General features: G+C 45.9%; 2 pseudogenes; one reads left to right on the forward strand and one right to left on the reverse strand.

The window, feature by feature from the left end:
• Positions 1 to 29,589: 29,589 nt before the first annotated feature.
• On the forward strand, positions 29,590 to 38,969 carry LOC144256147 (repulsive guidance molecule B-like; annotated as a pseudogene).
• Positions 38,970 to 39,665: 696 nt separating this feature from the next.
• LOC144256148 (spermatogenesis-associated protein 22-like) lies at positions 39,666 to 83,146 on the reverse strand (annotated as a pseudogene).
• Between the last annotated feature and the right edge of the window lie 24,431 nt (positions 83,147 to 107,577).

Consider the following 107,577-nt stretch of genomic DNA (forward strand, 5'->3'; position numbering starts at 1 on the left):
TGGGGGGCTAACCCCAGAGGCCCGGGCACACCGAGGACCCGCGGGCGAGGGGCGCTCACCCGCGGGCCCTGGAGGACAAGGGGTGCTCACCGGCAGGGCCCAGAGAGTCCTGGGGACTGCAGGCCGCCTGGGGCGCTCACCCACAGCCAGCAGGCCAGGCCCAGCACTTTGGAAGGGAGGGGTGCTCACCCCCAGGAACTAAGGAAGACTGATCCCCCGCCCCCCCCCCCACCCCGGAGGGCCAGGCCGGCTCCCCTCCACACTCAGGGCCGCCCGGAGCACTGCTGGGTGAGGGGCGCTCACCCCCAGGACCCCGAGCAGCCTGAGCGCTGGCTGGGGGGCTGAGGGAGCTCACCCGCAGCAGCAACCCTGGAGAATGAGTGCCGGTGGGCGAGGGGCGCTCACCCACGGGGCTCAGAGTCCTGGGCTCCTTTTGCGGAGATGCCCTCAGCCCCAAGTCTCCCTTACCTGGGCCAGGGTGGGACAGTGGTGCCCTTTTCACGGGTCTCAGCAGGTCCTCCATGACGGTGGGGAGATGTCCTCTGCCAAATCTCCCCAGCTCCTGCCCAGGTGGGCGTTGCTCCGGATCCAAGGGTCCCACAGGGTTCTTCCCTGGGGCCCAGAGAGCGCCCGGTGGCGCGACCCAGGTGATCCCCACAGGCCTTGGAGACTGGCCCCGCATCCACTGGTGCCAGGGACCTCCGCAATCCCGGGCAGGTTGGGGTCATGCACAGGAGCGCAGCCCCCTGGGCCCCAAGGCCAGAAAATGGTGTGTCCGGCGGGATGGATCCGGGTCCTGGGTGCCCTTGGAGTTGAGATCCCCTCACAGTGTTCTTGGGGTCGCAGGTTTTGAGCACCAAGCCTGCCTGCAGGGCCGCACCAAAGGCCAAAAGCCAGGTGTTTGCCAGGAGGAGCTCTCCACCTTGCTCCAAGTCTCAGGGGGTGGCTTCCTCCACAGGGACTCTTCACCCCTCAGGCCAAAGAGGGCGTCCCAGCCTGGGAGAGAAAGACCCCAGCCACACAGTTCACTCCCCAGGCGCCAGGTGGCCATAGGTTCTCAGAGGAGACTGGGCCCTGGCGGGCAAGGGCAAGGGGAACTGCCCCACAGGCCCAGAGGACACTGAGCCCTGGCGGGCGAGGGGCGCTCACCCACAGGGCCCAGGGCAGACTGAGCACTGGCGAGGGAGGGGCACCAGCCACGGGCCCCAGAGGAGACCCACTGGGCACTGCTGGGCGAGGGGCGCTCACCCCTCAGGACCCAGAGGGGACCGAGCCAGGGGCGCTCAGCCTGGGGACACAGAGGACACTGGGGACCAGCGGGCGAGGGGCGCTCACCCGCGGGCCCCAGAGGTCACTGCTCCCTGGCGCGCCTGGGGGGCTAACCCCAGAGGCCCGGGCACACCGAGGACCCGCGGGCGAGGGGCGCTCACCCGCGGGCCCTGGAGGACAAGGGGCGCTCACCGGCAGGGCCCAGAGAGTCCTGGGGACTGCAGGCCGCCTGGGGCGCTCACCCACAGCCAGCAGGCCAGGCCCAGCACTTTGGAAGGGAGGGGTGCTCACCCCCAGGAACTAAGGAAGACTGATCCCCCGCCCCCCCCCCCACCCCAGAGGGCCAGGCCGGCTCCCCTCCACACTCAGGGCCGCCCGGAGCACTGCTGGGTGAGGGGCGCTCACCCCCAGGACCCCGAGCAGCCTGAGCGCTGGCTGGGGGGCTGAGGGAGCTCACCCGCAGCAGCAACCCTGGAGAATGAGTGCCGGTGGGCGAGGGGCGCTCACCCACGGGGCTCAGAGTCCTGGGCTCCTTTTGCGGAGATGCCCTCAGCCCCAAGTCTCCCTTACCTGGGCCAGGGTGGGACAGTGGTGCCCTTTTCACGGGTCTCAGCAGGTCCTCCATGACGGTGGGGAGATGTCCTCTGCCAAATCTCCCCAGCTCCTGCCCAGGTGGGCGTTGCTCCGGATCCAAGGGTCCCACAGGGTTCTTCCCTGGGGCCCAGAGAGCGCCCGGTGGCGCGTCCCAGGTGATCCCCACAGGCCTTGGAGACTGGCCCCGCATCCACTGGTGCCAGGGACCTCTGCAATCCCGGGCAGGTTGGGGTCATGCACAGGAGCGCAGCCCCCTGGGCCCAAAGGCCAGAAAATGGTGTGTCCGGCGCGATGGATCCGGGTCCTGGGTGCCCTTGGAGTTGAGATCCCCTCACAGTGTTCTTGGGGTCGCAGGTTTTGAGGACCAAGCCTGCCTGCAGGGCTGCACCAAAGGCCAAAAGCCAGGTGTTTGCCAGGAGGAGCTCTCCACCTTGCTCCAAGTCTCAGGGGGTGGCTTCCTCCACAGGGACTCTTCACCCCTCAGGCCAAAGAGGGCGTCCCAGCCTGGGAGAGAAAGACCCCAGCCACACAGTTCACTCCCCAGGCGCCAGGTGGCCATAGGTTCTCAGAGGAGACTGGGCCCTGGCGGGCAAGGGCAAGGGGAACTGCCCCACAGGCCCAGAGGACACTGAGCCCTGGCGGGCGAGGGGCGCTCACCCACAGGGCCCAGGGCAGACTGAGCACTGGCGAGGGAGGGGCACCAGCCACGGGCCCCAGAGGAGACCCACTGGGCACTGCTGGGCGAGGGGCGCACACCCCTCAGGACCCAGAGGGGACCGAGCCAGGGGCGCTCAGCCTGGGGACACAGAGGACACTGGGGACCAGCGGGCGAGGGGGCTCACCCGAGGGCCCCAGAGGTCACTGCTCCCTGGCGCGCCTGGGGGGCTAACCCCAGAGGCCCGGGCACACCGAGGACCCGCGGGCGAGGGGCGCTCACCCGCGGGCCCTGGAGGACAAGGGGCGCTCACCCGCAGGGCCCAGAGAGTCCTGGGGACTGCAGGCCGCCTGGGGCGCTCACCCACAGTCAGCAGGCCAGGCCCAGCACTTTGGAAGGGAGGGGTGCTCACCCCCAGGAACTAAGGAAGACTGATCCCCCGCCCCCCCCCCCACCCCGGAGGGCCAGGCCGGCTCCCCTCCACACTCAGGGCCGCCCGGAGCACTGCTGGGTGAGGGGCGCTCACCCCCAGGACCCCGAGCAGCCTGAGCGCTGGCTGGGGGGCTGAGGGAGCTCACCCGCAGCAGCAACCCTGGAGAATGAGTGCCGGTGGGCGAGGGGCGCTCACCCACGGGGCTCAGAGTCCTGGGCTCCTTTTGCGGAGATGCCCTCAGCCCCAAGTCTCCCTTACCTGGGCCAGGGTGGGACAGTGGTGCCCTTTTCACGGGTCTCAGCAGGTCCTCCATGACGGTGGGGAGATATCCTCTGCCAAATCTTCCCCGCTCCTGCCCAGGTGGGCGTTGCTCCGGATCCAAGGGTCCCACAGGGTTCTTCCCTGGGGCCCAGAGAGCGCCCGGTGGCGCGTCCCAGGTGATCCCCACAGGCCTTGGAGACTGGCCCCGCATCCACTGGTGCCAGGGACCTCCGCAATCCCAGGCAGGTTGGGGTCATGCACAGGAGCGCAGCCCCCTGGGCCCAAAGGCCAGAAAATGGTGTGTCCGGCGGGATGGATCCGGGTCCTGGGTGCCCTTGGAGTTGAGATCCCCTCACAGTGTTCTTGGGGTCGCAGGTTTTGAGCACCAAGCCTGCCTGCAGGGCTGCACCAAAGGCCAAAAGCCAGGTGTTTGCCAGGAGGAGCTCTCCACCTTGCTCCAAGTCTCAGGGGGTGGCTTCTTCCACAGGGACTCTTCACCCCTCAGGCCAAAGAGGGCGTCCCAGCCTGGGAGAGAAAGACCCCAGCCACACAGTTCACTCCCCAGGCGCCAGGTGGCCATAGGTTCTCAGAGGAGACTGGGCCCTGGCGGGCAAGGGCAAGGGGAACTGCCCCACAGGCCCAGAGGACACTGAGCCCTGGCGGGCGAGGGGCGCTCACCCACAGGGCCCAGGGCAGACTGAGCACTGGCGAGGGAGGGGCACCAGCCACGGGCCCCAGAGGAGACCCACTGGGCACTGCTGGGCGAGGGGCGCACACCCCTCAGGACCCAGAGGGGACCGAGCCAGGGGCGCTCAGCCTGGGGACACAGAGGACACTGGGGACCAGCGGGCGAGGGGCGCTCACCCGAGGGCCCCAGAGGTCACTGCTCCCTGGCGCGCCTGGGGGGCTAACCCCAGAGGCCCGGGCACACCGAGGACCCGCGGGCGAGGGGCGCTCACCCGCGGGCCCTGGAGGACAAGGGGCGCTCACCCGCAGGGCCCAGAGAGTCCTGGGGACTGCAGGCCGCCTGGGGCGCTCACCCACAGTCAGCAGGCCAGGCCCAGCACTTTGGAAGGGAGGGGTGCTCACCCCCAGGAACTAAGGAAGACTGATCCCCCGCCCCCCCCCACCCCGGAGGGCCAGGCCGGCTCCCCTCCACACTCAGGGCCGCCCGGAGCACTGCTGGGTGAGGGGCGCTCACCCCCAGGACCCCGAGCAGCCTGAGCGCTGGCTGGGGGGCTGAGGGAGCTCACCCGCAGCAGCAACCCTGGAGAATGAGTGCCGGTGGGCGAGGGGCGCTCACCCACGGGGCTCAGAGTCCTGGGCTCCTTTTGCGGAGATGCCCTCAGCCCCAAGTCTCCCTTACCTGGGCCAGGGTGGGACAGTGGTGCCCTTTTCACGGGTCTCAGCAGGTCCTCCATGACGGTGGGGAGATGTCCTCTGCCAAATCTTCCCCGCTCCTGCCCAGGTGGGCGTTGCTCCGGATCCAAGGGTCCCACAGGGTTCTTCCCTGGGGCCCAGAGAGCGCCCGGTGGCGCGTCCCAGGTGATCCCCACAGGCCTTGGAGACTGGCCCCGCATCCACTGGTGCCAGGGACCTCCGCAATCCCAGGCAGGTTGGGGTCATGCACAGGAGCGCAGCCCCCTGGGCCCAAAGGCCAGAAAATGGTGTGTCCGGCGGGATGGATCCGGGTCCTGGGTGCCCTTGGAGTTGAGATCCCCTCACAGTGTTCTTGGGGTCGCAGGTTTTGAGCACCAAGCCTGCCTGCAGGGCTGCACCAAAGGCCAAAAGCCAGGTGTTTGCCAGGAGGAGCTCTCCACCTTGCTCCAAGTCTCAGGGGGTGGCTTCCTCCACAGGGACTCTTCACCCCTCAGGCCAAAGAGGGCATCCCAGCCTGGGAGAGAAAGACCCCAGCCACACAGTTCACTCCCCAGGCGCCAGGTGGCCATAGGTTCTCAGAGGAGACTGGGCCCTGGCGGGCAAGGGCAAGGGGAACTCCCCCACAGGCCCAGAGGACACTGAGCCCTGGCGGGCGAGGGGCGCTCACCCACAGGGCCCAGGGCAGACTGAGCACTGGCGAGGGAGGGGCACCAGCCACGGGCCCCAGAGGAGACCCACTGGGCACTGCTGGGCGAGGGGCGCTCACCCCTCAGGACCCAGAGGGGACCGAGCCAGGGGCGCTCAGCCTGGGGACACAGAGGACACTGGGGACCAGCGGGCGAGGGGCGCTCACCCGCGGGCCCCAGAGGTCACTGCTCCCTGGCGCGCCTGGGGGGCTAACCCCAGAGGCCCGGGCACACCGAGGACCCGCGGGCGAGGGGCGCTCACCCGCGGGCCCTGGAGGACAAGGGGCGCTCACCGGCAGGGCCCAGAGAGTCCTGGGGACTGCAGGCCACCTGGGGCGCTCACCCACAGCCAGCAGGCCAGGCCCAGCACTTTGGAAGGGAGGGGTGCTCACCCCCAGGAACTAAGGAAGACTGATCCCCCGCCCCCCCCCCCACCCCAGAGGGCCAGGCCGGCTCCCCTCCACACTCAGGGCCGCCCGGAGCACTGCTGGGTGAGGGGCGCTCACCCCCAGGACCCCGAGCAGCCTGAGCGCTGGCTGGGGGGCTGAGGGAGCTCACCCGCAGCAGCAACCCTGGAGAATGAGTGCCGGTGGGCGAGGGGCGCTCACCCACGGGGCTCAGAGTCCTGGGCTCCTTTTGAGGAGATGCCCTCAGCCCCAAGTCTCCCTTACCTGGGCCAGGGTGGGACAGTGGTGCCCTTTTCACGGGTCTCAGCAGGTCCTCCATGACGGTGGGGAGATGTCCTCTGCCAAATCTCCCCAGCTCCTGCCCAGGTGGGCGTTGCTCCGGATCCAAGGGTCCCACAGGGTTCTTCCCTGGGGCCCAGAGAGCGCCCGGTGGCGCGACCCAGGTGATCCCCACAGGCCTTGGAGACTGGCCCCGCATCCACTGGTGCCAGGGACCTCCGCAATCCCGGGCAGGTTGGGGTCATGCACAGGAGCGCAGCCCCCTGGGCCCAAAGGCCAGAAAATGGTGTGTCCGGCGGGATGGATCCGGGTCCTGGGTGCCCTTGGAGTTGAGATCCCCTCACAGTGTTCTTGGGGTCGCAGGTTTTGAGCACCAAGCCTGCCTGCAGGGCCGCACCAAAGGCCAAAAGCCAGGTGTTTGCCAGGAGGAGCTCTCCACCTTGCTCCAAGTCTCAGGGGGTGGCTTCCTCCACAGGGACTCTTCACCCCTCAGGCCAAAGAGGGCGTCCCAGCCTGGGAGAGAAAGACCCCAGCCACACAGTTCACTCCCCAGGCGCCAGGTGGCCATAGGTTCTCAGAGGAGACTGGGCCCTGGCGGGCAAGGGCAAGGGGAACTGCCCCACAGGCCCAGAGGACACTGAGCCCTGGCGGGCGAGGGGCGCTCACCCACAGGGCCCAGGGCAGACTGAGCACTGGCGAGGGAGGGGCACCAGCCACGGGCCCCAGAGGAGACCCACTGGGCACTGCTGGGCGAGGGGCGCTCACCCCTCAGGACCCAGAGGGGACCGAGCCAGGGGCGCTCAGCCTGGGGACACAGAGGACACTGGGGACCAGCGGGCGAGGGGCGCTCACCCGCGGGCCCCAGAGGTCACTGCTCCCTGGCGCGCCTGGGGGGCTAACCCCAGAGGCCCGGGCACACCGAGGACCCGCGGGCGAGGGGCGCTCACCCGCGGGCCCTGGAGGACAAGGGGCGCTCACCGGCAGGGCCCAGAGAGTCCTGGGGACTGCAGGCCGCCTGGGGCGCTCACCCACAGCCAGCAGGCCAGGCCCAGCACTTTGGAAGGGAGGGGTGCTCACCCCCAGGAACTAAGGAAGACTGATCCCCCGCCCCCCCCCCCACCCCAGAGGGCCAGGCCGGCTCCCCTCCACACTCAGGGCCGCCCGGAGCACTGCTGGGTGAGGGGCGCTCACCCCCAGGACCCCGAGCAGCCTGAGCGCTGGCTGGGGGGCTGAGGGAGCTCACCCGCAGCAGCAACCCTGGAGAATGAGTGCCGGTGGGCGAGGGGCGCTCACCCACGGGGCTCAGAGTCCTGGGCTCCTTTTGCGGAGATGCCCTCAGCCCCAAGTCTCCCTTACCTGGGCCAGGGTGGGACAGTGGTGCCCTTTTCACGGGTCTCAGCAGGTCCTCCATGACGGTGGGGAGATGTCCTCTGCCAAATCTCCCCAGCTCCTGCCCAGGTGGGCGTTGCTCCGGATCCAAGGGTCCCACAGGGTTCTTCCCTGGGGCCCAGAGAGCGCCCGGTGGCGCGTCCCAGGTGATCCCCACAGGCCTTGGAGACTGGCCCCGCATCCACTGGTGCCAGGGACCTCTGCAATCCCGGGCAGGTTGGGGTCATGCACAGGAGCGCAGCCCCCTGGGCCCAAAGGCCAGAAAATGGTGTGTCCGGCGCGATGGATCCGGGTCCTGGGTGCCCTTGGAGTTGAGATCCCCTCACAGTGTTCTTGGGGTCGCAGGTTTTGAGGACCAAGCCTGCCTGCAGGGCTGCACCAAAGGCCAAAAGCCAGGTGTTTGCCAGGAGGAGCTCTCCACCTTGCTCCAAGTCTCAGGGGGTGGCTTCCTCCACAGGGACTCTTCACCCCTCAGGCCAAAGAGGGCGTCCCAGCCTGGGAGAGAAAGACCCCAGCCACACAGTTCACTCCCCAGGCGCCAGGTGGCCATAGGTTCTCAGAGGAGACTGGGCCCTGGCGGGCAAGGGCAAGGGGAACTGCCCCACAGGCCCAGAGGACACTGAGCCCTGGCGGGCGAGGGGCGCTCACCCACAGGGCCCAGGGCAGACTGAGCACTGGCGAGGGAGGGGCACCAGCCACGGGCCCCAGAGGAGACCCACTGGGCACTGCTGGGCGAGGGGCGCACACCCCTCAGGACCCAGAGGGGACCGAGCCAGGGGCGCTCAGCCTGGGGACACAGAGGACACTGGGGACCAGCGGGCGAGGGGGCTCACCCGAGGGCCCCAGAGGTCACTGCTCCCTGGCGCGCCTGGGGGGCTAACCCCAGAGGCCCGGGCACACCGAGGACCCGCGGGCGAGGGGCGCTCACCCGCGGGCCCTGGAGGACAAGGGGCGCTCACCCGCAGGGCCCAGAGAGTCCTGGGGACTGCAGGCCGCCTGGGGCGCTCACCCACAGTCAGCAGGCCAGGCCCAGCACTTTGGAAGGGAGGGGTGCTCACCCCCAGGAACTAAGGAAGACTGATCCCCCGCCCCCCCCCCACCCCGGAGGGCCAGGCCGGCTCCCCTCCACACTCAGGGCCGCCCGGAGCACTGCTGGGTGAGGGGCGCTCACCCCCAGGACCCCGAGCAGCCTGAGCGCTGGCTGGGGGGCTGAGGGAGCTCACCCGCAGCAGCAACCCTGGAGAATGAGTGCCGGTGGGCGAGGGGCGCTCACCCACGGGGCTCAGAGTCCTGGGCTCCTTTTGCGGAGATGCCCTCAGCCCCAAGTCTCCCTTACCTGGGCCAGGGTGGGACAGTGGTGCCCTTTTCACGGGTCTCAGCAGGTCCTCCATGACGGTGGGGAGATATCCTCTGCCAAATCTTCCCCGCTCCTGCCCAGGTGGGCGTTGCTCCGGATCCAAGGGTCCCACAGGGTTCTTCCCTGGGGCCCAGAGAGCGCCCGGTGGCGCGTCCCAGGTGATCCCCACAGGCCTTGGAGACTGGCCCCGCATCCACTGGTGCCAGGGACCTCCGCAATCCCAGGCAGGTTGGGGTCATGCACAGGAGCGCAGCCCCCTGGGCCCAAAGGCCAGAAAATGGTGTGTCCGGCGGGATGGATCCGGGTCCTGGGTGCCCTTGGAGTTGAGATCCCCTCACAGTGTTCTTGGGGTCGCAGGTTTTGAGCACCAAGCCTGCCTGCAGGGCTGCACCAAAGGCCAAAAGCCAGGTGTTTGCCAGGAGGAGCTCTCCACCTTGCTCCAAGTCTCAGGGGGTGGCTTCTTCCACAGGGACTCTTCACCCCTCAGGCCAAAGAGGGCGTCCCAGCCTGGGAGAGAAAGACCCCAGCCACACAGTTCACTCCCCAGGCGCCAGGTGGCCATAGGTTCTCAGAGGAGACTGGGCCCTGGCGGGCAAGGGCAAGGGGAACTGCCCCACAGGCCCAGAGGACACTGAGCCCTGGCGGGCGAGGGGCGCTCACCCACAGGGCCCAGGGCAGACTGAGCACTGGCGAGGGAGGGGCACCAGCCACGGGCCCCAGAGGAGACCCACTGGGCACTGCTGGGCGAGGGGCGCACACCCCTCAGGACCCAGAGGGGACCGAGCCAGGGGCGCTCAGCCTGGGGACACAGAGGACACTGGGGACCAGCGGGCGAGGGGCGCTCACCCGAGGGCCCCAGAGGTCACTGCTCCCTGGCGCGCCTGGGGGGCTAACCCCAGAGGCCCGGGCACACCGAGGACCCGCGGGCGAGGGGCGCTCACCCGCGGGCCCTGGAGGACAAGGGGCGCTCACCCGCAGGGCCCAGAGAGTCCTGGGGACTGCAGGCCGCCTGGGGCGCTCACCCACAGTCAGCAGGCCAGGCCCAGCACTTTGGAAGGGAGGGGTGCTCACCCCCAGGAACTAAGGAAGACTGATCCCCCGCCCCCCCCCACCCCGGAGGGCCAGGCCGGCTCCCCTCCACACTCAGGGCCGCCCGGAGCACTGCTGGGTGAGGGGCGCTCACCCCCAGGACCCCGAGCAGCCTGAGCGCTGGCTGGGGGGCTGAGGGAGCTCACCCGCAGCAGCAACCCTGGAGAATGAGTGCCGGTGGGCGAGGGGCGCTCACCCACGGGGCTCAGAGTCCTGGGCTCCTTTTGCGGAGATGCCCTCAGCCCCAAGTCTCCCTTACCTGGGCCAGGGTGGGACAGTGGTGCCCTTTTCACGGGTCTCAGCAGGTCCTCCATGACGGTGGGGAGATGTCCTCTGCCAAATCTTCCCCGCTCCTGCCCAGGTGGGCGTTGCTCCGGATCCAAGGGTCCCACAGGGTTCTTCCCTGGGGCCCAGAGAGCGCCCGGTGGCGCGTCCCAGGTGATCCCCACAGGCCTTGGAGACTGGCCCCGCATCCACTGGTGCCAGGGACCTCCGCAATCCCAGGCAGGTTGGGGTCATGCACAGGAGCGCAGCCCCCTGGGCCCAAAGGCCAGAAAATGGTGTGTCCGGCGCGATGGATCCGGGTCCTGGGTGCCCTTGGAGTTGAGATCCCCTCACAGTGTTCTTGGGGTCGCAGGTTTTGAGCACCAAGCCTGCCTGCAGGGCTGCACCAAAGGCCAAAAGCCAGGTGTTTGCCAGGAGGAGCTCTCCACCTTGCTCCAAGTCTCAGGGGGTGGCTTCCTCCACAGGGACTCTTCACCCCTCAGGCCAAAGAGGGCATCCCAGCCTGGGAGAGAAAGACCCCAGCCACACAGTTCACTCCCCAGGCGCCAGGTGGCCATAGGTTCTCAGAGGAGACTGGGCCCTGGCGGGCAAGGGCAAGGGGAACTCCCCCACAGGCCCAGAGGACACTGAGCCCTGGCGGGCGAGGGGCGCTCACCCACAGGGCCCAGGGCAGACTGAGCACTGGCGAGGGAGGGGCACCAGCCACGGGCCCCAGAGGAGACCCACTGGGCACTGCTGGGCGAGGGGCGCTCACCCCTCAGGACCCAGAGGGGATCCAGCCAGGGGCGCTCAGCCTGGGGACACAGAGGACACTGGGGACCAGCGGGCGAGGGGCGCTCACCCGCGGGCCCCAGAGGTCACTGCTCCCTGGCGCGCCTGGGTGGCTAACCCCAGAGGCCCGGGCACACAGAGGACCCGCGGGCGAGGGGCGCTCACCTGCGGGCCCTGGAGGACAAGGGGCGCTCACCGGCAGGGCCCAGAGCGACCTGGGTACTGCAGGAGGCTTGGGGCGCTCACCCACAGCCAGCAGGCCAGGCCCAGCACTTTGGAAGGGAGGGGTGCTCACCCCCAGGAACTAAGGAAGCCTTATCCCCCGCCCCCCCCCCACCCCGGAGGGCCAGGCCGGCTCCCCTCCACACTCAGGGCCGCCTGGAGCACTGCTGGGTGAGGGGCGCTCACCCCCAGGACCCTGAGCAGCCTGAGCGGTGGCTGGGGGGCTGAGGGAGCTCACCCACAGCAGCAACCCTGGAGAATGAGTGTCGGTGGGCGAGGGGCACTCACCCATTGGGCTCAGAGTTGCAGACATGTTTTGTAGAGGATTTCTCAGTCCCATGTCTGTCTTACCTGGGTCAGGGCGGGAGAGGAGGAAATAGAACTTGTGATGGGAATGCACCCTCCATGTGTCCTAAGGATCCTGAGCACTGCTTGGCAAAGATCTTTATCACTAATATCCTAGGGGTATTGATTACTCCTGTGTTTAAGGCACTATTTGCAAGAACCTGAGTTGTCTGAGTACTGCTGGGGAAATTCCTTTGTCAGCACTTAATATCTTATTCCTCATGTGAATTCAGCACTCAGTGTTCTCAGATGTCTCCTGTTCTGATGTGGCATTTGCCCTGATCTCTAGGTTTTTTGGGTTCTTCTCTGTTTATGTAAACAGGGCCTTACGTCCTGTGACTCACTGTGTCCTCTCCCCTGGTGGTCTGAGAAGTGTCTCCAGGTAGTCTGTTGGGGCTCTGCCCACCCTCTCTCCTTTGTATCCAGGATGTTATTGATGTCATAATGGGTGGGGGAGGGGCAGGCACAGCTCATTGGAGAGGTGTCAGTGCCCTCAAGACTGACTGTCCTCCAGTCTAACCTTTCATTGGACCTAATGACCTCTGCCCCCACTGGTTCAAGTCAGAGACCTGAAGAGCCCTGGCCAAATTCAGTTTCTGATTCTTGTCCCTTGAATTGAATGATTCCATTGGGGTTGCTGTCCTGGGCATCAGGGGTTTGGGGTCACAGTGTAACTGTGGAGTGTGAGAGCCCCAGTTTTCCATCTAGTTCCTGCTGGTGCCAGGGGCATCTCTGCCTGCTGCTTTCTAAATAGGGACCCCACACCTGGGCTCTAAACCTTGTTTCCTGTGTGCTCAGTCCCGGGATGCCTGGGTGTCCCCTTTCTCTTCTCCCCTTCTCCAGCCCTCCCCAGGCACATGCAGACTGCCATGCTGCACTGGGTCTTCTGACCCCGACATGAGTCCCATAGGCTCCTGTGTGGTGCTCACTGAAGGGTGGGAAGAAAGTCCCACCACAGGCCCGGGATCTCTCATAGTCCTCAAGCTCCTCAGCCTGGGGCACTTGTGACCAGGCAGAGCCTGCCCCTCCACCACAGGCCAGCCCCAGTGTCCCCAGGGCTACAGAGCTGGGGCATGTCCTTATTACCAACTTGCACCCCCGCCACAGACTTCCCCAGGGGGCTGTGGTTTTAAAGGAGCCCTGAGGTGTCTGGGCCCCATGGGGATGGACAGGGACAGTGGTTTGGCTGCAGGACAGCAGCACCAGCTGGGGGTGCGCAGAGTTATGTGCCCTGTTATCTTGAGTGCTGGACTGGCAGAGGCTAGAGGAAATGATGCCTGATGACAACAGTCCTGCTGAAAACTTAACTTGATATTCCTGGGACTCTGAAGAGACAGATGCTCCCTCCAGGGTGCTAACAGGCCAGGGTCCTAACAACTGTCAGTGGACTTTGACACACAGCGGTCTCACAGTGAGGTAGCAAAGAAGAAATAAGGACCTGGAGAAAGGAGGGAAACAGGGAAGGAAAGAGGGACTGCAGCTCTGTACCTAAAAGATGGCCCTCACCTTTAGCCCCAGGCCTGTTTTCCTCCAGGCCTGGATTCTTTAAAAGTCCTATAAGTCTTGGAGTCCTGAAAGGCCAGGTAGTTAGTGCCTACAAACTCTGTAGTCCCAGAGCAACTTCACTAGGATGTCCACGGCTGCCTTGCTTTTGTCCTTTTGTGCTTATGGGTTTGGGGGGTTTTAGTGATAAATTCACCCTTTGGTTTTGCACACTTAAATTATACATTTGTTTTGTTTCAAAGGAAGCTTTTGGCTCTAGGGCCCTCTCTGCTCCTTTGCTGGTAAGCTCCTCTTATTCAAGGGGACTAAAATGCTCCTTAACTATGTTAAAGTTACATTGCTCAAAGGGGACTGTCCACCAGTCCTCAAGTTAACTAGCCTGCACCCTTGAATGTGAATCTGCTTTCCTAAATAAATCGCCTCTCTGAAAAGAAAGGAAGGAAGGAAGGAAGGAAGGAAGGAAGGAAGGAAGGAAGGAAGGAAATAAATTAACTGTTTGGGCATGGAAGACTTTGATAAAGACTTGCACATAGGATTCTAAAGTGAAGTCATATGACCACGTGGCTTCAGCTTGTTTCAGCAGATCACAGCATGACTCAGGTCTAACTCCCTGTGTATAGACTTGGTACTTACATACATGGTGCTTTGGCTCATGGCTGAAATCTTAACATAGCCGAATCTCTGACAAATGGGTTAATTTAGATTTTTTAGAGAAAATAAAGGTTTCTTCAAAACTATAACATGTTGATTTAGTTTTGTTTTTGTTTGGGGCTGGGGTTTCCTGTTTAAGGATTATTAATGTGATTTTAGGGTTTTAGGTTAAAGTATTTTCTATGTATCTCAAATTTCATGAGTAGGTAATAAAGAAATAATTCAAAAATGAATTTGGAGGCCCATTGTTGTGGCAGACACCTATAATCTCCGCAGCTCAGGAGGCTGAGGCAGGAGGATTGCAAGTTCGAAGCCAGTTTCAGCAACTTAGTGAGGTGCTGAGCAACTCAGTGAGACCTTGTCCTAAATGAAGTTCAAAATAGGCTGAGGATGTGGTTCAGGGGTTAATGCCCCTAAGTTCAATCTCCAGTACCAAAAGTAAGTGAGTAAATAAATAAATAAATAAATAAGTAAATTTGGTAAGAATGGGATAAATGTTTATAAATATATGCAATAGAAGTAAAACATCCAAATGATTTATAAATTAGTTAAAATACTAAGCCATCCTCTACTAAGTATGAATCAAGTACTCGGCTTCTTGAAGTCTGTTGAAAGGCACTGCATTTGGGTCTGTTCCATGTGGTTCACAGATTCCTGGTATAGAAAAACACTGACATCATCAAGGATTATCTGATCTTCTAATAAGTTTGAGAATTACTATTGTAATTTAAGTGTCTAGGATAAAAAAGACTTTAATTAGAAAGCAATATCATATTAAAGACATAGTCAGTGGACTTTGAGCAATGTAACTTTAAGATAGTTAAGGAGCATTTTTGTCATACATTTTAAAATATCTGGAAGTCAATATTTTTTTTTTTAAAGAGAGAGGGGGAGAGAGAGAGCGAGCGAGCGAGACAGAGAGAGAGAGAGAGAGAGAGAGAGAGAGAGAGAGAGAATTTTTTAATATTTATTTTTTAGTATTCGGCGGACACAACATCTTTGTTTGTATGTGGTGCTGAGCATCAAACCCGGGCTGCACGCATGCTAGGTGAGCGCGCTACCGCTTGAGCCACCACCCCAGCCCTGGAAGTCAATAATTTGTATAAGGACAAGTTATTGAATACTTAAGCTTTAAAATAGCCACCTTCTATTTTAGGTGGCAGTCAGTTTGAGGAAAACATCTTTGGTTTTGTGGTATGTGGGCTAAGGAAGGCTATTCTGATAGAGGCAGAAGCTCTGGCCCTTTCTGCCTGTTGAGAACCCTTTACTATGTGGGCCAATGCCAGCAGCCATGGCAGGGACGGCAGGGACTTCTCTGCAAAATGTCAGCTGCTGCTTTATTTCTATCACTTCTTGCTTACATTAGATTCTTTAAAATGAATCTTTTAAAATCCCTCTGGTGTTCTAGGAAAATCTTGCAGGATTCAAAAACAAAAATTTTAAGCTAGGCAAGGTAGCACATGCCTGTGATCCCAGCGACTCGGGAGGCTGAGGCAGGAGGATTGTGAATTTCAGGACCGCCTCAGCAACTTAGTGAGACTCAGTCTCAAAATAAAAATGAAAAGGTTTGGGGATGCAGCTCAGTGCTACAGGGACCCTGGGTTCAATTTCCAGGACCCAACAAAAGAACAGAAATCTTGACCTTTTCATACCCAAATCTGTTGTGTGCTGTTGCTGGTGACGGTGAGTGACCAGCATTTGCACCTGCACATGGCACTGGTCCATCTGGAGTGTGCACATGGTAGGCATTAGAGTGTTTGCAACTGAACTGTCCCCTCAAAGTCCTGTGTTGAAGTCTTGGTCCTCAGGGCAGCAGTGTTCAGAGTGGGGCTTGGGGGAAGTGATTGGATCAAGACAAATCTGACCTCGCTGACAGATCAGTCCTTTACTGGGTCATCTTGGAGGAGAATACTGGAAGGTGGGGAGGAAGGACAGGGGCATAGGGAGAGGAAGGGTGATCTCATCCCCAGGCCCTCCCTCTCCCTCTCCTTCCCAGCCCCCAAGAAGCCAGCAGCTTTCCTCTGCCAGGAGCTTCCCGTCATGATGCTCTACCTGGGGCCGAGAGTCAATAGAGCCAGTGACCATGGACTGAAACTCTGGAACTCTAAGCCAATATAATTATAAGTCAATTTCTCTGGTGTTTTGTCACAGAGACAAAACTCTGAGTAACAGCATCTGCACTCCTTACAGGACCATGGAGCTAAATTGTGATAGGTTCCAGGTAAGCTCGGTCTAAGAACCGCTACTTTATCCCTCTCTGACACTTAAGTTTGACACAAAGTATCTTTCCACTCTGTCTTCCTCTCCAATGGGGCAAGTCCACCAACAACGAGGGACAAAATCACCTGGTGGAAGATCAGCAACATCTTCAGAGAAAGCCACTCAAGAGGACGAAGTTGGCAGAGTCAAAGGTGTCAGCCCAGAGTAAGTGAGGTGTCCTCCACCAGGCGCAGTATTGGGCTTCCTGGGCACCTCTGCACCGGGCTCCTTTTGCCTGCTGCTCTGCAGTTTGCGACAGTGCTCTGTGTTCAGATATCAGCATCTGCTCTGTCCCAGGTGTCTTGAGGGGGTTCACACCATAGCCCAGCAGCAAATGCTGACCAGCCAGATGACACGGCACTCAGAGCCCTCAAGCTGAGGAAAAGACAGAAATTGGGGGGTAGACTGTAATGGGGGCCCATTTGAAGTTAAAGAATGCTAAGAAGCCCCCAAAGATATTTTTTCCTCAGTCCCCAGCCATTTCCTGCTAATCTGTTCGTTAAGCTATTTTCTCCTACCCAGCTTCCTATAGGCAAGCACCCCAGGTAGAGAAGGGAAACTGGAACCGTCCCAAAGCCCCAGCCCCTGAATCAGGAGAACACAGCACAAGTGAGAGAACACATCCATCTGTGGTCTTCTGCACAGGCCCCCAGCTTGGCAGATTCTACATGTGTGTGTTTCCGAGTTTTCCTCTTCATGAGTGATACTTCCTACAAGTTTCTAAGCTCCATAGGTTGGGAAAAGGAGGATAGCTGTCTTCTTAGTATGACCAAGCTGCAAATAGTTTCGTTTTTCCCTTTCTCTATAATTTTCTCTTATTCGGATGCAGGTGGTTTGGACCTAGACTCAGGTTCTAGCCTGTGCTTTGGCAATTCTCTGGGGACCAAGCACCCCATTCCACAGTAGCACAGAGAAGCTCTGTGTTCCCTCCACCTTGCCTGGTTGCTGACATTTTAGGATGCACCTTTAGACCTTTCTAGCTAACTTTTGATCCTGGGGGTTCACAGAAGCGCCAAATCTGTGCCTAAGATGGATAGAAGTATGGGCCTTTGTCCTTTACTCTTTGGGTCTGATGCTGATGTGTGTACTAAACACAACCAGGAAATAAGAGGGAAGAGAGGCTTATTCCTCACAGTCAGTTAGGAAAGCACTGCAGATAATTCTCAAAGCAACGTGTCCCCCAAAACAAAGCAAGGGGCTTTTACTGGGGATACTTAAGCATATTCTCCCAGGAGACTCATGGCCAGATGCAGAGGTGGGCACACTGCTGGGCATGCTCAGTTGGAGGTCATATAGCACATCCTCAAAAAAAAAAATAGAAAAGGAAAAAAAAAGGCAACTGGGGATGCCTCTGGGCAGAGAATTCAGTATTGCAATGAGCAAAGTTCATTCTAGGTCACCTAAAAACAGTGAGTCAGTGATCGGGGCTTGGGCTGGTTCCTTGTAAGTTGCCCTGGAGAGTTTGGTCTGAAACAAAACACCTCTGATGTAGCATTAAGTCATTTACAGGGGCAGCAGCTCCTCCCTTCCCCTGAAAACAGTGGTGTTTGCCCCTAACTGTACTGCGGCTGACACTGACGCAGGTTGGAGTCGGAACTGAACTGAAGGTGCACCCCACTGGACAGAATGCTGTCACAGGGCTCAAAGAGAGTGGACAGGTATAGACACAGTGCAGCTGACAGCACAGAGTGGAGTTGATGTGAGAGGAAGTGGCCTTCAGAGCAGGGTACAGCCAGGGTGCAACCAGAGGTTACGTGGCAATAAGATGCAACAGTCCTTAGGATGCCTGCCTCTGACGGACATCTCCAAAACGTCACTGGTTTACTTGGTTACTCTTTTTCTTTATGTCAGGGCCAAGGCCGATGAGTAAGTAACTTGTAGCAGACAGTGTAGGAAACATCAGAGACACAGGCCTTGAGAGTGAGCAAACAGGACTAGGGAACTCCTTGGGGACTCATTGGGGAGATGCAGCAAGAAAGAAGGATTCACAGAAGAATTCACAAGGCTGACCCCTGATGGGTTCTCTGAGGCCAGGGGAAGCTAGGAGCTCAGCCAGAGGGGTCTCCATGCATTTCTGAAGGGAGACTTTCTTGATAGAGCAGGAGCACTAAGGTAACTTCTGACCCCAGTGCCCACATCCATGCGGGACTGACTTGAAGATGAAGCCCTCAGAATAGGGAGGACCCTACAACAGTCTGCAGAGGACTAACTGGGACCAGAGGTCCACCCAGCCAAGCTTGAGGGGTACAGGTTGCTGAAGGACCTCAGCTCCTGAGACCAGTATCGACAGGGACAAACTTGGATGGCACTGCCAGTGGACCACTGATGAGAGCCCACCCACTCCCCCCACACCCTTCAGTGCTCTCTGCTTCCACCCTGCTCCCACTGGGCCTCCCACTCCACCTTCACTCATCACAGAGTTCTCCTGCGTGACTTCCTGTGTCCGACTTTGGAATTTCTCTTACTGGAACATAAGAACAGAGGTTGGGAGCTTCAGCTCCCCTATCTCCTGTGACAAAAGTTCCTGAAGGAATAAGGCCTGAAATAAGGGGAAGAGTATGAGCCCAGTCATGGCTGGAAGTTCTAACTTCTCTCCTAGGAATAGAACAAGAGGATTAAAGATTCACTAAGAATAGAAGAGACCTGAAGGACACGATTAGCCACTTGCCAGGCCCCATATCTACAATCACGAAGTGAAATGACTGTAAAATGAACAGTCTTCCCAAGTTCACTGAACCATCATGGTACAGCCCCATCCCCACCCACAAAAAAAGCACTGATAAATCTCAAAAGATAGCACTGCTTCAGAGTAAGACCAAGACAGAAGCAGATTTGCAGCAGGTAAAGTAAGACATTTAGAAAGTGCTATCTAATTGAAATGGCACTGCCAGTGGACCAGTTAAAAAGCAAAAAGAGGGCTGGGGTTGTAGCTCATTGGCATAGCCCTTTGCCTAGCATGTGAGAGGCACTAGGTTTGATCCTTAGCACCACATAAAAATAAACAAATAAAATAAAGGCATTTTATCCAACTACAACTATAAATTTTTTAAAAAAACAAAAGAAACAAGTGAAATTAGTGTTAATAACATACTTTATTTAAACAAATAACAAATATATCTAAAATATTATCATTTCAACCCGTAATGAACATTTTTCTTTCTTTCTTTTTTTTTTTTTGTAGTGTTGGAGATCAAACCCAGAGCCTCACACCTGTTAGGCAAGCATTGGACCACTGAACTACACCACAGCTCTGAGATATCTTGTGGTCTTTCTTCTGAACTGTTTTAAAAACCCAGGTGTATTTTGTACTAAAACAGTATCTAAATCTGTACTAAGTCCATGTCAAGTGCCCAACAGCCACACGTGGCCAGGCACATTAAAGAACTCAGACCTGGGAATACCCCAAATGTTTAAGATAATGTACATCTCAAATTCCTGTGGTTCAGAGAAGAATCCAGAAGGAAATCAAACAGTGTGTGGAACTTAATGACAATGAAGGCGCAACATATCAAAACCATGTAGGAAGCATCAAAAGTGGCACGTAAGCCAGGCACACCTGTAATCTCAGCACCTCAGGAGGCTGAGGCAAGAGGATAACAAGTTCAAAGCCAGCCTAAGCCACTTAGGTGAGACCCTAAGCAACTCAGCAAAACACTATTTCAAAATAAAATATAAAAAAGGCTGGGGATGTAGCTCAGTGGTAGAACACCCCTAGGTTCAATCCCCAGTAGGAAAAAAAAAGTGTTGAAAAAAAAGGATAGAAACAAAGATACAAAACCCATGATAGGAGTCTGCGCCTTCAGAAGATGAAAGGAAGAGCAAAATTAAATGTAGAACAAATGCTGTTCTGGAGGGGTCTTGATCCCCACCGTAGCAGGACTTCTCCTGGGGAGTCCCAGTCCCATTAACTTGCAGGAGGCCTTGCTCAGGCTGATTCTTGGTTGGGACCGCAGCAGTGCTCTCGTTTGGGGCCTGCCTACACTGATCTCCAGCACTAGCTCCAGATATTCCAAACAACCCAACCGTGCAATTTCAGTAACCTCAGGGGAAATGGACTATGTCCTTGAAAAACACAACTTAAAAAACCTACCAAAAAAAAAAAAACCACTAAGTAAGACTGTATCTAAAAATATTAGTTGAAATAGCTATCAAAGAAAACTCCAGGCCCGGGTGGCTTTGTGGATGGGTTCCATCTGAAATTTAATGATGATCTTGGTTATAAGCAAACTCTTTTAGGAAATATGAGGAGGACCCCATCTGCTATGGACACCTGAGAGAGGTTTTGCTACTAGAGGACCTGGACACCACATTAGACCATCTGGGCCTAAGACAGAGGCCACGAGGCCTCAGAGGGACCTTTAAGGTAGGAGCCTGTGGGCCCCCAGTGATCCCAGGACACTGCGAGGGTGCTGGGAGCTGTGCCTCCCCATGGCAGAGCGGCTCTTGGACATGTGCTAGTGGAAACCAGGAAAAGGCCTGGCCAGGGCTTTTCACCAGAAGGCTGCCAGAAAGGGCCTTGTGGAAAGACAAAGAAGCCAGGGAGCAGAACAGAGGCTTTCTGTTGCCCCAATGGCAGAGGTGAAGGGTGGAGAGTTGGCAAGGCAGCCTCCAGTCATGCAAGGCTCCTGGTGGTGTGGGTGCCAACAGAGGAGGGAGGCACTGTTCCTCACCTCCCAGGCATGGAGAATCATCAGCTACAGCTTCCTGGGATCTCCCCAGAGCCTCCACATCTTTGCCTGAGTTTAGGGGGAGGTTGGATTTCATCCTGTCACTTCCTCCAAACTTAGGAAAAAGTCTTGAGAGCAAGGAGGAGCCAGGGCCTGAGGGATCCTGACCACAGGGCAGCCAGGCCTCAATTCCCCCAGGTCCCTCTTTCCTTCCACCAAAGGCTGAACTAGAAGATGAGGGTGTAGTTGGGAGGAGAGGCCCTTTGGGAGGAATCCACGATGCTATTAAAGGTCCCGGGGTGTGAACACCCTCTTCTCCTCTGCCGTCCACCACAATGTCCAAAAGGTACCTCAGATCCTGAGTTGGACCTGCTGCATGTTGTTCCTGGACTTTAGATTATAGAACTGTGAGAGTAAATCTCTTTTCAAAAGTAGCCAGTCTGTGGCATTCTGTCACATCAGCACTACATGGACTAGGACCAGGGGAAGCCCAGGGTTGGACAGGGAAGGACAACACACCTACAGTCACTTTGGGTGGGATAAAGGTGGGGATGGGCCCACCCTGCCCTCTCCTTGGTATCCACCCAGTGAGAGTCTGAGAAATGAATGACTGAAAAGCAAGTAGTGACTTAGGACTCATCAAACCCAACGGCATGGGACATGTCCTCAGAGACTGTCTGGCCACCCCTCCAGTCCATCTAGCCACATGCACATGGCTTGCTGGGCTGTGCACTCACCTGGCAGGTGTCTGCTGCCCACATTTCCTGTGCAGACCACATCTACTCCTTTCCTGTCTCTGCCTGTGCCCTTCATCTCACTGCAGCCTCTGCAGCTGCTCCCACTCCCCAGGCACAGCCTCATTCCCAGCCCTGCCCCATCCTCGAGGGGCACCCGGCCTCAGTCTACCTAGGTCTGAGCTCTTCAGGGAAGATACAGCTCAGTGTTCCCCACAGGATCTCCTCAGATGACCCAGGGGATCCCCAGAGGCTATGCTCCTCACACACACACACACACACACACACACCCTCAGACACACATGGACACATGAGCCCACATGTACAGCCTGAAAGCACAATGGAGAACTCCGAAGGATCTCAAGGGTGGCAGGGATCCCTTTGTTATGGCTCACACCAAGCTCACTTCAATTGATCATTTGATTATCCAGCCTTATTTTTTATTACAGATGTGATTCTATCCCTGTGGAAAGTCCTGTCAGTCGTCTCATAAATAAACATTACACACTGGGGCTTTCACATGACTTTCCTAACTGGATTTAGAAAGTACAGTGATTTTGATTAGATTTTAAAAAAAATGAGAAATAGAACAAAATAAGGTACTACTGAACAGGATGGAAGTACAGAGTGTACCACATACAGGCAGGATTCCTATGCACCAGTTATGATGGAAAATATATTCCTTTCAGTGTATTTTAGTAATAAAAAATAAGTTCAAAAATACACTTGCTAGGGCTCAGCCTACTGAAAGTTAAAGGGGTGAGAGGCAGCTTTCCATTGCTGTGATAAAATACCTGAGAGAAACAACTTGCAAGGAGGAAAGATTTCAAAGGTTTTAGTCCATGGTTATTTGACCCTGCTGCTCTGGCCTGTGGCAGCACAGCATATCATGGCTGAAGTGTGTGGCAGAGGAGGCCTATCCACCTCATGGCATCTGGGAGGCAAACAGAGAGCAAGGGCAAGATCCCCAAAGACCTGGCCGCTGCACAACAGGCCCCACCTCCTGAGGATTCCACCACCTCCACCTCCCCAAAGCACCACTAACTGGAACCAACCTTCAACCCAGGGGCCTCTGGTGGACACTTATCTAGAACACAGCAGGGTGCAGGTAGCCTCCAGAAGCAGAGTGTGGAACTGCAGGGGCCCAGGCGTGGTTCACTGGTATCTGGGCAGGCACTGGTCTCTGGCCTGGATCATGGGATCAAATATCCCAAGGCCAGAGAGAGTTCCAAGCACAAACCCAGCTGATGCCAGCCTGGGGTGGTGTCACCCCAACTGAACCCCTCTCCTGCCCTTTTATAGTCTGAATGTTTGCCTGACCCCAAATTCAAATGGACTCCTCAACCTTAATGTGATGTTATAAGGAGGGAGGCCTCCCGACCTGCCTAGGTTAGGAGAATGGACTCCTTCATAAGGACCTTAGATACCAGGCACAGTCAGCTCCCTACCCAGTCCCCCAGGGGATGTACAGAGGGAAGAGCAGACTCCAGATGTGCTGTGCCTTGATCCTGGTCTGCCAGACTCCAGAACCCTGAGCATGAATTTCTGTTGTTTATGAGCTACCCAGTTTGGTTTTTTTGTTGGCAAAGCCTGAATGAACTAAGACAACTAGTACCGAGAGCAGACAGGCTGTAGCAAATACTGTTATGAATAACTAATTAGAAAAAAAATTAAAAATTAAAAATTATATTTTAAAAATAAAAAACAGGACACTCTCTTAAAATTCTCATATTTTCCATCTCAAATTGTAATAAATAAATAGTAGTAAAGCTAAACCCACAACTTGCCTTGGCATCGCCTACCTGGCCCACGAGGTTTCCTTCCAGAACCGTCCTCTGGCCTGCGAGGTTTCCTTCTCGACCGTTTGGGGGCGCGCGCGAGGTTTCCTTCGGAACCTTTAGCGGGCGCTAGGCAGCGGGCACGCGGCCACCCACCTCCCTGCTCCCCTCTGGACGCCGCCGAGGGCTTTCTGCGGGCGCCCGCTCAGGCTTCACAAGGAGGCTGGGGTGCAAAAGGTCTTGCGCCACCAGCAAGAGATGGTTTCTTGCTCCCTCCCCCAGGATTCAGTCCCAGCAGGGCGCTAGCTTGATGGAATGCCTCTGCTCTTAAGCATGATCCTCCTGGTCATGCTTCTGATCCCAGCCACTGGGGAGGGTGAAGCAGGAGGATCTCAAGTTCCGGCCAGCCTGTGCAACTGATTGAGACTCTCTTTCAAAATAAAAAGTGGCTCAGTGGTAGGGCACCCCTGTAGGGGGGACGCTCTCCAAGCCTCGTGGCACACCTGGCCAACTCTTTTCCATCTTTTCCAACCGGCCTTACCCATGGCCAACTGTGAATGGGGTTTGAGATTGCCAGCTCGCACTGCCTGGCCAGGGAGACTGCACTAGGGAGGAACGGGAACAGGGACTGTCCTGCTAGGAGGCACTAGTGGTTGCTAGGGCAGTGACTCCAGCAAGTATCCCAAAGCAGGGTTACCTTTGCCCATGCAGAGATTCAGAAACTTGGAAATTGAGGGAGGTAATGCCTACGAGGACAGCCAGCCGGCCAGTGGGCCAGCAGTGCTTGCTAAGATGCCCTACCCTTCAAAGGGACAGTGACACTGTGCAGGGGTTGACAGGCAGGGAGGATGGGTGTGAAGGTGGGGGAAACACAAAATCCTGTGGTCCATTTTCCAGAATTTAGTATTTAGCTAGCTAGCCTGGTGTAAGAGACAATTGCACCCATTTTAACTGCAGCCTTTCCCTTTTCCTGCTCCAGTTTCAAAGTCAATCACATAGATGGTAGGCCCTGAGCACTTCTTATCAGAGCAAGGGGCAGTGCTGCCTTAGGGATAAAAAGAGGCAGCCTGCCCACCCCAGGTGCTTTCTCAATGAACTGTTCCAGAGCACATCCTTCTGCAGAAGTAATGTTTGCCTTGCTGAGTAACTTGAGCAGTGCCTGATTTCTTGCAGCACAGGGTATTTCCAACAAGGGGCTCACCAGCCTGAAGGCCCAATGCAGCTGCAAGGCAGGCACTGCAGGGAGACTGGAACATGGGGTGGAGACACTGTGACTGAACCTGGAACCTTTCCAGCTCAGACTCTTGCCTCACTGGCTGCAGGTGCATCTGAATGTCAGCTGCCCGACCCTCACCATGCACTCAGCACCCTGGCCTGAGTAGGGCAACAGAGCTGGGTTTTTATTACTGTTTATACGTTGTCTTGGTCTAATCTTGAGACTCCAGTGGAGCTGGCCAGTATGGTCCTTGAGCAGCAGTTAAGTTCAGTCCCTAACCACTTCCCTCTTCCTGCTAACAGGAAGCTCTGCCCTAATAGCCCCAGGGCCCAGTACAGGACAACTAGGGGCAGTCCTGTGCCCCTTTGTCCACCCAAATTGTTCAAATTAACCAATCAACAGAGAGCAGGAAAAACCTAGTTACCCCTACCCTGTGAGCCATTGTCAGCTCCCTATAGTTCCAGAGGGCTGTCACCCAGCCCCAGGGACACCCCCTGTGGCCCTGCCTGGCAGCTTCCTCTTGGTTAGAGCTCTGCCTTCCATCTCCCCAGGGTCACTCTGGGAGACCACATTGAAAGACCCTTTAAGTCTTCTGTAACAGGGCTCTGGGCAACCTCTGGCCCCAGCCCCAGGAGGATGAGGCAGGGTGATCCACAGGAAGATGCCCTGAGTGTGAGAAATAGAAAGTCTGATGCCTCTTTTTCACAGTCTGATATTCAGCCTTTATTGGATCCTAGGCAGCCCTTCCCTTTTGGTGGCCCTAATTTTAAAATTAGCCAACCATGTAGATTGTAACCCGAACTCTTCTGATGGGAGTGAAGGGTGTTGCTGCCTTAGGTTGGAGACCAGCTGATTGCCCACCAAGGCACACTTGCTGACCAGGTTCCATAGCAGCCCTCCACGAGAAGCAAAGTTTGCCTTGCCTACCTACTTTTTGAGCATGCATTTTACTTCTTGCAGCACCTTGGTATTTCTAACGATTTTGGCAGCCAATGTGGGGCTTCACACACCAGTTGGGGTTCATGGGGACCCTCCTCTTAGGAAAAGATATGTCTGCTGCATTGTTGGGGTGGTCTCAGAGCAGGAGAGAGGAAACTACCCTCCCTGAGGCTGACAAAGGACCCCAAACCCAACAAAAATTGAAAGTGCATCAGAGACACAGGCAAAGGGCCCAGGAAAGTGCCCAGGTGGCCAAGTAATTCTATGCATAGACTAAGGTAGGAAAATCTATTCTCAGTTTTTAGGGAGAAGTGCTCCTTGGTGGTTGGCCCATCCTCAGAAGTTTGTGAGTGTGTGTGACTCACAAACTCAAGATTGTTACCAAGAACTCAGTCCTTGTCCCCAATGTCAACCCAATACGGAGGATGTAGTTTGAGAAAAAGGCAAAGAAATTTTATTTCTTTGGTAACAAAGGACAAACACAGGGGACTCCTGTCCCAGAGGCTGTGATTCTGCCCAACAAGGAAAACAGAGGGCTTTTTAAAGAAGCTGTTCAGTGGGTCCAGGTGCACCCTGATGGTGAGTTGAAATTCACTTGTCAATTGGAGAGTCAGTCACTTCCCAGTTCTTCAAGTGACATCTCCTTCCTATGGAGGACACGAGGAGTCTTTTTCTCCACCCCCAGGTTAGGGAGGGAGAGAAAGGAGAAGAGGAAAAGAAAAACACATCCTTCTTAAAATAAGCAGCCAGTGCTATATGAAGGTGAAGTGGATCACTGTTAGAAGATCACACACAGAAAATCAGTATGGGAGAGTATTCAAGAAATCCCTAAATGAGATGGAGCATACAGGGACCTAAAATATGCAAGAAATCCCCAGAATAGGGGTTTGAATACATGATGAGGTCACAGGGTGTGTAAGAAATCCCCAGTAAGGGGGATTGAATGGGGAGAGGGAAGGAGAAATTAAATGCACAGGAGGTAAGCCAAAATAAACTAAACTGGAACAGATCTTAACAGATTAGCAAGCAGTCTTTGTTCAGCAACACCAGAATATCCCATTTTCAGTGGAGAATATGGCAACTGGTTACATGAGGGGTCTTTTTTTTATAGGGTTTAATGAGAGTTAATCATAGCAGAAAGTTTAATGTGACTTAATAATTAGGTGCCATTGAGCAATCAGGAAACTAGTTGTATAGGTTTAAAATCTAACTCAGGAAAACAATTGTAAAAGCTTGAAACTCATTTTTACTGGGATGAAAGTCCAGAGTCCAGAGGCTGTTGTTTGTCTCCTCCACCAAAGACCCAATGTCACTCAATGGGAAAGGACGAGCCCAGGGGCCCATAGTTTGCCTTTCCTCCTTCCCCCCAGGATCACACTGTCCTCCTTTTCTTCCTGAGGACTGTCATTCCCCTTTTCTATTTTCCATATCCTTCACAGGGGGAAATTTAATTACAGGAATCTAACAAAAACAAGGAATAAAAATTGTAGAGCTAAATACGGGTAAGAACAATGGAAAGAACCCATATGTACAAAATCTTTTTTTTTTTTTTTTGCCTTTAAAGAGTTCTGAGAAAGAACATGAACAGTGATAACATGGAATATCTTAGTTTTTTTCAAACATGGGAAGTACACCCGGAGGAGGCTAAGTGTAGACGTATTAATGGGCACCATCAAGGCATATTTCAAATGTAAATGACCTTGAGGCTCCCCTGTGGGAACTAACATCTCTAACCAACTCCTTTCTCCCAGAGGTGGAAATCTGAAGATGGAGGTGAACCTAGATGGAAGTTACAGGAAGAAAGTGGGGTGAACCCAGGGGGAAAGTAAGACTATGGCCTTGATAAGATGACTGTTTAACATACCTTTTGCTCCATGCTCTACCCAGAACCATGTATAAATTCCTAAGCTGGCACACCAAAGTGGGTTTCTCTGCTGTCAGGGCCCCTCCCACATGGCAAGATTTATCCCTTCTCCCTTAAGTAAATCTTGCTCCTTGTACTCTTCTCTTCCATGATTGTCTGTGGATTTTATTCTTCAAAATTTGGGAGATAAGAACCCAGAGGAAATTGGCGAAGTCCTCCATGAGGCCACAGGAAGCCACACTCCTCCTGGGCACTGGAACCACCAGCTGACTGCTATCTTGACACTTCTCAATCTCAAGGACCTTGACTTATATGTAAGTCTCAGAGAGGTTCCTTGTCTGCCACAAGCTGTGGACACAGGGAACTTTGTCATCACGGTAATTGCCATTCGCCACCAGAGGGCAGGGTGGCAACAGCTCTGATCTCCATGATCCTGAGGGCCTGGCCCTGCAAAGGCACAGTCACCCTGGAATTGAGGGAGGAAGCATACACACACATGCCAGGTGCATATTATATAGGACTGAAGAGGCTAGACACCTGAAGACTTTTCAAGAAGCAGGTTTACTGACTGCGGGGTCCAGAGGGCTATCACCTAAAAGATTCTCTGGACCCTGAGTCTGGAAATTCTTTGAACTTTATACTCAGTGGGAGGAAGGGTTTGAAGGTTTCCATGACAAGTGCTTTTTGTTCCATTTTTTAAAGACTAGACAGAGGTTTTACAAGCTTTTTCTTCTTCTTCTGCAAAGCTGGTATTTAAGTAAAAGAAAAGTACCAACCACAATGCCCCCTGCAGATGTTTGTCTGATATCCTCTGTAAAAAGCTTTCTGAAAAAAAAAGAGGAAATTATGTTACAAATAGGATGGGAGTTTCAGGTTAATTATAGTAAGGTTGTCAGGGTGAGGGGCATTGTGGAATGCTTCCCACACACACCTCCTTACATATCACACAACACACACACAACCCAACACACATGTCACACACATTCACTCAACACACAGTACTACAACTCATAAGCCACAAAACACACCATCCTGTACAATCAACACATGACATGCACAACACCCTACTATCCAACACAAACATAGCACACACAGGGCAGGTACACATCACACACACACTTCACACACACTTCACACACACCACATATGTACACATTACACTACACACTCACGCCTTTGAATGCTATTGAAGTGTTTTTGTGGCTCATTATATGGTCAGTGTATGGACATGTGTCCCTATGTCCTGAGGCTTCAGATCATGGTCCCTGTGTCATGTGGGGTGGCCATGGGGAAACTGGGGTCTGGAGGAGGGCCTCACACTCCCCTGGGGCTCATCCTCCTGGGCCCTGTTGACCCCCACCCCCAACTCCAGCTGCCTCTGGTGATACTAAGGGATCAGGGCCCAGCCCTCTCACTGACCATCAGCTCAGGCCATACCTGGGAGCCCACGAGTTAGCAGCCATACCACACAACCCAGCATCCTCATGCTCTAGAGCTGTGGGCTCCCTCCACCCCTCACCCTCATAGCCTTTCCTTCTGCTGGCCCAGATGCCAAGGGCTTCAGCTCATGCAAGTTGCATGGTATCCTCCATTTTCTCTAGTGGGATGGACTCCAGCTGCTGCTTCCTGGAATGCAGAATGGGAAGGGGGCTATTAATTAGGGGGTGGGGCTCCAGGGTGGGGCTCAGAGACCCTCCTCTCTGAACTTTCCCTCTAGTCCTAACTGTGTGTAGCGACATACCCTGAAGCCCAGGAGTAGTTTGGGGTGGTCTGGGCAGGTGGGGGCTCCATGCCCTTAGGAGAACTTGCTCTGGGGGCCTGGCACAGGGGGAAAAGGGAAGAAAGGTGGGGAGTCCAGGAGGGAACTGAGGGAACCCTGGAAGCTAGAACACCACAGGCCCAGGCTGGTCATGGTCACCAGCTGTGTAGGGGACATGGACAGCACCTCAGTGAGCAGCCTAGGTTCAGCAGGCTGTGGACCCTTGGGAGTCCCAGAAGGGGAGCAGGCATTGGGGAAAACCTTTTCTATTCTTGGGGCCCAACAATCTGGAGTCTCTGCTGACTGTATTGGGGCATTCACCAGCATCAGAAATAAGAGGAGACAATATAAAAAGGAAAAAATGGATTTAATCTCAATTTGGCCAAAATGGAAGAAGAAGCTGATCTGCCTTCACCCGACCATAGAAGCACTGTGGTCTTCAGGAATGAAGCCAGGAGACACCAGGGAGAAGCTGATCTGCCTCTGCTTTCCCACAGAAGCACTGTCATCTACGGGAACGAAGCTGGGAGATTCAAATGTGTAGATCTGGGGGACCCTGCTAGTCATTGTGGGGAGATCCATCCAGCCCTGAATTCTCCTAGCCCGGCCAAAGCTCCCATCCTGGGCATGGGACAGTTCATCTTCAGGGAACTGGGATGTTGGCAGGAAATGACAGGGACTGAGAAAAAAAGAAATTTGGAGCTTCTTTGAAATTTTCTGAATTTATTTGTGCCCCATCACATTTCCCTGTATTGTCCATCCTGTAGTCTTGAGGGATGTGGGGTTCTTTATTGAGAATGGTGATATCAATTGGTGATATTTTTACCCTCAGGTTCTCGGTGCCCCTCAAGGGCACCGAGAACCTGAGGGTAAAAAGAGCCAAGTGCAAAGATTCCCACTGGCTTGACCTCATGGAGGACTTGGGAACCCTCTTCCTAAGCCTTGGCAATGCCCACTTTGGGTAGGGTTAGCATGTGCCCATCTTCATTATGACAATTTCCCCATCTCTGAATAACTTTTTCTGAAGACATCATTGATTGTCCCACCAAGTGGTCTAGGCCCATGTCATTGGGATGGACTTGTCCCATCTTTTGGTCTGATCTGGTCCCTCATCAGAGGGGAAGTGATAGATTATTAAGAGTCAGTATCAAAAGATCCTTTTTAAGGCAAGTTTGAGAAAGAAAACAGAAAGAGTGGTTCCCAGGCTAAGCTTTTACCAGAGTCCTGAAGCACCTGCCTGGGGTCCTCCAGGTGCAGCACCAAGTGGGCTTGCAGTGGAGGTGCGGCCCTGGTCAGCATCTGCCCTCCTGCCCAGCTCCAGACTCCAGGTTCCCTGGCTGCAGTCACTGTCCTGTGCAAGTTCCCAGGGCTCCCTTTCACAGCATGGGACTCTACTTCTCTCCAGGGCTCTGTGAGTATCTACCATGAAATCACTGGAAATGCCTCTAAGGACGTGGGCCTCACAGCATATGCTTAGACCGACCTCCTATCTCATTACCCATCCTCCCAACCCTGTATGCATGGAGAACTTTGCTATTTGAGCCCCCTACACTCCCCTCATTCACCCTTGGGGTACATGCACCTGAGTGTAGTCCCCAAACCCAGACCCTTTCTTCAGTGGTACAGATAGGAGCTCCCACATTTCCTCTGCCTCATCTTCCACCTTCAAAAGTGTGGATCCTGCACATCTATCTGGGAGTCCATCTCTGATAGGGGACAGGTTCCCAGAGGACCCAGTAGTGAAGTCAATGTGGCATCATCACAGTGACCAGGTGATCCTGGATGTTAACTCACACTCAGGGTGGTTGGGAAAACATTCTATCTGCAATTAAATCCTTTCTTCATTTTGTTACAAAACAGCACACAGTGCTGTGGAAACCTTGGGGAAGGTGGAGAAGATCAGAGCAGGAGGAAGCAATGGCCCACATGGAGGAGCGCTCCAGACCTTTACCTCTGAACCTCGGCAGTGTCTGAGTTCTGTGAGCAGGGAAATGGAAGCCATCAGAATCAGGGAAGTGTTGCACATTTGGCTGCCATAGCTGACCTGGAAGGCACTTGGTAGGTGCCTCCACTCCACCTGACCAGGGCTGGATGTGGCCATTGCCTTCTCTCCACTTGGCACGTATGAGCAAGGCCATCATCGCGGAGAGTTGGGGACATCTGTGGTCTGGGTTTTCCAAAAGAGCCAATGCTCCCTTTGCATCTGGGAGATAGCATATATTTTTATTTACCTTTCACTATAACCACTTCTTCCATGCAGGGGCACAAGTGCCTCTCAGGTCAGTGTCATTCCTCCAGCCACATGGGCCAGGTCCTTTTTTCTAGTTCTGGGATGGACTTGTCCCATTTTTGGTCTGTCCCTTTCATCTATAAACTGGACCCATCATCTCAGGTCAGGAGCACAATCTGCAGCCACATTCCCAGCCAAAGACAAAAACTACCCCAGCCCCCATGGGCTAAAGACTCAGGAGGCTCCTAGAACCTGTCAGAAGTTCACTCCAGATGAGACCTCAGAACTTACCCTGCAGTGTGTACCACCCTGAGTGTGGTCACTGGGTTTAAACATCCATATAGCCTGGTGCATGGCCAAACCTGCAATGCCAGCTACCAGGAGGCTGAGGCAAGAGGAACACACATTTGACACCAGTCTGGATGACTTCCTAAGATCCTGTGTTTGAAAAAAAAAATTCTGGCAGGGTGCCCCTGGGAACCACACCTAGTACCACAAATCAACAAATACATATATGTTCTTTAAACATTCACACACTGATGTAACAAGAGCCAGCATCAGGGCCCAGGATGATTCCACACCTGCCTGTGGAGGAAGAGAGTACCCAGCACCACTACACCTAGCCCTGCTGCCTGTCACAGTTACCAGCTGAGCTTGGCTTGGGTGTGTATAGGAAGGGGTTGCCCTGGTCATTATCTTGGAATTTGGCCTTGTCTTCACCTGCCTCAGCTCAGCCCTGGGCTTAGTCTGGGCTTTGGTTTTAGTCTTGAACTGACCCTTGGCCCTGCACCTTACTCTGTTCTATATACACAGGCTCCTGTGTGCTTCTAGATTTAACTTAAATCTAGATATATCCAAGTATCTGAAAGAGCCCACCAACCCATGGGTGTCCTTTGGGGACAATTGTTTGGTAGATCACACCTGTCATCTCACTGGAACACCCAGACAGAACAGCCTTAAAGGCAACATGACAGGAGCCAGCCTCACCTTGACCAGCTCCTGTCTGCAACTTTCCCTGGAGGGTGATGTTAGTACCACACACAGGATGGGCTTGGAGGCAGATGGGCCTGGGTTCTGGAACCTGTTCTGCTTCTTGCTGCTTGGAAAAGTCACATCAAGTCCCTGAGATTCCTTTGCCATTTGGAAACTGAGGCAATCACTGTTCCCTTAGACTGGAGGCAGATGGTCAAGACATCAAGTGTGTTGAGCATCCTGCTAGACTCAAAGAATAAAAGGTGCTGTCACTACATAAAAGCTGTGCCCTCCCCAGTCTTAGCAGCAGGGTGGAGCCGGGAGCTCCTCCTGCCTTCACACCCTCAAGTCAGCACCCTCACTGGGAACCTCCTCCCCAGCAGCCTGCAGTTCCTGTCCCCACACCCCCTACTTGCTCTGTGCTCACATTCTTTCCCTCTTCCTTCCAACCTCCACTACCCAGCTTCCCCTGTAGCCTCCAGAACACCCATAAGGAGGCTCAGTCCCATTGCTTAGGCTGGATGATTGTGCAGAGGCCAGTCCGTCTCCCAGCTCAGGGAGAGCCCAGTCTGGCCAGGAGGGTGATGGTGCCAGCTCTGTGGCCATCCCTGCTTGAGGTTGGCACACAGGCCTGGCCAGGGCACTGCTAGGGATGGAGCTTTGCCAAAGAATGCTCCAGGGCTGCTGGGAGAGAGCCGCAGGGAGTGGCAGGCAGCAGTGCAGGGCTCTGGAGGCACAGGGCAAGTGTCAGAGCTGAGCCCTAAGTGGGAAGGAATACTCTCCAGCTTCTAGCAAAAGAGATATTCACCAAAGACCCAGGTAATGAATGCATACAGTATTCCATGAACATGTACCTATGGACAAGTGCACACAACCCCATCTTCAAAACTTCAGAAGCAGAAATGTGCAGAGCCCGGGGTACCTTGGCCTAAATCCATCTAACCGGCAGGTCCGTTCCTGCTCCCTTGGCCTTCTCTGCAGCTGCACTATGGCCCTGCCCACTTTGTCCAGCTTCACTGCTTCTTCACCTTCACTCTTTATCACCCAAGTGTTTCCTCCCTTGGTCTGAAAAAATTTTTCATATCACATTGCACTGCACATTTCATGAGCTTATCCTGCCTTACTGGGTAAATACTCTCCTCCTCCCCTTTTCAAGTGCTTTACAATTTCTAGAAGTAGCCAAGTGAGCAGAATTTCTTCTGATTGCTTCATCTGCATTATTGAGCCCAAGGCATGTGAGCTTGAGGCTGGGTTGTGTGCTGGTTCAGTTACCAACTTGCTTCCCAAATGCTTCCTACTGGCTTGTGGGCTTGTACTGTATTTGGAAACTTCCGTTTCAAGTCATCTCATTGGCACCTGATATTTTTATTTTAAGAAAGATCACTGATCAGGAGGGTGAATTCTGACTTCCAGGCTTATGTTTCTGAGTGCTTGGTCCTAATGCCTCTCAAGGGTGCATGAATTTGCCCAGCCTCTTAACTCTTGGTAGTTTCTTTTTCTCCTGAAAGTCCCTGTTGATTGTTTTGAATGAATATAGATACGATTTCCTTAAACTCTGACTTCAGGTTCAGAGAGGCAGTGCAGACCCCAAGCCCAGCTCTGACCACCATTTAGGTTCCTCAACAGAGATACAGTGCAGGAGGCTCCAAGGAGAAGTGAGATGTGAGATGTGGAGGGGCCTGAGGGACAGGAGGAGCCTGGGGATGTAGAGCAGCCCTGGATGCTGGAGGGGAGCAATGGAGGCAGTGAGGTTGGAGGAGCCTCAGCAGTTGCCTCCAGAAGCGAGGTCACTTGACCTCTAAATTTTCTTGCATTGTCTCACATATGAGTTTTTGAGGGACACCATTATATCTAAATCATAATATAGTGTATCATGTTTATTTATTTGTGTATGTTGAATCATCCTTGAACATATGGGATATATCCCACTTGATCCATTGTGATAATTTTCATAGTCTGCTCTTGGATTTGATCTTCTAGTATTTAGTTGAGGAGTTTTGCCTCTATGTTTATCTAGAATATTGACCTGAGATTTTCTTTCTTTTTCTTCTCTCTCTCTCTCTCTCTCTCTCTCTTTTAATTGTTAAATGTTTTATGAAACTTGACAATAAAGTCATGAGGCCTGAGCTTTTTTCTTTGGTGGAAGGATTTTTATTACAAATTCAAATTTGCTGCTTGTTATTGGTCTCCTCAGGTTTTTTATTTCTTCACGATTCAATAATAGTAAGGTGTATTTGCCCATTTTTGTTGTTGCTGTTGTTGTTCATCAGAAGTATGCCTGTTTTCTTTTTTCTTTTCTGGTACTAGGGATTGAACACAGGGGCACTCAATCACTGAGCCACATCCCCACCTTTTAAAAATTTTATCTAGAGACAGGGTGTCGCTAAGTTGCTTAGGGCTTCATTAAGTTGCTGAGGCTGGCTTTGAACTCCTGATATTTCTGCCTTAGCCTCCCCAGCCACGGGGATTACTGCATATGCCATATGCCTGGTTAAGTGTGTCTCAGTTTAACAGCTTTTGAAGACGAATTTTGATATAATAAAAACAATCAATTTAATATTCTAAAATTTAGAACACCTGACTAGCATGCATAAGACCCTGGGTTTGGAGAGCTTGTGCCCCTCCTGTAGGTCCACGCCAGGACTCCACGCCCGCTGAGGCCACGCTGGCCGGGGTCGGGCGCTGGCACTCTCAAGGCTGGTGCTAGCTCACCTCACCATCTCCATATCTTAAGCTCCCGCTCCTCTCTCCTTGCCCGCAGTCTGAGGCTGCTGCGGTGTTGCTTTTGCTCCGCCGGCTGTGCTCCCATGAGCTGCGTCTGTAAGGGCGGCCTTCTTGCTGGCCTGAAGGAGGGAGAAGAGCAAGCGGGGCGTGTCGTCCGTCCCACGCTGCTGCAGCCACTGGCCTGGAGCCACCACGGAGTCCTCGCTGGAGCCCAGGAGACCTGTATGGATGGGCATGGCTTGATAGCAGCACCATCCTGCACCGCTGCCTGCACTGTCACCAACGCCAGGGTTGTACAGCAGGGTCCCCCCAGGCTTTGTCCACCGCCGCTGGCCTTGCTGCTGCTCAGCCTTGGACTTCTCCACGCAGGTGACTGCCAACAGCCACCCTAATGTCGAATCCAGAAATGTACCACGGACTTTGTGTGCCTTCGAAAGCCTGCCTTGGCAACCTGGTGTATCATTCTGCTGTGTTAGGGCTCAGTGACCTCCTGCGCTGGAGGAACTGTTCCAAGGGTGGACCCACATCCTCTACCAACCTTGAAGTGACCCATGACCCTTGTAATTATCACAGCCACACAGAACCCAGAGAACATAGGGGAGGGGACCATAACCCTCCCCCAGTTACTTTTTGTGTGTGTGTGTGGCTTGTTCGGGGATCCTTACCTTAGAACTTTGAAGGATCACTTCCAAACTTAAAAAGTGGAAGGGAACTGGACACTCATAGATAATAATTAGCTTTTAGTTCAAGTGACAAATGTGCCTGCGGTCCCTGGATCCAGTGCCACTGCTACAAATAAGGTAAGTGTGCTTTTTTTCCCTCTTTCTATTCATAACTTCCAAATGTTTGATTTTTCGGACAACTTTCAAAATGTGGTATAAAATGGTTATTCTAGAGGAATGTTTTTAAAATTTTTTAATGTTTTCTTGAAATGCAATTAGCAAGAGTTGAAAAAGGATTCAGTATGGAACTTGCTCTGGAATATAAAGTGTGGGTCTAAATTTAAATAGACAATGATATGAAAAATAAATAGTAAACTGTGAAATGGCGTTCTCCTGGATGAAAATGCAGGCCAATTTAATGAAAAAATGTGTGTGTGTGTGTGTGTGTGTGTGTGTGTTTCAGGCCAATTTAATGAAAAAAATATTTTTTTTTTTGGTGATGTCTTTTGAGTGCATGTGTGTGTAATTCTTCTTGAAGAATTCCATATTCAGTTTTATCAGATGACTGAAGTGGGCATTTAGAATAAAGAAAACTGTGAAGCTTGAGGCAGTGACCCATAAGGAAATACATTTTAAAAAAATATCTTCAGTTGTAGATGGACACAATATCTCTATTTTATTTATTTATTTTTATGTGATGCTGAGGATCAAACCCAGTGCCTCACACCTGCTAGGCAAGCGCTCTACCACTGAGCCCCAGCCCTAGCCCCATGGAAACACATTTTATTGGTGATTTGGAAGCTATAGTAAAATGTAATAGCTATAAGCCAAACTTCCCAATGGCAAACCCATAATGGTATTTGTTCCTAACCTTTTGGTGACCAAGGAAGTTACAAATTGTATATTGCATAAAGGGATATATAATCCCCATGTAATTTCAGGCCTTGGGTTAACAGTTTAAGTCAGAGTTAAGGGAAAAACTGGCAAAATTAAGTTAAGCTTACCCTGCCTACTGTCCACTGTCTATAGCCCATGTTTATTTATTTTTAAAGCCCAACAGCAACTTCCAGGCACCAGCGTCTTCCTACAAATAGGTAGAAAGGAGCTATCAATAGGGTTTCCAATTGCCAGTCAATGCTAGTCAAAAAGGGTTTCTACTAAAAGAGCATCCCAAGTAAATCACTTCCTTCCCTATTATCCTAACCACAAAACCATACATATGGCTTTGTATGTAAAGCAAGACCATCTCATTTGCTTTAACTTCCTTTATTTATTATATCTATTCATAAGCTGCTTCAGATTAAAATACAATTGGTGAGCATTAAGCTTTTGAGATACTTATGACTATCTTTTGATTTTGGGACACCTTCCCTTGCCTCTAAACATATGTGGTATATTTTTAAAACAAATTTTAATTGTTTGACTTGGCATTTTATGGAGGCAATTTTATAACACCTGCATAGATATCTGCATAACCCAGGGATTTGTATTGCACTGAGTTAATTCTAGCTCCTTACCTCTTTAGGAAAAATTTAATAGCACCCATCACCACCATGCTCCCAACTAGTCTTTATGTCAGATTACCTCGTAGCCAGCTTTTCCTTACCCTAAAATTGATCATGAAAACATAATTGATATTTATAATTCCTTCTTCTACACCTATTCCATGTTTCCTTTATTATCACTTTAGCTAGATTCATCCTTCATTCCTAGGGAATCTGAATCCTCATTATATTTCCCTTTATTGGGTTACTGTAATGGTTTCTCATTAACATTTACTTATGACACCCCCCACCAATCTCCTGGATATCACAATGGTCTCTTCTTTCTCATGATGTAGAAAAAGGCAAATTTCCATTATTAATTGGAGTTGAATTGCCTCTGGCAATATAGTAACCCCCTTGTTTATTGTTCAGTGACATAAAGAACTGCCAACTGGTAGATTTGGTAGAATCATTCCTTCCTTGGGAATTGTATCAGATACTTCGTGTGTGCCACTGGAAATTCTCTCGGCCATTATCTTTTACATCAAACATGGCTGAAGTAAGCAGTTCTGCATAGATTTCAACCACCAGCCTTGTGCATGTAGTTAGTCTGACAGCATTACCTCAGACATGTTCCATGTGCTTCTTGTGTCCTGCCATTGGGTCTCTCTGATTCCATGGAGGGAATATCATGGAAAACCAGCTCAACTCTCACACATGCAGAACTGGTAATTACATGGAGTTAATGCCAATGAGTCAGTTCTTACAAGTGCTGAATGATTATGAATTTATGCCTCAGTCATCACAGAGCCAAGTTATTAAGTAGAGTAGTATATCTTGTTCCCTATTTAATATCCCTCTATTCCTTACTTCGCACAATCATATACAATTCTCAAATTACTTGCAAATAAGATTTTATCTCAGCCTCTGCTTTTTAAAAAAATTATTTACATCACAGGCTATGACAGAAAGTAAGATCTCTAATCTTCAAATCAACAAAGCCCAACACTTTGGTTGTGAGAAGCAAAAATTCTGTGTTATTTGGTTTAATAATGAGAGATGTCCTGCTACCATCCCTTTGATTCCCAGACCTGTGAATCATGTCTATGGCAAAAACAGCACCAAAATGGATTTCTGGTTCAAATATATATCATATTCTATAAGAGACTACAATGACTTTTTTTGTTATTCTGTTTAGTACTTTGTTTCCAGCATTTGAAAAAAAAATGCTTGACATAGAGTAGATTCTCAATAAATATTTGAAGCAGTGCTTTCTTTATGGCACACATCTAAACTCAAATTGTCACCAGCTGGCCAGGCTGGCAAGATGAGCTGGGTTCAAAGGAGCTGGCTGTATCAATAACTAAGAAAATGGTGAAGAAACCTGTAGCACATGAACATGAGTTTCTAAGATCAAAGGCAGGAGGGCTCAGTGACCCCAAAGGTCAGCTCCATGCTGGGCAGGGCTGGAAAGAGCAAGAGAGCGAGCACACCCTAAACTCCACCATTTATTGAGAAGACATTCAATAGAATATTCCACCCAAATAAGGCAAGGGGTAGGGTTTCAAAAGGTGAGTCTTGCTTGGTGATGTCTTGTGGTCAGCAGATTAATTGACATCTTGGCAAGTCACACCCATCTCAGTTGCTATGTGGGATCACGGGCTGAGAGAAAGGAAAGACACATTTTTTTTGTTGCACAATGCCAGACCAGTCCTCTCATACGTTCAAGTGTGCATAGCTCACACACACAGCCCATGGATGGCTCGTGACACCAAATAATATAGAGAAGATAAGCATAGGCTCTGCACCAAATGACACACAAATGCATGAAGTGATTCATATTTTTCTGAAGAGACAAACATGTCATTAAAATATAAAAAATAGGTTTGGGTTTTAAGTAATAAAATAGAGAAGCATTTTGGAATGAAAAATGGCAGGCAGGTTAGTATGGCTAAAGATTGTGACTAGTGAAAGAACCTAAATACCTTGCACTAGAGTTCATACCTTGTTACCAGTTCTTAAAACATTTTAGAAGCTATCACTAGTCCATATTACTTCATCTGTCTATTATCCTGTAGACCAAGGAGAGAGACCAATTGGGATAAGACTGCAGTAGCCTGTCCGAAAAACAGAAAGAGGATGGGAAAGAAGAAAGGAAAGTAATATAAAATAAATTAGAAGGAACAGAATTGAATGAAATAAACTGATACCAAGTAAAAGGAACACAGGATGTGTTACTTGCTATGTCTGTTGAACTGCGATTGAAGCTACGTAAAGTTAGATGCCTCCATAAAAATAATTGACTTTTATAGCTTAAAACTATATTAAGCAACCATCTTTCAAATCCTTGATTTAACTGTTTCCTAGTATTTTATACACAAGAGGAACAGAATAAAATGTTGTTCTTTAAATTTAAAAAAAACTATGAAGTAATTAAATGAACCACATAGACCAGCAGTTCCAGAACAGCACTTAATAATAATACTGAAGAGGAATGGTACTGATAGTGAGAATGCCTTTAGTGATACCCGCTTAAGTGAGACACTGGCTTTTGGGCTGCTTCAGATATATTATTATCCCATGTTGAAGAAGCACCCATCTATTTCTATTATAGTGAGCATTTTTATCTGACATGGTCACTGAATTTTAGCAAATGCATCCTATCTTTGAAAAACTATTTCCACATTTTCAAAAGGACTTAAATATTTTAATTCAAGAAGTAAAATACAGAAAGACAGTTGTTCCATAACTATACAAATGGTAAATTAAACAAGATAAGAAAATGTTTTAATTTATACTATTTAAAATTCATTCATTACTTTAGGATAATAACTCATCTCAACATCTACAATTTTAACAAGCATCTGGGAAGTTTGTTTAGTAGTTGTTCAGAAACAGATGTTGGCCTGATAGAAATACATTTGAAAACATTCTTGTTCTGGTCATAGTTTCCACTATACCTATGAACAATGCCTCTAATCAGTCTCAGAAGTTCTCCTGTTTTTCAAAACATAAATATTTTTTAAAAAGTATTACTTCACCTAAATTTTATATTTTAACAAATATACACCAGAATCACTCCAACACTAAAGTTTCCTCACTTGAGTCAGTGCCCCACTGCTGACAAAGACTATGACAGTCATATATGGATGCCCTGTCACAGAGTAAAGACATGAACTTGGATAGGGCTTCTTACAAGACAACAAGATGCTGCTTCTTAAATGACTTAATAATTCCTAATGTAATGGCACAGAAATTATCCACTCTTCTATCAGACTATCAGAGTTCCACTTTCAGTACATGGCAGAACAGGTGGTTCACATAACTAACTCCCAGCTAAGAAGTAGAATAGCTGGATAAAAAAACTGTTTAAAATCCCCTGCATAGGCATCAGACATATCAAAGCAGTGAGGAGTTATATAAGCCTCATCTGGGGGAGCATGGAAGTTCAAGATGAAGCCTGATTTGGGGGTGCATTCTCCCTTAAGATATCTGCCAACTACAGAAAGGTCATTTACAAGGAGTGAACAGAGATTTTAACAGTCTTAGAGCTGGGAAAACAAAAAATGGAGTCTGATGACCTTAAAGAAAGAGATTCTAGCAAGCACTCCCGCCCCACCCCAGGTTTAGGGTTAGAACCAAAACAAAGCTACACGTTTAAGGGGACTAGTTAATTAGAATAAAAGACCAGAAATCTCCAAATCCCCTCAATCATGAATAAAAGTGAAGAATTCTGAAGTTGGTTTCATTAAAAGGTCACTAAAAGCACTTAAAATAGAGGGAAGGACTTATGATTTTTAAAAAGGACTACAATAAAATGAAGAATTTCCCTTCATCAAAAGCCACCAGTGAAAAAGCAGATCATGGAGTATGAGGAAAAATATCTGCAATAAATGTTAACAGAGAACTTGTACCTAGAACAACTTTCTTCAAAAAATTCCCATAAATCAATAAGAAAAAGACAAATAATCATTAGGAAAAAAAGCAAGAGACTGAAACAGACTTTGAAAAAGAAGATATCTAAATGGCCAGTAGGTATATGAAATGGTGCTCAACAACACTTGTCACCAGGCAGAGAAGTGAGATAACACTAAACTTACTGAAGGAAGCTACAATAAAAAGAAAATACTAAGTGTTGATAAGAATGCAGAGAAACCATGACTATCCTACACTCCTTGTTGGAGTGTGAACTGATACAATCCTTGGAAAATCCTTTGACAATAACCACTGTATTAGCTCTGTAATGTGACAGTTTTACTTCTACAGATATACCAAACAGAAATGCATGCATATGCACAAGAAATATATACAAGAAAGTTCATATTCATTATGTTTATTATTCATAATGGCAAAAAACTCTTCAACTATCCCAAATACCCATCAACAATAAAATGAAATTCTAAATTGTGGAATATTTGCACAACCAAATATCTACATAGCAGCATGAATGAATGAACAATAGCTACATGCAATAACATAGATGAATCCTACAAATATTGTTGAGTTATAACCATACATTTAAAAAAGGATATACCATATGATACTATTTATATAAAATTCAAAAGCAGGCATAATTAATTTATGACATTAAAAGTCAGAGTAGTAATTGCTTTTAGGTAAGAGGCAGTTAATGGGAAGAGGTTCAATGGGGCTTCAGAGGTGATGACAACATTTTGCTTCTTAACATGGGAAGTGTTCACTTTGATATTTTATTGAGGTATACAATTTGGGTTCGTGAACTTTTCTGTATATATTATACTTCAGTAACAAGGTTTTTTAAAATGCTTAAACTGGAAAAAATAAACATTCAAGATACTAAAATAATTAATATAACAATTACTATTTCTTGATCACCTACTGTGTGTCAGGCACTGTGCATTTGTTTTATCGTTTCATTTCCACAACAGCCTTTCAAAGCAGGAATTCATCTCCCCATTACAGATTTTTAAAAACCAGAAGCTCAAATAGTTTGAGCAGCTTACTTATGTCATAAGGCTGGTAAGTGATGAAGCACACTAAACACTGGAAACCAAGTGTGATTTCAGAATTAAGGCCAATTTCAGAAAATAAAGTCAAGCCCTTTTACAAAACATGTAGGACTTGTAAGGTCTCCAGCCTCCTTTCGGATCTATAACCTTATTTTTCACCAAGCCTCTTGCTTATATTTCAGGCCACTCCTGCCATAACTTCAGAATCCCTATCCTCAACCCCTTCACTTACTAACTCCACTCTCTGGTAATTAATTATATACTACTTGCAGCTCCCCGAAAAAGTCAGACTTTCTCATAGATTCATGTCTTTGCATATGCTGCCCCCTCACCTTAAAATGCATCTTCCCCACCTCTTTCCCTACCAACACTTTGGCTGAGTTGGCTCTTATGGGTTCTTAAATATCTAAGGTAATATAAGTGATGATCTCCTTTGAAAGTCTTTCTCTGATCTGGCCCACCCTTCTTATCTACACGTGTAGCACCCTACTTGTACCTCTGTCATACCACAGTGTAACATTTATGTATCTGTCTTTCTGTAGATTAGAAATTCTTGGAAAGAAGGAGCCATTTACCACTTATATTTACCTTTCACTAAAAGGTCATTAAAAACACTTAAAATAGAGGGAAGGACTTATGATTTTTAAAAAGGACTACAATAAAATGAGGAATTTCATTTTATTGAATGAAATTCTTAATAAAATGAATTTCATTTTATTAAGAATTCAAGGGTGTATCCCTTGCACCCAGTGCAGTGCTTGGCACACAGGAGGCTCTCCAGATTAGCTAAACAAATAAACAACTTTAATATCTGAAATAAAAGCAAACAAAATGTTTCAAATACTAAACAAATGGAATTTCTATTGCCATGAAATTATGGTCTGCATTTTTGTTTTGTTGGCACAGGCTTTGCAAAGAATCCTTTTAGAATTTCATTAAACACACAAGACAGAATATTTTTCCCATCTCTCATAAGAAAACTTTTTGAATAATATGGTCCAGGTGTAAGAGCTGAATCAAGAACAGCTAAACCACATTGAAATAAGGGGAAATAATAAATGTTGGAAATGCAAATAAAATGTAACAAATAAGCTGATATTTAAATAACTTCCCACATAAACCTCTTATAGTTCTATTAACAGTGATAAAGAAGACAGTTTTTAAAAAGGAATGATATTTCTGAAACAATGTCGAAGAAAAATCCAAGCCCTTTCTTATTCAGAAAGAGATTACAAGTTCATACAAATGACAATGGTGGGCCATCTGAAGATTTTTTCCATAGACTATGTTCTCCATAATGGTTAAATCCCCAGACAAGTCTACTGCATTATAATAGTAAATACATTATTAATAATAGCAAGCATGACAGCTTAACGGAAAAACATTGAATTATAATCAGAAGTCATACATTCTAGTCCCAGTTCTTCAACTAACTAATATTTTGTAACTTCAAGAAAATTGGTTTTGAAATTTGTTTTTCTCATATGTATTTAGGGTGTACAATAAGATATGTACATATATGGTATTGAAAAACTGTGAAATGCTTAGTACAGATAAGCAAATTAACATATCCATCACGTTCCATAGTTACCTTTTTGTATATGGTAAGAGCACCTAAGATATGAACTCTGCAGTTTTTCAACATATAATACATTAATATTAACTACAGTCCTCCAGCAATAAATTAATTAGATCTCTAGGCTTATTCATCCTACAACACTGAAAGTCTCCCCATTTCCTTCCCCTTGAGCAAATTATTCAACCTCTTTACCAAACTGTTTATCTATAAAATGCAAATCCTAATCCATGCTTATCTTCAGAAATTTTTATCAAATTACATTACTTATTCTTTCAATAACTATCTACTGAGTACTGATAGTAGGCATTTGATATTTTGAGGTCTACTTACATTTATCTTAATAAGATCCAGATTTTCCTGTAGGAAATCTCTATTGGAAACCAGATCTATTCCATTCTTAGATTTGGATGAGCTTTCTCCCCATGCCTAGATCCAGGGGTGTCCTATAAGTCACTTAAGCCACTCAGCATATTCCATTCCCCAGATATACAGGTCAGGGTTTCAGTGATAGGGATGTTTCCAGAAATAACAATACACAAAAGTTCATTTGTTAATTTCTGGGAAAGAGCAACCAAAAGAAATTCATCTAAGAATGTGACAGTGTGGTGTAAGTCAAAATAGGTCAGGCAAGTCTGTGTTTCTTTTGAAAGCTTCTGGACACTGCATTCTTTGACTTCAGACTCCTTCCTCCATCTCAAAGCTGGCAGATAGTATTTTGCAATCTCTCCCTCTCTGACCTTCTAACTTTGACCTTCCTGCTTCCCTTGTAATTATGTCAGGCCCACCCAGAAAATCCAAGATCATCTTTCTCTGAGATCCTTCATTTAACCATATGATCCAAGTCCCTTTCACCACATAAGCTAATATTCATAGGCTTTAGAAATTAGGACAGGCATCTTAGGGACCAACACTTTAACTACCTTAGGCAGTATCATTAAAACTGCAATTCTTTGAAATACTTCATGGAACAGCAAAAATAAGACTTTCATTTCAGAGGAAAAGGACTAACAAGAGATGGAAATTAAAGCAATGAAGAAACACCATGGCTAAATCTCAAAAACAATACTGGGTGAAAATGCAAGCTGTGTAGTTCTATAATACATAAATCAAAAAATAAATTATTGGAATCAAATGTACATTATAAAACTATAAAAATCATAGACATAAAAGATACTACAGTAGTTATCTCTAGAGAAGCAAATATATGGGGGCTTCAAATTTACCTCTGACATGGGCATATGGATATGTATTAAATTCTCTGTACTTTTCCATATGTTAGGTTATTTCATAATTTAAGTTAAGTAGTATTTATTTAATTAAAATAATGGAAAAAATATGTTTTGGATCTCTACTTGTTTATCTCTTCATTCTAAGTAAGATCAAGCTCCAGAAACATTCCACAAAACTCTCCCACTTTTAAATGCTAATTTAGAAAACAGATTAATTATAGTGTGGTTATTCTTATCAGTAAAGTATTCTTATTGTTCTTTCAGAGTATTTTATATGATTTAATTTATATTGGTATGAGCTTTGTCCCATTTAAACACTAGATTTACAATAAGGAGATTCAGATTCTACATTCATTTCTGCTAACTAGTTTCATAATTTTAATTAAGTCTATTTTAAGTATTTGCCCCATTTCCTCACACAACTCAAAGAGGATAGATTACCTGCAAATTTCTTTCCAGTTTTAACACTATGAATCAGAAGGATAGTACCACAAATAACCAAATACTTAACTCACACAAATCAATGCCAAACCTAATCAAGAACTTAAGAAAATTCTAATAAACCATATTTTCCCTTCGCAAATTTTTCTTCTTCAAGATTCCTTAGGTATTCCAATCAATATTAAAAACTTGTCCAAATACTATGACCCCCACATATTTTTGAAGTATTATACCTATCCAGCACTTCAAAGAAGTAGTTTTCTGTGCATGTTCACAGCAATATTTCATGCTTTCAGTAACTGCAGAAATTATTCTTAGAGAATCATTTTTTCCTTAAACTATAACTGACATGAGGCTTCCTTTTGAAAAATAAAAACATAACATTAGACAAAATCTTTCTATTTCCTCATCATACTTTTACCTTCTATGTTATGATTCTAGGTCTTTATAAGTAAGTGTGTAAGACATATAAAAAGAACTACTGAAAGTTTCAGTATAATTACTTCCCCAAATTAAAACCATCAATAGTATACTATAATAGGATAAATCAGGATGTACACAGAGACAATCAAGAAGAGAATTATTTATATGTCATTTATCCACTCATTCATTTGTTCATTCTTTCAATAAGCATCATGTGCCAGATCCTGTGATAGATGTGTGAGTAAAACAATTCCTTTCTCTCATGTGCTCACGTGTGAGGTGGTGAACCGGACACATTCATTCATTCCAAAAGTATTTATTGGGTACCTATTGTGTGCTAAATATAGCTTCTAAGGAAGTAGAGTGAACAAAACCAAAAAGATATCAGTCTCCACTTATTTTATAATCTAAAAAGGGATTTACATAGTAAATAAAATATAATAGAACAATAGGAATTGACATATTTAAAAAACAGATAGGAGGACAAAAAGAACAGAGATTATTATTTTTGGTGGGTGGTTAAGTGGGGACAGAGAGAATAGGAAGTATAAAGGCCCATAGATAGAAATCTTTTGGGCGTTTTTGAAGATCAAACTAAGAATACAATGTAAGATACCAATTTTCAAGGGTGGGAGATAATTTTATTTGTCAGGATGAGTGTTGTGAAGGTCACCTGATAGGAGCCTTTTTTGAAAAAAGGTACAGTTAACCCTTTCTCCACCTCCTAACTACAACTCTAATATGACTCCTGTTGAAGATTATGTTATAGGGAGCCACTGTTACTAAGGTGATTATGTCATATCATTCTTTTGTTCAAGGAAACATAAAGTTGAAAATCACTATAAAACATGGTATATTGGTCACATGCTATATTGGTCTCCAGAGAAAAAAGAAAAGTGGAATTTACCCTGATGACTTACTTAAAAGACTGCTTTTTCAGACATATGGACAAAACAAACATGGGGTACTTAAGTACCCAAAGGCTAACATTAGTATGAAACTATTACCATTCCCAGGCTGAAAGAACAAGGGAAAGAAATAAAATTATCAAATCTTTGAAAGCCAGACTACTGGACAGACTATGTCATGTAGATCCTTCCATCAGTACAACATTTAAGTAGAGAGAAAAATGGGAAAACACAACCTCTCCACCCACCCTTTGATGTCCTCCCAATGATTCCCATTGGGTGATCTTTAGCAGAAGCCAGCAAGTAAGGGATCCCAGGATGAGGCACTATGTAGATGATTCAGCCTTTTAGGGTACGAGAAGAAGATATGGAGAATCCCTTGGGGCAGGGGTGAGACAGGGACAAATAACCAGCACACATACTATATAGAAGACATTTATTAAAACAAGTAGAATACTGTGCATAAAGAGAATGTGAAGCTGAGGTACAGGTATAGAGAAGATATAAACAAAAGCAGGAATTAATTAGAGCGCATGCCATGTTTGGAGAACTGTGCAGAGTTTGGAATGACCAGCACATTGAAGAATTAGTGGAATGTGGAATATGAGGCTGGAAAGGTAGAATAAGACCAGATGATGAAGCAGAAATCAGTAAAAAATGGCTTGTACTCCAAATCTAACCTGCTGTATGTTTCTTTACACTTATTTATACTGGAACACTGCCATGCCTATTCATTTACACATTGTCTATGGCTGCTCCAAGTTAGAGTGGCCAGAGTTGAGTAGCATAGTTGTATAATTGCAACAGAGATAGTATGGCCCATAAAGCCACAAATACTTATTATTTGGCCCTTTACAGAAAAATGTTTCTGTTCTCTGTTGGGGGAAAATATGTAAGAATGACATACAAAAGTTGGATAATTTCTGAAAGTAAAGAATAAACTGTTATCATAAATCAATAATCAATGAAACCTAGTATTCACTAAGAAACTCTAAAGCAGTTATGAAAAAAAGCAGCTACATGCTAAGAAAATATTTTAGAAACTAATATTCATCCCTTCCAGTGGAACTGGATATTTATGCTAATCAAGAAACATACCAGGGGACTGAATTCAAATATTCTTAACCTCTATAACTTTCTAAATATCTATTTACTTCACATTTTCAAAATATACATAAGTCACTCATTCATTAATGTTTAAATGTTTACCTTCAGAGTGCTTTCTTCTGGAATATCATCCAACATTTTGTTCTTAAATTAATTTTGTTGAAAATTGAGCTTAAGGGCTGGGGATGTGGCTCAAGTGGTAGCGTGCTCGCCTAGCATGCTTGCGGCCCGGGTTCGATCCTCAGCACCACATACCAACAAAGATGTTGTGTCCGCCGAGAACTAAAAAAAAATAAATAAATATTTAAAAAAAAAGAAAATTGAGCTTAAATGCCTGTAATGCACTACTTTGTCTGGGCATTTTGTTGTAGAGCCAGAAACTTTTGAGGAACGCATTTGTCTTGAGTACCTCAATTTTTCTGTGATGAGTACCTTAATGGTTTCTGTGGTTGCATCTCAAATTCACTGGAAAAGAATTTATTCCATCATTTGTCACTAGGTTTATTCTTTTACATTGAGGGATTAAGTCATTTTATCCCAAGTTTTCAAGCTAGTATTTTTGTTGTCATCTCTGTAAATGTATTAGGAAGAAAGAAGGGGAAAAGGTAAAATGCTTATTTCTATATACTTTTTTAAATTAAAGGAGAATCATAAAAATTTTTATTTATATGGCAATTCCTGGTTTACAAACTACATAACTAACTAGTTTGAAATTACAAACACATCATCACAACAACCGTTCAATAAATTAGCTCTCTTTCCAGATGAGGATAAAGAACCTTAGTGTGCAAATAATGTACTCAAAGTCTTTTATCAAGTTACTTACAAGTTTAGAACTAAGAGAACACTATACCATATATTTTTAAACTATGCCAGCCTTCACATGATAGTGATTGTCTCCAAGTGGAAAGAGTTTGCTTAATTCTTTATACATTTATACATCACTACAAAGTAAATTTTTGAAGTTAAACTATGGTTTATAAATCACAAGGAAAAATGAATATACACAGGGTATATACCTCTTTGATAGATATGTTATGCTTTTCCTGTGTAGCTAAAAAAGCCTACTAGTCAATCTGTTGTAGTGCTTACTAACTACATTAACCTAAATGGAGTTGTATCAACTGATCAGAACATGTTGTTAATGAGGGTAAAATCAGAAGCGTGTTTTCTAAGTAGGCTAGTAGTTTTCCAAAGGAAAAAAACTAGTACAAGTCACAAATTCTTCCTGAATAATTTTCTTGGAAATATCACCAGTATTATTACAAGAGGGCAATCAATACAATCCATCTCTTGTTTAAGAAAATAATCCAAGAAAAGGTCTAGATTTGCTAGTGACAGGAATAAATCTAGGTTTTATGTGACCTAAAGCTTGTATAATTTGGAAAGCACAGGTGAATAAATTAAGTACAAAATTAAATGTGAACAAGATAGAATTTTAAAAAATCACAATTTAAAAAATTAAGTTATACTACAAATCTTACAATATCCAGGAAAAATATAGCAAGGTTTATTATTTATTAACTGTCTGATACACAGACATTTTTCCAACATTGATCACCTCCTTTTCCTATGACAACAATTTTGTTTCTTTATTTCAGTAGAGAGTACAGAAGTACAATTTTGTCTTTCCTCTCTCATGGCTATTCAAATTATTTTTATTAATTATAGTCTAGGAAGGTTTCTTTCAGCTTCACAATTACATAATAGTTCATCTAACATCAGCAACATTTTTACTCAGAAGGTATTCCTGGCCTGGGGACTATCCCTGGGAGAACTACAGTCCTTCCACCTTTGTAGTGTGGCCCACACAGAGATGCTGTCTCAGAAGCCAATCTAACTCAGCCATGTCCTCAACACCCAACCAGACAACAAAGCCCACGTTGCAGGGGCTTCTAAGCATGCAAGCAGCAGTGTCTTCCTTGAATCATTCTTTTTGGAGAAACTATAGGTCCAATAGTCAACAAAGCCCCCAAAGCAAGCTGTTGCTGAGTCCAGATGGATATGAATGTAGCAGATGACTCTAGGTTAAGATGACACTATAAGGTAAAAGTTGCTGTCTTCTTATCTCGCCCATGGATGGGGACATGACTTTGAAGGGGACAATGTAAATGAGGCCTTGATGAGTAAGCATCATTAATTTCATGGGAAATTCTCCTCTGCTAATGAAAACTGTCATGCTTTTTTTGTCCTTTAATTCTTTAATTGGCATATTATAATTACACATAATAGTGGAATATACTTTGTGGCACATTATACAAGCACATAACATTATTTCATTCCCCAGTATCTCTATTTTCTTCCTCCCTCCCCCTGATCCCCTTTCTCTACTGGTCTCCTTTATAATTTCATGAGCTCCTTCTGCCTTTTGTTTTTCTTTTCTCTCTAGCTTCCACATGTGAGAGGAAACATATGGCCCTTTGATTTTTTGAGCCTGGCTTATTTTGCTTAACATAATCCTCCCAAGTTCCATTCATATTCATGTAAATCATATAATTTTATTCTTCTTTATGACTGAGTAAAATTCTACTCTGTATGTATCCCACATTTTCTTTATTCATTTGTCTGCCGACAGACACCTAGGCTAGTTCCATAACTTGGCTATTGTAAATTATGCTGCTATCAACATGGGTATGCATGTAACACTACAGTATGCTGATTCTAGTCCTTTTGGATAAATACTGAGGAGTGGTAGAGTTGGATAATATGGTAGTTACAGTCCCAGTCTTTTGAGGAAACTCCATGCTGATTTCCATAGTGATTGTTCTAATCCTACCAATAGTGTATAAGTATTCCTCACCCCCCATATCCTTGCCAGCATTTATTATTATTTGTGTTTTTGATGATTGATATTCTAAATAAACCTCCTACACTTTGAATACCCTACTGAACTATACTCAATCACTAACAGTTCACATCAATAGGAAAACAAAATCTCCTTGGACTGCCATAAAACATCATGAAAAATCAATCAAAAATTCATATATATGTATTTTAACATTTTCTAAAATTTTTGCTATAAATTCTATAATGCATATTGTTCTAACATACTTTAAGAGAATATGTGTAACAAATTTAAAAAACTATGAAGACCCTGCAAATTACTGGACCTAATTATTGGAGAAGTGAGGCTAGAAACACCTCAGAGGGAAGTTAGAACTTAGGTTCAAATCAAAAATCATCGAAGAGAAGAGAAGCTATTGGAGTGGAGAAGCACAACTAATACAAAAGAAAAGATAACATGCTAATTTTAAGAGAAAAAAACTAAAATTTTCTTCTCCCTTCACCGAATGCCTGTAAAGACATGGAAACATCTGGTTCACAAGTATTTAAGCTAAGGTTAAATTACCAGCAGTTGCCAAGAAACTTAAAGATCTCAATAGGTTATATATTACAAGAAATTCTAGAGTTCTTCAAGTTGCAAGAGAAAGATGCTAAAGAGCAACATGAGATTATATTTATGAAACTCATTGGCAAAGGTATGTATGTAGATAAAATTAGTACTCATAGGTTTCCACATTTACAGATTCAACCAACCAGAGCTCAAAAATGTTTGGAAAAAAATAGTGTTTGTCCTGAACAAAGACAGACTTTTTCCTTGTCATTGTTTCTTAAACAATATAGTAATGACAACTATTTACACAGAATTTGTTATATTAGCTATTATTTATAATCTAGAAATGATTTAAAAGTAAAATGAGAATGTCCATAGGTTATATGTAAATACCATATAGAAATTTCTTAAATGCCATTCTGTCTAAAACAGGAGGAAAAGATAAAGGAGGGGAGAAGGGCAATGAGGAGGAGAGGGAAAAGTCAAAAATAGAAGACAAATTTTAAGTAGACTCACCTCCAACCACTTTGGCTTCTTGTAGTATTTGATTTAATTGATTCAGAGACAGAATCTTGGCTTCTTAGGAGATGAGAAACTGAAGGTGGTATTTGGCTTTCAAGGAAATAGCTCTTGTTAAATATAAATAATTTGTTTCAAATCAATAAATGTAAAATATACACAGAAAAATGGCATCAGACACACATTTATTGGCTTATATTTTTTCTCCACACCCTATATTCATTTTTTTTGTTGTTGTTAAAGGAGTCAACTCTGGATTTATAGCTTCCCAGGCCCAATCTCAAAAGAATAAGAACAGACAAAAATAAAATTGATAGCATTTTTCAAAATAACTATTTCATATTTATTTAACTAGGAAATGTAAAAACTTGAAGTTAAAGGCCTCTTCAATAGTAGTTTACTGTTGAATTTGCCATAGCCTGCCCTATTGATTTTTATAGATCTTTCTTCCTCTTTGTATTTAAGCAAATATAATAAATTCTAATATAGAATCTTATACTTTGTAACATAAAAATTCTAATATTGTATCTTGTACTTTGTAACATAAATGCAGTCTACCCCAGTTTTTCTATTCTATACTGCAGCAGGAAATACATCATAACCCATAACAGATACATACATGTGTTATGAGAGAGATGAATAGAGGCAGACCAATAGTGGGTAAGAGAACAAAACAAAATTTCACCATCATATCTTATCCTTATTATGTAGGGCACATACTGGTATTTTCTATTATACTCTGGTCTCTTCTATTCCTTCCTTCTTTCCTCCCTCCCTCCCTTCCTTCCTTCCTTCCTTCCTTCCTTCCTTCCTTCCTTCCTTCCTTCTTTAGACTGGTTATATCCCAGCCCAACTACTGAGTCAAGACAAAAATTTGGAATACACTGATGTAGTCCTTTCTTTTATCCAGTGTAAGAATCTTATTATATCTGTACAAATAGTAATCCTAGTCAGAGCTTGAACGGTTTAGTAACTGAGGAAAATGCACATTTCCTTATGAAGTAGTTCATACTTGCTATTTTTCAAGTCAATATTCATACTACTTATAAAAAATATTTTAAGTGGTGGTGAACTTTTTAATTTTTTCCATATTTATATTGGTGCATTATAGTTGTACACAATGGTGGGAAATGTTGTTACATATTTATAGTATATACAATATAACATATAATTTGGCCAATATCATTCTCCAGTCCTTCCCCTTTCCCTGCCCTCCTTCTCCTCCATGGTCCCTTTCCTCTTCTCTACTGATCTCCCTTTGATTTTTATAAGATACTATCCCACACCACACACACACTTTATTTTCCTCTTTAGCTTCCACATGAGAGAAGACATATGACCCTTGACATTTTGAGTTTGGCTTATTTGGCTTAACATATTGCTTTGAAGTTCCATTCATTTTCCTACAAATGGCATAATTTCATTTTTATTTATGGCTGAATAAAACTCCATTATGTATATACATCACATTTTCTTTATCCATTCATCCAGTAATGGACACCTAGGTGGGTTCCATAGTTTGGCTATTGTGAACTGTGCTTCTATAAAAATGGTTATACATGTCTCACTACAGTATGGTAACTGTAATTCTTCAGGATGAATACTAAGAAATGGTTTAGTTCAGTTATATGATGGTTCCATTCCCAGTAGGAATGGTGGAGAATTTTTTAAAATGGTAGGTGATGACCAGATAAATGCTGACTTGTGCCTACCCATTTGAATTTCTAATTTTCTATCCATAAAAATGGGAATAATAGGAACTTTATACCTCAAATTCCTCTAACATGGAAGAAAAAATAATATTAGAACTACATTAATGTCTCTGGGAAAAAAACTAAAAGAAATTAACAATACGAGTATTGCTATATATAAAGATCTTTTAAAATTGTAGTTGCATAATATGATAGTAATAATTTTAAGTATCTCCCAAACTTAAATGTATACAGTCATCATGCACCAAATACACTTCCAAATATCTGCCTGCCCATTCCTTCATCCAGAGGGAAGTATAAACACATCTCCAAGTACTCACAACGATAGCTAATTGGTTCAGAATTGAGAAGTCTACACATAAAGCTAAGTCATGATTTTAGTGGTCTCACTTAAATAACAAAAAGAACCAAATCTCCCTTTCCCTAGAATTTAATAAAGAGATACAGAAGGCAGTCAATCAATGACCTTTGAGAGCTAGAACTATAAGATTATGTAGCTGGGTGCATGCCTGTAATCCCAGAAGCTCGGGAGGCTGAGGCAGAAGGATCACGAGTTCAAAGCCAGCCTCAGCAACAGTGAGGCACTAAGCAACTCAGTGAGACCCTGTCTATAAATAAAACACAAAATAGGGCTGGGGATGTGGCTCAATGGATGAATGTCCCTGAATTCACTCCCCAGTACCCCCAACCCTCCAAAAATGATTATGTAAACTCTTAGCCATGGCAACTTAGCTCATGTGATAGTTGAAGCTATAAAGGAAGCAAACTGGATGGGAGTGCTTTAGTCCAATTAGGTTGCTATAACAAAATACCTTTACTGGATATGTTAGAAATAATAGAAGTTTACTTTTTAATACTTATGGAGGTTGGGATGCCTTATTAAATCACTAACAGTTTAGGTATCTAACAAAAGCTCGCTCTCTACTTCACAGATGGCACATCTTACATGACAGAAGAAGCAAAAAACTCCCTCAGATACATGCACAGTGTGTGTCACAAATCCCATCCTTGAGGGCAGAACTTTCATGACTTAATCACCTCCTACAGGCCCCATCTTTTAAACTACTATCACATTGTTGATTAAGTTTCAACACATGAATTTTCAGGCCATAGAAGAAAGTAAAGAATCAGCAAATGAAGAAAGGCAAAACAATTCCATAAAAAGAGAAAGAAGAAATTAGAACAAAGCACCAGAAATTCCTGGGCTCCTCCCCTACCTAAAGTCTAATTTTTTTTCCACATTTTTCCTGTGTTCCATGCATACTTATCCCTGTTCCTGAGGCAACTTGAGTTCCTCATTCTTTACTACAGATCACAAAATCTATATCTGTTTGAAAAAGAAAAAAAAAATCTTTGCAGCGTAGGTTACTACTTCATTAGAACAAATCTAAGATACTCCATTTTAATACTAAGCAACGCTTGTAGACAGAAATTCATATTCTTGTTCCAGAGTATTCAGGAAAAGCCAAGAAATCTCTGCATTTGTATAGTAAAAGAAGATAAAAAATTTCTACTCTCATTATAAACAAAATTTCCAATCTTCTACAATCCCAGTTCTTGTTAACTGAAATATTTCACCTTACTCATTTTCTTACCTGTTGGTATCAGAGGGAAATCATAACTATCAGAAGCAATACTGATACCTGGATCATTTTTAAGTGGATTAGATGTTAAGGGCTAACTATTCCTCTTCTTCTGATTGAACAAAGGTACAGGCAAACAGCCTACATTGAATATTCCAATAAATTAGTCCATAACAGAAAAGCAATCAGATCTACTTATAGAATGATTACTAATATATAATGCATCAATTTAATTTCTACTTCTATATTTTAATGTACTTATTATAGATATATTTCTATGCCCTTGAATTGGTTTTTGTATTCTTTTTAAAATCCTAAATAGCCTCCTTTGTCTCTCTAAAAAGTACTTTTTGTTCTACCTTAACATTGCTTTCCTCCTGTTTGGAATTAATTCCCATTCTTCTCTCATTCCACTTTTTGATTTCCTTATTTCTCTCATGTGCCTACCTTCTACCATTTCAACTGTAGAGAATCCATGATGTACAACAGAGATGAGGAAAAATCAAAATTTCAACCATGCTTTTCAAAACCCCAACCATTATCTGGATAGTACCAGCACATCTTTTAGGGTCAGAGTTCTCCATGTTTAGTTTGACTTAAATTTAATCTAGAATTTTGCTTAACATGCAAGTTCTTAGAACATAAACCCATTCTTATAAAATTTTAATTCAACAGGTATAGTTTGAAGCCCAAACTCTATGATTTCAACAAGCACCCTCAGTGTCTGTAATGATATTTCTTATGGTAATTTTAAGAATGCCTTAGAGAGAAACAATATCTAATCCAAATGAGAAAGAAAAAAAAATCTCTACTTCCTCTAGACAGCAGAACTAGGATCTCAAGTCAGGCCAGAATTCACAATGTATAGACTTTAAAACCTATAAAGAAACTCAGAGGAAAAGAGGTCCAAAAAGTTTGTCTATTTCTTCAAACAGAGTCACTGGAAGAACTCAGATAGGACCCAAGCTTCTTAAATCTCAGTTCAGATCTCTAGCCACTATTGTCTAGCTGTACTACAGGAGAATTCTGAGTCTAAAAACTCTCTGATGAAATATTAAATTATGTGAACTCTTGAGTCAGACTACCTGCATAATAATTATATATTTGAATCACAACTTCAAAATATAATCATGGGCAATTTCTTTAAACTCTTTGTGCCAACATGACACAAACTGAGAGGCAAAATAACATAATTATTAAGACATGAGTTTTAGAGCCAGATTCCTAGGTTTACATCCTGGTTCTACCATTTAATAGATTTCTTGTTTAACCACTTTGTGTCTTAGTTTCTTATAGGAAAAACAGGGACAATAATAACAACTATCTTAGAGAGTTGGTGGAAGAATTAAATGAATTATGTTAATGTCTAGAAATGTTCACCATAAATAATAGTTATCATTATCTTCATTGTGGATCATACTCATCCCTTGGTTCTCACCATTCTTGCCCTATACTTATATTACCTAATAAGTTAGGAAAACAGAAATGATAGCTGTTAGGAAACATATGTACTTCTGGAAATATTTTTACTAAATCAATCATGAATATAATTAAAAATAGATCTATTGTTTTCATCTTAAAAAGCATAGAATAACTCAAGCTCCTAAGATCTGTGGAATAACACCAGAATGAATGTAAATTTTTATTTTACTCCCACCTCTGCCACTAAATACTTTTGGTTGAGTAAGTTTTATTTTACCCCCTTGACCTAAAAAGAAAAGAAGTAAGACTCAGTGTTTCATCTTTCTTAAAGTTCCTTTCAAAAAGTTTCACCTAGAAACTACACAAGCTTTATATGGCATATACAAAATAAAGAGGCTTCAAAAATAAACTTGTTCAGTACCTGCTGTACTACAAGATTAATTTTCATTTAAGTTTCTCTTCATTTTCTTTTATATTAGTCTATTAAGATTCCTTTTGCATTCTACATTCACAAAGTGAAGTTGTGTAACCAAACCTTCCAAGAAAGAACTTTGTAACTCATATTGTATCAACAACAAAATAAATTCCCAGCATATAATTATGGAAATTATGTTTGAAAACTACTCTGAAACCTGATACTGTAAACATTTTAGGTATTCCTTTGCTTCTGAGTTTTTACAACAAATCTTATTTTTCCAGCATTGTTCAAAATAAGCTGATTGGGGTGAATATAACCTTGCTTCTTAATATGTGCATATTTTTACATTGTCTATAAAATGTATTTCAGAATCAAGGAAACACCATAATTCTGAGTCAGATCTATAAAGAGGGAAATGGACTACAGCATTGGAAAACTCACAAGTAGGAAATATACAGTACTGAACTAGTCATATGAGAACATGGTCTGTGTCCTACTTCATGACACTCTAAAATATAATCACCTGCATTGGACATTAGTTTGAGACTACCAAAGACTAAATCCTCACTTCATATGAAAACAAATACAATGATAAATTTCCACTTAGTTTTCACAATTTCATCAAATGAAATAAAAGGGTTTTTTTTTTCTTTTACAACATATTTACTGTGGTGATTTTTCCACCTATAGCTTCCTAATATATTTCAATCAAATCCAACAAATACTTGCCTATTGCATGGGTGAAAAGGAAAGATACAAACTTAATTAAGATCATTTCCAAATTCCATACCCCGAAATACATATGGACATAAACAGAAATAAGGAATGATGCAAATCAGATTTAGGTAAATATTAACTTCCAAATATCACTATAAAAATCAAATTTGGAAAACATGAGGTGAGGGACTGCCCCTGCTTTGTTTCTCTACTTTGACTTGAAACTAGATATAGTAGGCTCTTTTGAAAATATTTCTGGTTCTATTCTAGGAACCAAAACAGAGGTTGTGCCACTTTTTCTCAAAACAGAAACACCAGTGCAATTTATATCCTAATCATAAGGGTGCTTAAAAGGGCCATTACATCTTTCACTATTCTACAGTCAAAAGAAACAAATTTTTAAAGTGAAAAAACCCTCCCCTGGATCCCCTACCTCGCAGAACTCCTACTTCCAGTTGGACCTCAGTGCCTTAGTGATGCGGTTGTGTGGCACAGGTGTACAAAAAGTTTGTTCAACTTGCCAACACTTCTCGTCCCCAAAGACTGTTGCCAGATGGGCATGTTTGGGTCTCCCCTTGCGGGGGAGGAGGCGCTGTGCCCATTAGGGTCTATGGTCTTTAGGTTCCCCAAACCTCCCTGACCCACCCAGGGCCCTGCGGCATTTTGTCACTAGGGAAATGCAGGGGCTTTCCCTTCTTGACCTCGACCATTACATGACACACAACCAGAACCTGCAAATTCCTCCACCTTGGTCAACCTTCCACAAGACACCCCAGTCAAGGACTGCCGGCCTTCACACTTCCGAAGAAGAGAAACCCGCGCAGGCGCACTTGGCCTCGCAGCTGACTGCGCAGGCGCACATGCCACCTGTGCATTGGTGCAGGCGCATTTGGCGTTCTTGCCCCTGAGAACCGCGGGAAGGACAACTTTAAAGCACTTCTCCTGCATTGTCATACTGTAAGGAGATGGCCCTACGTCTTCAGCCCTTTGCCCAGACAGGGAAGGCGCTTGTTCTGGTCACTGGAGAGGCAGAGACAGATGTTCCATCCAGTCATCCTCTGTCCCAGCTGCAGGGGAAAATTGTGACTCCCTCTTTCCTGCACCCCTGGTCATCTCTTAACTTCTAGACTTCAATTTTCAAGATGCTGGTGGCAACCTGGACTGTGTCTAAAAGAGGATGACTCCCAGGAACACAAAACCAAAGCGAAACTATCTTGCTTGGTCTGGCTGCATTTCTGAGTCAGATCTATCTGTTGGGATGAGAGTTCCCAGGATGTTGGTGGGAGAACTGAGGCCTGCCTGTGGGTGACAGTCATGCAAGGCAGAGAGCAGTCAGTAAGGCAGAGCCAGTGCTGCTAGAGCAAAAGAGCCCATGAGCTACGGAGATACTTGTCAGATCAGGCTTGGCAGGCAGCAACCAAAGTTGGCAGATTTAAAAGGGCCGCTGAACAGGCATTATTGAGATATCACTCCCTGGCCGAACTGGATCAGACCCACAGAGGGGACAGGGGAAGGGTCTGAGGAGAAACCCAGTGGAAGCTCCACCGGACTGGACTTTTATGGGGCTTACAGCAGGAAGGGAAGGGCTTGGGACAGGAAAAGGTGTCTCTAGGGTCCCTTGTCCCCTTGGAGTTGGTCAGAGGAGTTGGCTGAATTCCAGGATTGGCCAGGGGGTCCTGCTGATTGACAGGCGTTAGTCAGGAGATCTGGCTGATTGCCAGGTGTTTCCGCTGGCATCTGATTGATGTTCAAAGCAGCGCGGGCTGCTTTGTTCTAAGTTGCCACTAAGTCGACACCAAGTCCCTGCCACCGACCTAACAACTAACATTATCTGGAACTTATATAGATACATAAACATTTTCATTCTTCCAGAACTAACTCCACTAAGCTAATTCCATTCCATATTTATTGTTTTATAGAACACAACTAAATTATTTCTAAATTTTGCACTAGAAAAAATCATATTCTATTGGAATAAACTTCCTTCTGAATGTTGTAGTAAAAATTTGTCAGTTGACTTTATGTATTTGGGGTGGGGGAGGGTAACTGGGGACTGATCAGGGGCACTCAACCACTGAGCCACATCCCCAGCCCTATTTTGTATTTTATTTAGAGACAGGGTCTTGCTGAATTGCTTAGCGCCTCACTGTTGCTGAGGTTGGTTTTGAACCTATGATCCTTCTGCCTCACCATCCTCAGCTGCTGGGATCACAGGCATGTGCCACTGCACCCAGCTCAATCGACTTTAGCATGTAAAGTTTTACCAAGCATCCTTCTCCCACTGTAAATGTTCTGTTTATGTTTTATTTGAGTCCAAATCCTCAGGGTCATTTTTTCCAGTCGTAAATTTTGGCAAGAAAACTTTATCCTTTCATCGAGTTTTAGTTATTTATAAAATTTCTAATGTGCCATTTAGGTCATTGTGTTTTCAGTTTTGGAGATTCATTATTTCTATTGTGGTTTCAGTTTTGGAGATTCATTATTTCTATTGAGCCTAATATTTCCTGACTCAATTGTTATCATCTTCAGTGTTTCTAATTAGATGTGACTTTTTTTTCTTAATCTACAACACATGGCTATGTAGTGTTAGTCATTTTCAGTTTTATTTTTATTATTTCTGACAATCTGCCAACTCTATTTTCTCATGTATAAAGTAGGAGTGCTCATAATAATAATGCTTCTGCCAGATGTTACTATGAGAATTAAGCAAGTTAATGCATGCCAGCACTTAGCTCAGTGCCCAGCACTTAGTTCAAACATAGCACAAAAGACCCTTTGTGAGCTGCTCCCTCCCCCACAGCCTCTCTAGACTCCATTCCCATTCTCTCTGTTCCAAGGCCTTTGTGTTGTTTTATTCCTGAACACCTCCATCCAAACTGATTCTTCCCCCTAAAATTTTCTCCCAATTTCATGCATATCCCCCACACACATATACACCTACCTCAGGCCTTGCTCTAGCTAATTCCTGTGTTTCCTGCAACTCAACTCTCATTTTGGGTATGAAGCCTTCGTCTCTATCTGACTTAGTTGCCCCATTTGCCCATCCTTCCATCTATGCCATCTCAAGGACATTAACAGAGTCTTTTTCAGAGTCTTCAATCTATTAAATGCCTAAGAAAGGTGAGTTGAATAAATGAGTGAGCCCAAATGCCCTTCTCTACCTAAACGACTCCACATTCCACCAATCTCCCTCCTTCTTTTTTCCTTCTTTCTCAGTCACTTCCTGGGTCTTCTCACCACCTCTCTTGAGTGAAACTCACTCCATCCCACACTCTTCAGACTGTTACTGTATCTCAAAGGACAGCAGGAGAAAAATAGTAGTAATAAAACACACTTTCAAGCCTACAATCCCATCAGATTAAACAGGGAAATGTTCCCACTCAGTAGTTCCCCCATGTGAGACATTTTGGTGGCTTCTACTTACTCTTGAAATGAAGTGCCAAAGCCTCACCTTGATGGGACAAGCCCTACATGCTCTGGGCATGGCCACTGCTCCAGCATCATCTCATGTCACTTGGCTCCTTGCTCCAGCAGTTGGGCCACACAGGCTTGATTCTCCAGACCTCAGATGCACCAAGCTCCCTACTACCTGGGGGGTGTTGCCCATGTATTTTCACTTCTTGAAAGTCTGTCCCACCCTCTCATCCCTTGACCCAGATGACACTTGTCCTCAGTGTGATTCAGCCTAGGTTAGGCCCCTCTGTTATACAAACACACTAACTTTTATATCAGACTAGCACATACCACAACTGTAAAAGTACTAATTTATGAAACTGGGGTAGAGGGCAGTTAATTATTTGTTTACTTAAACTGCAAAAGCTCTAAGGGAGCAGGGAGAGTGTCTTGTTCTTTGAAGTATCCATAACTTTGAATACATTGCTTACCACCTAGGAGTCGGTCAGTCTTGTTGGATACATGAGATTGATCTGATGAGTGTAAAGCCACCCCAGAGGGCTTCCTCCGAAGGGCAGATTGACTCAGAGACCACAGAAGATGTGCCTGGAGACCACTAGATGCCACTGGGACAGGAATGGTGACCTACATACAGTTACTGCTCTAATAGGAAGAGCAAGTGGGAAGGGGCAGCGGGGAAACTCTGAAGACCGAGGTGACCAAGGCCATCGCACTGAGAGAGGAGCCTACAAGTCCTGGGTGCTCCAGGTGAACTGGACCAGGGCACATCTGCAAGGCCTGCATTTGCATACCCCAAGCAGGCACAGTCTGAAGGGAATTGACTGCATAGGGACTCCCCAAACCTTTTAATACCCCTGTATTTCCACATATATTGCCATCAAGAGACATATAACTTACCCATAGAGACCTTCTTTATACCCCCAACCCCAAAGACACACAAAGTCTAGTGCTGGGCAGATAGTAGTTCCTTAACACATCAGATCAATGACTTGGAGGCTCTCTATGGAGTATTTCACCCAGGGATGCCATATAAGGCTTCCTGGGTCACACAGTACACAACTCCAGGGAAGCAGGGCTGTACTCACATACAACATAAAGTGAATGGTCAGCCCAGGGTTTACACCCTATCAAACTGAAAAACAGAATTGGTATTTCCTCTCTTGGCTGAGAAAAAGAACAGGGACTTGATCAACTAGTTTCAACTGCCCTCAAAAAAACTGGGGTCTATAGAAGATTGCTATGATTAACATATAATTAATATGAAGTGAAAATTTAGAAAGAAAAATATTAGAGCCAAATTAGCTAAATATCATAAAACATTTTATGATATTTAGTGTGACACAGGTTAGGTTAAGCCCTAAATATCATTTTAGGCCCTTTCGGTTAGACCCTAAAATTAATTTTAGAAAAGAGATCTGTTAAGTGGAGAAATAAATTTCACAATCATGAAATAGCATAAGAAATCTCAAGGAAGTAGAGAGCATCCCCTGACAGGATATTTCAATGCTGTGGGTATGAATACACATAACTTTGTAGGTTTGGTGGTCAAAAGTTGAAGGTGTTTCCATCTGATGGCTTCTATTTTCCCCACTAAGTAGGAGATTAAACTACCTATAGGTTTTTAAAGAGAAATGGGGTCAAGAATGACAGCTTTGAAATAATTACTGGAAAATATAACAGAACTGATGAAGGAACTAGAGTAACCACTGGGGTATTGTAAGGATTAAATAAGACTCTGTAGGTAAAATGCATGGCATGTTGTAGGCACTCAATGTTCATGTCCTTCCCCCTCCTTCCACCATTTTTAAGGAAAGAAATTTCTCACTCATATTTGTCTCCTCTATCATTGGGCATATTGGATGTCTAATTTTTATTGAATTAGTTCTAAGTCCTCACACACAGCAGGTGAGATACATTTTTATAGAATTGCATTGTATCCCTTCCTTTCTGCGAAATGTTGCTGCATTGTCAGAGAAACGGCCTGGTACAGTAAAAAAAAAAAAAAAAAAAAAAAAAAAAAAAGTGGTCTCTCTTGATACCAGCCTAACTAAACCTAAACTTCATAGAACTTGGATCTTCAGGCCAGGAAAACTCATGACCTTTGCATCTCATGCCATTTATTCCAGGTCTTAATTTCCCCACCTATTAAACTGGGATATAATATTGAACCTATAAAACTATCTTATTAAGATAACACACAAATGAAAGAGCTATAGAGGATAGCCTATTGTTTCAAAGGCTGAAAAAACTGCTGTGACCATTTTGGCAGTTCATTTTTCACAGTATCATGTGCCATAAAAATGTTCATGACCATTGACCTAGGTGTCCCATTTCCAGAAATATATCCTCCAAGAAGGGTTTCCACCCTTTTTCTATCAGCCTACCCAGAATGTTCCCATGAATGGCCCATTCCTAGATCCTGAACTAAAACCTATTTACACTAAGATGTGATTGTGTACAAGAGCATTTTTTTTTGTGCCAGGAATTGAAACCATGGGTGCTTTACCACTGAGCCACATCCCTATGCCTTTTTTATATTTTATTTAGAGACAGGGTCTCACTGAGTTGCTTAGGGCCTTGCTAAATTGCTGAGGCTGGCTTTGAACTCCCAATGCTCCCACCTCAGCCTCCTAAGCATCACTGTGCCTGGAAAAATAGCCTTTTCTTGGCCCCTCAATAAGACTTGCCTCAGTGAAGGAAGATATTCTGGGAACCATTTAAATCCAGTACACTAAATGCAGTATTTCACTTAATAAATTGGTCACACTTTCCACAAGATAAAGCAGTATGGGAAGAATCAAGTTGAAAATAATCATCTTTATGAAATAACTAATGAGAAGTTGTGCTCTCTGTGTACAATGTCAAAATGCATTCTATTTTAATGCTTAACTAATTATAACAGATTTTTAAAAGAATAAAAATGCTCACACATATGAGTTGGGCTGATGGGCAATAAAGATAGTAACAGTAGCAGCTCTTTCATGCTCATTCTTCCATTGCCTCCTCATGAAAATTCTGTAAGTCAGATAGGAAGATTTGGACCTTTGGTCTCCTCATGGAACCGTGGGGTTATAGCCATGCAAAATAAGCTGAGAGCCAGCAGGGCCAGATGGGTAGAGCACTGCATGGGCATCTTGTGGCCTGAACCACTAACACCATCTGACTGTGAATCCTTTACTCAAGCTGCTTCCACCATTGCTAAGTGGTTCAGATAGAATCCTGGACAGGCATGCACATTGAAGTGTAGACAGTATGTGAAGGTCACATGTCTTACAGCATGCTGGCCCTGAACTGGGACCAATAATGTTTTTGGTCCAAAAACTGGCCTTCCTCATATCCATTCCTGTTAAGCAATATTCCAGGATTTCTAGTCAGTCTTCACATTCACATACCAAGAATAAAACGTGGCCATAACAAGGCAAAATAAATATTTATTAGAAATCAAAAAGGCATTTCTTCAATGGGATTAAAATATTTTCACTCTTTCTATGAGTCCTTTCTTGAATAGCTTCACACACATACAAAAAAAAACCCCATTAAGAATATAACTATAAATTACAACTTACAAGAGTCAGCACCACTAATGAGAACGGGGTGACAATTCTCTGTTTGGAACCAAGATCAAAGGAAAAAAAACAATTGATACAGACATCAAGTATGGCTTACAGGCCTAGTGGCCTGGATAACAGTCCATCCCCCTGGCCTCCACCCAGAGCAGAGGATACAGTTCACTCAGCCTTGAGGAAGGAAAGGAATGTCAATAATACTGCATTTTTCTTTCTTTCTTTCTTTTTTTTTGTCCAGGTGCCTTTAAGAGCTGAATGGCTTCACAGTACACCCTGGCACACCTTAACCCACATTTATTAATATGTGGTGCTAATAATTAAACTCAGTGCCTCATGCATGCTAGGCAAGCGCTCACTACTGAGCCACAACTCTAGCCTGTGAAAGTCTTTTAATCTACCTCTCTGTCTCCTCTATCTCACTACAAGTTATTTGTCTGCTTAGGTTTTCTTTTTCCTCTTGATTCTGTTTTGGCAGATCTTTCTTCTGCACCCACACATTATCAGTCCTCAGAGCAACTTATCTAGAAATGTATCCACTTCTTCTAGGTTTTTTCAGTGTATTGGAGTAAAAGTTTTCAAAATAGTCCTTAATGATTTGCTGGATTTCTGTGATATCTGTGGTGATTTCTCCTCTTTCATCCCTAATTTTATGAACATGGCTTTTCTATGTTTTTCTCTTTGTTATGTTTGCATAGGGGCTTATCAATCTTGTTTATCTTCCAAGAAAGAATTCTGTTTTATTGATCCTTTATACTATTACTTTCTTAGGCTCAAGTTCATTATTTTGGCTCTGATCTTTTTAAAATTTTTTAATTTGTTTTTATTAGTTATACATGACAGTACAATGACCTTGACATATCATACATTTGAATCAGATGGGATATAATTTCTCATTTTTCTGAGTGTACAGGTTGCAGAACACATTGGTCATGCAGTCATGTATATACATACAGCAATACTAATGTCTATTTTATTCTGCTGTCCTTCCTTTCCCCCCTTTCCCTCCCCACTTCCTAACACTTCTCTCTACCCAATCTAATGTGACACACTTCTCTCTTTTTTTCCCTCACATCATCATGTATATATTCTGTATAATGATGAGGGTCTCCTTCCATCTTCCATACAATTCCCCTTCTCCCTCCCTTTCTCTCCCACCTTTCTTCCCTATCTAGAGGTAGTCTTCTTCTCATGCTCTTCCTCCCTACCCCATTTGAGTCTCCCCCCTTATATAAGAGAAGACATTCGGCATTTTTTGGGGGGGATTGGCTAACTTCACTTAGCATAATCTGCTCTAATGCCATCCATTTCCGTGCAAATGCCATGATCTTGTTATTTTTTAGTGCACTGTGTATAAATGCCACATTTTTTGTATCCATTCATCTATTGAAGGGCATCTAAGTTGGTTCCACAGTCTAGCTATTGTGAATTGTGCTGCTATTGATATAGCTGTGTCCCTGTAGTATGCTGGTTTTAGGTCTTTTGGGTATAGTCAAAGAAGAGGAATAGCTGGGTCAAATGGTAGTTCCATTACCAGCTTTCCAAGGAATCTTCATACTGCTTTCCAAATTGGCTGCACCAATTTGAAGTCCTACCAGCAATGTAAGAGTGTTCCTTTTTCCCCCACATCCTCGCCAGCACTTGTTGTTTGACTTCATAATGGCTGCCATTCTTACTGGAGTGAGATGGTATTTTAGAGTAGTTTTAATTTGCATTTCTCTGATTGCTAGAGATGGTGAGCATTTTTTTGTGTGTATTTGTTGATTGATAGTATATCCTCTTCTGAGAAGTGTCTGTTCAGGTCCTTGGCACATTTGTTGATTGGGTTATTTGTTTTTTTGTTGTTTAACTTTTTGAGTTCTTTGTATACCCTAGAAATTAGAGCTTTATCTGATGTGTGAGGGGTAAAAATTTGTTCTCAGGATGTAGGCTCCCTATTCACCTCACATATTATTTCTCTTGCTGAGAAAAAACTTTTTAGTTTGATTTCATCCCATTTGTTGATTCTTGGTTTTAATTCTTGTGTTATAGGTGAATTATTAAGGAAATTGGTGCCTAGCCCCACGTGACGGAAATTAGGGCCAACTTTTTCTTCTATTAGACACAGAGTCTCTTGTTTGATTCCTAGATCCTTGATCAATTTTGAGTTAACTTTTATGCATGGTGAGAGATAGGGATTCAATTTCATTTTGTTGGGAATGGATTTCCAGTTCTCCTAGCACCATTTGTTGAAGATGCTATCCTTTCTCCATTGCATGCTTTTAGCACCTTTGTCTAATATAAGGTAGTTGTAATTTTGTGGGTTAGTCTCTGTATCCTCTATTCTGTACCATTGGTCTACCAGCCTGTTTTGGTGCCAGTACCATGCTGTTTTTGTTACTATTGTTCTGCAGTATAGTTTAATGTCTGGTATAGCGATACCACCTGTTTCACTCTTCCTGCTTAGAATTGCTTTAGCTATTTTGGGTCTCTTATTTTTCCAGATGAATTTCATGATTGCTTTTTCTATTTGTATGAGGAATACCATTGGGATTTTGATCCCACCACCGGACTCTGGAGATCCTCGATGCTGCCACCAGACTCCATCATGGACTCAAGACAGCGATACTCAGCACTGGATGCCGACTTCACCCTCTGCAGTCAGACTCCTGTCAGCACTTCAGGATGAAACTGATCATGGCAACATCCCTCTGTTGTCACCACTGCTGCTTCTGGACTCTTCTGCTGCCACCACCACTGTGAGTATGCAGCAACGGATCTCCCAAACTGCAGTTGGATGTGAACACCTCCACAGATGCCACCCCGCACACCAATGCTCAAGTCCGGACCTCTGAGGCCTGACGCCCTATGCCTGAAGCAGTTACATATTGTGCTGCTGCCACCAGATGCTGCCACTCCACAATGCCCCTTCAGCAACTCTGTCCCACGGCTTCTGCTGTGCTGCCCAAGACCACAGAAGTTGGAAGTTGGGCATCCTCCATCACAGTCACCTCACCAGCGTCCACCGCTTGCCACCTGCCTTTCCTCTTCCAGGAACAGCCACCACTCCTTCTGTGTGCTTGAGGAGTTGTTGTGCTAACTCAGGGAACTCACCCAAGGAAAACAAGTGAGTACTTTAAATAAAGGTTGCAGTCCTCACAGCAGGTAGTGGGTGAGGCTAGGTGGGTCCAGCCTGCTGGTGAGGAGGCTGGGCAGAGCCTGGGGGCTGCTGGCCTGGTCTGGACCTTGACCCTGTGGTGCAAGCTGAAGAGGGATCTCTGGCTGCTCTGGGAGCCCAGCCTGGAAGCAGCTTCCCACCCTCTCCCTTTCCCCCACCCTCACACTCCTCTCTGAAGGGGCCTCTGGATTCCAGAGACAGAGCCATCTGGGCTCTGGGCCTCTGGGTAGTGGTGTGAGGCCCTGGTACATTGCAGCAGTCTGGTGACAGCCAGACTGATCAGACTCCAGCCACCTGGACTTGGGGAAAAGCAGCCTCTTGGGAAAATACCCTCCTAGATCTACCAAACTTAGCCTGCCATTGGCTTCTTTCAAGAGATTATCAAGAAAGGAAAAATATGTTACCAAGTTTTGTCTTGCAAAGGGTAGTGTGGGGAGAGGCAAAAACATCAGATTTGGTACAGCTGGATTCAAATCCCTCTTAACTGGGTGACCTTGACCAGGGAACAGAACAAGTACAACCTTGGTTTTGCATCTGGTAAAAGAAAACAGGGAGGATGATAAGCCATGGGTTAAATTAAGTTGTTCTGCACTACCTCGATTTGGGAGCTAGGTAGACATTCAGCATTATTTCCATGCAGAAATATATTCTCAGACTAAAGGTGACACACTTAAAATGTACCTTTGGAAGACAACTGACCTCTGAGGTAAGGAGTTGAAACTTACTTCATGTTTTTTTATAATAATATATGGAAGATCATAAGCCAAAGCATGAAATGTTGGGTCAGGCTCATGAAATTATAAGCTGTTTTCAAATTTGTTTAAAGTTACATTGAGATAAATCTGTGTAGTTCAAACCCCCTGAGATATCCCCCACCTCTGCCACACACACAAGGAGCACTGTCCACAATTTTGTACTCCTCTGTACAGTGTCACCAATTATATCATTACATGTATATACACATACATAGATACAGATTATGTAATATTTTGTTCCTTTTGGTTTGTTTTGGGACCTTCTGAAAATAGAATCTCATATACAGTCTTTTGCACCCCTTCAGCTGACCATCAGGAAGAAGGAAACACCAGAGAAGCTTGAGGATCAGAAGGACACCAGCCCTGCTCTGGTCACCCTGGAAGCTGACTGGCCTGCACACACCGAAGCTTGAGGAAACAGCAGCCCTGCTTCAGCCACTTGGGGGCTGGCTGATCAGCACAAGGTGGAAGATTAACTAACTAAGAGGACAAATGGACTGTTTCATCCTCTAAGAGGGCTCTCATACTGTGACAAATTGCCACCCTTACTTCTATCACATACATAGTCCTTTCCTTGGTCTTTAATACAGGACTGATAACAATCCATCAATCATATAGCTAACCCATAATGGGGAGGGGCAAGGGAAGATTGGGGGACTTTGGATTGGGCAGAGGGGAGTGAGGGGAGGGAAGTGGGTATGGGAGTGAGAAGGATGATGGAATGAGATGAATTTTATTACCCCATGTACATGTATAATTGCAGGAATGGTGTGACTGTATATAACCAGAGAAATGAAAAGTTGGGCTCCATTTGTGTATAATAGTAAAAATGCATTCTGCTATAATTGAAAAAGAAAAGACAAATTCATAAAGGACTAAGGCTTAAAAGGAAGTCTGGGAACTTTTCTCATCATGAAAATATGTACACTTTTCTTGTATATAATTAAAACTTATTAATAAAATTGCTTTAAAAAAACCCCTAACCTGGCACATGTACAAGTTCAAACCTGAAAGGGCATTAAGGCATCAAGCTCACTATTTGGAGGCTGGTGTTCTATTCTTGGTATTTTCAAAAGTTTAATTGACATAGTATGAATTATGCTATTAACTTGTTTATTGCTTCCATGTTTGTCTCCCCTTTACATTGAAACTATTGAAGCAGCTGTTGAGAGAGAGAGAGAGAGAGAGAGAGAGAGAGAGAGAGAGAGAGAGGGAGAGAGAGAGAGATATTAAGATTATGACATTATATAAAACTTTAAGCCAAGAAGATAAATGAAGTTTTTTGATTTAAAGGAGTAAATAATGAGCTTCAAAGGAGTAATGATGTAATCCAAATGATGCAGTGCCCAAAAGACCCCACACCTTAATTGTAATATATAGCCTCTCTCCTAATCAACAAGATATATATTTTTTTTAAGTCAACAAGATTTCTAGAGCTCTCATTGTGGTCTGAGCTCCTCTTTTTTGTAAAGGTCAGGTTTCTCTTTCTTGTAGAAGTTAGGTCTGCAGGGCTGGGATTGTGGCTCTGTGATAGAATACTTGTCTCACAGGTGTGAGGCACTGGGTTTGATTCTCTACACCACATAAAAATAAATAAAATAAAAGTATTGTGCACATCTACAACTTTAAAAAAAGTTATATCTGCAATCAAGCCTGTTGATGTGCAAAAGTTACTGTTTCTCTTTTCTTAGTAAAAACTTGTGAAAACTCTGTTCAATCTAAGAGCATGGAAGAAAAAGTAACTGTTATGTTAACCTTTGTGTTGTGTAACCCACTGAGTAGAAATCTCAGAGAATTTTCATACCTGGGGCCAGAGACTTTTTGGCATTAGCCCCTCTGGATTAAATTGTTCTGCACTACCTCAACTTGGAGCTAGGTAGGCATTCAGCATTATTTCCATGCAGAAATATATTCTCAGACTAAAGGTGACTCTGGATTCCAGAGACAGAGCCATCTGGGTTCTGGGCCTCTGGGTAGTGGTGTGAGGCCCTGGCACATTGCAGCAGTCTGCAAATTCCTCAAGTGTCCATCTTTATCTGTCCTACATCAATACCTGCTTGAAATGCTAGAATGTCCCCATTCTAGAAGGGCACACAAAGACAGTCTGACTCTGCCACAGTATGAATTCTATGTAAAGTAATTAATCACAAAAAACTAAGGGGAGATTACACTATGGTGACTTCCTGGAAGTGAATCCAATGTTGCATGATAAAACTTGTATACATATATATAATTGCTATGACATAACCCATAAGGATATAGAAATGATACATCTGAATAAACATGTTTTGTGAGAAATCTGAATGCCATGTTTGCATTTTGTGTTGTTTCTAATACTATGCTGTAACAATATTTAATAATGTGATCATATTTTTTAAATCTGAAAAAGACATCAGAATGTTGTATTGTAATATTGTTAGTAAAGGGGATAATTTGGTGACTAGAATTTATGCTTTCCAGTTTTTAAAGCTAACATGTTGAATTAAAGGTTGGCGGCAGACATCAACTCCATCAGAACCTCAGTCTGGTGAAGACACAGTGTGGTGCCTGACCAGGGAAGTCCCCGTTTGTGCCTGGCTCTTTGCCACTCAGTAAATAGGAGCCCTAACCCAGGGTGGTGGGACCTGCATTCCAGCCCCCTAACTTGCTCATGTTGGGGCACCGTGACTGCTGTGCTCTGCTTTAATTTCTCATCTGTGAGAACATTTGTGCAATCTGTCCACAGGGCTGTTAAGGATCAGTGATGAAATTTATCAAGTTTAATGAAGTCTGGCTGGTCTACAGTGTGATGAGGGGCCCCCTGCCAAAGCTGCCTCTGTGACTGCCCTCTACCTGCTTTCCTGTGTCGTCCCTGTGGAAGGCAGGGGGACTCCTGTTCATCGGCCATGCAGCCTGCCAGTTTCAAGGCAAAGGTACCCTGCTCTGACCTGTACCTGCCAAACCAAAGAAGGTCGTTGTCAGTTCTCTCAAGCGGTGGGAGATGTTAGGTAGCAGTGAGTAGCGAGAAGTGAAATGCAAACCAGTAACAGGGCAAGGTCATGGGTTTTCTTTAAGTTACTTTTAACGGTTTCTTTAAATTAATTTTAAGGTGAGTGGGTAATTAGATAATGCATAAAACAACAAGTATACAAATAAAGAGAACAAAGGAGCCAATTAAGAAATACATAGAGAAGGTTTAATAAGGCTAACTCTTTACAGGGTCATTTGGGGGTCATTGTAAAGCTAGAATTTATGGCCATAGGTGTCTCAATATATTTCAGAAGAGAAATTTTCTTATAGTGCCAGAGTACACAGGTAAATTCTATCTGATCATTGACCCCAATTCTCACATTAACATAGGATTGACTTATAAATACACCCCCCCCCATAAGATGGCCACCATGACAGTTCTGGAAAGAACCAACTAGGGCCAAAAAAACTCTATTCCCTGACATGAAGGAGTCAAACACCTGATTGGCAAAGAGTGCTGAAGGTGGACCCCAGTTCTCAAGGCAGCCCTAAAACCCCAATCCATTTGGAGACAGCACTGTTGTCATTCTCTGTTGGGAGATGACCCACTCTCTTAGGAGTGCTCTTTGTTTGAGCCTTACTTTATTTTTACTTATAATGAAGTTCTTTTGCGTGGATTCTGGTGTCTGCCTTTAATTTTTCTGTCTTTAGAACACAAGCACTGAGGTTTAGACCTTCAACTTCCCCCTCTCCTGGAGTCCCTTGTCAACCCTAATGACCTGCATCTTGGTGTACCATTGCAGTAAGATGAGTTCCTTGTTTGGAGCTAAAGTTTCATGACAGTAAACAAGGCATCCTGTAAATCCATGAATAGTGATAGTAGCAGAAGCTTTATGAATAGAGAAAGACACTTATATTTGGAATATGAACTACCATGTCTCTACTGTTGTCTGTGAGCACACTGCCATCTCCAGGACTCTGTGTCAGCCTGTTATCAACAGGAGGAACATGCACCAGTAGTATAGCTAGGTCGATTGAGGTTGGAAGCGGCCCATGTTCCATAGCCCCAGGTATGCACTCCCTTTCAAAAATGTGGGGTGATAACAGGATTCCAGAATGTGGACCCCCATTTATAGTCCGTACCATCAATGGTAACTTAAAATCTCCTCACCCAGAAAACATTAGACTCAAGTGGTTTTGCCAGCAAGTTTTATCAAATGTTAAATTTCATTTTTACACAAAATACTCCAGGGTACTGAAAAACGACATTCCTCATTTCACATGAACAATATGAGGGGAACATTCTAGGCCAGTCTAATAAACATGAATGCAAAAATTCTTCACTAAACATTAGCAAATCAAGTGCAATGTAAAATGTGTTCATTATCATTTCTCCCAGTAATACTATATATAATTCTCCCACGGGGTAAATACATACATACATAACATTAATCCTAGAATGCAAGGTTTAATGTGAAAATCAACGTGATCCTCTACCTCAATAGATTAAAGGAAAAATATTAAAAGGAAAAACATAGAGGCAGAAAAGCACTTCATGCTAAGTGACATGCAGGGCATTAGGACTAAAGAGCAACTTCCTTTTTCAGCTCAAGAGCAGTTTCAAAACTCCAACCACTCTTACGTAAGGCTGGGGATATTTTATGGGAGGCAGGTTGGGCAGGTCAAAGGGTTCATTCTTGCAAATCCACACTTAATGGGTATCGCTTTGACCTCTGTGTTCAACATCTATTCACATAACTTGGAGGGAATCTGGAAACGTAATGAAATGTAGAGAAAAAGAAATGCTCCAGAAGGCTCAGGTGGGCCTCAGAGGAGAGTGAAAAGGAGAGTTGGAGCTGGTCCTGGGAAGGCCTCGGCATCCACGATATGAGCTGCTACAGCCCACTGGTCCCCCTGTCGACCTGCAGCCTGGCCTTTGGACAGGGCCAGATGGGCAGCACGGGCAGATCAGGAGGGCAGTGAGGCCAGGAGAGTCTTCTCAAAGAACATGAACTCAGTCAAGGTCTCCATGGACAGGAGTGAGGTGGAGCAGAGAAGAACCAAGGCAGTTTCTTCTTCTTCCCCAAACCCAAATCCCAGCCCCTTCCCTTGTGCCCTTTCTGGCTTCTCCTGACCAGATCTTAATTGAATCCTGTCTCTCCAAGGAAGCCACTGGAATCAACTCTCTTCATTGGTGGGAGTGGGGGGGGGTGCTGCAAGCTGTGCTCCTGGAACCCCATCAACACCACTTCCTGCCAGGCAGCAGTGTCCACGTTGTCACCAAGGAAAGACTGGTGTCCCTGCAGACCCCACATTTCCTAGTCTCTGGTTCAATCTTCAGTTTCTCCAGTCCCAGCCCTTCCAAGATCTGGGCCAGGTGTGTCTCTCCCAACTAGTCCTGCAGTGCTCACGGTGGAGCCAACCCATGTCCCCATCCTGGCCACACACCTGCCTCCTGTGTGCTCGATGCCTGTCTTCTCATCTGCAAATTGGAGGGAACAGCAACCCCTATGAGACCAGGGAGCCTTGAGAAGCATGGAGTAACGTGTGGAGTGTGGCTGGCTCGAGCCCTGGACATGTGTGCTGTCCTTGCTGTGGTTATTTCCCAGATGCCAAGAGCTGCCCGTGTGGGCTCTCCCCGACTTCACTTCTCCCATCTCCTGCTCTGGCTCTTCCCTCTCACCACCTCTCCCTCTCTCTTCCCACTGTCCCTGCTGGACTTGGCCCTACAGAGTCCCTCCTCTCTCCCCACCCCATCTTGCCCCTTCCTGTGCCCTCTTGTCCTCCACTGTCCCTCTCAAGCTGTGTCCTGAGATCATCCCCTCCTGGATGTTGCCCAGTCACCTTCTACCAAATGGTTGTGAGTTTCTCCTGTTCCAAGCCTGCTCCTTCTCATCCTAACAGTCACTTAACTATGCACCCGGCATCTGCAGCAGCCTTCTGGTGCCCCAGCCCCACAAGCTGCCACTGGTGGGCTGATCCAACACCACCCGACTGCCTCCCACCTGTCCAGCCCTCCATCCCAGCTGCCTGGTCAAGGCCCTGCCATTTCCCCTCTGTCCTGCCCTCCGTCCTCCCATCCTGGCTGCAGCGCACCACTGACCTGGTCACTGCCCTGCTCTCCTACAGGGACTTTTAACCCAAGGAGTGCTCCTCCCTCCCACCAGAATGAGCCCAAACTCCTGGTCCCCACTGAAGCTAAGAGGCCCTCTGAGACCCCTGACCCACTTCACTCTATCTTTGGACCTTTTTCTGAATGCTTTGCTGTCGCTGTTGTGTTTCTCACCACTGAAAACAAAGAATAAACACGAACAGTAAACACACAAAAGCTCTTACATGAACTTTTACATGGGGATACACCCCTGCAACCACTCTCCTGAAATCCCTGTGCTACCCCTGCCCCATTACCACTGCTCTGATTTCTGTCGCCAGCTCACAGTCTTTTCTATTTTGGAAATATCCTCAAGTAGAATGCGGAGGTGAGGCTGCTCCATGCTGTGCCTGTGCATCATGGTCCTGTCCCCTCTGCTCTGTGCTGCTGAGTGATGTGCTGTTGACGAGTGTGTCACACTGGGTCCATCTTTCTTTTGTTGATGGACAGACTGGGAATGAACAGTCATAAGTCCCTGGGGATGCTGACTTTCATGCCTTCTGACTGTGTGGCTGGGAAAGAAAGTGATGGGGCACAGGGAGGCTGATGTGGAGTGCAAGAGTCAGCTTTCCATTGCTGTAACACAATACCTGAGGAAGGGTTTATTTTGTCTGACAGTTTAAAAGGTTTCCAATCAGGGCTACTTTGGGGCCTGTGGTGAGACAACATATCATGGAGGAGACCATGGAAGAGCCAACTTCACAATTCACGTCTGGGATGCAAGAGAGAAAAAGGAAGAAACAGGGTGACTTGAATGAAACCTTCCACTAGGCCCGACCTCCTAAGTTCCACCACCTGGCAGAAGCACCATCTGGGGACTGGCCTTTAACACGTGGGCCTGTGGGGCACTCTGTCCTCCAGGCAGTCCTGCTGGGATTCACTCCTCTTGCTGCATGAGTCACACCTACACTAAACAATTATTCTTGTTTCTGTGAAACCCAGATCCCACCAGTGCCCTTTCTGCTGAGGCAGGCCCAGGGCCTATGGGGTTGCCGATCTTCACCCTGTGGGGAAAGCATGAGGGCTGCCACTTCAGGGGTGAGTTGAATGTAAAGGGCAGGACAGAGCCACTGACATTTCCTGTTTCACTTGCCATCCCCATGGCTACCCCAGTGTCTGTCTCAGCCAGAGCCTTCCCTGCCTCCTGGATGGCATGGCCTCCCTCTCATTCACTTCACCCATCTGGTCTAGGAAGATGGGGGGCAGAAGGGTGGCCCTCCTCTCTGGAATCTCCCTCCAACCCTGACTGTGCTCCAGTGACCCGCCCCAAAGCCCAGGAGCAGCTTGGGGTGGCCTGGGAAGGTGGGGCTCTGCCCTCAGGAGGACTTGCTGTGGGAGTCTGGCAGAGGAGGAGAAGGGAAGAAATGTGGGGGTCCAGGAGGGGACTGAAGAGACCCTGGAAGCTCAGACACTGCAGGTCCAGGCTGCTCGTGGCCACTGGATGTGCAGGGAACATGGACAGCACCTCAGTGAGGGGCCCAAGGTCAGTAGCCTGGGGACACTTGGGAGTCCCAGCAGGGTCATAGGTACAGGAGAAGAACTTTTGTCTTCCTGGGGCCCAAGAATCTGCAGTCCCTACTGATTGGCTGGGGTATTGGCCAACATCAGAACTAGGAGAAGACAGGGTAAAAAGGAAAAATGAATTTAATCACAATTTGGCCAAAACAGTGGAAGAAGCTGACCTGCATCTGCCTGTCCCACAAACACTGCCACCTACAGGAAGGAAGCCTGGGGGCACAGATGGGCGGGCCCTGGGGACCCTGCCAAGGAGCATGGTCAGTTCCCTCCAGCCCTAGTTTTCTTCCTGAGCCAGGGGCTCAGGGCTTTGGCCTGGCAAAGACTTCCATCCTGGTCAAGGAAGGCTAGCCTGCAGGGAGCTGGGACATAGCAGGAAATGGCAGGGACTGAGGAAAAAGTAACTAGGAGCTTTTCTTTGAAATTTTCTGATTTTAATTGGGCGGTGTCACTGTCCTCCGTCTTGTCCATCTCACAGTCCCGAGGGATGTCGGGCTCCATGTCATCTGGCCCTTTATTGAGAGGGTGATGCTGAGATCCCCTCAAGGGCACCCAAACCTTGTGAGTGAAAAAGCCAACCTGCAAAGACGTCCACTGGCTCCACCTAGTGGAGGACATGGGAACCCTGCTCCAAAGCCTTGACAACACCTGGTTTGGGCCATCTTCATTTTGACAATTCCAGCGTCTCTGAATAAATTTTTCTGAAGACATTACTGATTGTCCACCAAGTGGTCTGAGCCCATGTCACCAGGATAGACTTGTCCCATCATTCAGACTGATCTAAATGATCTTGTCAAAGGGAAAGGGACAGACTGTTAAGAGTCAGTGGCAAAAGACTAAGTTTTTGCCAAATTTGAGCAACAAAACAGGCTTAGAAAGAGCGGTTCCCAGGATAAGCACTTACCTGAGTCCTGAAGCACCTGCCTGGGGTCTGCCAGGTGCAGCACCGGGTGGGCTTGCAGTGTGGAGCGAGCCTGGTCAGCATGTGCCCTCCTGCGCAGCTCCCTGGCTGCAGTCACTGTCCTGTGCAAGTTCCCAGGACCCTACTTCTCTCCAGGGCTCTGTGGGTGTCCACCATGAAGGTAACTGAGGAAGTCTGTGAGGACATGGGCCTCATAGCAGGTGCTCAGACCGACCTACCTTCCATCTCATTCCCCATCCTCCCAACCCTGGGTCCATGGAGAACTTTGCCATCTGAGCCCTCACTCTCTCCTCATTCACCCTTGGGCTACCTACACCTGATTGTGATGCCAAAACCCAGACACTTTCTCTAATGGTAGAGCTCAGAGTTCCTGCACCTCCTGTGCCTCATCCTCCCCCTTAAAAGTGTGGATCCAGCGGCTCTAGCTGGGAGTCCATCTGTGATCAGGAACAGGCTCCTGGAGGCCCCAGATGTGGAGTCAATGAGGCATCAGCACAGTGACCCATGACCATGGCTACAAACTCACACTCAGGGTCTTTGGGAAAACATTTTATCTGCAATTAAATTCTATCTTTATTGTGTTACAAAACAGCACACGTCATTGGGGAAGGTGGAGAAGGTGAGAGCAGAGGAAGCGGTGGGCTGCATGGAGATGCACAGAAGACCTCAGCCCCGGAGCCAGGGGGGCATCTCTGTGGTCTGTGAGCAGGGAGATGGAGGTCAGCAGAAGCAGCCAAACCTTGAGCACTCCGCTGCTGAAGCTGATCAGGAGGCACTTGGTAGACGCCTCCACTCCACCTCTGACCAGGGCTGCGTTGGCCTTCGCCTCCTTTCCACATGGCAGGGCTGAGCAAGGCCATTGTCTTAGAGGGCAGGGGACATCTGCAGTCCGGATTTTCCAAAAGAGCCAAGGCTGCCTTTCCATGTGAAGATGGCTTGTGTTACCTGTCACTACAGCCACTTTTTCCCTGGAAGGGCAGAAATAAGAACCTCTCAGGTCAGTGTCATCCCATGTGGATCCAATCTTTTCTCTAATTATGGTCCCCCCATCAGTCTGTTCCTTTCATCTATGGACTAGACCCATCATCTCAGGCCTGGTCAGGGGCACAATCTGCATCTACACCCTGATGTGCCAAGAGCCAACATTAGGATCCAGGATGATCCCAGACCTGCCTGTGGAGGAAGCAAGTACCCAGCACACCAAGCCTGTCTCTGCCTCAGCACGCCTGGTCCTGCTGCCTGTCCGCTGTCAGCTGAGCTTGGCTCAGGTGTGTCTAGGATGGGGTGGCCCTGGTCTTTATCTTGGCATTTGTTTTGTCTTGACCTGGCTTAGCTCAGCCTGGGCTTGGTCTGGGCTTTTAGTCTTGTATGGACCCTTGGCCTTGTGACTTATCCTACTCTGTTTACACAGGCTTCTGTGTGCTCCTAGATTTAACTTCAGTCTAGGTATGTCCAAGTCTCTGAATGAGCCCCCCAACCCATGGGGCTCCCTTGGGGACAGCTGCTTGGTAAAGCGCCTGTCATCTCACTGGAACAGTCAGGCAGAACAGCCTCATAGGCCACAGGACAGGACCCGGCCTCTCCTTAACTGGCCCCTGTCTGCATCCTTCCCTGGAGGGTGCTGCTAGTACCACACAGAGCATGGGCCCGGGGGCAGATGGGCCTGGATTCTGGTACCTGCTCTGCCCCTCGTTGCTTGGGTTCCACTGACAAAGTCACATCAATCCCCTGAGCACCTTTGCCGTTTGGAAACTGAGGGGATCCCTGCTCCCTTACAGACTTGAGGCAGGTGGTCCATGACATCAGGTGTGTCGAGCATCCTGCTGACTCAGGGCAGGAAAAAAGCTCTCAACTTAGGAAAGCTCTTTACTCCCCAGTTTTACCCCAGGATGGAGCCAGAAGCTCTTCCTACCCTTGTGCCTTTTCACGTCGGACCGGACCTATGAAGTCCCTTCCCAGTGCCCCTCAGTTCCTGCTCCCACACAGCCGACTTGCTCTGTGCTCACATCCTCTCCCCCTTCCCCTCCAATCCTACTCTCTCTCTCCCCCTGCAAATGGAGGCTCAGTCCCACTCTTTGGGCTGGTTGATGGGGCAGAGGGGCCAGTCCTGCAGCTCAAGAGAGGGCCCTGCTTGTTCTGGAGGGTGATGGTGCCAGCTCTGTGGCTGTGCCCTTCTTGAGGGTGGCCTGCAGGCCTGGCCAGGGCATTGCTGAGGGATGGAGCCTTAGCCCTACTAAGGTGGATGCGTTTGCCCAATCTCTTAGTTTTCATCCTGAAAGTCCCTGTTGGTTGCTCTGAATGAAGGTATATATGGTTTTCTTAAACTCTAATTTCAGGTTCAGAGGAGCCCTGCAGAGCCCAAGCCAAGCTGTGATCTTTGGTTTGGGTTCTTCTAGAGGGAAGCAGTGGTGGAGGCTCCAGGAGAAGAGTCATTTTGAGGGACCAGAGGGCCAGGAGAAGCCTGGGGATGGAGAGCAGGCCTGGAAGCTGGATGGAAGCAGGGGAGACAGCAAAAGGGTATTAGCCTTCACAGCTGGGCTCTAGGACAGAGCTGGCCCTGTGGCCCCAAACCCTGCCAGCTCTGTGCATCCTCCCTCAATGCCATGTGCATGTTTCCTTGTGCATGGGAACATGTGTGTAAAAGCCATGCTCGGCCATGGCAGGGCTCATGCTTGGACATTTCAGCCCAGCCTATGCTGCTAGGACCAGACTCTGGGCTTCCTGTTCCCTGCTATTCTCACGGATTTCGACCTGGGGATCTCTCCACGGAGTCTTGCTATCACCCATGCTCAGGATTCACCTGAGTCATGTTCAATTGCAAACATGGCACTGCTCTACTCCAGGTCCCTTCCTGGCCATGCAGAGTACGGGTTGCATGAGGCATCTACAAAAGGGAAATCGGCAACCACCACCTGTTGCAGGCTGGTTTGCTATTTTGTTCATTGTCTCAATTTAATGATGAGATGGAGAAAAGATTAATAATGCAGGAATATTTATGTCTATAGCTACAAAAGTGTGTGGAACTACACTTCCAGTACTCAACACTAGCATCCATTCAACCAAGAGCACCCCTTTGCCCTACACAAAGTAGTGCAATGCACATGAATGTTCCGCTTGCTTTGTTTTTGTCTTATGTATAAATGAAATTATCAACCAACATTCTTGTCAGAACTACACTCAATATCAGCCAGTGAACACTGCAAGCAAATTCTCTCTTGAATCAGATAGCAGTGAAGCATTTGCTATGAGATTGATCTTGTCCATCGTGGTTCTGTGGCAACCATCAGCTGGCTACAGATACAAAAGTCCAGCCAGAACTGAAGCATTTGGTGAAAAGCCCTTAATCTGTAGAACTTATAATCGAGAGAAGTTTATTTTAAGATGACTTGTGAGGTGTGTTTCACATCCTCTATATCAGTAAGGTTAATAATGAGCACACAAGTGCTCTTCAGAAAGCCTGATGATCGACATCCAATGGAACCACAGGTAGGGTGCAGGGAGGGGCCCACTGGGGGCCTCTGAAGTCCCACCAGGGCTAAGGGGCATGGCACACCACTGGGTGGGGCCCAGGACAAATAGGGCCCAGGCTCACCCCACTCAGATCCTTTCCCCACTCACCTGCTAGGCCTGGAGCTCTTGTTCCTCCCCTCAGTGCTGCTCCTCTCACTGGGTACAGAGCAGAACATGGCGAGTATGTCCCCAAAATGCTGCACTCAAGATGGGAAAGGAGAACCCACTCTCAAACCCCAACACTTCCTCCAGGAAGGAACAGCCAGGACAGGCAAATGTCTCCAGCAAACATCACAAGCTGGGACCATGAAGGTCAGCTACACATTTAGAGCAGCCATGCACCTCACCATAGGCAGCCAAGAAATTCAAACTCCCAATATCTCAAGAGCCCAAAAGAAACCACATAAAAAGCTCTACAAAAAACAAGCAAAAAAGGAAATACTCAAAAGAGTCCAGGTGGCTGAGTAGGCAGACCACGAAGCTAACAGTGGCTGTCATCAGAGTGAATGAGAGCCCAGTAAAGCAGAGGACCTGGGATGAGGACAGAGACCCTATTTCCAGGCTTTCCTCAGGGAGGCCCCTGGGAAGGAGGCTGCCTGTGTAAAAGGAGACTCAGGGTTGGGGGCAGGAAATATCTAACTGAGGGGTTCTAAACCTCAAGACAACAGCTCTGGCACAGTGTGGAAAGGCGCCCCGCAGACAGTCTGTCAGCAGCCACAGATCTATCCACTAAAGGAAAGGACAGAACAACCCAGCCAGGACAGCCAAATGTCTCCAGGAACCATCACAAGCTAGGGACATGAAGGTCAGCCACACATTTAGAGCAGTCATGCACCGCATGAGAGGCAGCCAAGAAATTCAAACTCCCAGTATCTCAAGAGCCCCAAACAAAACACATAACAAGCTCTACAAAAAATAAAAAGAAGAAGAAATAAAAAAAATAAAACCAATCAAAAAAGGAAATACTCAAAAACAAAGAAGAAGGGTGCCCACAGTCAACACTGCAGGAAAAATACTCACCATATTCTTATAAGGAAGTTAACACTAGGCGAGAGGGTGGTGCTCACCAGCAAGACACCAAGGAACAACTGCAGTAAAGATGGATGGGATGGGTACAAAGGACCCAGAGGACCTAAACATTGGTGGGAAAGAGGCTCAGACACAGAGGACCCAGAGGAGTCTAGCACTGGTGGGCAAAGAGTGCACAATCACAGTAAGCAAGAGACATTGAGCACTGTTGGGCGAGGGGCACTCACCCTCAACACAAAGGAGAGACTTACCCTTGAGCAGGAGGGGCACTCATGCTCAGGACACTAAAGAGACTGGCAACTGCAGAACAAGGAGTGCTCCCCCTCAGGATACAGAGAACATGGAATCTTTTGGTGAATATCACTCAGCTCAATGTCTCAGACACCTCAGTACCAGTGGGACATTGGCGGATTTTCACAGGTCTCATCCTGTAAGTTGGGAATTGTGAGATATCCAGAAAAAGCAGAGGGTTTCTACTCTGTGGAAAAGATAGGATATAGTTGCATGTGACAAGAGATATGAACAATAGTTGGATATTTGGCATTAATTCAATGGTAAGAGGAAAATCATAAATCCTGGGCATGTTTCAGTTATCCAAAAGAGCACAGCCACAGGAAAGAAATGAGGAAATGGTGGACGATAAGTGATGGATCCAGGTCCTCATCACTCTTGGAATTAGGATCCATTAACAATTGTCCTGTGATTGCAGGCTCTGTTTAGAATCCTCCTGAATGGGTCCACTAAAGGCCAAACAAGGTTTTGAGGAAAGAGGAACTTACCCAGATTCAACCCAGTGTCTTAGGAAGTGTTGATGGGACCCACAGAGGGTGTTCGTGCCTTGGAAGGAAATGCATTCACCCACATAGTGCATTGAAGGAGCCCTATGGCATGTGGATCAGAGGAGAATGAGCACCAGAGACAGGGCAAGGAACTTCACCCCAAAGAACCAGAGTTACTGAGAACTGAAGGGCAAAAGGCAATCACACGTGGGCCTCAGAAAGTCCTGAAAAGGTGTGAGTGACATGTGCTCTGCAATAGGACCCGAAAACTAACTGAGCCCTGGTAGGCTAGGGGCTTTTAACGACAAGATCTAGAGGAGACTGAACACTAATGAGGGAGGGGCATAAACACACACCCCAAAAGAGACTGGGCACTGCTGGGTGAGGCACGATCACCAACATGGAACAGAAAAAAATGACAAGATGAAAACTACACTAAGGTGGACTCACTATGGCTCCTGGGGAGCTCCCCTGCTAGAGGCCGAAAAACACTGAAAAACAGCAGACAAGGGACGCATACATAGGAGCCCCAGAGGACAAGAGACCTACTGGGCCCCAGGAGACAGGCACTCAAACACAGAACCCTGAGGACACTGGGCACTGATGGGCAAGGGGCGCTCCCCCTCAGGTCCCACTGCAGATTGAAGCTAAGGACCCAGGGGCCTTACCAAGCAGGACCCTGGGGAAAGGAAACAGGGCTGGGACTCTGGTGGGTGTGGGGGGGCACACACCCTTACCCATAGCACCCTTGAGCACACTGAGCAAGGCAGGGAGAGAGGCGCTAACCAGCAGGGCCCAGAGCGCCCTGGGGACTGGAGGTCGCCTGGGGCTCTCACCCACAGCCAGCAGGCCAGGCCCAGCAAAGCCCGAGAGAGGGGCACTCACCTCCAGGAACTACGGAATCCTGAGCCCCAAGGGCCAGGGCTTCTCCCTCCACATTCAGGGCTGCCCGGAACACAGCTGGGTGAGGGGCACATGACCCCAAGCAGCCTGAGCGCTAGGGGGCCGAGGGTGCTACTCCACAGTACCCTGGAAGAGTGAGCACCCATGGGAGAGGGGCGCTCGCCCACAGGGCTCAGAGTCTCAAGGCACCTTTTGCAGAGGATCCCTCAGCCCCATGTCTCCCTTACCTGGGCCAGGGTGGGACAGTGGTGCCATTTACCGGTCTCAGCAGGTCCTCCATGATGGTGGGGAAATGTCATTTGCCAAATCTCACCCCCTCTCCTGCCCAGGTGGGTGTTGCTCCCTATCCAAAGGTCCCACAGGGTTCTTCCCTGGGGCTCAGAGAGTGCCCGGTGGCGCGTCCCAGGAGATTCTGACAAGCCTTGGAAACTGATCCCGCATCCACTGGTCCCGGGGAACTCCGCAATCCCGGGCACCTTGCAGTAATGCACAGGAGCACAGACCCATGGGCAAAAAAGGCACCGGGTCCTCGGTGTCCTTGGAGTTGAGATCCCCTAACAGGCTTGTGCACAAGCCTGCCTGGAAGGGCCACACCAAAGGCCAAGCAAAGTGTTTGTCAGTTGTTAGGAGGAACTATCCTTGTTGCTCCAAGTTTCCAAGGTAGCATCAACAGGGACCCTTCACCCCTCAGGTCAAAGAGGGTGTCCCAGCCTGGGAGAGAAAGACCCCAGCCACACAGTTCACTCCTCAGGCACCAGGTGGCCTTAGGGCTCAGAGGAGACTGGACCCTGGCGGGCAAGGGGCACTCACCCACAGGGCCCAGGGCAGACTGAGCACTGACGAAGGAGGGGCACCACCCATGGGCCCCAGAGGAGACCCACTGGGCACTGCTGGGCAAGGGCCACTCACCCCTTAGGACCCAGAGGGGACTGAGCCAGGGGCGCTCAACCTCAGGACACAGAGGACACTGGGGACCTGTGGGCCCCAAAGGACCAGGAAGCCTGCTGGGCCCCCCCACAAGACAGGCTGCTCACCCACAGGATCCTGAAGACACTGGGCACTGAAGGGCCAGGGGAACTCCCCTGCAGGCCCCAGTGCATAATGAAGACTAAGGACCCAGGGGCCCTCCCCCAATCAGGACCTTGGGGAAAGGGAACAGGGCAGGGACCCTGGTGGATGGGAGGGCCACACACCCTCACCCACAGCACCCTTGAGCACACTGAGCACCGCAAGGCGAGGGGCGCTCATCAGCAGAGCCCAGAGCATCCTGGGGACTGGAGGCCAGCAGACCAGGCCCAGCACTGCCTAAGGGAGCTGCGCTCACCCCCAGGAACTAGGGAAGCCTGAGCTCCAGAGGGCCAGGGAGGCTCCCCTCCACACTCAGGGCAGCCTGAGCACTGCTGGGTTTTTGTAGGGACAAATGTGACAAGACACTGAAGATAGCAGAAAACAGTTTTATTTGGCTGCAGCCAGGTTCAGAGGGCACAGCTTTTGCTGTAATCAATCAATCCCCCTGGACCCCGAGTTCAGGGAGTTTCAGAGTTTTATACCCAGCATGTAAGTTGAGGGGCTCAGAAGTTCACAGTCTGCAAAAGTTCACATAAAAGCAACTTTTTCTTTCACTGTTCTGGGCAAGTTATCTCTTCAAGTACAACACCTGAAGGAGAGATCTTCTCCCCTTTCTTTCCTCCCCCTGCCAGCTGTTACCATGGAGCCCATTTGTAATTTATCTTAAAAATGTAGACATATCTATGAAGCCCAGCTCTAGCCCAGAGGCCTTATTTGCACATTTCTTCAAAGTACTATACTGGATATGTTTGTGAAAAGCTAGTAAGGGGGTGTCCAGCACCTGGAGTGCTGGTATCTTCTCAGCCAGTGGCCAAGTAAATAGGGCGACACGAAAATAGGAAGTTTATCTACATTGAACTCTTTCTCATAGACTCTTTTGCTGACAGTCCTAAAATCAGCCATGGTGAAGAAAGCTTTTCTGTGGAGAAAGGGGTTGCCACTTCAATTCCCCCCTTTAATGTGCTCCCCATAATTTAATCCTTTAAATTTAAGAGCATCATTACCATTATCTTGGCTTAAAGCCTTATACAATGTCAAAACCTTAGTTGTTGTCATCCTTTCAACAGCAACTTCTGCAGTGGACCCAATAGTTTTGATGCACAGTGGAGCCAAACATGGGAGCAATAAACAGGTTAGCTGTAGAATACCCACTCTACCAGTTAAGCTTTTAAATCTATCAAGAGTTGAAAACCATCTCCCAAAAGCATGTTTGGGACCCAAACTTTAATGCCCTTTAGTTATGAACGAGCACATGTGCTAGTTCTCTTGTGTTGTTGGCTATATCCTTAACTGTTTGTCTATTGTCATCTATTTGGATGCAACAATCTGAACTTTTGAACTCTCCATATATTTCTTTTTCCTCAGACAGTAGGTAATCTAATGCCAAGCGGTTTTGATAGATAGCCACTCGCATCTGGTCTGTTGTGTGGCCAGGAGGTCAAAGGATGTGACAGTCTGATTGATAATAATTTTTAGTACAGCTTGTAAGTGAATAATTCTGTTGGAGTTCTATAACTCCAACAGCCATTTTGTGCTCAGGTAGCAGGAACAAAAGTGGCAATAAATCCTCTGGGGTGGCCAGTTACCTTCACCCCAAGATTGGTGATCTCCTAAATCAAGTTTCTTTCTAATGGATCCCTTTTTTCTTTCCAAACTGTCATCCATCTATAGCATTCCTCTGGTGAGACAGGTCCTAAATATATGTTTTACCACCTCTTAGTTATAGTGGATTGTCTTGACACATGGTTCACATGATCTCCATGTGTCAGACCCGCTGACAATCTGTAATTCCTGGTACAGCAGAGATGCTTAAGAAAGACACACGCACACATAGGCATTCAGTAGAAAATGAGCACCGTCTTTACTTTTTTCTCTCCTTCTTTTATACAGCATTGTTAATTAAAACAAGGGGAAAGAAAAAAACATCCTTTCATTGGCTTAATCCTTACAAGCATGGATAAACATTCTCAGGAAAACTTTGTTTATGGTCACAGTGCTCCATATTTCTTATCAATTAACTTGTGGTTAGTTATTCCCAGGCAAACACACACACACACACACACACACACACACACACACACACATATATATATTACACTTGGCAGAACATTCTTTTCTCCTATCTTCTTAAGACAGCAACAAGGACATAGTTCAAAGAATTCATACTTTCTCACAGAACTCCTTGTTTTGCTAAGCACAGCAAAACTTAACTGTTTGTGTGCATGAGCACACAGTTCCCCCTTAAATAACAATGACGGCGATTTCGCCTGTCTTAGGTTGTGAACCATACTGCAACACTCTTACCCGTCATGGAAGACTTCCATTGATGGAAAAAAAAAAAGCCTCTGTCTTAGGTTGATATGTGCAGTGATTCATCTTACCCGTCATTGGCAACAATCATCCAAACCGTTGGGGGAAGTATGAAGTCACCACAGGAGGACAAGATAAGAGACAAGTGATCATACAGCGACCAATGAAACAAAAAAGGATAGACATGCCAAGTATCAAAATCACACATATCATTAATTATTTTAACTAGGAAATATTAGGAAGTCAAGATGTTAACCATGAAAATAATTCTTCATTTCCTTCATATTGTCTGATATTATCAATCATTTCTTTCAAATGATGAATTTCTGTATCAAAGGAACACTGTTATCTGTCAGATTAAAGCAACATGTATTTTTTACTTGAATACATTTTTTATGGTGTAACAATAGTAAATAATCTATAGCAGCTCTATTATCCAAAACTCCTTGTCGTAAAACCTGCTGTTCTTCATTCAACAAGGCTAGAGCAGTAGATGTACGATTAATGTTTTTTGCCATTACGCATGCCAATTTCATAGCTGTCTTATAAGCTCCTACTGCCAATCCAGGGGTTCCCTACAAGGGAAAAAGTCAATGCATCAAACTCTGCTTTAGATAATAAGTTTATATCGTCCTTACAGTCTGATGTTAGTGTAGCCATTCTTTGTAAGCGACGAGAGGAATGTTCAGGAAGCAGCAATCACCAATGAATGGAAGGAAAACTGTGAGATGACTAAGACAGCAACATGTTCCATGAGTCACATTTGCCAGTATGTAGTTGAATGTATAAGTTCCACAGGAAAAAAAAAAAAAAGCCTCTTGGAAGTGGCACATGTCCATAACTTGAAGGAACCGCAAAGGAATTATTACATGCAAAGGAAGGTCCCATAGATCTACATTTAGCTGCACAATTGTGAAACTCAGCGCAGGTGTCATTACCTGTTACAATAACTTGAACTGCATTGCGGAGTAGGTGATAAGAAGGGGTGCCCCAATTAGAATAATCAGCATAAGTAATAGTTTTATCAAAATTGGAGGAAAAGGTCATATTTTTTATTTCTTCTGCTGGATGTCAGACAGGTAGTAAACAGGAACCCAATACTGCTCCCAGATGGACATCTTGTTTTAGGCAGATATTATCAGTCCCTGCCAATTGAGCCAATCTCAGCCATACATTGTTATGCTTGAAAGAGGCAACTTCCATAGTTCCGAAAAGGAGAAAAAAGGTTAGGGACAGCAGATAAGATATAAAACAAACCAAAGAGATAAAAGCATTCATGATGTAGTTTTAGGAGAGTCAAACCATATCAATCAAGAAGGAATCCCTAGAGGTCCGGGATCATTTTGCGGAAAAACACAGGCAGCTCCTTTTCCCCACATTAATACAGGATCAGGACCCATCCATTGTCCTGTTAAAACATCTTTCCACCTTACAAGTGGATGGGCTGTTTGTCCCTTAGCATGCCATAAGCTATTTGCAGCTGTCAGTTTTGTAGCTGGATCTACAGTTAAATAATTTAAAATAAATAATACATGTGCTAAACGAGAGCGGGGACTTTCGCTACTCCCCCCCCACACCACCACCTTTTTTTTTTTTAAAGAGAGAGAGAAAGAAATTTTAAGATTTTTTTAAGATTTTCGGCGGACACAACATCTTTGTTTGTATGTGGTGTTGAGGATTGAACCTGGGCCGCACGCATGCCAGGCAAGCGCGCTACCGCTTTAGCCACATCCCCAGCCCCCCTTTTGTTTTTGACAGATATGCTTTAAGAGTTTGATGAGCTCGTTCTACTATACCTTGTCCTTGAGGGTTATAAGGAATATCTGTCATGTGTTTTACATCATAAGTGTGAAGAAATCTTGCAAATGATGTACTAGTATATGTTGGTCCATTATCTGTTTTAATATGTTTAGAGAGACCCATAATAGAAAAGGCTTCCATACAGTGAGCAATTACATCTTTGACCCTTTCTCCTGAATGAGGAGAAGCATAAATGAAATGAGAGTAAGTATCTATAGACACAGGAACATATGCTAATTTTCCAAAAATGTTAATGAGTAACATCTATTTGCCATAAATGACCTGGTAAAAGGCCTCTAGGATTAATGTCAAAATCAGGAGAGTGTATCTGTGTAGAGCAGAGGGAACAATCTCGAATAATTTGAGAAGCTGCTTCACGATAATTTTTACAATGATGAGCTAAAGAAGAAGCATTAAAGTGAAATTGAGAATGTAAAGTTTGGGGATCCATAGATAGAAAGGCAGACATTTTGGAGGCTAAATCAGCGGCAGCATTTTTCTCACTAAGTGGTCCTGGTAAAGTTGAATGACCTTTGTATTTAATAGAGAAACCTTTAATTCTGTTACTCAGTGCTGGATAATCATACTAGCAAACACCAAGCCTACCTGTGTAGGTTAGGAATATCTGTAGGCTTTAAACTGAAAACTTCTGTCTCTGGCATCTCCTCTTGATAGTCTCTTTTTATAGTTATCAGACATTTCTGTCTAGAATCCTTCTTTGTAGCCTCCAGTCTTACTTATCTTACTTATCTCAGGCTATCATAAGGTGTATACCTTAAATAATAATAATAATAATTATTATTAAAATTATTATTTAAAATGCCCAGGAATGGCTATGTTTTGGTTTTAACTGACTTTGCTGAGTGTTTAAGATGAAGCAGTTAAACTGACTTTTGTTTTTATCTATTATTAATAGTCAGCTGAAGTTTTATGGGAGTCATTCCTGGGGAAACTTTACAGCAGCTTCTCAGTTCTGCTAGTGCCATTTGTGCTAGGATGGGTCCAGGTCTTGCTTGACCATGTGGCTTCCCTTGGAAGCATCAGGGATGTCTCCCTTCTCTAATGACCCTCCTCTTTATAGCAAATGCACTGATTGGCTTTCTGTTCTCCAGTGGTCTCATTAATCTCCCTGGGTCATGTGGCCCAGAGTTACAAAGCTCTTTAGAGAAGTCCCCTGTTCCCTGGATTCAGACTGACTCAGAGGGCAAGAGCCAAATATTGATTTTCTTGGTCCTTTTGATTTAACTTTAATTTTAAATTTTAATCTTAAATATCTAGCAAATAAATTTTAACAGCCTTATATTAAGACTGGGCTTTAATGTCTATAACTTTATAATTATTTATCTTTTTTATTAATGGGGGTCTGTATTATCCTATATGTCTTGTATGTGATGGCTTATTATCTTAAATTAACCCAGGTTGTCTGTTTTTAAAGAAGTACCTCTGTAAAACATTAACAGGCAATCTTTAGGCCATTTATAAGAAAATTACAAAATAAAATTAACAATAGTGAAAACATATTTAGTTCATGAAATAGCTACCTTGAATTTTGGCTGAGTTATACATTACATCCCCTGTTTGAGATCCTAATAATCTTGATAGAAAAAACAACAACTTTTGAACATAACTTTAAATGAACTAAAATCTGGCCTACTGCTTTTGTAGTCATTCTCACATGTAGTAAGATGGGACACAGAGCCTTATCTCAGGTAAGGCAGGGCTTTTTATAAATCTTAAGTGTTTTAGTTCTTAAGTTGATTTTTGTCTTTTAAATATCATTTTTCCAAGTTTACATAAATTGCTTGAGGTCACATGAACATTAGCTAACACCATATACTATCACATTTAAAACATGAATTAAAGAAAGGCTGAAAATTTTTAACCATTTGTGGAAAGGTAGCAAAATATTTTGTGCTTATCAATATTAACCTTTACATAGATTAGGCTCTCATCAACTTAAAAATACATTTAAATTATTTCCCAATGTAAAAAATAATATAAAACTTTACATATCTTATTGATAACAGGTAAATAAATCCCCAATATGTTTTTTTAAGCTTAAAATTACCATACAACCTTAGAACACCAGCTTGATAAAATGCTCTTTTAAAGCTTCTACCTTACCGACTTGTATACCTGGAAGATATGAGCACATTAATAGCATCACAATTACATTAATGTTTTTATATTAACAAAGTTCAGCTTTTAAAGAAGTGACAGTACAATGCTCTAAAATAACAGTTCTTATTTAACCAGTTGTTTAATTTTTATGGTTACTTGTTCTAGAAAAAATAAAACTCAATAAACACAATGTTATGGGTAAACATATTTTAAGAAATTTTGTCTTTTTAACACATGACTGATTGTAAAAACAGACTCATACAGACCTTAGTAAATCAATCAGATATCTAACAAAAGTACTCATGAATGAGTAATCCCATAGTAAATTTGCTTTACTTATTTTATCAAAATATTAGACAAGTATATTGAACAGTGTTAGTTTTTTTATTTCTATTTTTTTGAAGGAAAAGTCCTAGAACCAAGGCATATTAGACATTTTATAGACATTAATATTTTATTAGTTTTTTGAACACCTAGAAAAACTTGTAAATTTAAATTTAAAGACATTTATTTTTATTTGTTTATTAAATTTAAATTGAACCATTTTAATCACGTGAATTAAAGATCTTTGGATCAATTTTATAAAAATTTTTATGAGCTCTCCTTATATATGTTAATTTGTAAATCATATATATGATATATGCACATATGCACATATAGACATACAATACATAACACAAGTGTGCACACATAACTGTTGAGAGCCACAGCCGAAGGGGCCCCAGCAAACTTCCAGCTGCCGACTGATGATTGGCTCACAGCGGCCCCAGCAACATCTAGCTGATTGGCTCCTCTGTGGTGATGCTCATTGGAGATGCTCATTGAGCTGTTTCCCTGCCCTTTCAGACCACGGAGCTGCTCATTGGGGGACTTTTTTGGCTCCGCCCACAGGACCCAGCCAATCGGCCTCAAGAGCAGGAGGATTGTGGGAGGTGGTGAGGCTTGTGGTTGAGGGAGAGGCTTGTGGGAAGCCGGTGGTGGCAGTTGGGCTCTGAGGGTTTTTCCTGAGGAGCTGTTTTGTTTGGCCTGTGTGGTTCTAAAAATAAAGTTAGTTTCTTTTGACAAGTGGCTCCTGAATTGTGCCCAGCCAGACTGCGGCATTTGGTGGCCCACATGGGGAACGACTGAGGGTAAGTGATAAGGTAAACTGCTCGCCCCTGAGGGCAGGGCGAGAGGATGGGTAGCCATTTTAAGATTCCTCTTTTGTTTTGCTTCACTTTTGTTTTAAGTTGCCTGTCCCTGGAGATGTGTAAGATGGAAGAAAAACCTCTCACATCTGAGGAACAGATAGAGAGAAAGGATGGATGGACATTTCAGGAGGATAGAAAGGCTATAATGATTTTGTGTTGTTTCAATTTTGTTTCATTCTGTTTCAGTTTTGTTTGGCGTTATCTTCTTGGGTTGTATTATAGTTATAGTAGAAATATTCAAGTAAAAGAGAAGGTCTCTCGAGCTAGTCAGACAGAGAAAAAAATTCAAGTAAAAAAGAAGGTCTCTCGAACTAGTCAGACAGAGGAAAAAATTCAAGTAAAAGAGAAGGCCTCTCAAGCTAGTCAGAGAAAGAAAGTGTAAAGCAGAAAAAGCCATCAGGGGGAAAGTTACAACAGGAGACTGCTACTAACACCTTTCTATCACCAGAGGGTGTAAGTGTCCAACCAACAGCACCACCTCTACAGGAGACTGCTACTAACACCTTTCTATCACCAGAGGACATAAGTGTCCAACTAACAAGGCCACCTCCATATGCTGGGAGGCCCCCAACCCCCACAGTTGATAGTTGGGATCCTGAGACAAGATCTCAAATATTAACATGCCCTGTATTTGAGGCAGGAGGGCAGCGAGTTCACCATGCTTTAAATTTCAAAACAGTGAAGCAGCTAAAAGAGGCTGTAACAACCTATGATCCTCAAGCACCCTTCACAGTAAGCATGGTTGAATCCATTAACAACTTGAACATGACGCCAGCAGATTAGGCTAATATGTGTAAAGCTGTGCTAAATGTAGGACAATTAATACTCAAAGGAATAAAAGCAGCAAAGGGAGTGTTTGGAATTTCTCCCAATAAAATTATTACTCCATATACTATGAATCAAATTGATGAGTTAACTAATGAGTTAAATACTTGGGCAATAATCATGTGCAAATCTAATGTTTCATTTGATAACCACTTACCATCTAATCCTTTATTGTCTTTTTGGTCATTGCATCCTGTAATTTTTCCAAAAATGACAAGAAAAACACCTATCATGAATGCTCCAAATATATTCACTGATGGGTCAAATAATGGTACAGCAGCAATAGTTACACCTGATCAAACTTTTACATTTTTAGTACCCAAACAATCAGCTCAAAAGGTAGAGCTTAATGCAGTATTACAAGCTTTTGTGATGTTTAAAGATTCTGTATTTAATTTATTTTCCGATAGTCAGTATATAGTTAATGCTATAGTATCCCTTGAAGATGCTGGTAGGATTTCCCCTTCCTCTACTGTTTTCTCTTTGCTTTCCACTATACAAAGTCTAATCTGGGACAGAAAAGATCCATTCTTTATAGGACATATCAGGGCACATACAGGATTGCCTGGAGCCCTTAGTTTGGGCAATGATTTAGCAGATAAAACTTCACATGACATACATATTTTCTCTACACTAGAAGAAGCTATAAATTTTCATAAAAGGTTCCATGTCAATGCTAATACTTTACAAAAGTGTTTTAAAATAACTAAGGAACAAGCTAGACAAATAATAAAACAATGTCAAAATTGTGTGACCTTTTTACCACAAGTTAATCTTGGAGTCAATCCTAGAGGATTGATACTTAACCATATTTGGCAGATGGACGTCACACACTTGCCAGAATTTGGAAAATTAAAATATTTGCATGTTACAGTTGATACTTCTGGATTTGTGATGGGCTTCCTTCATGCCAAAGAAAAAACTAAAGATGTTATAGCTCATTGCTTACAAAATTTTGCCACTGTGGGCATTCCAAAACAGTTAAAAACAGATAATGCCCCTGGTTATACTTCCACCTCTTTTAAACAATTTTGCTCAACATTTGGCATTACTCATATAACAGGAATCCCATACAATCCACAGGGACAAGGCATAGTTGAAAGAGCTCATCAAACTATTAAAATGTACTTATTAAAGCAAAAAGAAGGAATTGGGAAGGGGTATATATTCCCCAAAGATAAACTTAAAATAACCCTTTTTACTCTAAACTTTTAAAATTTGGATTCATCAGGGCTTAGTGCTGCAGAAAGGCATATGTGTCCAAAAAATGTACATAAGCCCAAGGTACTTTGGAAGGATATTCTAACAGAACAATGGAAGGGGTCCTGACCCAGTAATTGTCTGGAGTCGTGGGTCTGTTTGTGTTTTTCCACAGGGAGAACAGCAGCCGATTTGGATTCCAGAGAGATTAACTAAGGTTCTGACCCAGTGATTGTCTGGAGTCAGGGGTCTGTTTATGTGTTTCCACAGGGAGAACAGCAGCCGATTTGGATTCCAGAGAGATTAACTAAAGCGATTTCTACAGACCAAAAAGAAGATGATTTGGCTCAAATCCATAACAACTGATATCCAAAACTCCAGTTTGGCTATCCTTACATCTGGCTGAACCAGGATGCTTTTTTCAATATCTATTTTATTATTGCCCTTTTCCATATCATGAAGTTCTATTTTTGTTTTTTGAGCTCATACATACCTAGGTTAATGTTTTGCTGATCAGTTCTATTTTTTTGACTATAGAGTTTTTAAACATTGCAATGGAGATTTTACCTGTAAAAAGTTATAAGGCCCTTACTATTATGTTATGTGTTGTATGTATTATATTATGTGTGCACACTTGTGTTTTGTGTTATATGTTTGAATGTATGTATGTCCACATATCACATATGATGAGCGCTCATGAAAAAATGGATCCAAATTTTTTTTCACGTGATTTAAATGGTTTAATTTAAATTGGGTAAACAGCTGTTGAGGATTGCTTTAATATATGAACAAAAAAGGAGGTTAACAGATCTATTTGTTTACTTTCACCTTTCCTTTTCATTATATTTAATAATTCTCTTCAAGATAATGTAAATTGTTAAGAAAATTGTTTTCTTTTAGTGCCTTCTGGAATGTTACATAATTTTTTCTTTAGCCATTATTGCCAGAATTCCTATCTTCATCCCAGTGCTGGTGAAGACAAAGATAAAACCAATCTACAGCTTCTGCAGTAGCCATCACTGAACTGCTTGCAGAACTTGCCTGGACCATGTATCATTTGTATGCATTGTGAACTCACCTGTATGCATTGTGAACTATCTGTTGGTACAGTGAATTGTGGTAGTGTTGGGGTATTTTTGCTGATGATGTCATCGGTGGTACAATTTTTCCAAAAGGAGCCTTCAATTGGCTTGGTGTATCTTCCTCCCTCCTGCTTGTCATGATCGTTCAGCTAAAATTTGGGGGCCAATAGAGGTGAGGCAAAGAACCTCACCCCCGCCTGCTGGTACAAAGACCTCTCTACAGGTGTGGCTGTATACTGGACCGGTAGTCAGTGACGGGTAAGATCCAATTGCAATGGTACCAACCTAAGACAGGAGGCTGACGCCTTGAGGTCAGCTCATCCAATAACGGGTAAGGACCATACTATTGGACAACCTAAGGCAGGCACGGTCCCTAAGCCACATGCTTGTTGTTTAAAAAGAGAGGGGGAGAAATGTTAATGCCGCAGTCTGGCTGGGCACAATTCAGGAGCCACTTGTCAAAAGAAACTAACTTTATTTTTAGAACCACACAGGCCAAACAAAACAGCTCCTCAGGAAAAACCCTCAGAGCCCAACTGCCACCATCGGCTTCCCACAAGCCTCTCCCTCAACCACAAGCCTCACCACCTCCCACAATCCTCCTGCTCTTGAGGCCGATTGGCTGGGTCCTGTGGGCGGAGCCAAAAAAGTCCCCCAATGAGCAGCTCCGTGGTCTGAAAGGGCAGGGAAACAGCTCAATGAGCATCTCCAATGAGCATCACCACAGAGGAGCCAATCAGCTAGATGTTGCTGGGGCCACTGTGAGCCAATTATCAGCCAGCAGCTGGAAGTTTGCTGGCAGCTGGAAGTTTGCTGGGGCCCCTTCGGCTGTGGCTCTCAACACATAACACAATAGTAAAGGCCTTGTAGCTTTTTGCAGGTGAAATCTCCATTGCAATGTTTTTTTTTTTTTTTTTAAAACTCCATAGTTGATTACAAATAGAACTGATCAGAAAAACATTAACCCAAGTCTGTAGGATCAAAATCATGAGCTCAGAAAAATACAGAATCTAAGAAAAAGCAAGAGTCCTAGAAAAAATGACCTGCCAATAATTAGTAAATACCATACAATTTACTTTTTTTTTTCTTAGTCCTCAGATCAGTCTCCTACTGAGCTTGCAGGCTTCTTTCATTTGCATTTTAATGTAAGTTTAACATAAGTTTTGACTGAGGTCTGGAAGGAGCAGGGAAAACTGTTATTCTGAGCAGACACCTCATGTAAGTCATAATTTTTAGGTTTGAATGTTGAAAATTATGATAAAAGTTTAAGACACAATTCACAAAATTTTATATCTTTACATCTTGTTTTGTCAACAGATACCATACTATGATTTACTATCCTTGTCCAAATTAATGCACTGGTACATACAGTGACATTTATTTAGGCTACCCAATTTAAAAATAGTGAAAAAACTGAATGATTGGGAGTTACTTGCCAACTTGGAAGTAGAGTTCTTTAGTTTTCCATCCTAAGTGTTTAAGTTCTCTGGCATGAATTTTCTGAAATCATAAACTAAGCAATTACCTAAACCCAACTTTTAACTGCAAGATTGTACAATGCTTCTAAAACCCATTTAGATAAGTAGACAGAGGTAGCACAATCCTTACAGTGCAAGGAAGGAAGGTGGGAGGTCCTGGAAGCAAAAAAGGGCTTCTGCAGCTGCTGGGAGTCCCTCAGTCCCTCCTTTTACTTACAAGATTAGCTCCTCTTTTGTAGGTGGTAGATCCTGTTTTTAATTTAGAAGCGTCATAAATGGGGTCCTCATCAGCTGAGGAATCACTTTCACTCACTGAAACTATTGATTCCCTGTCCTGAACCTCCATCCAAGTTCCCCGTGTCTGCTGTAAAAATTCATGCACTTTTACATCTGGAGATAAAAGTGCATCTTTTACCAATTTCCACAAAGAAAAAGTAGCTACAGGTAAACTCTCTGGACCCTTTTCCCTTAAATATTTTTGCAAATCTTCTTTTACATGTTCCCAATCAGGAACCATTAAATTCCCTGAGTGCAAAAACCAAGGAGATGCAGTTTTAATAGCAAGCATAAAAGCAGAAGCTGTTTTTCTATAAATTACAATTCCTTGCTCCTTAAGCAAAGTCATAATTGCCTGTTGCATTTGACTTCTTGAGATTTTTGATACCATGGTACCTCTCCCCTTCATTACCTTTGCCAGTAAGGGGACTCTCTGCTGGCCACCCAGGGATGCCATCTGTCAGACTCGCTGACAATCTGTAATTCCTGGTACAGCAGAGATGCTTAAGAAAGACACATGCACACACAGGCATTCAGTAGAAAATGAGCATCACCTTTACTTTTTTCTCTCCTTCTTTTATACAGCATTATTAATTAAAACAAGGGGAAAGAAAAAACATCCTTTCATCAGCTTAATCCTTACAAGCATGGATAAACATTCTCAGGAAAACTTTGTTTATGGTCACAGTGCCCCGTATTTCTTATCAATTAACTTGTGGTTAGTTATTCCCAGGCAAACACTCTCTCTCTCTCTCTCTCTCTCTCTCTCTCTCTCTCTCTCTCTCTCTCTCTCTCTCGTAATATATATATTACACTTGGCAGAACATTCTTTTCTCCTATCTTCTTAAGACAGCAACAAGGACACAGTTCAAAGAATTCATACTTTCTCACAGAACTCCTTGTTTTGCTAAGCACAGCAAAACTTAACTGTTTGTGTGCCTGAGCACACATCCATGGTTGGAATAAGAGTAGGGCAGAATCCCTTAAAGTTATCAAAGGAAACCAAACTAAATAATAGACTAACATTTCACTTAGCATAGGTTAAACAGCATAAATTAACAAAGCCAAACTAATAACACCAAGTAAATCCTAGAAAACTTATATAAGCAAGATAAAAAAATATAAGTGAAATTCTGTTACCTAGAGTCAATAGGAGTTACTGTTATCAAACCAGTAGCAGAAACCAAACAGAGAATTATGTATATATCTAGAAGCAAGGGGTGGCAATACATTACAGTATAAGAACTACCTTAGAGGTTGAAAGAGTTCATTAGTCCTGGTGGGAAGTTTATCTTTCTCCATGCATTGATCAGCCAGTCCCTCCTGTGTGGCTGAAACAGGGCCGTAGTCTCCTCAAGCTTTAGTTGTGCGTAGATCAGCCAGCTTCTGGTGTGTCTGGAGCAGGGTTGTTGTCGTTCTGGTCTGGAGCAGGGTTGTTGTCATTCTGATCCGGAGCAGAGTTGTTGTCGTTCTCATCTGGAGCAGGGTTGTTGTCCTTCTGATCCTCATGCTTCTTCCAGAGCTCCTTTTTATTCCGGATGGTCAGCTTCATAGCAGGATCTGGAGAGAACTTCCAGTCTGCAGCTGCAGGGCTCAATCCGGTGCAGAGAATCCAGGCATTTATCACTGCAACATTTATTACTGAGGTGGATAAAACAACAGTTAAAGGGCCCTTCTAAAGAAGTTCAGGGGTTGAATATTTCTTTCTTTCTTTCTTTCTTTCTTTCTTTCTTTCTTTCTTTCTTTCTTTCTTTCTTTCTTTCTTTCTTTTTTTTTTTTTTTTACCCAGACTCAATCTCCAGGCTTGAAGGAGTGTGTATACCTGGGTCAAACTTACTGGCAATATTTTTCTAGCCCATTAGTTGAGAACCTGTAAAGTTTTCCCTAAGACCTGAAGCTGTCATCTCAGGGCTAATTTTCTTATCTCTCTTAAGTCTCCCTGTAGTCCCCTAATAAGAGGGGGGCCACACGTATTTTATCTCAAAAGAAAAGAATCCAGTCCTCCTAGTGGGAGTGGATCTAATCCTCAGCAGTGTAAGAGGGAGAAGTTCATCACAATGTGAGTCTCCTGACACAGCTTACCCAATTGAGCCTTAAAGTCCTGTTCATCCTTTTAACTTTACCAGAACTCGGTAGCCTATAGGCAGTATGTAACTTCCATCTGATGTTTAAACTTATTGGTCAGTAATCATATCACCTCTGCCCAAAAGCTGGCCCATTGTCTGAGCCAATAGCTATTGGGACACCAAATCTGGGAATCATTTCCCAGAGAAACATCCTGGTTATCTCCCTAGCCTTTTTAGTGCTAGCTTTTTAGTTCAGAGTAGGAACACACAAAAACCAAAAGTTATTTATAGCCCCGTGAGCTTGGTAGTTCAGTGAAGTTTACTTCCAAGTCTTCAAAAGGTGCCCCTCCTATAGTTTGGATTCCTGGTGGGAGCTCTGGTCCCTGACAAGAATTGTTGTGAGCACAAACCTCACATTGTTTGCAGATCATCCAGGTGTTGCTTGTGAGCTGGGGGACATAGAAATGTTGTTGACTCAGAACTGTCTCAAGTGCTGTATGTCCAACATGTTTTTCCTGCGTGATTGTCTGATAAAGGCTGGGCCTAAAATCTCTTGGATGGCTATGCCGGCCATCAGAAAATCTCCACCATCCACTTGAGAGAAAATTTTCTTTTTCAGTCTTAAATCACTTACTTTCATGTTGGGAGTATGTTGGCTCCCATTCTATTAGCGAGTTGGCCAGGCAGAAGGGCAGCATTTAAACCTGGGACTGAATTTTCTTCCTGTTTCTTGCAGACAACAAACCTGGCCTCTCTGTCAGCTCTCCAGTTGCTCTGAGAAACCACAGTGTTTCCCTTTCGATGACCTTGGCAATATATAATCACAACTTCCTGGGAGCCCACAGTGCATCCAAAAGTTTAAGAATTTCTTGTCCATCCATCATGCCTCCTTTTTTTTCCTCCTGAGTTAATTAGCCTACATAAGGCCCTATGAACATGAAGGGTAGCAAACGCATATTTTGAGTCTATGTAAATATCCACACAGACTCCTGCTGTCAACTGAGGTGCTCGGGTCAAAGCAATAAGTTTTACTTTTTGTGCTGAAGTTTCCTGAGGCAGAGGTTCTGCCTCGACAGTAGAGTCCAGAGTGACCATTGCATATCCAGCAAAACATACCTCATCTTTTATAAAACTGCTTACATCTGTGAAGTACTCTGCATCAGCGTCCTTGAGAGGCTGGTCTGTTAGGGCTGGTCTGCTGGAGAACACTTCATTTATGACCTCGACACATTTGTGATCAGGTTTTCCAGGTCCAATGAACAGCAAAGTTGTTGGGTTTAGAGTTCTGAAGACCTCAACATGGATATGTAGGTTTTCACATAACATGCCCTGATATTTGACCATTCTTTCATTAGTCAACAAATAGTGTCCTTTATATTTTAACAATGTCAAAATTGAATGAGGAACTCTGAAAACCAGTTCTTGTCCCATGGCCAGTTTATCAGCTTCCAACACCAGAAGAGCTATGGCTGCAAGGACCCATAAACAAGGTGGCCAGCCCTGGGCTACAGAGTCCAGCTGTTTGGACAAATAGGCCACTGGATGGTGCCATGTACCCAGCATCTGAGTCAAAACTCCCATAGCCACTCCAGACTGATCATGGACATACAGAAAGAAAGGCTTTGTGAGGTCAGGGAGCCCTAATCCAGGTGCACTGGTGAGTGCTTGTTTAATGTCCTCAAAGGCCTTTTGCTTAGTTGGCCCCCACATCAGAGGATCTTGTTCTTCCTCCTTTGTGGCTTCATAGAGGGGTTTTGCCATGACTGAAAAGTTAGGGATCCATATATGGCAAGAATTCTCTAGTCTGATGGCAGGTAGAAGGGACTGGAATTGAGCAGATCTCCTATTTCTTTTGAGGCTCAGTGGTTGTTCTGTTCTGTTCTGTTGCTGAGTCAGATGGTAACCAAAGTATTTGACCTTTTTCTTGATAGATATGTGTTGGAACCACCCTCTGACAGAGATTAGGGGAGAGCACTAGACCAGTTAGTGTCTCCGGGGCTGAATGAGATGATGAGTGTTGCGACCTGGCCCCTGCCACCCCACCTGGCCAAGAATCACACCGAGTCGGGAGTTGAGTCAGCCATAATGGCGCAGCAACTCAACTTTGATTGTGTACATAGGCTTTTTATAGAGTTGAGGAGGGAGAAGAATAGAGGAAGTAGCTGAAGCCAAAAGAGATCAGGCACGCCCTTGTTGCTAAGGGCTTTATCAGAATTAGGTTTGCGTATGTGGAAGCCATAGGCAGGCACAGACTCGGAAGCCATAGTCCTAGTGTGTCAAGACACATTCACGGAAATCACAGGCATGCCTCAAGAGACTAACTGTCACAAGACTGAGTTCCTTGCAAAACTGTGACCCCGGATATTGCCCAACAGATATGGACTTTTAAGTCAGAGTCCAGTGCTGCCCCAAGGATGGTGTACTCAAGCCCATGGGAGGAACTGTCATTTAGGGAAAGGGAGGCTTACATAGGGCTTCTGGAGTTTTAAGAGGCAGGAATTATTTTGTTATCTCCTGGTGCAGGATCTTGGCTGCTGGGATTCTCCAACTCTTAAATCGAACGTAAATCTTAGCAGAGACTGATGACCTGGGACATTATTTGTATAAAAGGCACCCATGTCAATCTCACCATCAGCCGTCTGCCAAGGTTAGAGAGCAGCGTGCTGACCCGTGCAGGTCCCAGTGTGGCAGCCACATTATGCCCACCTATGTGTTGCTCTTTGACTACGTGGTTTTCTCTTCCTGCCAGGTGGGAAGAGAAATTTTATATAGTGGTTGTCCTGCTTATGTTTTTGTTCAGTATGCCTGGGTGCATGGGGCTCTGTGGCCCTTCCTGCTGGTAGCTCACAGCGTGTGGCTTGGAGCCAGGGTGGCATGTCTTTAAGGAGTGAGCACCCTATGGCCCACTATTGGCTGTTAACATGAACATATTCCTGGTTCATTTGGGGGCTTGCAGCAGCTGAGCCCTCCTGAGACGCTGGGTCCCGTGCATCAGAGGCAGTTGTGTGTGTCTGTGGGACCCCTGCCACTGGGTCCTGTGCATCAGATGCAGTTGTGTGTGTCTGTGAGACCCCTGCCACATTCATCAATCATCAACTTCTGAGCAAGTGGGAAGAAACTGAAAGAAGGGGCTGGGGCCAAAGTCTTGGGGGAAAACATTCACTCCTTCTCTGTTCAAGTCAGCTTTTGAGCATGGCAGTGGGTGCTTGCCCAACAGGGCCATTGGAGCCTTCCACTTTTGTCTGGCCACACTTTTTTTTTTCTTGTAAACATTTGGACCATTGTTTTTGTACTAGTGAGACCCCCTTTGGGTGACTTCTGGGTTTGTAAGGAGATCCAACCTCCTCTTTATCTTTCAGTCTGCCTGTCTTTGAGTCTCTGTATCTCTATTGATGAAAACTGTCATGGCCACCTTAATCAGCTCACTGGCACACTTCTCAGTAAAGTCCTCTAGGATTGTAATTTTTGGCAAATGATTCTCTGAGCCTGTTCCACAAAGGCTGCATTGATCACCTGTTGCTTGCACCTGTGCATTTCTTCACTGACAAACTTGCACTGCAGCTGCAATGTTTGTATGATGCCCCTCCTCCTGGGGGCGCCTCTGGGCAGGGAGAGGGGCGGCAGCACGGTGGCCTGGACATTTAGCTCTGAGTCAGTTGGGCACATCTCTTTTGATTATTGCTGCCAGTTTCATAGGGCAGAGAGGCCTTAGCAGATGTGGGGTTGAGAGAAATGTTCAGGGCTATCGAGGGTGCAAGAGGGAGATGCTAGTGCAGCGGGAGGCTTATCTCAGCTCTGTTTGTCTGAGATGTGCTCGGCTTAGGCTAGGGCTCAGGGCTGGCTCCGATTCCTCCTAACTCTTGGACTCAGTGTGTTTTGTTCTCTTTTTTTTCTGTTTTTTTTAGACTTTCTCTGAGGGTTTCTTCACATCTCTTTATCTTTAGACCTTCTTCTTTGTTGGGGCCCCATCCTTAGGTCTGGATAATGGGCTGCATCAGATCAGTCATGGCCCAGGGTTTCTCCGTGTAGGAGGGAGTATCATTTTTCCAGCTTATGAGCACAATGGTGGAGAAAGGCTGCCACACAAAACTGCCTTGTCTCCCTCAGGTGTTTACCTCTGGTCAATATGAGCAGGTCCTTTAGTCCCTTGCAGGGGAATCTGGAGAGTTCTCATCTGAGTTGTGGCTCTAGTCTTGGAACAAATCTCCCACCTTAATCTTGGGAGGTGAAAGAGTCTTTGGTCCTAGGAAACCTTTGGCTCTGATGACATCATAGAGGAAGGAATAGCCAGTATTGGGGGCCATCATTTGTTGCCTCTGAGAGCAAGGGGACTAGAGGACAGTCTGTTGTCCCAGTGGTCTTGGCAAAGTTGAGTAGAGTGGCACCTAAAGTTGTGGGTCCTCTTCTGGCTCAGGGGAAAACTGTTTCCCTTCCTGTCTTTCCTAGTCAGGTTTTCTGTTTAGCTGTTTTCCACTGGGTCTTAGAGACCACTATGCTCCTGGCTAACATCAGCTTGAACTGTCCATCTAGACAGGCTCTCAACCAAGGGGGCTGTACTATCTCTTGCCAGCACTCAATATAAGAGAATTGGTTTAGAGGTTCCAACAACAATCAAAAGGACCTCAGCAATGACTCTCTCATCTAAAGATCCTTCTGGTGGCCAGCCCACGTCTTGGGTGGGCCATTCTAATTCACAGAGTATGCAACCTTTGTGGAGTGAGTCTCACCCCTCAGTTACCAGGAAAACCTTCCTAAAGGTTTCTAACACATTTCAGAAGGCTCAGTTTCCTTAGAGTGCCTCCGTGTTCCACCCTGCATTGGTGTCGCACACTTAGAACAAAACACACTTAGGACAAGACTCGCTTCGTCCATCTCTGGCCGCTCCCCTCGTGGGGACTTAGGGCCCTCTTAGCCTTGTGGGTCGGTATCAACCCCCGACCTGGAGCTTTCACCTAGACGTTGGTTGGTGAAATTCCGCCATAGACTGTAAGAGGTGCCACGGAAGCGCAGATCAGGACTCTGCACTCACTTCGGCCCTCGGGTTGGGTTGGAACCCTTCCCTTTGTCCGTCTCATTCACACACTTTCACACACTTTCACACAGACATGGCCAGGACAGAATTTCTATACCGCCCAAATTCCTACAATTCCAAACCAAACAAAAAGGGAGTCACGGTTTCCCCTCTGCTCGCTGACCCCGAACAGACTACTCGGGCGACTTCCCGGGTCCATTTCAGCTCCAACCATATTGGAGGGTACTCGGGACCCAACAGAGGGTGATCAAGTCTCTCTTCCACCCGCTTAGGCCTCAAAGGGGAAGTCAGGTGGGCTGCAAAACCAAATGGCCCCGGGTCCTGCCTGTTCAGCTGGGTGGTGCTCCAAAACCCTAATTCTGGTTCCTGCTGCCTGTGGGTTCCATTGTGCTCTGGGTGGCAGCCCCAGGGTGGCAGCCCCAGGGCGCTGGGTGAGTTGATCATCCTTCAGGCCAAAAGTGGCCTGGGAGTGCCAAGGGGACCACTGTCCCCCATCGCCCAGGGAAGCCGGACCCCAGAAACAAGAGAGGCAGAATAGCCTTCTTTACCTCCTCTGTGCCATCTGGGTCGCCAAAAATGTTGTAGGGACAAACGAGGAAAGGCACTGAAGATAGCAGGAAATAGTTTTATTTGGCTGCAGCCAGGTTCAGAGGGCACAGCTTTTGACTACGTGGTTTTCTCTTCCTGCCAGGTGGGAAGAGAAATTTTCCCGAGTTCAGGGAGTTTCAGAGTTTTATAACCAGCATGTAAGTTGAGGGGCTCAGAAGTTCACAGTCTGCAAAAGTCCACATAAAAGCAACTTTTTCTTTCACTATTCTGGGCAAGTTAACCCTTCAAGGACAACACCTGAGAAGGGGAGAGCTTCTTCTCCCCTTTCTTTCCTCCCCCTGCCAGCTGTTACCATGGAGCCCATTTGTAACTTATCTTAAAAATGTAGATATATCTGTGAAGTCCAGCTCAAGGCCAAAGGCCTTGTTTGCACATTTCTTCAAAGTACTATACTGGATATGTTTGTGAAAAGCTAGTAAGGGGGTGTCCAGCACCTGGAGTGCTGGTATCTTCTCAGCCAGTGGCCACAGGGTGACATGAAAATAGGAAGTTTATCTACATTGAACTCTTTTGCAGAGACTCTTTTGCTGATATTCCTAAAATCAGCCATGGTGAAGATTTCTGGAGAGGCCTAGTCAAGACTTTTCAGTTGAGAAAGGGGGTGCCACTTCAATAGCATCATACATTCCCTCCAGGACAGGAAACCGAGGCTCTGAGCAAGTCCTGCCCTGTGCCATTGCTCCTTCTCTGGGCAGCAGAGGGGCACATCATTCTGGGGGCATGCCCATGTACATCAGCCCAGACTCTCAGGATGGCAGCCAGGGTCCTCAGAGCCCTGGGGACACAGAGCAGGGCACCCACAAGCTTACCTGGACATGCCAACAGGAACAGAGGCAGCAACCAGAGCAGGTGTCGCATCCCTGGTCCAAGTAGGCAGGCAGGCAGGTGCACAGAGCAAGTGTCTGGCCTGCATGAGGCCAGCTGACTTTTATAAGCCTCCACCAGATGCGGTGGGTGGAGTGTCAATCCTAGCTCACTCCTAGCTAATGGTATGTGTTGTCACGTGTTGTCACTGGGGTATGGTTAGATGATGAACACTTCTGGAACTCACCTGCCTAGTCCAGGCCTCCGCCAGCCACTGGACCTTACTGCCCCACTTCCCTTTGTGGGCCAGGACAACCATGCTGCTCTGCCTCTTGCTGGGGCCCCTCCCTGGCAGCATAATCTGCTCCACCATAACAAATACTGCAGACAGGGTCAGAACCACAGGGAAGCATCTTCCCCATTCTGGACACTGAAGACTGAGGGCAAGGTGCCTGCAGGGCTGGCTCCTCTGAGGCCTTACCTTGCCATCTTCTCTCTGTGTCCTCCCATGGCTGTCCCTCTATGTATCTGTGTCCTGATGTCCTTTTCTCACAAATACACCAGGAGGATTGGATCAGGGCCACTTTAGTGACTTCACAGCCTGTGTCACTTCTTTAAAGACCTCATCTCCAAACAGTCACACTCTGAGGGACTGGGCAGTCAGGGCCTCAACATATGAATTTGGGGGACACAATTCAGCCCATGACACAGGGGCTGGTCTTTTTTCATGTGGGGGTGTAGGTGTGATGCACAGTCACTGGGTGCTCTGTGGGACCGGTTAGCCACAGCCTCCCCAGAGGGGACATGGTAGGGGCCAGTGTGACTGACACTGGCCAAGGAGGGATGAGAGGTGTCACATGGAGATAACATCTACTTCTTTGCCTCACCACACCATGGGCTGTAGGGGGTCTTATTTTGTGTTCCATCAAGAATGAAGAGGACACAGTGTGTACCTTCTGTCTGAATTTCAAAGGTGCAGAACTCCAGAGGGAAGGATATGACTGGGTATGAGTGTCCCTTAGAAATCAAGAGAGTCAAGTGCTAAGACAGAGCCCTCCTCATGGCGGGGGCATGACTGCATACCCAGGGGGTCTCAGCTGAAACCCACCCCCTGTTCACCACCAGCAGAGACTGGACTCAGGCCCAGGTGCCTTTGACCTTGGGAGATTCCACACTGTTTACCACTACTGGCCAGATCCCTTCCACCCCAGTAGCCCAGATGGCTAGAGGCTGTTTGCTTGCAGCTAATCACAGAGGCAGTCAATTGAGCTCAACCAGCCTCTCCAGAGCCCCTTGAGCCCAGGTGTGGGGGTTCTGGGAATGAATTGCACAGCATGGCTGTTTCTCTGTGAGAGCTTGGGAAGCTCTATACACCTGGGTCCAGACCCACACTCTCAAGCCTGGACTGGGGCCCAAGCTGCATTTTGCCTGGTTCCACACAGACTAGGAGGAAGTGCTCCTCTGGATTGCTACAGGTTCTCTCCTCCCTGCCTTCAGGTCCCCTTCTATTGCCACCATACCTAGCCAGGACTCCTTGGCCCTGGACACTGTCACCTCACCAAGTGCCCCATGGATCCAGAAGCCAAGGTGCCCTGTGGGTCAGACCCTGCCCTACGCCATGTAGCAGGTAAGAGATGGATGGGTCCATGGAACCCAGGTCCTTGGCTCCTCCAACATTGCTGGCAGGGCTATTTCCCCTTGCAAGTGAGAGATAGAAGATGAGTCCAGGAACACATCACCTCCATAACCAGAAGGGAAAATAGGGGTGAGGGGCAGGCACCTGCTGGGATGCTGGGGGTGGAAGAAGGGTCTCTGGAAGGTTTTTAGTTTCCACCAGCCCTGTGTGGCCTGACAGGGTTCTGGTTCTGTCAAAAAATAAAAAATAAATAAATACACAGCAAAGTGTGGGAATTTGGTCTTTCTTTTAAACTACCAGGATTCCCGATGTGAGTCACATCTCTCCTATGCAACCAGTCCCTGGCACTTCTCCCACACAAGAAGTGACAGCTGCCCATCCCACCTGGCCCCTGGGTCTCTGGGATCTAGGTCACTGTGACCTGGAGCACACCAGGGAGGCCCCAGCCAGGAATAGCACTGAGACAAAGTGTGTTGGTTTGTTTTTAATAGAACTTTGTTTCTCTGATAAAATACACGTCCCAGGGGAGTTGAATTCCTGGCTGGTCTCACTTGGTGTAAGTTTCTTTGTGGTTCTTCCATGTTGTGTTGTGTGTCTGCATTTCCTCCCTTTTCACATGTATTTTCATTCATGTACACGTTAATAAACTGATCTTCTTGCTGACTGAAGCGTTACTGGTAAACACTGTCCTTCTTTGTCCCAAGTAACCTTTTTTGATCTGGTCCATTGTGTCTCCTATTAGAATAGTCACCCCTGTTCTCTGTGGGTCACAACTTACTGGATTTTTTTCTATCCCTTTGCTTTCAACCTGTTTGTGTCTCTGGATCTAAATTGAGTCTCAGGTGGGAGATGTGGTTCAGTGGTAGATCACTTGCCTGGCAGGCACAAGGCCCTGGGTTTGAGCCCCAGCACAGCACATATATAAAAATAAATATATAATAAAAATAAAGTGAGTCTCTTGTAGAGAGCATATAATTGGATCAAGGGGGATATATTTTTTTCTATTCTGGAAAACTCCATGTTTGGATTGGAGAGTTTAATTCATTTACATTTAAAGTAATTACTGATAAAAAGGATTTGTTTATGTTAGTGGTAGCAGTGAATATTTTATGGTGGTGATAGTGTTAATGGTGGTGACAATGGTGGTGATGATGGTGATGGTTGTGGTGATAATGATAGTGATGACAAT

The sequence above is a fragment of the Urocitellus parryii genome, chromosome 7, assembly GCF_045843805.1.
Source record: "Urocitellus parryii isolate mUroPar1 chromosome 7, mUroPar1.hap1, whole genome shotgun sequence".
NCBI lineage: Eukaryota > Metazoa > Chordata > Mammalia > Rodentia > Sciuridae > Urocitellus > Urocitellus parryii.